We start from the raw sequence: 121,896 nt of genomic DNA on the forward strand, positions 1-121,896 counted from the left end.
GCCATGTTTGGGAGGATTAAGGAAAGCCGCAGAGAGCAGATGTAGGAGTAAGTGTAAGCCAGTTAATGCTGTTGTTACAACCCTGAAGTCTGAAACCACAGAGGTAGATATTTTGCTCAACACACGTGTCGTGGTTTGGCTGTGGCTCTGCTCACACCATCATCGTCATCCTTACTCCAGGGCCCAGTTGCTGAGGCCTAAAGAAGAGAGAATTCTCAAGGGTTTCAAACCTGCTGTTAAATGCTCCAGCCTGGAAGAGACATGTGTTACTTGTACCCACAACTCATTGACCAGCTCTTATCACATAACCTCAATCCAACTACAGGGGGGCCAATAAGCAGTATCCTACACTGTGTCTGGGAGATACAGACATGTTTGGTGAAGAGCCACCTCACTGTGGACTGAGCTTTGCAGCAGAGAAGCAGGACATGTGAATTGCAGACAGAGGAAATAGAATGTGCACAGACACAGAGGGATAAAATAGTTTGGAGTGTTCGGGTAGCTAGAGTACTGGCAGGGCTTAAAATGGAGCTGAAAAGGTAGCCATAAAACCCCCTGAGATGGGTACTATTATGATTTTCATTTCTGAGATGATAAAATTGAGGACACAACTAGTGAATGGTTGAACTGATACTTGAACTGACACAGTCTGATCCTAGCATCTGAACTTTTAATCCTCATGCCATATTGCCTTTAAGGTATGGAGGGACCAGAATACAGAAGATCTTTAATGCCAGGAAGGAGATCGGCCTCAACAGGCTAAGCAGTAATATTTTTACAAGTCTTGGTTGTGGTTGTTTAAAATACACACATTTTTTATGCATATTAAATATACAGATACATTCTTCTTTCCTAATAAGAAATGCGGTCCCCCTTGATTATTTTTAAAATGGGAGATTCTCTTAGTGTATCTTTTCTTTGCCGTCTTTTGATATAGAAGAGCTTTCAGGGAAGTATTTCTTTACAGTAAGAAACAACCCAAGGATAATTGTTAATAATCACTGAAATTCATTTTCTCCTTTAAGGATACAGTCAGGAATGGTGGGATCTGTGGTAAACTAGAAAGAATTATGTCTCTTGCAAAGAGGGAAGTTGTTGTTCACTTCCATCCTATTGTCACATGTGGAAATGTGGAATAATTTAAATATTTTAGATATTTTGTGAAATCTCACAATTTTAAAATATCAACTTAAAGCATGGTACAAGCCTAACAAAACACATCTGTGAGCCAAAATGCTCATGGAAGCATTGATTTTTGTCTTCCATATGGTGGCCAGCCTCTAAGATGGCCCCAAATTATCCCACATCCTGGTATTTATTCCTTTGTGTCATCTTTTCTACATTGAATTACAACTGGCCTGAGTGATCAGTAGAATATGGCAGAAGTGACAGCGTGTGACTTCTGAATCTAGCTCCTAAGGGCACTGAGCTTCCACCTTGTTCTCTTAGACTGCTCACTCTGAGGACAGCAGTCACCATGCCATGAGGACACTTAAGCTGTCTTGTGTTGAGGCCCATGTAAAAAGGAACACAGGCCCCACCCAGCCTATAGCCAGTATCAACTGTCCAGCTATGTAAGTAAGTCTCCTTGGATGTGGATCTTTCAGCCCCAGTCAAACCTTCAGATGAGCATAGCCCCAGCCAATACCTAACTGCAACCTCATGAAAGGTCCTGAGCCAGAACCACCTAGTCAAGCTGCTCCCAAATTCTTGACTCATAGAAACCATGACAGATTGGTAAATGACTGTTGTTGTGTACAGCCAGTGGTTAATGAACTATCTCTAAAGGGCCTAAAAGGAAGTATTTTTGTCTCTGTCACGATAATTCAACTCTGCAAAAGCAGCTATAGATGATACATAAATGAATAGGTGTGGCCGTGTTCCAACAAAACTTTATTTACAAAAACAAGCAGCAGGCCAGATTTGGCCTGAGGATTTTAGTTTGTCAACTTTGAGTTTAAGCCACTATGGTTTGCAATTTGTCATGTGGTCATATATAACTAATCCACTCCCTGAATTCGTGAAGTGGCCTGAATAGAACATGTTTCAGACAAAGCACATTGTTAGTAATTTAGAGGCCAAATTAGAAGAAGCTAGTGGAAGGGTGAGCCTGGAAGGGCAACGGTTCTAGGAAGAGATGATGGGCCCAGGCTTGGGTGGGGAGATGTATGAATCTAGGTGAGGCATAACTGTCTTCTGTGCTCCCTGCCAATCAACATGACAAGGAGGATGTTAAAACCATAATGGAGACCGTTGCCTTTAATTCTCCCTTCAGTGTCTGGTGTTGCCCTTGAACAGTCCTGGTAACGAGCAAATGGAGCAGACAGGGAGGAAGGCTTTCCCCCACAATGCTGCAGAAAACTCACAGAGCCAGCACAATGTGTAAGCTCCTCAGCTGGTAACAAGATGCTTGACACCAGCTGAGCCATGAGCCCAGAATAAAGAAATGCCCTGTAGAAGATTCCAGGAACACTGGCTGTTGCCCAGTCACTCCACCCCTTCCATGCACACTCTGCCACCTGTTCCTCTAGCCCCTCTGAGGACCCCATTCCCACCCCTGTGAGTCAAGGGAGCAGTGAGGCCAGTGCACATGGACAGACCAGAGCCAGAAACGTCTGCAATACGATGGGTAGGGAAGCAAGGGTGGGGGAAGAAATAGAGATAGAAGATGGAGAAATAAAAGGGAGGAGAAGAAGGAGGAAAGGTGAGGAAGAGAGAACCAATAGTCCAGAAGAGGCTGGATGCAAGGATTGGAAAAATGAATCGACTGGGTTCAATTCAAACCCAGTGAATAGAACCCCAGGCAAAATCTGGTCTCTGTCTTGATCCATCAGTGTGGACCTCATTCTCCAGCAGTCTAGGTGACTACAGCTTCTGGATTCCAAATCCACACAAAGCAATGTCAATCTTCCAGTAGTTTTGGGATTCACTCTAATTGGCTCTCAGTTCATGTGCCTTATACCTGAACCAATCACTGCAGTTCAGGAAATACCTAATTCTGATGGGCTTTCATGTCACAGGCCCACATACCTGAACCAATCACCATGGTTCAGGGAATACCTAACTCTGATTGGCTTGAGATCAACACTCCACCTTCGCCCTCCCAGGCTGAAGGAAGGAGAGGACTGAATCCCAAAAAGAAAACCATGACTTTTGCCAGAAGAAAAAGGAATGGATGTAAGATGAATCCTTTTGAGTTCTACTTCCTGCTAGAACTTCTGGGAGAATGATTTGTCAAGCATCTTCCAGTCTGGTGCAACCATTATTAGACACCCACTGTGAGAGCTGGAATGGCTGGTTGACAATTTCCGTTTTGATTTCTTCCTCTGATCAGGCCCAGAGAGGGAAGGATGTGCCTGCATAGGCACAATTCTAGGCCTTGGGCACCAAGTCCAACACTCTCTGGCAACGAGGTAGGCCACGAGTCAGACTCCAAAAGGAGTCGATGGGTGGGTAGGGTTTGTGTGTGTGGCAAGCAGGGAGGACAGAGCTTCTCTCCAAGGGAGCTCTGCTTCTTTGGCTCTCTCCTCCTTTGAGGACCTAAGAGTCTGGTGAGGGAATGAGACAGATACATGAGTGTGGTCATGGCATTATAGAGGGAAGCATTATATAGGGGGTGGGGGTCCAAACACAGGCCCTTGCTCAGCTTGAGGAGGTCAAGGAGGCTGCCTGGGAGCAGTGACGTTTGAGCTGAATTTTAAAAGATGAGCACCAGTTAGCTGGAAAGAGGGAAAATGCCTTCCCACAGATGAGAACAGGTACAAAAGCTCATGATGTGGTTGTAGAACAGTAAATGACACCGTGCACCTGGATGCACCAGTGAGGAGTGGGTGATAGACCTGAGGATGTCGGCAGGCCCTGGTGACACAGTTTTCTTTTTTTTTTTTTTTGAGACAGAGTCTTGGTCTGTTGCCCAGGCTAGAGTGCAGTGGTGTGATCTCAGCTCACTGCAAACTCCGCCTCCCGGGTTCAAGCGATTCTCCTGCTTCGGCCTCCCAAGTAGCTGGGAATACAGGTGCCTGCCACCATGCCCAGCTAATTTTTTAGTAGAGATGGTGTTTCACCATCTTGGCCAGGCTGGTCTCGAACTCCTGACCTCATGATCCACCTGCCTCGGCCTCCCAAAGTGCTGGGATTACAGGCATAAGCCACCGTGCCCGGCCCACAGTTTTAAGTTCTACAGCTGAAGTTGAGTGAAGGCTTGATATTCTTCTCCACCTCTGTGGAAACTGGGAAGGGCAGGGGAAGATTTTACGATGGGGAGTGACCACTTGTAAATGTGCCAATGGCTTTGATCTTGGAGGGCTGAAGGGTGATACAGATGTGTGAATCAGGATTCCTGGTTGTAGGGAGCAGAAGCCAGCCAACTCCAACCACCTTGGCCCAAGTGCAGTTTGGGAAGGGATCCTGGGGCAACACATGTTATCAATCCAAATTGGCTGTATGAAGCAGCCATGGGGAGGTGACAATATAACTTGGTGTTTTCTTTCTGGAAGGCATTTGGGTAAAATGAGCTAGATTCCACTTTTAGGAATTCATCCAAAGAAATTCATCCAAAGAAAAAGTAAAGATGAGAGCAAAGATTTAGTTTCATACATGTTCATTGCATCACTGTGTATACAGGAAATAATAGGAAACAATCTGAATGTCCCACAGTAGAAGCCCAGCCTGTGTAATGAGTCTGATGGTGGATGGCCCTTCAGTCATTCCATCTGCTGCTGTGGTAAGGATTGGTAATTCCCAGGCATTTTTGTCCATCGGCTAAGGCTGCTCTATGAAAATGTTTTTGCTAGTCTATAGTAAAATCAGAAAAACAGAGACCACACCAAAATGTTCACAAAACTTTTTTTTTTCTGTAACATTATCTCTGCTCAACTTCTTTGGCTTGGTGATGATAATGGATGTTGACTCATTTCATCTTTCCAAGACGCAAATAACAAAAAATACAATTAACAATGGCACAAACAAATAGGGGCTTACTTTTTAACATGAAAAGAAGTCTGGAGATAGATGCCCCTGGGGAAATATCAGTGCTCACCAACACTAGGCAGATAGGGGTCTCTGTGATTCTCTGGCCCTTTCTTTCATGATCCCACCATGGCTGTCACTGTTCTTGGCATAGTGTTCATGTTCAAGGTAGGAAGAGGGAGGGTGAAATGGAACCAATGATTCTTTCCCTTCCTCATGTATCTCATTGGCTAAACTGGGTCACAAGGACACCCTTAGCTGCAAGGAAGTCTAGGAAATCAAGAATCTGGCAGAGGGAATGAGATTACCGTGTCAGGTTTACTAATGGTGATTAATTGCCCAGGACAGGGTACCTGAGCCCCTCAAACAAAACTAAGAAAGAAAGGGATAGAGGAGTAGGAAATGGTTACTGAGTGAGCAGCTAGGCATGCCTGCCATAACTAATGGGAAGAAAGTTGGCAACCCTAGGTCAGCCCCCCAACAACCCTAATTTTTGGAAGGTGGAATTTACTGCTCCATGAAATGATGGACACTAGGAAGCACTGGAATAGAAGACTGATTTTCAAACCAGATTCTTGTGTTGCCCAGAGTTATTGAGGGGCTGCTGTTAGGGCAGGAAGGTGGAGGAAGGGGTGGAGATACTGGTCCCCAATCTTCCTGCCACTTTTATTGGAGTATTATATTGAGTATATGCATAAAATTATACTTGCTGTACAGTAGTGCCCCCTTATCCTCAAGGGATAATATCTTTTTTTTTTTTTTTTTTTTTTTTTTTTGGAGATGGAGTCTCACTGTGTCACCAGGCTGGAGTGCAGTGGCGTGATCTCGGCTCACTGCAACCTCCACCTCCTGGGTTCGAGCGATTCTCCTGCCTCAGCCTCCCGAGTAGCTGGGACTATGGGTGCTCGCCACCACGCCCAGTTAACTTTTGTATTTTTAGTAGAGATGGGGTTTCACCATGTTGCCCAGAATGGTCTTGATCTCTTGACCTCATGATCCACCTGCCTTAGCCTCCCAAAGTGCTGGGATTACAGGCATAAGCCACTGTGCCTGGCTCAAGGGATAATTTCTAAGACCCCCTGTGGATGCCGGACACTACCGCTAGCACCAAACAACCTGATTACCATCAATCAGAACTCATTTCTGTTCCTATCTTCCACCCACAATTGTAATGCCTTTTCCATTTTAACCAAGCACTTATTATATACTATGGCCATAACTTTTGCAGTTTGAGGTATGACAGCAAAATTAGCATACATTTCATTTTCCTTCTTCACATTTTCATAGATGGAAGAGTCTTTCTTACCACAGATCATAGCAACCTCGGCATATGACTTTTTTCTTTCCCTATTAAGTCAAGAACTTTTATCTTGACTTTTCACTTAAAGGAAGCACTTTACAGCTTCTCTTTGGCATATCCAAATTCCCAACATCACTACTCTTGCACTTTGGGGCTGTTGCTAAGTAAAATAAGGGTGACTTGAACACAAGCACTGCAACACCAGGACATTCGATCTGAGACCTGAGCCAACTACGATGTAACTAACAGTCGGGGACTGTGTACAGCATGGGTATACTGGACAAGAGGATAATTTCATCACACTACTGAGAATGGCATGCAGTTTAAAACTTATGAATTGTTTATTTCTGAAATTTTCCATTTAATATTTTTGGACCGTGGTTGACCTTAGGTAACAGAAACCAAGGATAAGTGGGGGGTATTATATACATATATGTATATATGTATGTTTATCTGTATATGTGTGTGTATATGCATATATGTGTATCTTTACATATATACATACATACATAAAGATATAGAAGGATACATAGCAGGGATTTCAAACTGGTGGCCCCTGAAGTGGAAATCAATATTTAAAATCTCTCTGACTTTTGAATTCGTTTACACCTGACTTTGTATTCTCCATTACTTCACAGATTCAGACATTCCTGATTTTTTAATGTCAAAGTTCACATATTTGTATTAATATTTATATAAATTAACTCACCCTATGCACACATTTATATTAATTTTACTACCACCCAATTCACATTTATATCAACTGCCTGGCCCCATAAGCATTTAGTTCGTGACTCTGAATATGCCCAGGCATTAACTATGGTTCTCTCTAGGTCATGAGTCGTTTTTAATTTTTTCTTTTTCCTGGTCTGCCCTGTCTAATTTTGCTAAAATAAACAAACATGGCTTTTGTAATAATGGAGAAAGACGCCATTTTAATTAAAAAGTAATAACAATGTGGCCTGTGGCCCTCTGGGCTGTTTGGGCCACGCTCCACTGGCCCCCACTGAGCCTGGCTTTTCTGGGCTGCTGCTCTTCCTGCCTCCCCAGCCTGCCTCAAATGTGTCGCCAAGTGAGCGGCTGGGGTCCCTTCCTTTCCCTGTGACTGGGGTCCAGTGAGAGCTGGCGGTTGGATACTGTCTGAAGAATGGGCCCTTCCTGGAAGCGTTTGGAAACCCAGTTGGGGTCTGAGGTCCTTTCAAACGCTGAACTCAAGCGTGGGGACTCAGTCCCTGGAAATGCCAACTGCTTTACTCTGACTGGGACTGTTGATAGATATATTGCTTCATGCTAATGTGGTATTATCACAACACAGTTCCACTCTCAGCTACTGCAAGTCACTAAGACAACATCTGGTTTGAATCTTTTCTCATTATGGCCTAAAAAAATAAAAGCTGAAATCCAAACCACTCCTTTAACACTCTGTCTCTCTTTTTTCTTCCTCTCCCTTTTCTCTTTCTTTTGCACTCCAGAAACTTCAAATGAGGGGGAGGAGTTTAGAAATTGTCCATCTTATGTGCCCTTCTCCCCATTTTACAGATGGGGACGCTGAGGCCCAGGGAGGAGCAGTGACCTGCTATATCACAAACCTTGTTAAGGTAAGCAGCTCAAGTCTCCCAGGTTTCTTATCTGCAAGCCAGGATGGCACTGACCTCTCCCCACATCACCTTTAAGGGACCCCCTCAAGGGGCAGACAGGATGGGGCATGGTGATCAGTAAGGAGCCTAGGCAAGCATTAGCTGTTGCCACCGTCCAAGGGCTTCTAGTTAATTGGTAGCAGAATTAGGTCTTTCTAGAATCTGAGTCCTCTGATTTCCAATGGTAATGTACTCTACAATTTACTCGGGAGGAAGGACTAAGATCATAACACTAATATCTTCTAACGTGCTGGATGCTCCACTAAGTGTTTTATGAATAGTGCAACATCACAGAGGAGAGCAACGTGCTGGAGCCCAGCTACGACCTTGAGCAAGCACATCACTCTTGAAACCTCTTTCCACTTGTGAAAAATGGAAACAGTAATGGGGTAACGAGATTGTTAAGAGGATGAAATGAGAGCTTGTGTGTATAGGGCTAGGTTTTACCATGATGCATACATGTGCACAAATGATGCAGGCTTTACTTTCTCTAATGGATCTGTGTGTGTGTGTGTGTGTTTGTGTGTGTGTGTGTGTAAGAAGCTCCTGGGGATCTTGCTTCTCCTCTCTCTACTTCTTCTCTACTTCCTTCTCTCTACTTCTCTTTCCCTGACTTCTCTCTCTTCCCTGATCTTCCTTCCTAGACACACAGGACATCCCTAACAACTTATCCTAGATTTTTTCTACCTATGAAAAAATAGGTAGAAAAGTGGATCTTGCTTATAGTCAGGATCCATCTTGCTGCCCAGCAGGCCAGGCTTTTCATGTATGGATGGGAACCTAAAGAGTTGGAAAGATTAGCTTCTCTCTAAAAAAAAAAAAAAAAAAAAAAAAAAACACTGGCTTTCAAGACTATTTCTTTGTGAGGAACCCGTAATTCCTATTTGGAAGGTCCAAGGTTCAACATAAACTTTTTTCCCTTGAGCTCCTGCTGTAACACTCTTGATCCCCACTGATACCTCTGGCTTTCTCGGGAGAAAGCTAAGGAACAAGGAAAGGGAAAGAAGAAAAGCCCAGTGAAATATTTCAAAATCTTAGTCCTTATTACACTTCTGGGAAGCATTTACTCAGTGTCTGGAACTTAAGTAGAAATCAGTGATCTCAGCGATTACCCTTTTTTTCACGTATTCCCCACAATAGTAGACATTATCATTATCTATTTGCTTCGAAAATAAGCCATTTTATTCAAGTATAATTCATATACAGAAAAGTGCACAAACCCTAAGTGTACAGATTAATATCAAAGTGATATTAAGTAACACACTAAGTGACTGTCACTCTTCATATTCCCCCCCTCCTCATGTTCCCTCCCCTTCCCTGCCCCAAATAGCAACCTCTCTCATGACTTCTAACACCATGGACTCATTTTACCTGTTTTTTCACTTTATGTACATGGAATCATGCAGTACAGTACAGTATTGTGTCTGGCTTCTTTCATTGAAAATTATAATTGTGAAATTCATCCATGTTGTTGCATGAATTAGAAGCTCATTTATTTTTGTTGCTCTTTAGTTTTCTATATATGAGTAAACCACAATTTATTTATTCATTTTACTGGCAATGTACTTTAACATTTTTCCCAGTTTGGGGCTTTTGTAGAATTCTATGAACACTTTGTATTTGTCTTCTGGTGCACATGGGTACTCATTTATATTAGGCATAAACCTAGGAGTAGAATTGATAGTCCACAGGGTATGCATATATTTGGCTTTATTAGATACTATCAATTTTCCAAAGCTGCTGTACCAATGTAAAGTAAGATGTATAAAAGTTTCACTTGCCCTACATTCTTGTTTATACTTGGCATTGTCAGAGTTTTCCTTTTTAGCCATTCTGGTGAATGTGTAGAGTTATCTCATTGAGGCGTAAATTTTCCTTTCCCTGATAACCAGTGAAGCTGAGCACATTTTCAATTGCTTATTGGCCATTTGGATATTCTCTTTTGTGAAGAGCTTGTTTGGGTGTGTTGTCCCTTTTTAAATTGAATTGCCTTTTTCTTAACGACTGAAGGCACTTTTTATATGTTCTATTTGACAAGTCCTTTTTTGGTTGTTCATACAGCAAATGTGTTCTTTTACTCTGTAGTTTACCTTTTGCTTTTTTGATAATGTCTTTGGATGAACAGACATTCCTAATTTCAATAAAGTCCAGTTTATCAATCTTCCTTTATGATTAGCATTTCTCTGAACCATTTAAGGAATCTTTGCCTAACCTAAGGACAAGAATATATTTACCTATTGTTTTGATTTTCAAATTTAGATTCACAAATCACCTGGGATTTATTTATTTATTAATTTAATGGTGTGAGGTAGGGAATTGTCTTAGCTTAGGCTGCTATATCAAAATACCATACATTGAGTGTCTTGAACAACAGACATTTATTTCTCACAGTTCTAGAGGCTAAGAAGTCCAAGATCACAACATTCAGTTTCTGGTGAGGGTCCCCTTCCAAGTTTGCAGATGGCCACATTCTTGCTGTGCTTATGTGGCCTTTCCTCTGTGTGAGCACATGGAGAGAGAGAGAGAGATCTCTCTGTCTTCCTCTTCTTAAAAGGGCACTAATCCCATCAGGAGGAGCTCACCCTCATGATCTAATCTAAGCCTCCTTACCTCCCAAAATCCCATCTCCAAATATCATCACATTTGGTGTTAGTGCTTCAACATATGAATTTGGCATGGGTGGGGTGAAGGGTAAGGGGGACAAAAATATTCATCCCCTAACAGGAATCAAGGATTTATTTTTTCCCAAATGGACATCCTATTGCCCTATCACCATTTATTGAAAAGTCTGCTTTTTCCTCACTGTACTACATGGTCATTTTTGTCCTAAATCATCACATACAGGTGGGGCTGTTTCTAGATTCTGTGCATTCCATTGGTCTCTTTGTGCCAATACTACCTTACCTCAATTACTGATTTTATAATTTACATCTCTGCTAGAGTGAAATCCTAATTTCTTCTTCAAGATTTTATTTGGCTATTCTTGGCTCTGGGTTTTCATGTAAATTTTAGAATAAGATTGACTTTTTTTTTTTTTCAAAGAAAGAAAGAAAAATTTCCTGAGGCTTAATCAAGACTGCATTAAATTTGTAGGCCCAATCAGGAAAAGGTGACATCACTGCAAGTTGAACAAACATGAACATAGATGATACCCATTTTAGAGATAAGAACATTAAATTTAGGATCATTAACGGAGAAGTGTGACCCAATCATCTCTGAAACAGGATGATCACAAGCCCTGATAAAACACACTGTCAAGATTAACTCCTTGGAGCTTGCTGGAGGAGCTCGGAGCTTGGCAAGAGTAGTCCTACACTCAATCAGTTTGAGAAGAGAAACAGCCTTGGCCAGGGGAAGGACCCCAGATGACAGAGGTAGATGGGCTTAACATGTTCCTACCCCTACACAGATTAAGTGTGCCTTGAGCCCATCACCTGTCTTCACTGAGCCGCACATACTTGAGAGTCATTTTTATTCTGCTTCTTTCTTTCCTGCTTTTTCTTCTCTAACAAGTGGAGGTTGATATAGGACAAAGAACAGTTAATTTATTCCCCCATTCCCCTAAGCCTTATTTTAAAAGTTAAAAAATAATAAGAGCTAGTGTTTAATGAGCTTACCCTGTGTCTAGCAGTGTTCTAAAACTTTTTTAAAATTAAGAGATAATTTACATACTGTAAAATTCACCCTTTTAAAAGCATCAAATTCAGTGGTTTGTGCAACGATTGCCACTATCTATTTCCAGAATATTTTTATCACCCTAAAAACCTCCCACTGGAGTGAACCCTAATGTAAACTATGGCTTTAGGTGATAATGATGTGTCAATGTAGATTCACTGATTGTAGCAAATGTACCACTCTGGTGTGGGATTTTGATAGTGGAGGAGGCCATGCATATATGGGGGGAGAGGGTATGTGGGAAATCTCAGTACCTTCCACTCAATTTTGCTGTGAATTGAAAACTGCTCTTTAAAAGGTCTATTAAAAAAGAAAAAAGGAAGAAACCTCATACCCATTAGCAGTCACTTCCAATTCCCCCTCCCACAAGCCCCCAGCAACCATTAATCTACTTTATGTTTCTAAGGATTTGCCTATTCTGGACTCATATGAAGAGTCGTACAATATGTGGACTTTTCAGTCTGGCTTCTTTCACTTAGCATTGTGTTTTCAAGGTTCATCCATGTTGTCACATTGTCACAACAAAGTTAACAAAGTACTGTATCAGTATTTCATTCTTTTTGATGGCCGAATAATATTCTATTGCATGGCTACATCACATTTTGCTTATCTATTTATCAGTTGATGGAACACTTACGTAGTTTCCACCTTTTGGTTAATATGAGTAATGCTGCTATGGACATACATGTAATAGTAATGCTGCTATGGACATACATGTACAAGTTTTTGTGTGAATATGTGTTTTCACTTCTATTGAGTGTATAACTAGGATTGGAATTCATGGGTTATAGTCATGGGACTTCTAGGTTTAACTCTTTGAGGAACCGCCAAATCGTTTTCCAAAAGGGATGCATCATTTTACATTTCTACCAGCAACATATGAGAGTTCCAATTTCTCCACATTCTCACCAGCATGTTATTGCCCCTCTTTTTTTTTTATTATACCATCTTAGTGGATGTGAAGTGGTATCTGATTCTAATTTTGATTTGCAAAAGACTAATAATGTTGATCATCTTTTCATGTGTATATCACCCATTTGTGTATCTTCCTTGGAAAAACGTCTACACAAATCCTTTGTCTTTTTTTTTTTTTTTTTGAGACGGAGTTTTGGTCTTGTAGCCCAGACTGGAGTGCAATGGTGCAATCTCAGCTCACTGCAACCTCTGCCTCCCAGGTTGAAGCGATTCTCCTGCCTCAGCCTCCCAAGTAGCTGAGATTACAGGTGCCCGCCACCACACCCAGCTAATTTTTCTGTTTGTTTGTTTGTTTAGTAGAGACAGGGTTTCACCATGTTGGCCAGGATGGTCTGGAACTCCTGACCTCAGGTAATCCACCCGCCTCGGCCTCCCTTGGTCCATTTTTAAATTGGGTTGTGGTTTTTTAATTCCTGAGCTGTAGGAGTATATATTCTGGATATTTAGACCCTTATCAGATATGTGTTTTGGAAATATTCTCCAATTCTGTGGGTTGTCTTTTAATTTTCTTGATAGTGTTATTTGAATACAAACATCTTCAATTTTTCTTTTGGTTGCTTGTGCTTTAGATGTTATATTGAAAAAAACATTGCCTAATCCAAGGCAATGAAGACTTACTCCTAAATTTTATTCTAAGAGTTTTATAGTGTTAGCTCTTACATTTAAGACTTTGATCCATTTTTAGTCAATTTACATATATGGATTAAGATAAGAATCCACCTTTAGTCTTTTGTATTCTGTCATTCCAGGACCATCTGTTGAAAAGACTATTCTTTGGCCAGGCATGGTGGCTCACACCTGTAATCCCAGCACTTTGGGAGGCCGAGGTGGGCAGATCACGTGGTAAGGAGTTTGAGATTAGCCTGGCCAACATGGTGAAACTCCATCTCTATTAAAAATACAAAAAAAATTAGCCAGGCATGGTGGCACACACCTGTAGTCCCAGCTACTCAGGAGGCTGAGGCAGGAGAATCGCATGAACCCAGGAGGTGGAGGTTGCAGTGAGCTGAGATCATGCCACTTCACTCCAGCCCGGGTGACAGAGCAAGACTTCGTTTCAAAAAAAAAAAAAAAGAAAGAGAAATAAAAGACTATTCTTTTCCCCATTGAATTATCTTAGTATCTTTATCAAAAATCAATTGCCCATAAATGTATGAATTTACTTATTTCTGGACTCTCAATTCTGTTCCAGTGATCTATATGTCTATCCTTATGCCAGTACCACATAGTCTTGATTGCTAGAGCTTTGTAAAAGATTTCAAAATAGGAAGGTATGAGTCTGCCAATGTTTCCTTCTTAAGATTATTTTGACCTTTCTAGGTCCCTTGCATTTCCACATGAATTTTAGGACCAACTTATCAATATCTGCCAAATAGTCAGCTGGGATTTTGATAGGAATTACTATGATCTATAAATCAATTTGGAGAATATTGCCAATATTATCTCTTTCAATTATGAACACAGATTTCTTCCCATTTATTTAAATCTTTAATTTCTTTCAATAATGTCTCATAGTTTTCAGTATACAAGTCTTCTGCTTCTTTTGTTAAATTTATTCCTAAATATCTTATCCTTTTTAGTGCTATTATAAATGGAATTGTTTTATCTCATTTTGGATTGTTCATTGCTGATGCACAGAAATATAATTGATTTTTTCATTTTGATCTTATATTCTGCAGCCTTGCAGAATCCTTTTATTAGCCTTATTAGCTTTTTTTGGTGAAATCTTTAGGATTTTATAAAGATCATGATGATGTCATCTGCAAATAGAAATAGTTTTACTTTTCCTTTCCAATATAGATGCCTTTTATTTCTTTTGTATTGTTATTATTATACATAAACTGCATGACCATCAACACAGATTCATAACCATTTCTTTACACAGTCATCTTTTAAGTCAGATAAGAGGAAAAAGGTTTATAAAAATATATAAATATTTACATAACATGTATTTCTACTGTATCCTTTTACTGGTGTTCTTTATTTCTTCTTGTGAATTCAAGTTGCTGTCTAGAGTGCTTTTATTCAGCCTGAAGAATTCTCTTTAGTATTTCTTAAAGAACAGATTTGCTAACAATAAAGTCTCTTAGTTTTTGCTTATCTGGGAATGTTTTAATTTCTCTCTTTTTTTTTAAGGAAAGCTTTGCTGGATATAGAATTCTTGATTGACAATCTCTTTCAGTGCTTTGAATGTGTCATTTCATCACCTTCTGGTCTCCATGGTTTATAATGAGAAATCAGCTGTTAATCTTATTGGGGATCCCTTGTACCTGGTGAGCAATTTTTTTTCTTGCTGCCTTCAAGATTCTCTCCATGTGTTTCACTTTCAACAGCTTGATTATGATGTGTCTACATGTAGGTCTCTGAGTTTATCCTAGAGTGTGTTATGCTGCTTAGATGTGTAGGTAAATGTTTTTCCATCAAATTATTTCTTCAAATATTCTGAATCTTTCTCTCCTTTGCTTCCGGAACTCCTGTTACGCATATGGCATTATGCTTGATAATGTCTCATAGGTCTTTGAGGCTCTGTTTATTTTTCTTTATTCATTTTTCTTTGTGTCCTTCAGACTGACTACTCTCAATTGACCCAACTTCAAGTTTGCTGACTTTCTTGTTGCCTGCTCCAGTTTGCTGTTATGCCCCTCTAGTGAATTTTTAATCTTAGTTATTGTGATTTCCAACTCCAAAATTTCCATTTGGTCCTTTTATAAATCTAATTTTAAATCTCTTTATTGTTATTATCTATTTGGTGAGACATCATTCTACTTTCCTTTAGTTCTTTATACGTGATTTCCTTTAGCATGTATTTTAAATGGATTATTTAAAGTCTTTGGTAAGTTCAATGTCTGGGCTTCCTCAGGGACAGTTTTTATTGATTCCTTTTTCTCCTATATAGGGACCAGTTTCTCCTTCTCCTTCTCTTTCTCCTTCTTCTCTTTTTTCTCCTTTTTCTCCTCCTCTTCCTCCTCCTTCTCCTCCTGCTTCTCCTTCTTCTTTATTTTTTTGAGATAGAGTCTCACTCTGTAACCCAGACTGGAATGCAATGGTGTGATCATAACTCACTGCAGCCTTAAACTCCTGGGCTCAAGCAGTCCTCCTGCCTCAGCCTCCCAAGTAGCTAGGACTACAGTGCACACCACCACAGGCTAGTTTTTTTTAAATTTTTTAGAGATGGGGTCTTGCTATGTTGCCCAGGCTGGTCTTGAACTCTTGGTCTCAAACAATCCTCCCTCCTTAGCCTCCCAACGTGCTAGAATTACAGATGTATCTGGCCACATGGCCATGAGACACTGTACCTGGCCATAGTTTCTTATTTATTTTCATGTCTCTTTTTTGTTTGTTTGTTTAAACCTGAATATTTTACATAATATATTATGGATGCTTTGGAAATTATATTCTAGCCCCTCCCCACATGTTGATGTTGTGGCATTTGGTTTTTTTAAGTGACTTTTCTGAACTGCTTCTATAAAGGCTGGATCCTTTTGTCTGTATGATATTGAAATATTGGGCAGAAATTTCCTTAAATGCCTGCAACTAATATGTCTCTCAGTTTTTGTTGAGGGTCTGTCTGTATGTTGAAGCATATTCAAAACTCAGGTAGGCAATTGATAACTCTGCCTTAGCCTTCACGTTCGGCTTGTGCAGAGCCTCAAGGTCATCCAGAGGTGATAGTTTAGGGCCCTCTCAAGTCTTTCCTGTGCGCATGGACAGCCCTGGGCACCTGTACCACCCCACACATGCTCATGGCCTTCTAGATTCCCAGGAAATGTCAGAGCTTTTCAAAGCCCCTATAGGACATCTTACTCTCCAGCTTTTCCTTTAAAGCTTTTTGGTTAGCTTATTGTTTGCCCCAAATGTTATTTACAACCAATGCAATCACAAAGTTAAATAATTGCCTCTAAACGTTTTTGACAAATACCACCAGTGAAAAGCAAGAGAAACTTTTTGCACTGGGTAAGCTCTGAGTCAGCTAAAATAAAGACAACCTTGCAAGTGGGGTCTTGCAGGGAATCACCAGACGGGCCGACAAGGACAACTCCAGGGAATGTAGCTTTGAAGGAGCTTCAACTCTATTTTGTCCTCTCTGGTGGCTACCAGTTTGATAGTTTTCACCATAAATGTGGGGCTACTGGTTTCCAAGGCTACCACAGAGCTGAAAAGAGGGGGATGGGAATAGGGCGAGTAAGAACATCACAGAGGTCACTGTTCTTATCAAGATTTAGCCTTTTTTCTTGAATAAATGTTCCCTCAATTGCTGCACGCCTTTGATTAATTTCAAGATTCTGAAAAAGTTGATTCTGATCATTTTATTTCCACTTTTCTTATCGGAGGAAAGAATTTTTCAGTCTTCCTCCACCATTTTTACTGATGTTACCTCTGTTCTACGCCAGATATTGCCTTATGTAATTTTCACCACAACTCTATGTGGTAGGTATTGATTTTTTTATTATTATTTTCTCCATTTTACAGACGAGGAATCTGAGGCACAGAGAGGTGAAGTGACTTGCCCCAGGTCACACAGCCAACAAGTGGTAGAGCAAGGATTCAAATGCAGAGTTTAACTCTAGGCCTGGAATTCTCACTGGGATCTTTTGTCTCCCTAGAAGTGGGAAAGGAACACTGGCTTTGGGAGTCAGGAAGTCTGAATTCAAGTCCCAGCTTTGCTGTTGTCCAATTATGTGAGCCTCAGTGCACTGCTCTCTCTCTGCCTCAATTTCCCCATGTGTAAAATGAAGTCGTTGACTGATATCTCCTATTCTCTCCAAGAGTTTGGGTTTCCCCAGAGTGAGAACTGCCCACCAGACATAAAACTATGACCTCTGCATGGGGCCCAGGCCTTGGCACTGCTGCTACAAAGGGTAACCTGTCCTCCCAGAGCCCTTCCTTAGTGGGCAAGAGCAGCCATCACAAAGTGCTCTAGCCCAGCCCAGTCACTTGGGTGCTTTAGGTGACTCCAGAGGAGGCTTTTGCCTGCCAGAGCTGCCACTGGCCACAGGCTCCTTTCACTTGTGTTGTAGATCCCAGAGCACTAATTCCCCCACTGGCTCCTAGGCGGTGCTGCCCAACACCAAGGAAGGCCAGGCTGAGAAGGGGAAGTCTTTGCTCCATCCTCTGCTCCTCTCACTTCTACTCCCCATCTTAATTCCCCTCCCATCAAAGCCTGCAGGAACCTGACTCTGCTTTCAGTCCATGGAATAAAGGGCATTCTTTAAAAATATATACACTTTCCCAGTCTTTTCTTTGACCTACAAGGTCCTACTAATATCAGGCTTCCAAGTTACCCCTATGACCTCATCTCCTATCACTCACCTCCCTCCCTGGGCTCCTGACACACATGCCAGGCACACTCCCACCTCAGGGCTTTTGTACTTGCTGTTCCATCTGCCTGGGTCGTCAGAGGGCTCACTCTGTCACCTCCTCAAGTCTTTGCTCAAACATCCCTTTTCAGTGAGGACTTCCCTGGACTCCCTAGTTAAAATGCCTCACTCCTAACTTCCCTTTCTTCTCCCGACTTCGTTTTCCCCCTTAGGACAATAAATTGCTTTTTTGCCCAAACCAGTTTGTTTTCCTTCCTTTGCAAACTAAGCATTCCTATGAATTATAGCCCTCAATGAAGACCCAATAGCTGAACCTCCAAAGGCAAGGGCTCCTCCTCTGACCCCATCAAAGGTTTTGGCATGGAGCTGGGTGCATCGGAGGCCCGGACCCAAAGCAGGACAACTTGTCTTGCTTCGGCAATTGGCACAGGGATGCTCTAAGATGACAGCTCTGTGCAGGAGGACAGCTGGGCCACAGACAAGGCGGGGAGAAGACACAGATTCAGATGAAGCTGGACTCTGCCCTGTCCTTCTCATCCTGGCCAACTTAAGACCTGACCCAGCAGTTGGGAAACATCTTTTCCTTTTCTCTTGCTAAAGTCCAGCTGGGGCCAGCCTTTTTCCACCAGGCCATGTGAGCAAGATGGAAACTATGACAGTTCTGGATGGGCTGGAGGCTGGACTTTATCCCTGCCACATCCCTGCCAGCCAGTCACCCTGACCTACCACATCCATGCCACCTGCCTGCCAGGCCATTCCCAGAGTTGCTCTGTCCTGGACAGCTTGGCAGCTGTGAAGTGCCTCACACAGTGCAGGGAATAGGAGATGATGTCACTCAGGAGTTCGGCTGACCGAGCACTCCTGGAAAGATGGGCAGACTGAGGCCCCACCAGGAGAGGAGGTGCTCAACAAAATCTCGTGTTCAACAAAATCATATGGCTTGCGACACCAGAGAGGCCTGGGTTTTAACCCAGTTTGTGCTGATTTTCGAAGTGGTCAGAACTATTCTTACAAGGTGTCAACGCACACTGAGTGAGGGCATGGGTCAGGGTTGTTTGTGTGTGTTGCCCATTTCATCCTCCTCACAATACAGTGTAAGAGACATTGTTATAACCTTTGATTAGGGAACCAAGACTTCACTGTCTGTGAAGTATTCTACTCTACCAGCTCATTGCATCTTCACGCAACCAGGGAGTATTACAATTAGTCACTCCATTTTACAGATGAGATGAGAAGATGCTGGATGAGAAGCCTTGAATCTCCAGGCCAAAAAGGGCTATAGAGAAAACTACAGCACACCCTTCTGGGGAATGTATGATTCTAGCTCTGTTCGTTGTCTCTGAGCTTAATATTTTGCACTTTATAAATTGCAGATAACTGATAGACATACAAACTTTGTCTTGTCTGATGGAACTGACTTCCATCCCCTTTGTGGAAAAATTAACTCTGCCTCCAATTATAATTCAATTCCTTTATTCCATATAAATTTGTGCTTTTTTGACTTGTCCTTTGACCCAGTTGTAACATCTGTCTATTTATTTTACTCTATATACATTTGTACTTTTCTTTTGAATGAGTTATAACATCTGTCTTGCCCCCTCATTGTTTAACAAGTAAACTAAAATCTTTAGTATGGGTTCATTTTTATAGCTGTAAGAGAGTCACGGTTTTAACCTTTTTCTGAAAATTATCTTTTAACAGAGCCTAGAAATCAACGCCTGATTCTTACTGAAGTAGTCCTGGAAACAAACCCTCCCATTCCTCCTTGCTCACCTCCAGCACTCAGGGCGCCCTTCCATTTTGTAGGTAATCCTCATTCAGGGTGCTACCTATCACCCCTTAGCTTACAAATGTGCAAATTAAGGCTCAAAGAGGCAAAGCAACTTGCCCAAGTCTACACGGGAAAGCCAAGCTGTGTGTGTGTGTGTATGTGTGTGTGTCCTGACTGCTTGACCAGATTGTGAATTCAGCTCCAGGTAGAGTACAAAGAATACATTTGGAAACAGTCTGGTGCTTGATGGGGGCCAGGTAATGCTGTGATTAAACAGCAGGTTCCAGGGGCCTTGGCAGGTTGCACAATCTCCAGGGAGTGAGACTGCAGCAGTACTGTTAGTACCGTTGGTGGTGTCTTTGACTCCTGCAAATCCTAAAGAACAGTTCAGGCCTAGGTGGTGGTCTCTTTCTGTCCCTTCCTAGCTCTCCACCTAAGAAAATTGCCCAGGGTCATACTGCTTGTAAGTGAAAAAGCCGGGATTTGAGCCCAGGAAGTCTGACTTGCAAACTTGCATGCTGCAGGGTTCAAGACTTGGACTTAAACCCAAGTTTGTTCTTCTCAGCTGTGTGACCCTGGAAAAGTTGCTTAAGTTCTCTGAGCTACTTAACTTCTCATTTAAAAGTTGTTATGAAAATTGAATTAGATAACATGAGCCAAGTGCCAGACACATAGTAAATCCTCAATAAATAGGTGCTGTTTTCCAAGGCCTCATTATCTCAAATAATGAGCCACCTCTTAGGGGCCCTTATCATGAGCCAGGTACTGTGGGAGGCATTTTATTGACATCATGTTCAGAAATTCTCCCAACAGCCCTTGGGGAGACACCACTATAACCCCTATTTGACAATTTGATAAGCCATTTCCCCAAAGTTGCACAGTGAGTAAGCAAAGAGGCCGAGATGTAAACCCAGGTTCCCTGACTCCAAGGCCTAGACACTTTTCTACACTATGCACCTGCTAATGTATTTATTCACTCATCACATATTTATTGGGCACCTACTATGTATGCCAGGCTCTGTTCTAGGTGCCAGGACTATAGCAGTGAACCAAACAGACACAAATCCCTGTGCTCATGAAGCTGATGTTCTGGTTTGGGGAGCATCAGGCAGAGCTTCTAGCCTTTCAAGGTAATACTGGTCACCCCTCCCACCTGCCTGACCAAGGTGGGCAAGTGCCTGATGGAACTTTGGAGTTGGAGCTGGACATGGGTGGCATGGGGGCAAGGCAAGGATCAGGCCCAAGTCTGTGAAAGGATGGAGACAAAGAGAAGTAGGGGGTACAGGAAAGAGAGTGGCCTCAGAAACCGACCCTCTGTGCCTCCAAGGACTTGGGTTCTCTGGGGACCGTCTCTCCCTGAAGGCAACGATCCCCAGAGCTAAAATCAGGTATTTCCAGGTGTGAAGGCTGATTGCAGTGTGGACAGAGCCTGCTGGGGGGGCTCTGGTCTAGGGCTCCCCTGAACCTCCTGGTGGAATGAAGTCAGGATGGAGGAGAGTGTGCCTCTCCCTGCGTGGCTGCCATCTGTGGACATTTGGGTGGGCCAGGGTGCCCTCTTGTGGCCTCCCTTGTCTCTGCAGAGACTCTTCATGTGTCCCTGTGGTTGGAGGAGCTTCCCATGCCTAGATCGTTTCTCTGTTCCCAGCCTGGACCCTTGACCCTTTTTTCTATTCCCAGCCTTTTCTGCCCCTGAGGTCTGAAAAATGGTCCTCGTCATGACTCTTGGCTTTTCCTGTGTAGATCTTGAAACTCAGAGCTCAGAATCCCGCAAGCCCTTAGTGATGCTGTTGGAGGCATGGCACTGTGATGAGGAGGCAAGCAGGCTGACCGCCTGGCTCAAATCCTGACCCTGCTGCTTAGGACAATGGCACAACTTCTCCCTTATTTTTCTCATTTTTAAAGCGAAGATAATAATAGTTTCTACCTTAAAGTGTTGTTCTGGGAATTAAATGAGACAATATACATTGAGCAATTTGTCAAAGCCCCAGTACTACCCCCCGACCCCCACCACACACACACACTCACACTCACACCTTTTATGCCTTCCCTTAGTATTTCAGAGGCCTGAAACCTAACAAGTGCATTTTTCAGAATGACTTGCCAGCTGGGTTCCAAGTTAGATCCAGCCACTGGGAGGCAGAGGCAGGGGCACATTATTGCTTCTCCAACAGCAGTGGCAGAATCTTGAGTTTTAGGTTTCAGTTTGGCAGCAGCCTCTGCAGGTCCCCCCACCACCCTACATACACACAGACTGCCCCAGGATGGGAGGCAGCTGTGATCACTGCTGGTGGTTTTCTGAAGCTCCTGCAATGTCCAGACTTTCTGAAAGCTGGTGGCAGCTTTCCCCAATCTTTACATTCCAATCCATCCACTGGTTCAGTAAGCATCATATTTTTCCCATTAAATCCCCTTCTGCTGGATGTCAAGCAACCAGGGCTCTCATTCATTGTTGGCAGGTGTGGAAAATGGTATGACCATTTTGGGAACACATTTGGCAGTTTCCTATAAACATATACTCTACCATAAGATCCAGCAATTCTACACCTAGGAATTTATCCAAGACCAGTGAAATCATAAGGCCATACCAAGACCTGTCCATGTATGTCTACAGCAGCATTACTCATCACCATCCCAAGCTGGAAACAACCCAAATGCCCATCAATAAGGGACTGGACAAACTGGCACATCCATACAACACAATATTACTCAATAAAAAGGAAGGTACTGATACACACAACATGGATGAAGTTTGGACATGATGATGAGTGAAAAAAGGCATGAAGGGGTATTATTTTATGTGTCAACTATGGAGGGGTGCCAAACCTTCAAGAAAATAATTGCCACACAGCTGTGAGGAGTGCAGTTTGCTAACGTCCTCCGGCCATAGGACCACTGGGATCATGCTGAAGCCATGCTCTTTACGGGCAGCCCACCGAGCAGAGACAGCACTAAGGCCTGGCCATTTCAATCCAACAGGGAACTCTCTATGATATTTCTTGGTGCTGGAGTTCTCCGTTGGGCTGGCTGAGACTTTCTCACTAATCCTTATTCCTTCCTTCTCTTCTTTTGTAGGAGCCAGATCAGCAGAAAGGCCTGAAGGTTCTCCCCACATACTCCTGTTCCCACTCCCCTTTTCCTTTTGTGACTTATCCCCAATAAACCTCTAACACTGCTAACTCCATCTTGACATCTGCTTCCTGGGGCATTGTATACATTTCATTTATATGAACTTTTAAGAGAGGCAAAATTAGATACCAAAAATATAGATGCAAAAAACACAGATCAGTGGTTGCCTGGTGATATGATTTGGATGTTTTGTCCCCTCCAAATCTCCTGCTGAAATGTGACCTCCAATGCTAGAAGCGGGCATAGGGGGAGGTGTTTGGGTCATGGGGGTAGATTCCTCATGAATGGCTTGGTGTCCTCCCCATGGTAATGAGTGAGTTCTCACTCTATTAGTTCATGTGAGAGCTGGTTATTTAAAGGATCCTGGCACCTCTTCCTTGCTCCCTCCCCTTCTCTTTCTCCATATGACATGCATGCTTCCCCTTTGCCTTCCACCATGATTGAAAGCTTCCTAGGCCTCACCAGAAGCCAAGCAGATACTGGTGTCATGCTAGACAGCCTGCAGTGCCTTTCTTTAGAAATTACCCAGTCCCAGGTATTCCTTTATAGCAATGCAAAATGGACTAACACACCTCAGCTAGAGGCTGGAGAGATTAACTGCCAAGGCACATGAGGAAATTTTTTGGAGTCATGTAAACATGCTATATCTTGGTCATGGTGGTTACGCTGGTCTATACATTAGGCAAAACTCATGAAGTATACAACTAAAACGGGTGATTTTATTGTATGTAAATTATCTCAATAGAGATGAATTTTTAAAAATCCTTTCTTTCTGGAAATACCTAGAGAATACGGTGGTTATAAGACTGTGTGCATTTGTCAAAACTCAGAGTTATACACTAAAAAGGGGGAGTTGTACAATCTATAAATTATGTTTTTGGCCAGGCATGGTGGCTTACGCCTGTAATCCCAACACTTTGGGAGGCCAAGGCAGGTGAATCACTTGAGGCCAGGAGTTCGAGACCAGCCTGGCCAACATGGTGAAACCCCATCTCTACTAAAAATACAAAAATTAGCTGGGCCTGGTGGTGCGTGCCTGTAATCCCAGTTACTTGGGAGGCTGAGGCAGGAGAATCTCTTGAACCCAGGAGGCGGAGGTTGCAGTGAGCCGAGATCGTGCTACTGTACTCCAGCCTGGGTGATAGAGCAACACTCTGTCTCAAAAAAAAATCATATATATTTTTTCATTGAAGAATGAATCAGGGAAATAATAATTTTTACTGATTATCATGTGGTTATTGCTGAAAATAATTTCATAGATGAGGAGGGAGGTGTTAAAAAGTGATCTGCTTCATTGACATCCTCATACTTCCTGATTTCAAAACTTACTACAAAGCTACATAATCAAAACATTATGGTACTGGCATAAAGACAGACATATAGACCAATGGAACAGAATAGAGAGCCCAGAAATGAACCTTCACATGTATGGCCAAATGATTTTCAACAAAGACACCAAGACCATTCAATAGGGAAAGAACAGCCTTTTCAACCAATGATGCTGGGGAAACTGGATATTCATATAAAAAGAATGAAGCTGGACCTCTCCTTCACACCACACATAAAAATGAACTCAAGATGGATCAAAGACCTGAATGTAAGACGTAAAAATATAAAACTCTTGGAAGAAAATGTAGGGCAAATTCTTCACAACACTGGATTTGGCAGTGATTTCTTGGATGTGACATCAAAGGCACAGGCAACAAAAGGAAAATCAGGCAAATTGAACTTTATGAAAATTAAAAGCTTTTGTGCATCAATAGACACTATCAACAGAGTAAAAGGCAATTCACAAAAAGGCAGAAAATATTTACAAATCGTATATCTGATAAGGGAATAATATCCAAAATATACAGAGAACACCTAAAATTGAACAACAAAAACCCAACAACTCAGTTAAAAAATGGGTAAAGGACTTGAACAAACATTCTCCTAAGTCATACAAAAGGCCAATAAGTACATCAAAAGTTGCTCAGCATCCCTAATCATTAGGGAAATGCAAACCAAAATTATAATAAGATACCACTGGCTGGGCATGGTAGCTCACGGCTGTAATCCCAGCACTTGGGAGGCTGAGACGGGTGGATTGCTTGAGCTCAGGAGTTTAAGACCAGCCTTGGCAACATGGCGAAACCCCATCTCTATTTAAAAAATAAAAGATACCACCTCATACTCATTAGAATGGCTAAATGGCTACTATGAAAACAAAACAAAACAAACATAAAATAACAAGTGTTGCTGAGAAGGTGGACAAATTGGAACGCTTGTGCACTGTTGGTGGGAATGTAAAATGGTGCAGCCTCCGTGGAAAACAGTGTGGTTAATATCACTAAACTGTAGACCTAAAGTGATTACGATGATCAATTTTATGCTATGTGTATTTTACCACAATAAAAAACTTCAAAAAACTAACAGAGTTACAAAAAATATATATTTTATTTTATTTTTTTTTGAGACGGAGTCTCGCTCTGTCGCCCAGGCTAGAGTGCAGCTGCATGATCTCGGCTCACTGCAAGCTCTGTCTCCTGGGTTCACACCATTCTCCTGCCTCAGCTGCCCGAGTAGCTGGGACTACAGGTGCCTGCCACCACGGCTGGCTAATTTTTTTGTATTTTTAGTAGAGACAGGGTTTCACCGTGTTAGCTAGGATGGTCTCGATCTCCTGACCTTGTGATCCGCCCGCCTCCCAAGGTGCTGGGATTACAGGCATGAGCCACTATGCCCAGCCTAAAAATTATCATTTTTTTAAAAAAAAGAGATATCTGCTATGGGTGTCAAATATGCTAGGTACCCCACGGACAAGGGGAATGGGAAGTTGGGAAGTCTTGGATATCAGCTACTTGGTAGAAACAAAGAACAATATTAATCATAGAGGGCTTCCTGGAGGAGGTGATACGGTTGGGCTGATGCTAGGCCAAAGAAGAATTACAGTAGTGAACGATTTCGCCTCAGTGCCCATCTAGGCGCTGCCCCTTGGTTCAGTTCTTCATGGTTTCCAGGGAGGCAGGGAGCTTGGAATACCCACATTGCTGTCACTTGGCAACCAGGAACTGGTGGCTGCAGCCACCAGCCAAGTTCTTTCCATCATCCTGGGCCCTCACCTCTGGCATAGGCTCTTGGTAGTGGGGGCCCAGACAGGGAGGCACCTGCCACCTGCTTCCCTTCTCAGCCACCCACAGCCCTCATAGGGCAGAATGGGACTCTTGCTGATGTAGGTAAGTCCACAGAAAGTGCTGGATGGATCAGGGGCAACACACACACACACACACACACACACACACACACACACACACACACACCAGCCCCAGGAGTTCCTCCCATTTGTTCCCATCCCTGGAGGACCCTGGGGTTCAGGACAGGTGGAACATAGTCCTGGCCTTCAGGGGATTCACAGCCTAGTGCAAGAGATAGAGCTCACCTCATTCTTTCAATACACTGATGCCAGTGCCTATTCCATGCTGGCTGCTGGGTTACATACTTTCTTCTTCTTCTTTTTTTTTGTTTTTTGGTTTTTTTGAGACGGCGTCTCGCTCTGTCGCCCAGGTTGGAGTGCAGTGGCGCGATCTCAGCTTACTGCAAGCTCTGCCTCTCGGGTTCACGCCATTCTCCTGCCTCAGCCTCCGAGTAGCTGGAACTACAGGTGCCCGCCACCACGCCCGGCTAATTTTTTGTATTTTTAGTAGAGACGGGGTTTCACTGTGTTAGCCAGGATGGTCTCGATGTCCTGACCTCGTGATCCGCCCGCCTCAGCCTCCCAAAGTGCTGGGATTACAGGCGTGAGCCACCGCGCCCGGCCTGGGTTACGGACTTTCTAAGGCATGGCTTACCCCCGGTCAGGGGTGTGGGAGGACAGAGCAGATCGCACTACAACACCCTCATCACCCTTCAGCAGTCACCTCTAGACGCAAAGACTGCTTTCTCTAAATTATGCAACTCTGTGCCTGAGGGCCTTCCAGGACCCCAGAAGCAGCTCTCAGCCTGTGGCAGATGCCCTCAAATGCAATAGCTCTGAGACATGCCCCACACTGCCTCCCAGAGTTCCCGGGTAGGAGTGCGGTCCAGTTGCCCGTAGAGGTAACTGGCTTCATCACACTCCCTCTGCTGGCTCCCTTTCCTTCCTGTCTCACTTCCCTACTCCACTGCCCCCACCGCTATTTCCTGGAATCAGCTCCCAAATAAACCACTCAAATCCCTGTCTCACCACGGGCTTCTGAGAGAATACATGTTAAGACAGGGATGATGGTGTAGAAGAGGGAACCAGTGTTCTGTAAGATGCCAGCTACAACCAACTGTATGCAAAGCAGTGTTGAACCAAGGGGTGGGGGTGACGGAGCTGTCTGCCCTGTAAGATGCCAGCTACAACCAACTGTATGCAAACCAGTGTTGAACCAAGGGGTGGGGGTGACGGAGCTGTCTGCCCTGTAAGATGCCAGCTACAACCAACTGTATGCAAACCAGTGTTGAACCAAGGGGTGGGGGTGACGGAGCTGTCTGCCCTGTAAGATGCCAGCTACAACCAACTGTATGCAAACCAGTGTCAAGGGGTGGGGGTGACGGACCTGTCTGCCCTGTAAGATGCCAGCTACAACCAACTGTATGCAAAGCAGTGTTGAACCAAGGGGTGGGGGTGACGGAGCTGTCTGCCCTGTAAGATGCCAGCTACAACCAACTGTATGCAAACCAGTGTTGAACCAAGGGGTGGGGGTGACGGAGCTGTCTGCCCTGTAAGATGCCAGCTACAACCAACTGTATGCAAACCAGTGTTGAACCAAGGGGTGGGGGTGACGGAGCTGTCTGCCCTGTAAGATGCCAGCTACAACCAACTGTATGCAAACCAGTGTTGAACCAAGGGGTGGGGGTGATGGAGCTGTCTGCCCTGTAAGATGCCAGCTACAACCAACTGTATGCAAACCAGTGTTGAACCAAGGGGTGGGGGTGACGGAGCTGTCTGCCCTGTAAGATGCCAGCTACAACCAACTGTATGCAAAGCAGTGTTGAACCACGGGGTGGGGGTGACGGAGCTGTCTGCCCTGTAAGATGCCAGCTACAACCAACTGTATGCAAACCAGTGTTGAACCAAGGGGTGGGGGTGACGGAGCTGTCTGCCCTGTAAGATGCCAGCTACAACCAACTGTATGCAAACCAGTGTTGAACCAAGGGGTGGGGGTGACGGAGCTGTCTGCCCTGGTGCAGACAAGGAGTAGGTACATTTGCTGTAGAAAACGTAAAGGCAGTAACAAAACAGACCAAAGGCCAGTCCACTTTTTACTGTCATCATGTACCAGCAATTTGAATCAACTTCATTGATAAAATTCTCCACCTGACTAAGGCTGATAGCTCTCACTGTCCCATGCCCACCCCTTGAAAGCCCACTGATGCCAAGCACACTGAGGAAAGTGCAATTAATCATGGGCAAAGAGACGAGGGAAACCTCACTCAGGAGGCAACATTGACCTTGTAATCCCACAGAGCTAGCTGCATTCCACCATGCCTTTGCACATACTGTTTCCTTTTACTGGAACACCTTTTGATCCTTAATCCACTTTTTTTTTTTTTTTGAGACAGTCTCTCTTTATCACCCAGGCTAGAGTGCAGTGGCTTGATCTCGGCTCACTGCAACCTCTACCTCCCGGGTTCAAGCGATTCTCCTGCCTCAGCCTCCCGAATAGCTGGGATTACAGGTGCCTGCCACCACGCCCGGCTAATTTTTGTATTTTTAGTAGAGACAGGGTTTCACCATGTTGGCCAGGCTGGTCTTGAACTCCTGACCTCGTGATCCACCTGCCTCAGCCTCCCAAAGTGCTGGGATTACAGGTGTGAGCCACCATGCCTGGCCAGTACTTTTTTTTTTTTTTAAACACTAGACAGTGAGCTCTATAGGGACAGGAACCTGTTCATCTGTGTCTGGCCCACAGTAGGCACTTAGGAATGGGCTGCCACTAAGTAGGCACCTTAAGTGGACACCCTGCACTATGGTTCATGGCAGCCCAGCCTATGAAAGTTTATTGATGGAATGAATCTGTAGAAATTTTCCATAATTGGATAAGGGCATTACAAACAGAAGGGACAGAGCAAGCAAAAGCAGGGAAGACTGAAAGTGCAGAACTTCTCAGTAGAAAGGGCAAATAGCTTTATGCCACAGGCAGTACATCTCAGAGAGGAGTTCCACAGCCACTAGCTTTAGTGTCATCCAGAATGTAGTCAACATACATGCACTCTTCCTCAGACCTTCTCATCCAGAATCTCTGCAGAAGGGGTTCAAGAATCTGGTTGTCTCAAGGAAACTTTAGGAACACAAAATTTGGAGAGGCACAGGGCCAGCTGACAAAGGGAGTGATGGACTATAAAGAGGTAAGAGTGCCCTGACTGGGTTGGGGCTAGGCCAAGAATTCATTCCTTCATTCAGTATTCATTCTGTCTTTCAATAAGTATAGATTGATCCCAGAAGGCACTCAGGTACATATGTGCACAAGGTAGACATGCTCCCTGTTCCTTTGTCACAGTCTAGTGGAAAGACAGTCATTAAATAAGCAAAGAAATAAACACCTAACATAGTTTCAGGTTATGATTAATGCTTTGCAGGAAAAAAAAAAAGCCAGAGAGGGATTAAAGACGGGAGAAGGTTATTTTGGATGGAATGGTCTGGGAAGCCCTCTGTTGAGGATGGTAGGAGTGAGGGATGAAGCCACTTGAAATGAAGAAGCAAGACATGCAGATATCTGGGAAAAGAGCATTCCAGGAAGAGGAACGCAAAGGCCCAAACAGAACACATGAAACAGGGAAACTGGCTGGGAAGCTACTGCAATAGTCTAAGTGTGAGATGCTGGAGGATCAGACCAGAGTGGAAGCAGTGAAGGTGATGGGAAGTGGTCAGATTCATAATATATTTTGAGAGTGGAGTCAACTAGCTTTGCTGTTGGACCAGATGTAGATGTGAGAGAAGAGGGGGAGCCAAGGTTATTGCACGTATAAAGGGGATGAGAGGACAGTTGAAGGAGACTGAATCAGAGAGGTACAGGGCTGGCAGGGCTGGGGCAGGAGATGGCAGACCACATGCAGATTCCTGCAGACCATGGGGAGGACTTTACTTTTCCATTGAGTGTGACGATTTTGAGCCAACGGATGTGATCTGACTTTTCTTTTTTTTTTTTTTTCTTTTTTGAGACAGAAGATCGCTCTGTTGCCCAGGCTGAAGTGCAATGGTGCGATCTTGGCTCACTGCAACCTCCACCTCCACCTCCCGGGTTCGATTGATTCTCATGCCTCAGCCTCCCGAGTACCTGGGACTAAAGGCGTGCGCCACCACACCCAGCTAATTTTTGTATTTTTAGTAGAGACAGGGTTTCACCATGTTGGCCAGGCTGGTCTCAAACTCCTGACCTCAAGTGATCCGCCTGCCTCGGCCTCACAAAGTGCTGGGATTACAGGCATGAGCCGCCACACCTGGCCGATCTGACTTGTTTTCTAACAGAATCTCTCTGGTTGCGGAGTGCAGTACAGACTAGAGAGAGACAGGAATGGAATGGGGCAGTTCTGAGGCTGATGCCAGGCATCCAAGTGAAAGATGACAGGAGCTTGAACCAGGTTAGTGACTGGGATGGGGAAACTAAATTTATTTGGGTAAAAACAATAAGTGGATTTCATGAAACTTGTTGAAGTAACGGGTGGTAAAAATCATAAAGGGGGTAGGCAAATAAATGATTGAAATTTGATAGTGGGTCAGGAGCTTCAGCTCTGCGGGCAGCAGTTGTGTCTCCTTGGAGAAGTGGTTTCAACTCTGAGCCGTTTTGTCATCTGCAAAATGGGGATAATAACGGTCCATACTTCATAGAGTTGTTGAGAGGGTGATGTAAAGGTTTTAGCGCACGATGTAGCACACAATAAACACTTAATAAATGTTATCTTAGAAGCCAGACTGCCAGGTTCCCATAACCATTTCAGCCGTTCACCGGCTGGCTGTTGTCATCTTGGTCAAATTATCCCTCTGCGCCTCAGTTTCCTCATCTGTGCAATGAGGCACATTAATCGTTAATATCAACTGCATAGAGTTGGGTTGTGAAGATTAAATAAATGAATACAAGTAAAGCGTTTAGAATAATGTGGACGGTAGCAAGCACGGCGAACGTGTTAACGATTATTAAGAATGTATTTTAGCCACATTTCCCAGCCCCTTCCCCGGCCTAGCATACCCCATTTTGTGGATGGGAAGTCTGCCTCTCAGCAAGGTGGCCTCTTGGAGGACGCTGTGCCCGCGTCAGGCGATCCTGTCGACTGCCGCCAAGACCCGGCTTCCGGCTTTGAGGGGCCACGCCCCGCTCGCACTCCCTGGCGGAACCTTTCAGTGCTGCGCTCGCGTTGCCAACCCGGCGCGCCTCACGCAGTTGCGCCCGCTGTTGGGACTACTTCCGGCTTCCCCGCCCCGCCCCGTCCCCGGGCGTCTCCATTTTGGTCTCAGGTGTGGACTCGGCAAGAACCAGCGCAAGAGGGAAGCAGAGTTATAGCTACCCCGGCCGCGGAGCCGGCTCACTGCACTACCCCCGCCCCCTTCTTTCCTCCAGACGCCGAAGTCGCGGGCGCTCATGGCGGGCCTGGAGGTACTGTTCGCATCGGCAGCGCCGGCCATCACCTGCAGGCAGGACGCGCTCGTCTGCTTCTTGCATTGGGAAGTGGTGACACACGGTTACTTCGGCTTGGGTGTCGGTGACCAGGTACGCCACGGAGCCGGCCAGGGTGGAGGAGGGAACTGTCTTCTGCCCAAACTCAGAGTACCGGAGGCCTGGTCCAGAGCGCCCGATTTCCCCGCTTCTCCCAGTGCAGGGTCTGGGGCAGATGGCAGCGTTGGTAAAACCTGCGGGTCGGAGGTTGCTCACCTGCCCCATCCCAGCCCAGAGTCCCTCACGGCACAGCTGGCACAACATGATTTGTAAACTCAAGGGCGGACACTCGCTTCAACACAGCCTGGCAGCCTCTCAGGCCAGGACTGTGTGGATCTAGCATTCCATAGAATGGCAAAGAATCTAGACAGGAGTTTAGCTCCCCAGAGCACTTCTCACCCACCTGATCCCGTCTGAACTCCTTACCACCCAGCCTCGGGGTGAGGGGACTGACTCAGTTCCGCCCTCATACCACAGTAGAGCCTCCACCAAACATCTGGATCCAAGCACAGGTACAGGAGTGAGCTTTGACCTACTCAGCCCCAGGCCAGGGCCCTTTTTTCACCCGTTAGCATGGGCCCAGAGAGTTCACACGCCTTTCACCCTTTACTGAAGGGCCCAGCATAGTCCACTCGCTACTGCCATCCCCAACTCAAGCTCTAGGAAGCAATCACCCCCAGAGTCGTACACACATACACCCTGGGTGTGAGGGTCATATAAGATTTTCTCCTCATAGTTGTCCCCATAGGGCCAGCCCCTCTTCTCCCATCCCCAGGCTCCACCTCTTACAGCTAGGGACGTCGTTGTCATCCCCACAGAGTTCTAGGACTGCTGGACCCAACCCACCTCACTAATTCTTTGCTCTGGCATTCTTCTTTCTTTCCTGTCTCTTCCCTGTGACCCTCATCCCCAACATCCACATCATCCTAGACATCTGCTTCCTGGGAGAAGTGGGCCTGCCTCCATGCCTGCCCCTCACTGTCACTGTTCTCTCACTCTCAGAACCAAGACTAGCCATGGGAAACAGACCACCCCACCTATTGCATCTTGCCATGAGATTTCACCCTTCCTCTCCTTTTTGACTGCTTCAGTTCTCAACTCCTCTAATCATTTTTTTTAGCTTCTCAAATAGAGTCTTAATTCTCCCCTCCTGACATAGCTTTAGGGACCTCTCTTCAAACTTGCTTTGTACATTCTGAGCACTTAGACAAGTATCCCCTTTCCCCCACCCCTCACTGCTGTCCCTATTCCTCTCTGTCTCTTAGAACTAAAGACCAAGACCACCATACCCCTCTCACACTTTACCCCCTCCAGCAGGAATCAGAACACAAGAACCGTCAGGGATTTCTGGCTCTTTTTTTCCCCAGACCTCAATTATCTCACTGGGACCCCAGGTACACACTCAGGATCCCCATTCCCACCTCCAAACTCACACATACTTCATCTCTCAAATGGGCTCTAAGACTAGATATGAGGATGGAAAAGAACAGCTAGCCTTTCACACACACATACCTGGAAGCAGGAATCATTTCACCTTCCCAAACACATCTGTCCCTGACCTTTCTCTTTGTGCTGCTCTTCATTCCACATACCTTCCAAATGTCTTCCAGCATTTCAGACCTTGGGACCAGGTAGAGACAGCACCCCCATTTCAGCGTCAGGCCCCTCTTTCAATGCATAGTTCCCCTAACAGAAATCTTGTCTCCCCACTTGTCTTACTCCAGCTTTTTAATCTTAAGCAGCTCTTCACTTGCCCCAGTCATTTTATTTCAACTTTTCCTAGATTCTTCAAAGAAACTGGTATGTGGGATGGTGCAGGGGACAGTGGGGCTGAGAAGAGGAGTAAGATTTGATTTTGACCTGGGATCTCCTCCATTGGCCCTCAGCTCCCCCTGCCCTTTGTCTTGTCCTTCAGATGGAACAGCTCTGCTTTGCACTCTGTCCCTCCTCATGTACCTCACTCCCCTTACCTACTCCTAGCTAGCTACTTAGACTCTGCCACACTGTCAGAACCCCATCCACCTCTGCTGAGGAACTTGTTCTAGAGGGCGTGTCTGATACCCTTCTCTCCTTGCCATTCCACAAATAAATATCAATCACTGTGGATCTGCTCCTACATTTCTTACCCTCACTCATGCTGTCTGAATCACTTTGACAGTTTAGGGACATGAGTTCACATAAGTCGATACCTTCTAGCTGGCATTACCACCTTGCCATACACTCAAGGCTCCAAAATTTTCAGATGAAATGTACAGAAAGAATACAATCTCATTTTAATAGTTTTTTTTTTTTTTAAAAAGGTCCTTGACCAATTCCCCAAGGTCCATCTAATTTTTCTCTGTTCATGGTGCTATTCGTTGAGCTTCTGCAGGCCAGAAAAAGATGCTGGTTTCAGACATCTTTGGGGAGGCCCAGGAGCCTGGGGAATTAGGTTTTTGTAAGGCATTGCCACCTTTCCTCTATCTACCCCAGCACTAAATCTTGCATGCCCCCGAAGGAATGAGTGTTTGGATTGCAAACTAGAGTGTGGTGTATTTTTGCTTCTCTCTGCCTTTTCTCCTTGATTGCCATTGGGGCTCAGGTTGCACTTGTCCTTCTGTCGCTTCTGCTGAGTCTACTTTCATTCAGAGTGGAAACTGGAGAGGCATCTTTCCTATTAGTTTATTTAAGAAGAGGTTTAATTTTTCAGCCTGGGGCCAGCCAACTCAGCTGACTCAATTGTGTTTTCCAAGCTCAGAGGATATTTGTGTTGCCTCTCCAGCCATCTGCTGTTTCCACCCTTCTGGGGGTGATAAGAAGGAGAGGAAGGTCCCAAGAGTGTATGCTTGACTATACAAGTTGACAGTTAAATGGAAAGCTAGATTGTCTGCTTTCTCTTAGGTTTTGCTTCCTCTGTTACAGGGGAATTGTGTACATAAAACTTGATTAGAAAACCAGTGCAGCCACTGGCTTCAACAAAAATCCAATACTTGAATTTGGATTTCTTTCTTGAAGTCAGAACCACTCCTCACAAGAACTTTACAGCTTTGTCAAGTGGTTTGGGTGCCAAGGGGATAGGTAAGGGATGACTTAGGTGGTTATCGACATAAGTTAGAGAATTTTGTTTTCTGTTGTGGGAAATCTAAGGATTATGATGAAAGAGAGAAAATGCCCAAAATGATCTGTTTAAGTTTCTTTGGGTGAATTTTAGTTCAGAGGCATTGGGGCAAATTCATGGCCATTAAAGAATGCTTCCAGTGCCAGGATTTTGCCTAAGAAGACAATTATCTTTATTCTCTTAGGGCCAGTCTTGTGGACCTGGCTGGGAAAAACCTTCTCTAGCCATAGCCTGGGCAATCAGGAGCTCTGAATTCCAAGCACAGCCCTACACCTGACTTGCTGAGACCTTGGGCAGCTCTCTGACCATCTCAGGCCTTAGAGTTTTCTTTTCTTTTTCTTTTTCTTTTCTTTTTTTTTTTTTTTTTTTTAATCCGAGATGTCTCACTCTGTCACTCAGGCTAGAGTGCAGTGGTGCTATCTTGGCTCACTGTAACCTCTGCCTCCTGGGTTCAGGCAATTCTGCCCCAGCATCCTCAGTAGCTGGGATTACAGGTCCCCGCCACCATGCCTGGCTAATTTTTTTTGTATTTTTAGTAGAGACAGGGTTTCACCATGTTTGCCAGGCTGGTCTCGAACTCCTGAATGCAAGTGATCTGCCTGCCTCTGCCTCCCAAAGGGCTGGGATTACAGGCAAGAGCCACCGCGCTCAGCCTCAGGCCTTTGATTTTTCATCAGAGGAAGTTAAACCACGTGACTGTGTACTTAGGCTACTTTCCAACTGTGGCTTTCTGGGACTCTTGATATTTGATGTCAGGGTTTACAGGGCAGTTGCAGACCATGTTTGGCCTGATATCGCCAGGGTCTGTCCTCTGTTTACTGGGGAACATCAATTGCACTGCAGTTAGAGATATCAGTTTCACCTGACTTCAGGGATTTTCTGTAACTCTGGAAGCCAAAGGTGATGGGGTGGTGAGCAGACCAAATTGTTTATATTCCAAGAGAGAACTCTGGTGGATTGAATGCTGTACATGGAGGATATAATATAAATTTAAAGGCGTTTGCCAGAGCAAAGATGAGGATGTCATCAAATTCCTGGCTTCCAAAGTAAACAAATCCACGACACTAAACACTAAACATATTCGGGAAATTTACCCAGTTTGGGGTGAGGGGATAGTTTCTTTTTCGCAGAAGAATGGTTTGATTAGTTTTACTTTTGTTTTTCCTCACTCTCATTTCTATGCTTCAGGCCTATGAATTTCATTGTCATCCAGCCAGGTTTTAAACCATGACAGTTGCGACATCCTGAATTTTATTTGGGATCTCTTTCCCCAGAGGATTTCTGAGCACCAGGGGTGACGAAACAGGAGAGGCCAGCAATTCTCAATGTGTGGTCTCCCCTTGTCCTTGGTGTGTGAAGTTTTGCTTTGCTGGACCTTTGTCTTTTCCATTTTCTTCATCTCCGGTCCCACTCCCTCCCGCTGTATTCTCATGACTACAGATCTTCCCAGTCCACCTGCCCCATGGTGAGCAATATAAATATACATCCATGAAAAAAGATTATAGCATTTTTTTGTGCTTTTTAAAATTTTTACATAAGTGGTACTGGAGTGTAAACCTCATTTTTTGGGGAACTTTTCTTTAAATCATATTTTTTCTTTTATATATAATACTATCATTAGATCTGGTTTATTCCTTCTGACTGCTATATAGTATTCCACTATAAGCATATTTTGCATTTTATCTCCACTTTTGCTACCTTAGCCAAGGCTATAATGAAGATCCTTTGTTATGTACCCTGTGCACAGGGTTTCTTCTGGGAGTAGGGATTTTGGATCATAGGATATTGGCTCATCTAATTGCACTAAAAACTGTCAGATTGCTCCCCGAAGGGGCTGTGCAAGTTTAAATGCCCACCAGCAGGGACTGGAGGTTCCCATTCTCCCCACACCTACACAGACATCTGGCAAAAAATAGAAAACTGGGTAATAACAGTCCGAATCATGTAACTTAGTGTCTCATTATTTCAGTTCTGCTTCTCTGATTGCTAGTAAAATTGAATAACTCTTTAGACACTATTAGCCGCTCTTTTTCTTGTTCATATCTTTTGCCACTTTTTGGAGTTCCCAATTGTTATTGTTCATTTTCCAGGCATTCCCTTTATGTAGAGGTTATTAATTTCTTTCCTTTGCAGCCATGGCAAATGTCTCTTCCTAGCCTGTGGCTCCTTATTAATTTAGTAGTGTCTCTGTAGAACAGAAGCTTTCAATTATGAACAGTGTCAAAGGCAGCATTTTCTTTTATGGATCTTGTTTAAGAAATCTTCCCCACCTAGAAATCACTATATTATTTTTCCTGTAGAAATAATTTGAGAACTATTTCTCAAACTTTAGTATGGAAAGTCTTAGGATTTTTAAAAAAGAAAAGAGGAAGACATCACAACTCACAATAAAAGATGTATTTTACACCCACCAGGCTGACAAGCATGAAAATGGCAAGCATTTTACCCCTACTAGATTGGCAAGCAATAATAGCAATGTTGCCAACTACACGGAGCAACAGGAGCTTTCATACATTGCTAGTGGGAGTATAAATCAGTAACTCTTTAGAAAACAACTTGACTTTATCTTATAAATTAAAAGCTTTTCCTCCATGCATACTGTATAGAAATTTATCCACGTGTACCAGATGTGTACAAGAATGTTCATAGCAGCATTGTTTATAATAGCAAAACAAATAAGCTGGAAATACTCCAAATCACCATCAACAAGTAGATGTATAAATTGCAGCATAGTCATACAGAATGCTGTGTAGCTGTGAATGTGAATCAGCTGTAGTTAAATGCATTGACATGGATACATTTCCAAAAACTATCAAATAAAAAAGGCAAATGACGGAAGTGATGCTGTGTATTTAAAATTCAAAAACATTTGAAGCTATATTTTTATGGTTGCATGTATAGTAATATAACTCTAAGGAAAAGTAAAGAAATTGTTTAAGAGTGGTGATTACCCTTGAAGGGGAAGGAGGGACATTTATTGGAGTATGCTACCCAAGGCTTTAGCAGTATTGCTGATGTTCTATTTCTTAAGCTGGTGGTAGAGACATTTTATAATTCTTTGTTATTTGTACATGTGCTACATTTTGTGTATTATGAAATTATAATTTTTGTACATCACTGCAGTCAGTTAGCGTGTATTCGGATCTGTGTTTTTAGTCAACACCTTGGTAATCCTATTGAAGTTAGCCTAACGTCCAAACTTTGAAAAACACTACTTAGAACTTCGCAGTGTTCCTCAAGATGACTGGCTTTATTCTTAGCAGTGGGATGGGGAAGAGATAATTATTAAACCAACACTGCAGATTCTTGACAGGTTCCAGTGCTGTGTCAGAAAGGTAGCTCAATATGAGGGAGAGCGCAGTAGAACAGAAGCCCAGAGACCTGGGCCCTAGACCTCTCTCTCGCTGTAGGATCTTGGGCAAGTCATTTCTCTTGACCTCCACATCTTCATCTGTGAAGTGAGGTGGGTAAGATTAGCTTATCTCGTGAGGTTCTTTATAGTTCTGTGTTTTGAGTTCATGATCTTTCTCCTCTCAACTGTGGTCTTCCCAGCCGGGTCCCAATGATAAGAAGTCAGAACTGCTGCCAGCTGGGTGGAACAACAATAAAGACCTGTATGTCCTCCGGTATGAGTATAAGGATGGGTCCAGAAAGCTCCTTGTGAAAGCCATCACCGTGGAGAGCAGCATGATCCTCAATGTGCTGGTGAGTCTCTGGGACACGTGAGTCTGCTGATGAGATGGGGATAGGAATGGCTGTTTTGAAACCCATTTAACGGTACGAATCCAGAGCTTCAATGTTCATGTAGCCCTTACCTAGTGATCCCACTTCTGGAACTTTATCTTAAGGTGAGAACCCTAAGTATAGAAAACCTTCGTGCACAAAGGTATCCACCACCTGGAATTAAGAAGGAGGGGCTTTCTGTCAACAGGGGAATGGTTAAATAAGGTAAATCTATTCAGTGACAAGATAGAAGGGAAAAACTTAGGTAACCCCAATGGGCTACTTCAGTTCCTTAAATAAATTGAATTCTTTGCTGCCTTGGAGCCCTTGCACTTTACATTTCCTATGCTGGAAGGCTCTTCCCCTCCCCCATCTGCCACTCACACAGCCCTTCACCATTCCTTCATCCTGGACAATTCTCTTTCATTTTTGACTTCCTCAAAAATTTCAGTTCTGACTACCCAGTCCTACTCCCCAAAAAAATCTAAATTATGTCTCTTTACGCCATCATTTTATTTTCCTGCCTGACACTCATTGCAGCTTGTAATTGTGTACTTATTTGTGCTTTGCTTTTATTCTGCCATGGGACTATAAGTGCCACAAGGACAGTGACTTTCCTTTTGTTAACTTTTTTCTTAGTGGTTTGGGTGTGACCATGTAGAAGTATCCTGCTGTATGTATTATACTGCACTTTGCTTTTTTTTCACTCGGTGTTTTGGAGGCAAGACCTTGACATGGAAATACATATAGATATACCTTATTTGTTTTAACTATTATATAGTTTCTCATAGCACCATAATTTCTTTATTCCTTTCCCTTTTGATGAACATTTAGATCTCGTGTCAGATAGGGTTCTTGGTTTCAAACAACAAAAACCTCTTGGGTTAGTTTAAGCAAAAAGGGTTTATTAAAAGAACCAGGATCACCCAGGCGCAGTGGCTCGCACCTGTAATCCCAGCACTTTGGGAGGCTAAGGCAGGTGGATCACTTGAGGTCAGGAGTTTGAGACCAGCCTGGTCAATATGGTGAAACCCTGTCTCTACTAAAAATATTTTTAAACCTTAGCCGGGCGTGGTCGTGGGTGCCTGTAATCCCAGCTACTTGGGAGGCTGAGGCAGGAGCATCCCTTGAACCCAAGAGGCAGAGTTTGCTGTGAGCTGAGATCGTGCCACTGAACTCCAGCCTGGGCAATAGAGCAAGCCTCTGTCTCAAAACAAAACAAAACAAAAAGAACCAGGATAGCTCATTGAAACAGGTTTAAGGCTAGGTTTCCAGAAGCAGTGTCCCAAATCATGCCCCGGAAACCACTGCTGCCACCACCACTGCCCAGTATTAGATACTGGCTGATTCTGTCTGCCCTGGTGCACCCTTCTCTTAAGCTGCTGATGTGACCCCCTGGCCTCTGTGCTACCCTCATTAGCAAGATGTCTGCCCCTTGCTGGGTCTGCATCTCCGTGTTGCTCACCTGCAGATCAAAGTTGATGCATCAGTTCAACACCTCAATTACCATGCCTGAGCCCTTTTGCAAAAGAGCCTGGGAAGTAGGTGTTTTAGTCTCTGCCTTGGAAAGGCAATATTCCTAAATCAGAGAAGTCTCCAAGCCTTAGGAAGGTATTTCATATAAACAGTCCTTATATATGTCTCTGTGGACATATGTGAATATTTCTTTAGGTTGAAGACTTTGTTACTCTCCCTTCACCCTCCCACTCTTAGCCAGAAATATCCCAGTCTCTCACTTTCTATTTTCACCCATCTAGGAATATGGCTCACAGCAAGTGGCAGACTTGACCCTGAACTTGGATGATTATATCGATGCAGAACACCTGGGTGACTTCCACAGGTACTTCTAAATGATGTCTCTTCCCTGGGAAAAAGAAGAGAGAACTAATGGCAAGATATGAGGAATAGGGTGGATGTGTCCAGAAAATTAAGGAAGGTGAATGGAAGAACCTTTTATTTCTGGGCACAACTTCCTAATTTTCTTTTCTGTTTTTTATGTATTTGAAGAGGAGACTTCCATAGGAAATGCCACATGAAACAAGATGGTGCAGTCAAGAGTCCACAAGTGCAGTGGTGGCTGCAGAGTAGAGGTGGAGCCCGGGCAACTCATTCAGTCAGAGCAGACTCCTGGGAGGATGTGTGCCTCATTGGGTCCCCAACCCCAATCTCCAACTTATTTAAAAAAAAATTATTTTCTTTAGGGTCGTTTTAGGTACAAGCAAAATTGAGCAGAAAGTGCAGAGCATTCCCATATTACCTCCTGCTCCCATACACCCACAGTTTACAGCTTCCCTGTGTCAATATCCCATACATAATGATTCATTTGTTACAACTAATGAGTCTACATTGACACATCATTATTAGGGCTCAAGCTTGCTGTTGTGCAGTCTGTGGGTTTTGACAAACAGATGAGAATGTGTGTCTATCATAGTATCACACAGAATAGTTTGACTACCCTAAAAATCTGTGCTTCTCCTATTCTTCACTCCCTTTTCCCTAACTGCTGGCAACCACTGATCTTTTGACTGTCTCCATAGTTTTGCCTTTTCTAGAGTGTCACATAGTTGGTATCATACAGTAGTATGATTCTAGACCTTTTCAGCAGATAGAGCTAGGAAAATTTTTCCTTATAAGTTTAAATTGCCACCTCTGTTTTTAATATAACACTACAGGATTCTTTTTCTCTTATTCCATACTTATATCTCCCTTCTCCTGTGGTGAGAACCCTGATTCCCAGCAGCATCAATGTATTTACTTATTTATTTGATCCTAGAATACACACAAATATTTTCTGAATTGCTACATCAGTGCCTACCAAGAACAAACCTATTAAGTAAAGTTCCAAATGACTTATTTCCAGTTCTTTTTGTCTTTTAACTATGTTCCACAAAAGATGTAGGCAGAGTAGTGTGTTCCAAAGGTACTTAGATTAGTGCTTGTTTTTAAAATCAGTATAATGAAATTATCTGTTTTATATATAGTTAAGCTGATTTATGTCTGCTTTATTCCATTATAGGGATTTTCCCCCCATCTTCATTGACCTCCTCAGGGTTTTATTTTTTATTTTATTTTATTTTTTTGAGGTGGAGTCTAGTTCTGTCACCCAGGCTGGAGTACAGTGTGACTGTTCAAGCAATTCTTCTGCCTCAGCTTCCCGAGTAACTGGGATTACAGGTGTGCACCACCACACCCAGCTAATTTTTGCGTTTTTTTGTTTTGTTTTTTGAGACGGAGTCTTGCTCTGTCACCCAGGCTGGAGTGCAGTGGCGCGATCTCGGCTCACTGCAAGCTCTACCTCCCGGGTTCACGCCATTCTCCTGCCTCAGCCTCCCGAGTAGCTGGGACTACAGGTGCCCACCACCACGCCTGGCAATTTTTTTTTTTTGTATTTTAGTAGAGATGGGGTTTCACCATGTTAGCCAGGATGGTCTCGATCTCCTGACCTCGTGATCCACCTGCCTTGGCCTCCCAAAGTGCTGGGATTACAGGCGTGAGCCACTGCACCCAGCCAATTTTTGCGTTTTTAATAGAGACAGGGTTTTGCTGTTGGCCAGGCTGGTGTCGAACTCCTGACCTCAAGTGATGGGATTACAGGTGTGAGCTACCGCACCTAGCCACCCTCAGAGTTTTAGAGTGAGCTTGGCATCACTATAAATGCACAGTTATCAAACCTTAACCGAACCTCAGAACTGCCCAGAAACCCTGTTGCATTTAATAGTATCTAATCAGCAATACCCTCTTTGAACCTATTCCAGTCCTCACAGACTTTCAAACCACTGGCCTCCACATTCTGGCCACTCCTCATTTCTCCTCCCCTCTTCCATGCAGCTTCTGTGTGAGGAGGTCTTTTACATATTCCCCTCCTGCATGCCACCCTCCAGTGTATTTCCCACGCAGCAGTTGGACCAGTCTTTCAGACATAGATCAGATCATAGTTAACAACTCTGGCTTAAAACCCTTCAGTGATGCTGCTTCACACCCATTACGATGGGTAGTATCAGAATAACCAGAAAATAAACAAGCGTTGTCAAGGATGTGGAGAAATTGGAACTCTTGTGCACTCTTGGGAATGTAAAATGGTGCAGCCACTATGGAAAACAATATGACAGTTCTTCAAAAAATTACCGTATAATCCTGCATGTCCACTTCCGGGCATATACCCAAAAGAATTGAAAGTAGGTCTTGAAAAGATATTTGTACACCCATGTTCGTAGAAGCATTATTCACAGTAGCCAAAAGGTGAAAGCAGCTTGGCTGTCCATTGATAAGATGAATGGATGAACAAAATTTGGTATGTAAATACAGTAGAATATTATTCGGCTTTAAAAAGGAAGGAAATTCTGGCCCGTGCTACAACATGGATGAACCTTGAAGACATTATACTAAATTAAATAAGCCATTCACAAAAGGACAAATTCTGTGTGATTCTATTAAAAGTACCTAGATTAGTCAAATTTGTAGAGACAGACAGTGGATGGTGGTTGCCAGATACTGGGGCAAGAGGGGAATAGGAAGGGGAGTTAGTGATTAATGGGTACAGAGTTTGTTTTGCAAAATGAAAAGAGATCTGGAGATGGATGGTAGGTGATTGCACAACAGTGTTAATGTACTTAACAGTACTGAACACTTAAAAATGGTTAAGATGGTAAATTTTATGCATATTTTACCACAGTTAAAAGTCTTTAGGGAATACTCATTGCTGTTAGGATAAAGAGCACAATCCTTGATGAGGCCTTAAAGCATTCACCCCTTCAATCTCACCTTGTACTGCCTTCCCCGCATCCCTGTGCTTCAGCCACAGTGTCATTCTTCTGCCCTCTTCAGACCTCTTCCCTCTGTCTAAAGTGCTCTCCCTGACCTCACGTAGCCAACTCCTGTTTATCTTTTGGTTACCGATTTAAACGTCAGTTCCTTAGAGAAGCTTCCTCTGGCCCCCAGGCTTACAGCTTCAAAACATTTTAGTAAAATGTTTTTTTTGGAGTCAGGTTTCCCTCTGTTGCCCAGGCAGGCTGGAGTACAGTGGCACAATCAGCTCACTTATAAACAGGCCAAGCAGCCTCAACCTACTGGGCTCAAGTGACCCTCCCACCTGAGCCTCCCAAATAATTGGGTCTACAGGCATGTGCCACCATGCCCAGCCAGTTTTTTATTTTTTGTAGAGATGAGGTCTTTGCTGTGTTGCCCTGGATCAAAACATCATTTTTTAAGCATTTAATCCATCAGATATTTTACATTTACCTTCTTAGGGTTGGTCTTCCCTCCTTGCCTGTGATCTCCTTGAGGGCAGGGTTTGGGTGTCTTCTGCATGCAATAGACAAAGGGAGGGAAGGGGAAGTGAGCCAGGCCTGGCCGGCAGAATGCTGCGCCTCTGAGGAAAGGGGGAAGTGAGCCAGGCCTGGCCGGCAGAATGCCGCGCCTCTGGGTGTTGCACACTCCCTGACACCCTGGCCCCTCTTAGTGGGTAAGGGAGGGACATTTGGAGTGTGGTCTCTTGACTTCTTCACTCTGGACTTCCACTGGGAGAGAAATTGACAAAACCTGTGGAAGAACCTAGGAATTATACTGGCCATTCATGCTCATTAGAGCATTCCGTCTGTTCAGCAATACTGAAAGAGAATTGTGATCCTGTCTCTATTTGTTTTTTAAGTACATTTGTTTGAGGGGTTTGTGTGTGAGGGAGGGGATATGTGTTGTGTTTTGTTTTGTTTTTTGATTACTGTGAAATGAGGGACACAATAGTACTACCTCAGGGTTTTTCTGAGAATGGAATGAGATGTCAGCACATAGAGTGCTTAGCGCTTAGTCCAGCTCTTAGTAAAATACACAAAGGGGAAAAAAATGTGATCACCAGGAGTCATCTCCGTGGAAATGGGCGGTGAAAGCTGAGGTATGGCTCTGCCTCCTGATCAGAGGCCCTGTCTCCCTCCTATGCCTTTCAGCCATAGCTTCCTCCATGTAGCCCTCTTTATTAGGTCATTGTGGCATGTCTTGCCTCTTCCAGCAATTTGTGCTCCTCAGTGAGCAAACTGTGATTTGCTAAGAAATATAAACCTATTGTGTTCCATTCTGCTGTACCCTTTCTGTGTCGGATGAGATGGTAGGCTGTCTTTTGCCACAACCAAAATGGCAGTTGTTCTTTCAAGGCTTAGAAATTGTGTGAGAACTTCTCCTTCAGGACCTGGTGGTTTTTTAATCAGGCCTGAATTTTACACATGCCTAGGGAGATCAGAGGCCTCCCTCTGATCTGATTAAAAGGAAAGAAGACTTGAATTTACCCTCCCACCCAGCTTGGGCAGGCAAGCAGCTCATTTTTTACCCATGGATGTCCAATGGCCCCAACATCATTTGTTATTCCTTCATTGAATTACTTTTGAAACTTTGTCAAAAATCAGTTGTCTGTACATCTGTGGATCTATCTCTGGATCCCTTGTTCTTTTCCATTGATCTCTATGTCTCTTCCTCTGTCAATATTACTCTATCAGTATTGATTATTGTAGGCCTTAATATTGAGTAGAATAATTCCTCCCACTTTTTCTTCGTCAAGGTAGTTGTAGCTATTCTAGGTTCTGTGCCTTTTCTTTTTTTTCTTTTTTCTTTCTTTTTTTTTTTCTTTGTTTGAGACAGAGTCTCACTGTGTCTCAAAAAGGCTCAGGCTGGAGTGCAGTGGTGTGATCTTGGCTCACTTCAACCTCTGCCTCCGGGGTTCAAGTGATTCTCCTGCCTCAACCTTCTGAGTAGCTGGGACTACAGATGCGTGCCACCATGCCTGGCTAATTTTTTGTATTTTTAGTAGAGACGGGGTTTTACCATGTTAGCCAGGATGGTCTCGATCTCCTGACCTCGTGACCCACCCATCTTAGCCTCCCAAAGTGCTGGGATTACAGACGTGAGCCACCGCACCTGGCCTCTGTGCCTTTTCATATAAACTTTAGAGTAAGCTTGTGTATATCTATGAAAAACCTTGCTAGGATTTTGATAGGAGTTGCATTAAACCTATAGATTAGTTTGGGGAGAATTGACATTCTTGCTATGAACATGATATATCTTATCTCTCCATTTATTAATATTTAGGTTTTATTTGATTTCCATCAGTATCATTTGTAATTTTCAACATATAGATCCTGTACATAGCTTGTTATTTGTTTAAAGCAGAAAGGGAGATGATTATGAATGGCATATTCTGTCCTTTGTTTTGGTTTTCAAATGTTCATTGTTAGTGTGTAGAAATGTAGTTGATTTTCCTGTGTTGAACTCTTCTATCCTGTCACCTTGCTGAATTCAAGGTGTTTAGGGTTTTTTTGTTTTTTTTTTTTTTTGGTAGATTCCTTGGGAATTTCAGGGTAGACTATCATGTCATTTGCAAATAGGGACAGTTTTATTCCTTACTTGCTAATATGAATGCCTTTTGTTTTTCTTGCCTTATTGCAGTGGTCAGGATGTCCAATATTATGTTAAATAAGAGTGATGAGAAAGAATATGCTTTCCTCGTTCCCAATCTTAGGAGCAAAGCATTCAGTCTTTCACAGTAAAGTATATTGTTAGGGGTAGGTTTTTTGTAAATGTTCTTTATCAGGTTAAAGAAGTTCCCCTTTATTCTTAGTTTGTTGAGAGTTTTTAATCTTGAATGGATTTATCATGTTGGATTTTGTCAAAAGCTTTTTTCTGTATCAATTGATATGATCATATGATTTTTCTTCCATAGCTTATTGATATGGTAGATTACGTTGATTGATTTGTGACTATTAACCAGTCTTGCATGCCTAGAACAAATCATACTTGGTCATGGCATATAGTTCTTTTTATACATTTTTAAATTCAATTTGCTCATATTTTGTTGAGGATTTTTTTTGTGTGTAAGTTCATAGGATATACTAGTCTATATATGTGTATATATATATATATTTTTTTTTTTTTTTTGGTGTAGTCTTTGCCTGGTTTTGATACCAGAGTAATACTGGTCTCATGAAATGGATTGGAACGTATTCCCTCCTCATATATTTTCTAGAAGTGACTGTAAAATTGGTGTTAATTCTTCTTTGAATGTTTGGTAGAATTCTTCCTGAAATCATCTGAGCCTGGAGATTTTTGGTTTTTGTTTTTTTATTTTATTTTTTTAGAATGTTAAGTGTAATTCAGTTTCTTTAATGGAACTATTCAGATTATCTATTTCATTTTGGCTGAGTTGTAGTTTATGGTTTTTAAGAATTGGTCTATTCTGAGTTGTTGGATTAAGTTGTTCTTAGTATTCTCTTATTATCCTTTCAGTGGCTACAGATCTATTGTAATATCTCCTGTTTCGTTCTTGTTATTGGTGACTGTGTCCTCTCTTTGTATTTGTCAGTCTCGCCAGGAGTTGGTCAGTTTTATTCTTTTTTTTTGAAGAATTGACTTTGTTTCATTTTCTCTCTTGTTTTTCTTTTTTATTGACTTCTGTTCTTACCTTTATTACTTCTGCTTGCTTTGAGTTAATTTGCTCTTCTTTTTCTAGGTTCTTTAGGTCAGAATTTTGGTTATTGATTTGAATTCCTTCCTCTATTTTGATGTAAGCATTTAGTGCTATGAGGTTTCTTCTCAGCAATCCTTTAGTTATATCCCACATATTTTCGTATGTTTTTATTTTCATTTTAATTCAGTGCTATATATTTCTTTTTTGTGACTTTGATCCAAGGATTTTCTAGAAGTATGTTGCTTAATTTTCATGTATTTAGAGAGTTAACTTTTTGTTTTGATTTCTGTTATGATTCCATATGGTTGGAGAACATACTTTATATGATTTCAGTTATTTTACATTTGTGAGCTTTGCTTTATGGGCCAGGATGTGGTTCATTTTAAAATACCAGTGTTTTAGGAAGCCTGGAGTCCTGCCCACTCTGTTACCTCAGCCTGCCTCCACACCTCAGCTGTGGCTCACGTCACTTGTCTCTCACAGGCATAGAAAAAGAGGCCCAGGCAGGATGGGACAGGTGGTAGGGGCAGCCTTCCGAGGACCCCTGAGTTAGTGACAGAACTGGACCTTGAACCCCCAGAGCTCTGCCTGCCTGGAACAGGAACCTGGTTCATCCTCCCCATGGAGCCTTTGCCTTCCATGACCCTTCCCATGACACGTGATGAACACACAATGAAGCTGAGGGAGGGGTGAGGCGGGTGAGGACAGAGGAGTAGCCAATCCAGGCCCTGTGCCCCTACACCCTCACCTCTTTCTAATGGGGTGGTAAACAAGGAGGGGCAACTCAGATGCCTAAGAAGCTTGGGCCCAAATCTCAGAGACAGCGTGGGGCTGTTGCCCCCCTCACCCAGGTCCAGCAGGCGGCCTGTTCCCCCACTTATAAACAGGCCAAGCGCAATGCCAGGAGCTATCAGGGCCGCCGCCGCCGCCGTCGTTGCAGCCAGAATACCACTTCCAGGGTTCCTAGCCAACTGCAAGCAGTTGACTCTTCATCTGCTTCCTGCAGGACCTACAAGAACAGTGAGGAGCTTCGGTCTCGTATTGTGTCTGGAATCATCACACCTATCCATGAGCAGTGGGAAAAGGCTAATGTAAGCAGTCCCCACCGGGAGTTCCCCCCTGCTACCGCCAGAGAGGTGGACCCACTCCGGATTCCTCCACACCACCCACACACCAGTCGGCAGCCTCCCTGGTGAGTACAGAGTGCCTAGCGGGAAGCCCATGCTTCTGTAGAGGGATTCCAGCCAGCTATCCCCATCCTGCCACTTGACCCCATCCCTGGCCCGTATGTGTTTTCAACAAAATGATCAGTGTCTTGGGGTGCATGGAGTTAGAAAGTGGAGACGTAAGTGGAGCAGTGAGTTCTTGAACTGCTACTAGTCACCCTAATTACCCAAAATCCTAAGCCTGCCTGATTTCTTTCTAGGGGCCACACAGAGCCCCTGAGTCTGTCCAAGGATCAGTGCCTCTGGGGCTTATGTGCAGTAGTCTAAGGTTGCTGCCCAGGTAATTCACAGCTAATTCATTCCAGAGCTTTTTGTCTAGACAGGGCCCTGGGCCAGTCTTTCTGAGAAAATGTAAACATGTAGAGGTACTAGCCCAGAGGAGATGCAGTCCCAGTGTCTTGCCCATTTCATTTCATTGTAGTCCCCCAATCTCACTATCAAGTTCAGAAGTTTTCCAAAATAGCATGGGATGTGAGTGAGTCACATTCCAAGGTTTTTGCAGATTAGGATGGCAGCATTAGGACTGGAGACTTCTGCTCAGAGGGAGGAGACAAGGACCAGGGGACCCTAGTCTCTAGCTGAGACAGCACTTCTCAGTTTGGAGCCCGTACTGTGATACCATACTGTTGGTAGGGATAAGGGACAGAGTTCACTGTGAGGGACATGAATAAGCACTTAATAAATGTAGACTACCATTGTTATTTTATTCTGGTTTGCAATTATATGCCTTTAGTTAGCTAAAAATGGGAAATCAGTTTAATTATTCCAAGTAATGATTGGCGTATCTCTTTGGCAAAATCTTTACCAAAAATATTGAGTCCTGTGAAGAGAATGGAGAATAAGAAAAAGTGGTTGAAAAGGTTGAAAATGGCTTGTCTGATATATCTTATTTTACCAAAGGGAATAGAGATAAGATGACCTGCCTGAGTTCGCCAGCCACTAATAAAGAGGCAGAGCCAGGGCTGGGGTCTAGGTGTCCTTACTCCCTGCACAGTGCTCTGGCTGTGATGTAAACAGATGTGATCTAACCACCTTTCCATGGTGGAAAGATTTAAGAATAAGCCCTGGTCAGAAGTCAAGTTGGGAAAAAATTTTAGACCTAAAGTAAATAGTAATTCTCAGCTTTATTAGACCCAATGCCCATTTCAAAACAAGTATTCTGTGAAATATCCCTTACTATATTGAAATGGAATTCATAGGTATTCTAACTTACCTCATGCACATTTCAGAGGAAATCAGTATAAAGTCCTAACTATAACATAAATTAGAAAAAGAGAGTAATTGATAAGATGATGATGTGTATTCCATGCGTAGGTGCCTGAGTACACTGGAGAGCATGGATGTTTACACCTGTATGTGGAATTATCTTGAATTCAACAGTGACAAAGGCTGTTGTATATAGATGTATTATGTCAACAACTCAAATACCACAAAACTCTGTTGCTGTTACTAACATGACTTTTTTGAAATGGTAAACAGCTGTTAGGAGAATTGCAAACAAAATAGTGATTGAATATTGTTTCTTCAGTTATACCATAGTTACATTCCTGGAAAAATGTGCTTGTTTTAAAGTAGTAGAAAAAAATACTTAGTGTTCATATATAAAATGGCCTTACATTCAGATAATTTATTTAGGCTTTACACCTCCATGAGTATCTAACAAGACATTTGAAAATTGTGTGGGATGCAGGTCATTCTTCATTTCGTGAAACTCTACTATGAATTGTAGAACATCCAGCATCTCTGGTCTCTGCCTGTAAATGCCAAGAACGCCCTCCAACTACTATGACAAGCAAAAATGACCCCAGGGCTTGCACTATGGCACCTGGAGGCTATGCTTCCCTATTTGGGAATCATAGACGTAGAGTATAGAATTGTGAAAGTAAAAATCCTAGCCTTGGAAGAACTGAGAGAATGAGAAAATCACCATGTTGCAACTTCTGCTGAAATAATGTACCTAGTCACAAATTGTCAATGGTTGATAAAACTATTAAGTAAAGGTCGATAGGGGACTTTATATTAGGTGGATCTGGCGAGTAGCATCTGAACCCATTGGTTAATCTTAACGCTAAAAGTGGGATAGCCAGATACTGTTTTCTAATATTATGCAATAGTAAGTTCACAGCAACCTCAATCTAGATCTAACTCCCAGTTTAAAAATATGAAGGACAGAAGAATGAGTCAAACAGGTGCATGAGGATACAACATCCAAAATTGGAATATGGAAAAATTATATAGGATAAATTGACCTTGTTTTTTCAACAAATAAATTAATCGCATGGGGAGAAAAGGGAGAAAAGGAGGCTCTTGTGGAAAGAGTCATACCAACTAAAATGCAGTGTTGGACCTTGTTTGGATCTTGATTCAAACTAATTCAAAAAATTATTTTTCAAACATTTGGGGAAATTTGAGCATTGACCAGGTATTAGATAGCATTATGAATTACTGCCAGTTTTGTTAGGTGAAATAATTCTGCTTATGTTAAAAAAAGTCTTTATCTGTTAGAGATATACATTGAAGTATTTAAAGGTGAATGATATGTCTGGGATTTACTTTAAAATAATTTCAGCCCCCGCCAAAAGAGTAAGGTGTTGGGGAGGGGAAGTATAAGTAAAATAAGAATGGTGGACTATTGATAATTATTGAAGTTAGGCGGGAATACACACAGGAACTCATGATACTATTCTTACTATTTTTTGGTATGTTAAAAAATTTCCTTAATAAGGAGTTTTTATTAATACCAGTTCTTCACATAGTCCTCCAAAAAATAGAAGAGGAGGGAATACTTCCCAGCTTCTTCTGTGAAGCTAGTATTATCCTGATAACCAGTACCAAAGACATGACAAGAAAACTACAAGCCAGTATCCTTTATGAATACAGATATGAAAACCCTTAACAAAGTACTAACAAACCAAATCCAGCAACATATACAAAGGATTATATAACATGACCAAGTGAAATTGATTCCAGGAATGATTGATTTAACATCTGAAAATAAATCAGTGTTAAGATACCATATCAATAGAACAAAGGAGGCCAGGCGCCCGGTGGCTCATGCCTGTAATCCCTGCATTTGGGAGGCTGAGGCACAGGAATCGCTTGAACCCGGGAGGTGGAGGTTGTAGGGAGCTGAGATGGCGCCACTGCACTCCAGCCTGGGCAACAGAGACTGCATCTCAAAAAAAAAAAAAAAAAATACAACAAAGGATAAAAACTACATGTTCATCTCGATAGAAAAATAGCATTTGACAAAGTCTGACACCCTTTCATGACAGGAGCATTCAGTTAGCCTGGGAAATATAGTGAGACCCTGTCTTTACAAAAAAAATTAAAAATTAGCCAGGCTTGATGGCATATACCTATAGTCCCAGCTACTTAGGGTGCTGAGGTGAAAGGGTCACTTCAACCTGGGAGGTCAAGGCTGCAGTGAGCTGTCATCACACCACTGCACTCCAGCCTGGGCAACAAAGTGAGACCCTGTCTCAAAAACAAACAAAAAAAAACAAAACCAAACAAAAGCAAATAAAAAAACAACAAATTCAGCAATAGGAGGGGCCAGGCATGGTGGTTCACCCCTGTAATCCCAGCACTTTGGGAGGCCAAGGCAGGTGGATTATTTGAGGTCGGGAGTTCAAGATCAGCCTGGCCAACATGGTGAAACCCTGTCTCTACTAAAAATATATAAATAATCTGGGCATGGTTGTGCATGCCTGTAATCCCAGCTACTCGGTAGGCTGAGGCAGAATCGCTTGAACCTGGGAGGTGGAGGTTGCAGTGAGCCGAGATCACGCCACTGCACTCTAGCCTGGACAACAGAGCGAGACTGTGTCAGAAAACACACATACGAAAAGAACAACAACAAAAAACAACAATAGAAGGGAATTTTCTAAAGCCAATAAAGAGCATCTACAAAAAGCTCACAGCTGACATTCTCCTTAATGGAGAAAGATGGAGTGTTTTCCTCTTAAGATCCGGAACAAGGCAAGCATGTTTGCTTTTGTTTTTGCCACTTTTATATAACATTGTACTTGATATTCTAGCCAGGGCAATCACTCAAGAAAAATAAGGGGTATCCAGATTAGAAAGTAGGAAGTAAAAATACCTCTATTTGTCAATGACGTGATATCTTGTATACAGAAAATCCTAAGGAATCCTCCGAAAAACAGAACTAAGCAAGTTCAGCAATGTGGCAGGATATAAAATTGATATCCTGGCTAACACGGTGAAACCCCGTCTCTACTAAAAATACAAAAAATTAGCTGGGTGTGGTGGCAGGTGCTTGTAGTCCCAGCTACTCAGGAGGCTGAGGCAGGAGAACGGCGTGAACCCGGGAGGCAGAGCTTGCAGTGAGCTGAGATTGCACCACTGCACTCCAGCCTGGGCAACAGAGCGAGACTCCATCTCAAAAAAAAAAAAACGATAAAAATCAGTTGTATTTCTGTACATTAGCAATGAACAATCTAAAAATTAATGAAATTATCCCATTTATAACAACCCCCAAAAGAATATAATACGTAAAAATAAATTTAACAAAAGAAGAATTGTGAAAGATTTGGGAAAGAATTGTGTAAGATTTGTACAGTGAAAACTGTAAAACATTGTTGAAAGAAATTAAAGATTTAAGTAAAGGAAAGACATTCTGTGCTCACGGCTAGGAAGAATTAATATTAGCCATACTCCCCACTTGATCTACCTATTCAGTGCGATCCCAGTGAAAATCCCAGCAGGTTTTGGGTTTTTCCCCCCCAGAAATTGGCAAGCTGATCCTAAAATTCAGGTAGAAATGCAAGGGAACCAGAATGGCTAAAACAATCTCAAAGAAAAACAAAGTTGAAAGACTTCCAGATCCCTATTTCAAAACTTATTACAAAGCTTCAATCATCAGGACCGTGTGGCACTGGCATTAGGATAAACATATAGAGCAAGGAAATAGAATTGAGAGTCTAGAAATTAACCCATACATTCATAGGGAATTGATTTCAGCAAGGTTGCCAAGACAATTTAGTAGAGAAACCATAGTCTTTTCAAATGGTGCTGGGACAATTGGATATCTACATGCAAAAGAATGAAGTTGGGTCCCTTCCTCGATTACCTCTAAATGAATCACACACCTGAGTGTAAGAGCTTGAACTATAAAATTTCTAGACCTAGAAATAAGTCTACCTTGGGTAGTCTTATTCCCTGACCTTCAGTTAGACTGTGGTTTCTTAGACACAATACCTGGGAGGTTAAAAGCACAAGCAGCGAGAAAAAATAGACAAATCAAACTTTGTCAAAATTAAAATATTTTGTGCATAAAAGGATAGTATCAAGAAACTGAAAAGATAACCCAAAGAATGGGAGAGAATATTTGCAAATCAGATATCTGACAAGAAGCTTGTATCCAGAATATATAAAGAGCTCTTACGACTGAACAATACAAAAGAAAACTCAATTTTAAAATGTTCAAAGGATTTGAGTAGATATTTCTCCAAGGAGGATGTACAGATAGTCCATGAGCACAAGAAAAGGTGTGCAACAACATTGGTCATTAGGGAAATGGAAATCCAAACCAAGAAATAGTATTATTTGCAATAGCCAAAAAGTAAGAACAACCTAAATGTCTATCATTTGATGAATAGCAAATATGATATATGCTTACAACTGAATATGGATATTACAGCAATAAAAATGAAGGATTTGTTATAATGTGGATGAACCTTTAAAACATCACGTTAAGTGAAAGAAGCCAGTCATAAAAGACTATATATGATTTATTTATGTGAAATGTCCAGAATAGGCAACTTTATAGAGATAGAAAGCAGATTAATGGTTGCCAGGGTGGAGGTGGAAGATGGGAAAGCAGGAATGAGGAGAGACTGCTAATGGGTACCAGGTTTCTTTTTGGGGTGAAGAAAATGTTCTGAAATTAGAACATTTGCATATTCTGTGAACATCTAAAAACCATGCGTTATACATGTTAGCTGGTTGAATTTTATAAGTGAAATGTATCTCAATAAAGCTATAAAAAATGGGTATTTTACAAAAGTCCTAGACTTGGGTTAATTGGAAACATGAATATATAATGATAGAAATTATTTCCTTCAGATCAAACCATAGTCCAAGAGAATTGATAATAACTGCCCATGACTGGGGCTTTTTTTTTCTTTTTAATATTTTTTCTTCAGCTGAAGAGTGGTTTGTTAGTACCTAAACAATATTTTAAGGACTCATCATCATACCAGCAAACGTGATTTATTTAAAATTAGCTACTGAATGCCTTCCCCCTAAGGAAGAAGGCAAGGATAACCGCTCTGACCACTCTTATTCAGCATAATACTAGAAGTTTTAGCCCGCACATTAAAACAAGAAAAAGAATTATCATACAGATAAGGAAGGAAGAAATAAACCAGTTTATATATGCAGATGACATAATGATCTACATAGAAAATCCCAAGGAATCTACCAAAAATAATAATAAAAATAAGTTTGACCAGGTTGCCAGATACCAGATTAACATACAAAAGTTAATTGTATTTTTATATACTAGCAATAAACACGTGGAACGAAATTTAAAATACAGTACTGTTTATAGTTGTTCAACAACTACTCAGATAGGCTGGGCACAATGGCTCACGCCTGTAATCCCAGCACTTTGGAGGCCGAAGAGGGCAGATTACCTGAGGTCAGGAGTTCGAGACCAGCCTGGCCAACCAACATGGTGAAACCCCGTCTCTACTAAAAATAGAAAAATTAGCCAGGTGTGGTGGCGCACGCCTGTAATCCCAGCTACTCGGGAGGCTGAGGTGGGAGAATTGCTTGAACCCAGGAGGCAGAGGTTGCAGTGAGCTGAGATCGCGCCACACCACTGCACTCCAGCCTGAACGACAGAGCGAGACTCCTTCCCAAAACAAAACAAAACAAAAACTAAAATAACTCAGCTATAATTCTTTTTTTTTTATTGTTATACTTCAAGTTTTAGGGTACACGTGCACAACGTGCAGGTTAGTTACATATGTATACATGTGCCATGTTGGTGTGCTGCACCCATTAACTCATCATTCAACATTAGGTATTTCTCCTAATGCTATCCCTCCCTCCTCCCCCCACCCCACAACAGGCCCCGGTGTGTGATGTTCCCCTTCCTGTGTCCAAGTGTTCTCATTGTTCAATTCCCACCTATGAGTGAGAACATGCAGTGTTTGGTTTTTTGCCCTTGCAATAGTTTGCTGAGAATGGTGGTTTCCAGCTTCATCCATGTCCCTACAAAGGACGTGAACTCATCATTTTTTATGGCTACATAGTACTCCATGGTGTATATGTGCCACATTTTCTTAATCCAGTCTATCATTGTTGGACATTTGGGTTGGTTCCGAGTCTTTGCTATTGTGAATAGTGCCGCAATAAACATATATGTGCATGTGTCTTTATAGCAGCATGTTTTATAATCCTTTGGGTATATACCCAGTAATGGGATGGCTGGGTCAAATGGTATTTCTAGTTCTAGATCCCTGAGGAATCGCCACACTGACTTCCACAATGGTTGAACTAGTTTACAGTCCCACCAACAGTGTAAAAGTGTTCCTATTTCTCCACATCCTCTCCAGCAGGTATAATTCTAACAAAACTTGTATAAGATTTTTATACTGAAAACTACAAAATGCTAGTGAAAGAAATCAAAGAAGATCTAAATAAATGGAGAGACATAACATATTCATGGATTAAAAAATCAGCATAGTAAAAATGTCAGATACTCCACAAATTGATACACTATTTTAATGCAATTCCTATCAAAAATCCCAACAAGAATTTCTGCAGATATAGCAAGATACAGCAGATAATATTTATATGGAAAGGCAAAGAATCTAAGATAGCTATAACAATTTTTTAAAAGAATAAAGTAGAAGAAATCATTCTACCCAATATTAGGGCTAATTATATAGCTAAAGTAATCAAGATGGTGGAATTGGCAGAGGGACAGACATATAGATAAGTAGAACAGAATAGTGAACACAGAACTAAGACCAGCCAACTTTTGACAAGGGTGCAAAAACAAGTCAATGGAGGAAAGAATGTCTTTCAGTAGATGATGCTGGAGCAATTGGATAATCACAAGCAAAAATATGACCCTTGACCTTAACCTTCTATAAAAATGACCTCAAAGTGGATCATTGATTTAAATGTAACATACAATACCACAGCACTCCTAGAAGAAAACACAAGAGGAAATCTTCAGTGTCTCAGGCTTGGTGAAGAGTTCTTAGATACAGCACTAAATGCACAGTGTTTAAAAAGATGCTAAATTGGACTTCATTGAAATTTAAAACTTTTGCTCTGTGAAAGACCCTGTTAAGAGGATAGAAGCATAACCTACAGTTTGGGAGGCAATGCTTGGAAACCATATATTCAACAAAGGATTCATATCTAGATAAAGAACTCTCAAAATCAACAGCTTAAGAAACTATCCAATTAGAAAATGGAAAAATGAAGGCCAGGCATGGTGGCTCATGCCTGTAATCCCAGTACTTTGGGAAGCTGAGGTGGTTGGATCACCTGAGGCCAGGAATTCGAGATCAGCCTGGCCAACATGGTGAAACCGTGTCTCTTCAAAAATACTAAAATTAGCGGGTGTGGTGGTGCATGCCTGTAGTCCCAGCTACTCGGGAGGCTGAGGCAGAGGATCACTTGAACCCGGGAGGCGGAGGTTGCAGTGAGCCGAGATGGCACCACTGCTCTCCAGCCTGGGTGACAGAGCAAGACTCCGTCCCCCCCAAAAAAAGAAAAAAATGGAAAAATGATATGAAGAGGTAGTACACTGAGAAGGATGTACAGATGGCAAAGAAGCAATGAAAAGATGCTCAGCATTGTTAGCCATTAAGCTAGGTGAAATGCAAATGAAACCACAATGGGAGTTTCACACCTATTAGAATAGCCAAAATTAAAAATAGTGATGATACTAAATTCTAGAGAGAGTGCAGAAAAACTGGATCATGTACACTGCTGGTGGGCATGTCAAATGTTACAGCTACTCTGGAAAATCATTTGGCAGTTTCTTAAAAAACTAAACGTGTACATAATAGTTAGCTCCAGGAATCACACTCCTGAACATTTATCTCAGAAAAATGAAAATTGTGCCCACAGAAAAACCTGTACACAGATGTTCAGAAGAGTTTTATTTGTAATAGCCAAAAGCTGGAAATAATCTGATGTGCCTCCTCCAGTGATGAATAGTTAAAGGAACCGTGGTTTATCCATACTGTGGAATACCACTCGGCAGCATAAAGGAATGAATTGTTGAAACACAGCAATTTGGTTAATCAGAGTTATTATGCTGAGTGAAAGAAGCCATTCCCAAAAGGTCACATATTGTGTGATTCCACTTACATAACATTTTTAAAATGACACAGTTATAGAGGCGCTAAACAGATTAGTGGTTGCCAGGGGTTATGAGGGCAGGGCTGTAGGTGTGGTTATTAAGGGGAGTAGCATGAGAGAGATCTTTGTGGTGGTTTAACTATTAGAGGAAACTGAGTGAAGTATATTGGAACCTCTTGTGCTGTTTTTCCAACCCCCGTGAATCTTTTTTTTTCTTTTTAGACAGAGTCACCCAGTGTGGAGTGCAGTGGTGCGATCTCGGCTCACTGCAGCCTCCGCCTCCCGGGTTCAAGCAACTCTTCTGCCTCAGCTTTCTGAGTAGCTGGGATTACAGATGCCTGCCACCACACCCAGCTCATTTTTGTATTTTTAGTAGAGACGAGGTTTCACCATGTCGGGCAGGCTGGTCTCAAAATCCTGCCCTCAAGTGATCTGCCCACCTCAGCCTCTCAAAGGGCTGGGATCATAGGCATAAGCCCCTGTTCCTGGGCCCCTGTGAATCTTTAATTATTTAACAATAAAAGGGTTTTTAAAATTTAGATGCTGAAGAGCCACTTAGATTCTTAAGTCCATGGTATTTATTCAGTTCTGTGTAGGGGGACAGTGGATCTAGCCCTGAGTGTTTCATAAAGGCCAGTGAGGCCTTTTGTCCTGCTCGCTCATACCTAGTCAGGGATGAGCAATGGACTGGGAGCACATAGGAAAAGGAATCTGAGCCTTACCTGAAGGCTTCCCCAAGGAAGGGACTGACCACTAAGCAGGCTCCTAAAGAATAAGGAGGAGATGTTAGCCAGACAGAGAGTAGGGCAGAAAGGGCATCTTAGCCTGAAAGCCTGTCCTGTGCAGAGCCCTGGAAGGACAGGCAGTGGAGCTAGAGCCAGGCAGGGGTCGTTAAGTGGGTTGCTGAGACCAGGTCAAGCTTCCCCACTTAGGGTAAGGGAAAGGATACAATACTCCTTATCAGGGTAGAAAATTACCAAGAAGTGATGTGGGCCTCAGTTCAGTGAATCTTTACTAAGTGAAGGCTCTGAGTCTTTGGTCTGAGGAGGCTTTGGGGAACATGTGGATATTCTACTAGGCCCAGAAAATGAGAAGGATACCAGCCAAGCACTGGACTGCTGCAGGTCCAGCAAGTCCTGCCCCAACCTGGTTTTGGTTGGCAGAAACCTCTGGTCCTCTATCTCTGGAGTTTACCCCACTTCTGACAGTACCACCACTCAGTTATTTTTGTCTGATGCCAAGATTACTGGCTTTTTTCAAGCGCATATTTTCTTTGCTCTGTGTTTTCACCCATTGCTTGGACCTGTGCATTGTACATTTTTGGTGAGTCCTCTATTCAGCAAATGTTTTTCTCTGTGGGTTCAGGGATCCTAGGGTTGGGCCCCTGCTTTAGAGGCATGCACTTCCCCTGTGGCATGGGAAATAGGTGAGTTAGAGAGATAATTGCTGTTACAGAGGTTAGCACAGAGATACTTCATGAGTATCCTGGGAAAGGCTACTTGGAAGTGCTGCCTGAGTTGTGTCTTCACCGGAAAGGGAATTATTTCTTAAACTCTCTTTCTGCCTTTTCATGTGTCTGAATTACTACGTAACAGATTTTTTTTTTTTTTTAGGGAGAAGGTTGTTCCAGGCTGAGGAAACAGTAGGTTAGAGGCATCAAGGTCTAAAAACATGGGGCTGTCCCTGAACTTTAGCTGGACAAAAATGATTTGTCTGGAATCCTAGCATATACCAGCTGTGGAGGGTGGGGCCAGATTTGGGGAAGCCCCTGATGTGAAGTACACGAATCTCCCTGTGGACAGTTGGAAACCACTGAAGGATTCTGAGGGCAACAGTGCCTTTGGCTAAAGAGCCTGGTGGGTTGGAGAGGATCAGGCAGAAGATTGAGCTTGTCCCTCCTCCATATCGCTCTGAAGGAAGGACTTGGTTCCCTTCCTTCCCTGCCCCACCTCTCCCCCCACGTCAAGGAGAGTATTTTGCGGCAATTAGGAACACAGGCTTTGAAGAATGATCAGCTGGGTTCATACCCTGAGCTTACACCTTTCCCTGTCTCAGCACATTTAGCCTCTTGAAGCCTCAGTTTTCTGATCTGCACCTTGGGAATAATTATAGCTGTGTCAAAGGTTTTGTAGGATTGAATGTGATCGTGGATATCACATGTTGACATTCAGTAAATATTCAGTGGTCTAGTAACTGGTCACTGGAAAAAAATATTCAGTGGATGCCCATTCAGGTAGCTGGCAAAGATGAGAACAAATGTGAAGGTGTAATGAGTAGAGGGTCTCTCAAGAGAGAACCTTGTTTTATTTTTTTTAAATACCTACCATCTTCCCCCCAAAACAGATTTGATGGAGGATTAGGTGTGAGAGTGTCAGCCCAGAGCGGGTGTTGGGCAAGTATTTAGGCCCAGGCCCAGGTCCATTATGGACATTGTTTCCGTTATCATCATCATCATCATCATCATCATCATCATCATCATCATCACCACCCTGTGTTGAGGACAGAAGTAATTTCCCTTTCTTGGCTGTTCACCATGCGTTGGCCTGTGAACCGAGTGTGTTAATTTATGGTTGCTTATCTTCTGGACAGCCCTACAAGAAGATCAGTGGCATCCCCACTTTACAGGGGAAGAGACAGTGGCTGAGGGAGGTAACGTAGCTTCTCAGCGTTATCTCGCTGGGAGGGTGAGCACTGGGATTTACCCCGAAGTGGGTCTAACTCAGCAGCTTATGCTTTTCCCACTGCACCTGTCAGCGTTAGTTCATGTAATAAGCAATGTGGTGTACAAATTCAATGTAGTGTAGACTGATTATGGAGAAGCCCATCCCCTTTCTCCTCCTCAATTAAGTCTTTCTGAGGCAGATCTATTTCACAAGAGTAAGGCACTGAACTGGAGAGATGGTTGGAAGAGGAGGCAGAATGTTTAGGAGGCTTTTTCTTAGCCTCTAGCAAATTGACAGCCTATCAGATCTCCCCTCTGTAATCACCTCACCTGCCTCTGCCCCCACTCCCTGCTTATTCCTTGGCCAGCCCCATTTGTCCATGAGCTCAGATAGCTGTGTTGACCCTGATTTCTTTACTATAGCTCCCATCACCACCACTTTGCTCAGCAACCAGGCACTCACACTTCCACCTTTTCCTTTCTCCCTGAAATGCCCAGTTTTGGGGGGAGGCCACAGCAGGAAGGAGGCAAAAAGCAGCACAGAAGCTGGCCTCTCTGGCTGCTGCAGAGTATTAATTATCCCATCACTGAACACCCTTGGCTGGCGCTCGGAGCAGAAATATCAGCCTCTGCTCCTTCCCATAGGACACAGTCCAGTGTCTCACCCCTCACCTTAAACACTCTTGTTTTGCCTCTCTCACACCTGGAAATTTCCAAATACAAACTAAAGTTGGAATTGTCTGCCCTAGAGCGTAAAGAGACTTGTTTCCCTGTGTGTGTAGTGATGTATGGCTGCAGCTTGTCAAAAGATTCTGGGTCTGCTGTGATACTGGGTGCGTCTAGGCTAGGAGTATAGCTAGAGAGGACATTCCATTGTAGTGGAAGATTGGAGGTGGGCAGGTCTTTTCTACTCCTGAGAAGTCTAGGAAAGAATTACTGAAAACAACCATCTGTAAGGAAAATATTTTTTTATCCAGCCTAACTTTTCATTATCATTATAAGTCTAACCTATTTCCTTTTGCTTCATCTGTCCTCTGATAGTCAGGAGACTGTATGCCCCAAATCCTGCTCCATGTTTTGTAAAAAACAGTTTTTTCTATGCTTAACCAGCTTCTCTAAAAATAAATCTTTAGATATAAAGCTCTTATTTATGTCATTCTGAATTCATTTTTAATCCCAACCAATCTGTATCTTTACATATTTTTAAATGTTCCAAATAGTTTGCATTTTGCATTTTCTTTTTAAATTTCATAATCCATTTACTAAAGTGCCAAACATAACTCTTTTAGTATCTGATATTTCATTTTGCTAGTATGCTATGGTTTATATAACTTCTATGGGGTATGTCAAGCATTTCTAATTTGTGATTAATACAGCTATGAACATCCCTGTGTATTAGGTTTTTTTTTCTTTTACTTCCTTGAGTTATATTACTTACACTGGAGGACCTCAAACTTTATGTTCTCAGGAACCCTCTAGCACTCTCAAAAATTATTGAGGACCCCAGAGAGCTCTTATATGGGTTATATGTAGCAATATTTACTGCATTAGCAGTTACAAATGATATTTTCAAAATACACATTTATTCATTCATTTAAAAATAAGCCCATTATGTGTTAATATAAATAACAAATTCCTGTGAAAATATCTCTTCAAAACAAAAAATTTAGTGAGAAGAGTAACATTCTTTTACATTTTGCAAATCTCTTTAATGTCTGGCTTAATGGAAGACAACTAGATTCTCATTTCTGCTTCTGCATTCAGTCTGTAGGGGATATGTTGTTTTCATTGAAGCCTTTCACATATCAGTTGTTGGAAAAAAAGAGGACTAGTTTAATAACCTTTTCAAATAATTCTAGATATTCTTTACTGTTAAACCAACTTGACGAGTAGTAGTTTTTGTAAGGGTTAGTTGTAATGTGGAATCAATCCATACCAGTGAACTTGTTATATATCTGTTACATCAAAATCTGCTGGTCTATCATGCCATTTGAATGGACCTTTTACCCGTGTATAATACTATTGTAGAAGATCGTGTATTTTGGTCATTTGGAAAATACTGATTCACTGAGATATGCAGATCTGCTCAAAGTTGACACATCTTATTATACAATATCATTGCTAATTTTTGCTTGAAAACTTGAATTTTCTCATTGGCAGTAAATAGCATTCATTATTTTCCTTGAAGTAATGGGCTCACATCCTTTTCGAGAAAATGTCCGCTATGTAGCCAAGTTGAATAAGCATGGTTTGTCATTCTTTCAAGTAAAAACAAAAAACAAAAAACTGTTTTCTTTGAAAAAATGACTGCTTCAGCCAGCAGCTTGAACAACTGCACAAGTACTTTTCATCATGACAACATTGTGCCTCTGTGTGCAGTAGAAGTGCTTTATGCAAGGCCAGGTGTGGTGGCCCACACCTGTAATCCCAGCACTTCAGGAGACTGAGACAAGTGAATTGCTTGAGCCTAGAAGTTTGAGACCAGCCTGGGCAACATGGTGAAACTCTGTCTCTATAAATTAGCTGGATGTGGTGGCGTGACCCTGGAGTCCCAACTACTTGAGAGGCTGAGGTGGGAGGATTGCTTGAGCCCAGGAGGTGGAGGTTGTGGTGAGCCATGATCACACCACTGTACTCCAGCCTGGGCAACATGGTGAAACTCTGTCTCTATAAATTAGCTGGATGTGGTGGTGTGACCCTGGAGTCCCAACTACTTGAGAGGCTGAGGTGGGAGGATTGCTTGAGCCCAGGAGGTGGAGGTTGTGGTGAGCCATGATCACACTACTGTACTCCAGCCTGGGCAACAGAGCAAGACCCTGTCTCAAAAAAAAAAAAAAAAGTGCTTTATGCCCGTTTCCCACTTCACGCAGAATATTAAAAAGACATATTCAAAGATTGAAATTTTACAAAACTTGACAATCTATACCTCTTCATCAAGTACATTCTAAAGTGAAGCTGGATGTGGGTGAGTGAGTGGTAAGGGAGGGTGCAATAACGGCCAGGTTAGTGCTGCTGCTTTGAGTCATACTATGGCATCAGCAGTTCCACCCACTGTTGCTTTTGCACCGTCAGTGCAAATGTCAACACAGCAAAAAAAAAGCAAATAGCTTCTGAGATAGAATAGTTTTGACCTCATGGGACAGGAGTCCATGAGCCACATTAAAATTTTTTTTTTCTCGAAGTTTACTAGCCATTTGGATTTCATCTTTTGTGAAGAGGTAATCAAATCTCTTGTTCATTTTTCTATTGGCTTGTCTTTTTATGACTTGTTGGCATTGTTTATATAATATATTCTGAATTTAAGTCCTTCATTAAATATATGTATTACAAATGTCTTCCTCCCCTCTGTAGCTTGCCCTTTTACCCTATTAATGGTTTTTTTTAATTATTGTTAAAGCATTCCTAATTTTTATGTAATCTAGCTTATCAGTGCTTTTCCCTTTATGTTTGGTGCTCTTTTGATTTTTGTTTAAGAAGTCTTTGCCTTATGCCAAGGTCATGGAGAAATCCTCATATATTTTCTCCTAGAAGCTTTAATGGTTTACCTTTTATGTTTAGATCTATAATCCATCTAAAATATTTTTTATGTGTGGTGTGAGATTTATATTTTTCCACATTGATATCCAGTTGGTCTAGCACCATATTTTGAAAAGATTATCCTCTACCTATGTTACTTTAATAATTTAATTTTCATTTTTCATTACTTGTGCAACTATTCTCTATTCTTAAAATTTGTTTTCATTCCTTTCGCCTTGGAGTCACATAATATCCCTTTGGTTTTTTCCTGTGGATAGCAAAGTTCAATAACATTTATACAGCTACTGTTTATTCAGTGCCATTGATTCTAGACAAATGCTGGGCATTTAATCCATGTGCTCTTATTTAATCCCCTCAACAATTCCATGAGATTGGTAAGGGCTATCCCCATTTTGCAGGTAAGGAAGCTGAAGTTCATGTACAGTAAGTAACTTCACAACAGTAAGAAGCAAAAGTTGTGTTATAATAGTAAATTATTGAATTCTACTTATGGGACTCAGGCACTACACTTTTGTAAGCATTCTCATTTAATATGTATAACAACCCTGTGAAATAGATACTATTGTCTGTATTTTACACAAGAGAAAGCTAGAGCTTGGAGATTTTCTAACTTGCCCTGGGTCACACATCTGTGAAATGGTGAGGCCAGAATTTGGACTTGAGTCTTATGCCCAAATCAATCTAAGTGTCCATCATGTGCCACTTACTGGGAATATGTCATGAGGTGTGGACCCAGCCTTCAAGGAGCTCACAGTTGATAGGGGCTAATTGCCCTTTTCATTCCAGATCATAAATCTTTTTAAAACAATGGTAGAAGTATGTCTGAGATCTGCTGAAGCACATTAAAGAGTGATTAATCTGAAGGATAGAAGGAAAGTTTTCAGAGAGATGATGCCTGATGAGCTAAATTTTAAAGGACCAATAAAAGTTCTGTGGTATTGAGGGTAATTGACTTTTATGGCAGAGGGAACGATGGGTACCAGTGGGGCTATGAAATCATCTTGTAGAAGTGGGGGAGTTTTTGTTTCACTCATGTCAGCATGTGAAGGGAGAAAAGATGAACATGAGGGCCAAATCACAAGGCCAGTATGTGCTAAGAAGCTGGATTTGATCCATGGGGTGATGGGAGCCATCAATGTTTTGAAAAGTTACGTGGTTGGGACTCGGTTAACCACGGATTTTTTTTTTTCCTCTTGAAGAATCCCAGTCATATTCTGACAGTGGACGTGTTAACATGGTTAATATTTATTGAGCTTTTACTGTGGGCTGAGCAGTTACATTAAATGTAAAGTATATGTAAAACAATATCTTTTAAGCCTCATAAGAGAATGAGGTAGATGCTCTTGGTATCTCTGTTTTATGCAAAAGAAAACTGAGGCAGCAAGAGCTTGACTTGCCCAAAGCAACACATCTTATGAGCATTGGAGCAGGATTCAGCCCTTAGTATTTCCAACTTTTGACACATGTATTGGCAGTTGTTTCAGAAGAAATGAGTTTGGCTTGGATTGCTCCAAGAACAAAGAAATGAACTTGGCTTGGATTGCTCCAAATACTGGTTTGAACACAGTACAGCAGTGGAGCAGAAACAGAGGAGATGACACCATGGGGTAAGCACAGTCCGATGCATATAACCCATGGGGCCAAGATCAGGAGAATGGGAAGCCACTGGACAGGTTTTACAAGGGAGGGACTTCATATTGTTTACATTAAAAAACAAAATAACCCTCTGGCTCCTTTGTAGAGATGGATTATAGAGGGACAAGAGTAAAAACAGACCCAGAGAAGAAGCTGACACAGGCAGCCAGGCAAGAAATAATGGTGGTAGGTGGTAGACTATGGTGGTATATAAGGCAGGTGGCTCTGGGGTATATTTGGAAGTATACCTGACAGGACTTGCTGATGGGTTGGCTTAATGAAGGGAAGAAAACTCAAGGACAATGCAAGTTCTTTTTTTAGCCTGTCATTTCTGATTTGGGACTGCCATAACTAATGCTTCAGTAGACATACTTTTATGCAACTTGGAGCACGTCTCTGAATGTTTCCTTAGAATAGATTCCTATAGAATTACTACATTAAGGACCAAGCCTGTTTATAGAGATTTTGATACAGATTGCTCAGTTGCCCTTTTTCTAAACAGTTGTGTTAATTGACATTCTCACTATGTTTCAATGTCATTTCCCTATCCTTACCAATGCTGGAGTCAGTCTCATTATTCTTCTAAATTACTTAGAAAAACATTGTCTTCATAACATCTGTAAGCTAACTGAACTCAAAGTGTAAGGCCAGTAAAGTGAGGAAAGTGTTTGCAGCATATGTGTGCATCATAAATTGCCACAAATGAGTAGCTTAAAACTGCACCCACTTATTATCTCATAATTCTCTAGGTCAAGAGTATGGATTTGCTTGGCTCATTCAGGTCACTGGCAGAATTCAGTTCCTTGCGGTTATAAGACTAAGGTCCGTATCCCTCTCCCTCAGCTCCATAAGACCTTCTGCATTTCTTCTCATGTGTCTGCCACCTCTTCAAAGCCAGCAGTGCTGTGTTGAGTCTCTTCTTGGGCATTCTTCTTCCTCCACAATCCATGTTCTGTGCTTTTAAGGGTTCCCATGTATTAGATTAGCCCACCGAGATAATGTCCCCTTTTGAGGTCAACTGTGCCATACAACGAAACAATAATAGGATTGCTTTCTCATCACATTCATAGGTACTGGGGATTAGGAGTTGTGGAGTCTTGAGAGGGGATCGAATTCCATCTACCACAATCTGTTCTCTGACCTCTCAAATGTGAAATATATCTTTCTTCCCCTGAGGTTTCCAAGAGTCTTAACCCGTTACTACATCAACTCAGTCTAAAATCTTATCTAAGTCTCATTAGCTTGAAGGACCAAGATCTAATCATCTCAGTCAGGTGCAGTTGAGGCTCCTGAGCACAACTCCTTTCAATCAGTTGACCAAAGAAACAAGTTCTTTGTTCCCATCATATAGTAGTGGAGTGACAGAGGATAAGAAATCTGTGTTTTCTAACATAGAAAAAAAACATGTGCATGAAAGTTATTAAGTACAGTATTATTTGTAGTTACGCATGCATACCCCAGAAACATCAGTGCTTGCAATAGAAAATTAAGTAAATTTTTAAAATTTGCTTCACTTGAGTATGTATTACTTGGCCATTAAAAATGTTAATAGTAAAGACAACTTAGGAAATACAGCACCTATGTGGAGGAAAGCAATGAGATCCAAAATGATATAGTATTGTTACAGTCACATTAAAACATGCTTATGAAAGAAGACATGAAAATAATGCAAAAGTAATCATTGTGTTAGAGTCAGATTATGGGTGACATTTTTCTGTTCTGAATGCTTTACAATTTTTAGCATAATTTATGTATATTTTTTCTTTCTGTTTTTCTTTCTTCTAAAAATCTTTGATCACTTAGCTTAAATGTAGCATTTCCCAACCCTTCTCAGTCCCTGGTTCAGCTTTGATCTCACAGGATATCCTTCAGGGTAAGGAAATGGAAAGGTTTATTGCTCTGTTTGCTCAGGGCCCTGTGACCAGTGCTTCTCTTGCATATGTACACATATACTTCTTTGCAGTTATCAGCATCTTCATTTCCCCAATTCTAAGTTTCCACTCTTAGCTGGACAAAGTTAATAAACTCAGACACCAAAACTTCATGGCTGAATTTGTACTCTGACTGGGAAACAGTCTACCCCCAAATCAGCAGTGTCAGCTTACCTGGGAGCTTGTGAAAAATGCAGAATCTGAGGTCCCACTCCTAGTCTTCTGAATGAGAACCTGCATTTTAGCAGGATCCCCCACTGACTCATGTGCACCTGACAGTTTGAGCAGCACTTGCCTAGGTGGTTCAAATAATGCTGTGGAATTAGGGATTAGGGTCTGAAAATATTTAGGTTGTTGATACTAGTTGTGCCACGAAACCACAGCTGGCACTCCAGAAGCCTGGTGTGCAGACAGTGTTCACACCCAGTGATCAGCCACAGGTACAGATTAGCAGCTGGGAAGGCAGCCATGTTGGCATTCTGTACTGATAAAGAAGGTTCTGGTTCTAGAGTAAGCACATGCCATCCTGAGTTTCCTATTCAGTGCAGCCTTACAGAATGCATAGAGTAAAGCTATTTGAGAATATGAAAACTCCTCATTGAGAAAGCAGATTGGAGAATAGCAGAGTTTTAAGTACCGCTAAATGGTCAGTGAATTCACCGTTGTTCCCCTCTGATATCCTGCAGTCCAAATTCAGGGAAACCCAAAGTGAGGAAATGAACATTGGCGTGGACGGAGAGTGTTCCAGGAAAGGCCTGCACTTCTGGCTAAAGGAGCAGGGAAAGGCACTACAAATGCTCAGAGAGAGTGGGAAAAATCTCCTGTGTTTCTTTTTCCTTTTCTCCATTCATTTACATCCCAGCCTGCAGCAGTCTGCAGACACCTAAAACTGAGGAAGAACCTTCCTTTCCAACAAGAGGACCTGTGGTCTCAAGAGTATGAGACAAACCACTGTTGCTTTTTTCTTCCCTTTGTCCTCCCTCCACTTGATGTTGGACACAGGCACCGTTGTAGGAACTACATGGCAGAGCAGGTAAAGCCCCAGCTTTCTGCTCAGAGGACCCAAAAAGGAGCCTTCCAAGGAAATGGAAAGTACTGCGTGGACCACAGAGCGGGAGGAGCTCAGAAAGCACCCCATAAAGTTGTTATGGCCTTACCTGCAGCTGTACATAAGTGAACCTGATTCTAAATAGCATATCAAAGACTTTAGAATATAAGTACAGGAGAACTGGCTCTTCAGGTCCCAGACTGACAACTGGATAGCACATGCATGGTGGAGACCTTAGTAGCATTGTAAAGCCTATACAAACAGAACTGACATTGAAAGCAAAACTTGGAGCCCAAACTTAACTAGGTTGATTGCCTGCTAAAACAAAAATATCAAGATTCTTCCAAAATGTTCAAAGTATCTGGAATAAAGTCCAAAATTACTGGGCATAAAAGAACCAAGAAAATTTCAACTCTGAAAAAGACAACCGATGTCAGTATTAAGATGACACAGATGTTGGAATTATTTGACAGGCTTTAAAGTGGCTATTATGAAAATGCTCCAGCAAGTGAGGGCAAACAGTCTTGAAATGAATGGAATGATAGACAGGTCAGCAAATAAACAGAAGACCTTAAGAAGAACCAAATGGAGATTTTAGCACTGAAAAATACTGTAAGAAAATTTAAATCTCACTGCATAAATCAGTAATAGAATGGATTTGACTAAGGAGTCAGTGAACTTGAAGATAGGTAATACAAATTATCCTATCTGAACAACAGAGAGAAAAAAAGATTTTAAAATAATGTCTGAGGGACCTGTGGGGCAATTATAAAAGGTCTAACATTGGGGCCACTGGAAGAGAAGGAGAAGAGGAGGAGAAAGTGCAGTACAGAAGTCTTTAAAGAAAGTAATGGCTGAAAACTTCTCAGATTTGGCAACAGGCATAAACCTACAGATTCAAAAAGCTCAGCAGACCCTAAATAGGATAAACCTAAAGAATTCCATGCCCAAACCTATAATCAAACTGCTGAAAAGATTAAAAAAGAAGTCTCGAAAGCAGTTGGAAAAAAACAACTCATTGCTTAAAAAGAAACAAGAATTTGAATGGTTACGAATTTCTCATCAGAAATCTTGGAGGCCAGAAAGAAGAACAGCATTCTTAAAGTATGGAGAGAAAAAGAATTGTCAACCCAGAATTCTATATCCAGTGAATATTTCACCTTCATTTCTAAAGGATATTAAGATATTATTAAGAATATCTTAACAAAGAAACTAAGAGAATTCATAGTCAATAGATCTTCTCAAAAGGAGTTTTAAAAGGAAGTTCCTCAGACAGAATGGAGATGATACCAGATGGAAACTTCAAACATCAGGTATAAAAGAAGAGTGGTAGAAATGGTAAATATGTGGGTAAATATAATGGACAGTTCTCTAAAATAGGTTTCATAGTTTTATTAGTGTTCTCTTAGAGGGACAGAACTAATAGGCTATATCTACATACATATGTATTGGGGAGTTTATTAAGTATTAACTTATACGATCACAAGGTCCCACAATAGGCTGTCGGCAAGCTAAGGAGCAAGGAGAGCCGGTCTGAGTCCCAAAACTGAAGAACTTGGAGTCCGATGTTCAAGGACAGGAAGCATGCAACACAGGAGAAAGATGTAGGCTGGGAAGCTAGGCCAGTCATGTCCTTTTCATGTTTTTCTGCCTGCTTTATATTCTCTGGCAGCTAATTAGATTGTGCCCACGAGATTAAGGGTGGATATGCCTTCTCCAGCCCACTGACTCAAATGTTCATCTCTTGGCAACACCCTCACAGACACACCCAGGATCAATATTTTGTATCCTTCAATCCAATCAAGTTGGCACTCAGTATTAACCATCACATGTCTACCCCTTGTCAACTTGAACTGATACACATCTCCTGAGATCATACATAATCTTCAAATAAAGCCAAAATAAGGTCATAATTACGCCTAACATAATACAACTATCCTTCGTACAACTAGAAACTCACCAATCCCCAACCCAAATACTATTACATAAAGTTAACAATACTTAAATGCTGATACAAAGTCAGTAAACCTTATGTCACATGATAAAGGAGAAAGGAAATAAAATGAAGATGCTTTCTTAATTAAGTGTATGCATGCACAAACATGTTTTTAACAAAAGGAGGAAATACTCATGACAATTACAGTCCTCGTTTCTGCAGCTGGTCACGTGGTCGTAGCTGGTATTGATGATTGCCTTCTACTACTACCCATTCTGTATTCCCTTTGCCTTCAGTAAGCACCTCAGCAGGTCGTTTTTTTTTTTTCCTGGTGGAGTGACCCAAAAAGGGTCACTTCATTCCTGAAGGGTCTGGATCATTTGTAGTCCTGCCTGGATTGGGCTGTTGTAGTTTCTCATTGATCTTAATCACAGGGCATGGTAATACTAAGAGATGCCTTAATGGATCTCCTGTATTCCATGCATACTCTTCCTTACCTCCGTTCTAGAGTAGTAGACTGATTTCATCTTGATAGTCTGGGTCAGTCACCCCAGCCAACATTGTAACTCCCTTCTCAGCCTGTTGACTTAAAGGTAGAGGAGCCCAAAGTATCAAGTGGCAATCTTAACTTCCAGTTTAATGGAATTATTGTGTCTCCTGGTGGCAGCGTTCCTCCCTCTGGAACTAAGACCTCTAGGCCAGCAGAACGCAATGTCATGGGAATAGGAAGCAAAAATTTTGCTAGTGGATGTCAATCTTTTAAAAACTAAATTAAAAAAAAACTAAACAAATTGTAGCACAGCATCTGACACAAAGCAAACTCTCAGTAAATCGCAGCAGCTGCTGTTATTACATTCTTCCAGGTCTTTCCTTTAACAAATCTGTTCACCTGCAATGCTACATTTTATCATTATGGCAGGCCCTGTGGGTGTTACTACTTAGATTTTACATCTTAAAGACTGAAGTGCAGAAGTTTCATGGCAGACCCCTGCCAACCAGCTGGAAAATTCCCAACCCAATGTCCAGAGCGCATCTCTGACTCCCAGTCCTGAGGCCTTTCCAGTTCACCAGACCACCTCAGCCATTAGAAGGGTGTCAGCTGGATTTGTGTGCCCAACGAGGTGTGTTGCTTTTATGTAAAAGAGAAGCACATAAGGAAGAAATCATGAGTGTTCAGGATCCCTTTCCAGTCCCTTAAAGAGGCTGCTTTTGCAGTAGCGACATACTACCCAGTGAGCTCAGCCATGCAGTTTTTCCTGCAGGGTTAGAGTGGATCACTTCCTTCAGTTGATCACCATTTGAAGTAGCAGGGGTTTGAGTTCAGAGGCCATGTACGAAAATGATTTTAAAAATACCTGGAGCCTCATTTAGCACATGCAAGACTGAGACTCAGCCAAGGGGGCTATCTAGAGAAGGACGGAACCCCCTCCCTCTGTACTATTTACTCTGAGTTCATAAAAAAATTAGCCAGGCGTGGTGGCGCATGCCTGTAATCCTAGCTACTTAGGAGGCTGAGGCAGGAGAATTGCTTGAACCTGGGAGGCAGAGGTTGCAGTGAGCTGAGATTGTGCCACTGTACTCCAGCCTGGGCAACAGAGTGAGACTCCGTCTCACAAAAAAAAAAAAAAGAAGAAGTAAATGGGTTCTAAGTGTGTAAATAATGAGGTCACAGAAGTCTTCATGTGTTGCAGTGAGTCTTTGTTGAATATGAGCCAACTGAATATGTTGTTACAGTTTCTAGTACCTTTTTAAAAATTTTTTATATTTTTCCTTAATAATAGAGATGGGGGTCTCATTATGTTGCCCAGGGTAGTCTCGAACTCCTGGACTCAAGCAATCCTCCCACCTCGACCTCCCAAAGTGCTTGGATTACAGGCATGAACTACTGCACTTGGCCTTTAGAGACATGGTTTTGCTATGCTGGCCAGGCTGGTCTCGAACTCCTGGCCTCAAGTGATTTGCCCACCTCAGGCCTCCCAAAGTGCTGCGATTACAGGCATGAGCCACCGTGCCTGGCCTGCAACTGCCTTTCTAGCCTTTCTTGTTCTCTTGTTTCTTCTCTCTTCCCCACATTTCGTGGGCCAGAGAGAAAAATAGAGATGGTTGCATATTTCAGAGCAATCTTTATTCCCAAGCATTTTATCAGCCACTAGAAGCCCCCTATGTTTGCCACTCTGGGCGGGGGGGCACTTCATGGAGTCAGGTAAGATGCTTACTGCCCTCTGGCACCACCTGGTCTGCCTCTAGTTAGGCAGGATGTTGGAGGCTGCTAGAAACTTTGACTGCTAGCTCCATGAACTGTGGCTTGGGAGCAGTAACCTAGGTCAGGAAAAATTCCTTCCCTAGGAAACCTGGCCTTGTCCATTTAAATCACAGTATCCTGCGATTCCAGCCCATCAGGTGGAACTGACTGGAGGAGCACCTACTTTTGGATTTTTTCCCGGTTCTCTAATTAATGGCTTCTTACCTGTAAGCTTAGATTAGCTGCTGTTTATAAGGCTTTCCCAAGGTCTGGCAGGAACGTGCCAGTGCCCCAGAACTATCAGGTTTGTATTGCTTGCCAGGGCTCTGCGAAGATTCCAAAGCACATCTTTCAAAATACTAAATATTTGTGTTGTATTATATCCATATCCCTATGCATTACGGAAAAAACAGGAAAGTATAAAGAAAGCCCTCACCACCCAGGAGTGACTGTCACTGTTTACGCTCTCGGTACGCTTCTTTCTGGTTGTAATTATACATACCACCACCACTACCCTGCATACACACGTTTTTCACCGTTGATTTCCCTAGGCTATTGATGACCCCCTTTCCCCTCAGTACTTAACACTAGAGCATGAGCATTTCTCCACATCATTTTTAAAACATTCCCAGAACATGGTTTTTATTGCTTCCATGGCTGCACTTGGGGACCTGCCATGATGTTCCTAACTGGTCTTCATTCAGGCTGACTGCAGTTTCCTTGATTAATGTCTTTGTGAGTATATTTTAATTTAAATTCTTTATTTAAAATGAATACCTAGACATAAAATTATCAGATCAAAGAATAGAGAGATATATAAGAGGGTCTCACTCACTACTGCTGGCCTGTGCTCCATGTCTTCCCACCGCTCTGCCGCCCAGCTCCTCCACCGATCACAATGGAAGAAGAGATCACCATACTCGTCATTGACAATGGCTCCAGCATGTGCAAAGCTGGTTTTGCTGGGGACGACGCCCCTGGAACCATGTTTCCCTCCACTGTCAGGTGCCCCCAACACCAGGGCATGATGGTGGGGATGGGCCAGAAGGTCTTCTACCTGGGCGACAAGGCCCAGAGCAAGCACGGCATCCTGACGATGAAGTACCCCATCGAGCACAGGATTTTCACCAGCTGGGAAGGCATGGAGAAGATCTGGCACCACACCCTACAACAAGCTGCATGTGTTCCTGGAGGAGCACCTGGTGCTGCTGACTGAGGGCCCCCTGAACCCCAAGGCCAACAGAAAGAAGATGGCTCAGATCATGTTTGAGACCTTCAATACCCTGGACATGTACGTGGCAGTCCAGGCCATACTTCTATGCCTCTGGGCGCACCACTGGCATTGTCATGGATTCTGGAGACGGAGTCACACACACGGTGCCCATCTACAAGGGCTATGCCCTCCCCACGCCATCCTGCGTCTGGACCTGGCTGGCCAGGACCTGACCACCTCATGAAGATTCTCACAGAGTACGACTACAGCTTCCCTACCACAGCCAAGCGGGAGATCATGCGTGACATCAAGGAGAAGCAGTGCTGCGTCGCCCCGGACTTTGAGCAGGAGATGGCCACCGCTATGTCATCCTTCTCCCTGGAGAAAAGCTACAAACTGCCTGACAGCCAGGTGATCACCATTGGCAACATGCAGTTCCAGTGTTTGGAGGTGTTGTTCCAGCCCTTCTTTCTGGGTGTGGAATTTTGCAGCATCCATGAGACCACCTTCAGCTCTATCATAAGGTGTGATGTGGGCATCCACAAGGACCTGTATGCCAACACGGTGCTGGCCAGTGGCACCACCATGTACCCAAGCATCTCCAACAGGATGCAGAAAGAGATCACTGCCCTGGTGCCAGCACAAGGAAGATCAAGATCATCGTGCTCCCAGAGCGCAAGTACTCCGTGTGGATCAGCAGCTCCATCCTGGCCTCATTGTCCACCTTCCAGCAGATGTGGATTAGCAAGCAGGAGTATGACAAGTCGGGCCCCTCCATGTCCACCACAAATGCTTCTAAATGGACTACAAGCAGATGTGTAGCATTTGCTGCATAGGATAATTCACACGTATAAATTTGCCCCTGACAAATGTATACACCTCATGCCAGCCTCACAAAACTGGAATAAGCTTTTGGAAAGAAATTTGTCCTTGAAGCTTGTGTCTGATATCAGCAGTGGATTGTAGAACTTGTTGCTGATTTTGACCTTGTATTCAAGTTAACTGTTCTCTTGGTATTTGTTTAATACTCTACATATCTTTGATTTCAGCCCTTAAGTGCATGTGGTTTGGTCACTTCATGGCTGAGGTGAAGAACATGCTTGTGGAAGACAAGTCTATGGCTTGGGGGGTCTGTGTGGCTGGCAGTCTCCCACTGGTGCAGGGTATTCATGTGTCAGGGCTGAGTATTCTGGGATTTCTCTAGAGGCTGGCAAGGGCTCCTGAACCAGTTGTCATTTCTGTCTTGCCTGTAGGACCCAGTTTCCTTTCTTAGCTGATGTTTTCCTGCCAGAACACCATGGGCTGTTACTTGTCTTGAGTTGGAAGCGGTTTGCATTTACACCTGTAAATTTATTCATCCTTTTCATTTATGTAAGGTTTTTTTGGTATGCAATTCTTGAGTCTTTAAGAGATGACAACAAATTTTGTTTTTTTTCACTGTTATGTGAGAGCATTAGGCCTAGCAGCACATCATTGTGTAAGAAAAAATAAAAGTGCTGCCATTTAAAAAAAAGACATATAAGACTTTTGAAGGACTGTGTATTTTTGTGTCTGTCTATATCTATATATATTACAGAGATAATATAGAATTACTCTCCAGAAAGCATGCAGTCATTTATGTGCCTTCTAGCTCATGCATTCTCCATGAAGGCAGAAATCGGCTATTAGGGTTGGGGGCAGTCCTAGAGATTACAGTGGTTTGTGGCCCTCCTGCAGGTACAGTGCATAAACAGATACACAGTACATCTGTAGTACTAAAATTTTATACAGGGGCTATATTGACAAAAAGGTTGAGAAGTACTGTTCTAGCTGTATGTGACTCCATACATCTGTCTCCACCTTGGAAGCTTTCAAATCTTAGCTTTGGGATTTTGGTTTTGGGTTTAAGAATAATATTTTTCTGACGTAAAACTTCTTGGTTCATTATACAAAGTTGAAGAAACTGAGAAAGTTGTGAATAAAATTTATCTGGAGGTTACCAATATTAATATTTTAAAATATTAATACTTAATATTTTAATCTATGTTTTTAGGTTTGTGTTCCGCCCTTCTTACATAATTGTCATTGTAGGATTATCATTGTTCATCTGAGCCAAGGACCACCCTGAAATATCCCTTGTGCTATGGTCTCATGCAAGGGTTTCCCATGCCTGTGAGTGTGTTTGTGATCCCACATGTATCAGGTGCCTGGCTGCTCTGGGACTTGCAGTAATTGTCTCTTGTTTGTTTCAGGTGTGATCCCCTGGGCCCGTTTGTTGTCGGGGGAGAAGACTTAGACCCTTTTGGGTGAGTACTGCTGGGGAGGTGGCAGCAACACAACTTGCTTTTGTGGCTTTTCAGCCCCAGCTCATCTTCTAATTTTAGAGTTTTCGGTCAGTCTCTTCCTTTGGGGTGGAGGAGGCAGTTGTTGCTGAGCAGCTGAGAAAGCACTGCCACATACGCTGCCCCTCCACACCTAGAGCGGTGCAGGAGAGCACTGAGTGTTGGCAGGGAGGTGAACAAGCCTAGCAGGCAGCTCTTCTGCCATTTCCCGGTCCCCCTGCCCACCCTAGTTTATCAGATGTATAGTGAGGAGCACATGGTGGGCCTTAGGGCAGCTCAGGGCTATTCAGAGGTTGCCCCACTTAATAAAGGGAGTCTCTGAGCCCCATTAGACTCTGGATGGTTCTTATGCATCCAACAAAGTTACTACAGCCTCTGCTATCCACTGTCTTCCCTGAATGATTCCAAATAGATTTTAACCTCTGCTACAAAGTGACCCCGACTTCAGCATCTCATTTGTAGACAGTGGGGATATCACTTAAGTCTGCAGTGCAGCTTAAGCAGTGACCTCAAAATTTGGGGAACCATCAGCTCATTCATCCTAGTTTGAGCACATGAGGTCAGGTCAGTGGAACTCCATGAGGGACAGATGCTGTCAGGAGCCACACTTAGGCAATCTACAGGCAGTCAGAAATTGCCCTGAGGCCCTTAAGGGAAAGAGAAAAAAAACCAACATCACGAATTACCTCAATGCTATAATTAGTCCTTAAACCTAAAGTAGCACCCTGCAGAACCTTGTGAGTGCATTGTAGTTGACCTTGGCAAGTTCTGGCTCTTGGTCTTGATCAAGTTGGCCCTCTTGAGTATATGATATGGCAGGGATCTCAATTTTGAGGAGCCCTACAGAACCAAAAGCACTGTGCAGAACCAACCCCTGCAGAGCCAGAAGTACTCAGCTGTGAGGTATGCTCTTCGTATAGGCTTTGTGTTCTTGCCCTTGCCCACTTTCCGCTGGCTCTCAGGCAGCCATCCACATGTCTGCTTGGGCCATCCAGAGTAGACATCCCAGCCATTCTTGGTGCATTGTAACCTCCCTCGCCTTTTCTCCAAGGGCAGTCCTTGCCACACCTGCTTACCTAACTTTTCTTCTTGCCTCAGGCCTCGGAGAGGTGGCATGATTGTGGATCCCCTGAGATCTGGCTTCCCAAGAGCACTTATTGACCCTTCCTCAGGCCTCCCGAACCGACTTCCTCCAGGCGCTGTGCCCCCAGGAGCTCGCTTTGACCCCTTTGGACCCATTGGGACCAGCCCACCCGGGTACGTAGTCACTCAGGTATGCTGAGAAGTAGGACCTGATGGCAGCTTGGTTCAGTGTGGCAGCAATGAAGGTTTCTAGCCCCAGGCACAGAGCTGCCGCTGCCTTCACCTGTTGCTGCCAGGAGAGTGGAGCCTCCTCCAGGGCCCTGCCTGATTTCTCCCTGGAGCCTTCTAGGAGCTTCCTATCCCTCAGTGCCTCTCTTTCCCCAGCTCCACTCTGGGGAGGACTCAAAGTAGGAGGAACTAACAATTCTTGAAAGTTAAGTATGTGGCAGAAACTCAGTGGATCCTTTCTTCAGCAGTCTTGGGTAGATGGTGGCGTCTACATTTTATAGATGCAGAAAATGAGGCCCTGAAAGATTAGGTAACTTATACCAAGCGGGGGAGTCAGGATTCAAACCCCGGTTGTCTGGCTCTTGAGTGCATGTGTTTAAATTCCTCACACCGCCACATCATGTTGAAGGGCAGGCTCCCTCAGTGCAGGGTCATGTCTGCCCATGTTCCCCTGGTCTCTCCATCACTCCAACTCATCAGCCCCTCTTTCCATTCCAGACCTAACCCAGACCATCTCCCCCCGCCGGGCTACGATGACATGTACCTGTGAAGGCCTCAAGAATGTAACATCCCAGGCTTCCCTCCATTCTCCTGGAGCTGCCACCGCTGTCCCCATCAGCAACCATGTTCTTGCAGGCTGGGGGCAAGGGATTCTGCTCATGTGTTTGCAGACCGGCTGGGATAGCCTCCCCACCCCTTATCAGAGCCAAGACACCTGCTGCAGCTCTCCACCTAGCTGCAGATAGCTCCCAAAGAGAAATCAGTGTGTCTCTTTCACCATCAGCTCCTCCCCTTTCACCACCAGCTCCTCTCCACTTCCCAAGGGAGACTCCGGCAACCTTCAGCAACATATATCCTCGACCAGATGCAGTGCTATAAGAACAGAACGCATTTTGGATGTTATTATTAAGAACCAAATGTCAATACAGAATTCATGTTGCCGGTTTCCCACTTTTCTTTTTACATTAATGCATAGCTGCTTCCATTTATGAGACTTTAGAGTTTGAGTTTCTGTAGGGCTGAATGACTCTTTTTCCTGCCCAGGGCCCATTCTTGCTTCTCAGGCACCTTCCGTTTATTAATTGCCATTGCTCCTGACATCACTAAGATGGGTCCCCTTCTGGCTGCATGAATGGAAATGAGTGACTGGAAATCCCATAGGCCACAAGAATGACTTTCACAAGGGCAGGAACATTGTGGAAAGACTGCATCATTCTGATGAGGCAAAATCCTCCAGCTATTCCTGTCTGGGCCAGTTTTGTAGGTCCATCTGTGCATGGGCAGCAGTAGTCAAAAAGCCAAGGAAAAAACAGAGCAGACCTGAAGGCTAATCTTATTTTTGCCACTAACTTAGTGAATGACCCTAAGCAAGTTCCTTCTCCTCTTAGGGCCTTGTGCCAAGCCTATGAAATTGGAGGTGGCTTTCCTGCTCTAAAGCATTTTGATGTCTCATTCTGTGTTTGGTAACCCCTATAAACTGGGGCAGAGGAAAAGAATGATGGTTCAAGGCCATACTTCCCTTGAACCTTGTGTGGTTCTTGCCTAACTCTGTGGTTTTTGGACCCCATGGGGCCCAGACAGAGCACAGGAGCATGGGCTGCCTCTGAGTGTGGTGTTGAACTTCGGGAGGAGCAGGGAGCCCTGCACCTTGTGTCCTGGCCCACCTGACCTTTGGTGTTCTCCGGATCCTTTTCAGCCCGAGGCCTGACAGACGCGGGCAGTGATGAGCCCTGTTCTGGAGTGGAAAGAGCACGATAGAGCACCAGGCTAAGAGGCACGAGATCAAGGCGGTAGTCACTTCCGCTCTGCAGCTAGCATTTCAACCATATGTGGATCCTTTCATTTCTCAGCTCCCTGGATTCCTTCCCCTAAATTAGGACCTATTATTTACCTGTAGGTAAGCAAGCTACTGTAGCTCTTCTGAGGTATCTGCCAGGCTGTTTTCTGTAGCCTCAGATTGCCTATCTGCTTAGCCTGAGAACAGGTAGATGAAAACTAAACTGATGCCTAGGCCCAGGGTCAGTCTCAGATGGAAGCTGGGCCTGGGTGGGGAGGCTAGCATGCGTGGCTCCCTGGGTATTTCTGTCAGTCCCCATGGCAAGCAGTGATTTAGTAAAACACCCCAGAGTCAGGGAAGCCAACCACCTTGAAACCTTTAGAACATCTCTGCTTTGGAGAAAGACCCAGAGATCAGGCAGAGGTGCAGATTCAATCATTACTCATAACCTTTGAGAGATGGCAAATGGGAGGAGTGTTAGTCTTTGTTTTGGAATTGGACCATTCTTGCAACCAAAAGGACTTAGAGCAGTTTGCTCATAAAGACATCCTTTATTATAAAAGGAAGTATTTAAAGGATGATAGAGACCATCAGATAGAAGCAGGGAAGGTAGATAACTTTTAGGACCTTGATGTGAGGAAAAGATAAAATTTAAACAATAAATTTGCCACTTAGATTTTCTAGCAGCAAAGTCCGAAAAGATAGTTATATACAAAATTCTGTTTTCTGAAAACAAAATTGTGATTCACCTTCAGAATTGGCCATTTTTTTTGTGAGTTTCCTTGCATCAAGGACACTGAGAAACACAGTCATTGTCTTAGGTGTTCTATGGGAGGAAGTGAATAGAGCCTTTAGGAACTTCCTGGTCAAGCTTATGGTGCTTATTTTGATCTGGGCCACTTCCCTCCTTCCAGTCATGAGTAATCATCAAGGAGCAAGTTGGAGTGTTTCAGGTGTATATTTTGTAGAACCCAAAAGATTGGAGCCTTAACAATAAACATCAGCACTAAGTGACCTGTTCCTCCTTTTTTAAATAGCAGCTTTATTGAGATATAATTTACATACCCATAATTTACATACCTGTTTAAAGTATACAATTCAGTGGATTTAGTATGTTCACAGTGTTGCACATCCACCACCATTTCTAATTCCTGAACATTTTCACCACCTCAAAAAGAAACCACACACCCATTGGCATGACTCCCCATTCCCTTGCTCCCAGCCCCAGGCAACCACTAACATCTGTCTCTAAAGATTTTTTTTTTTTTTCTGGACAGTTCTCATAAGTGGAATCACTCAGTATTATGGCCTTTTGTGTCTGGCTTCTTTCATTTCATGTGATGTTTTCAAGATTCATTCATGCTGTAGCATGTATCCATGGTATGGATATATCACATTTTGCTTATCCTTTTATCAGTTGATGGACAGTTGGGTTGTTTCTACAAAAAGGCTATTATGAGTAATGCAGCCAAGAACATTTGTGTACCAGTTTTTGAGTTTTCAGTTGTTTGAGTTTCAGATGTTTTCAGTTCATTTGGGTATATACCAAGGAGTGGAATTGCTGGTTCACATGGTAGCTCTATATTCTACTTTGTGAGGAATTGTCAGACTGTTTTCCACGGAAGCTGCACCATTTTACATTTCCACTGGTAATTTATGAGGGTTCCAGTTTCCCCACATCTTCACCAACTCTTGTTATTTTTCATGCTTATGGCCATCCTAGTTAGCGTGAAGTAGCATCTCATTGTGGTCTTCTCTTCCATTTTTTAAAAAAGAATTTTGACCTACACCAAGCAAGGCAGAGACCAGAGTCAGTCCCCCTTGGGGAGCAATCTGTGGTTTTGATAATCACCACCTTGGGATGAACATGGCTGGTGAGCTGCAGAGCAGTTGATTTGACTTTTGGGGATGGTTCTAGGCTGGATGTGATACAGGGCAGGTTTTGTCTCTAGAGAAAGTTCTCATGACCTTCAGGTCTAATGAGATTCAGATCATCACTTTGGTTTGGTTTGAAATTTCTTTGTTTATCCAGTGAATTACAAGTAGAATAAAGATCTGGTTCTAAATTGTCTTTTGGTGGTGAAGTGCCATAGACCATTTCGGACCATTTCTATGATGTACCAGCAGCCCCCACATCACACCTCCTCTTCCTTGGCTTGTCTCTTCCCCAATTCTTAGAGTTAGCAGTGTTTCTTACTGCATTCATCTCCTCAGTCATAAGTGTCTGTCAACCTCCGTTGTGAAGTCATGAGTCTCTTGAGACTGAAACTCCAAGAATGTATTGTGCTCACAGTGGCGATGGTGTTCCTGTGCTGGATGGTCAGTGGTTGTTGACATGTAGTTAGAAAATAGGTAGCAAGTTCCACGCAGCCTCACTCTTTGGAACCTAGTTTCTCCTATGGCCTCCCTTTCTACTGTTGTTAATAACATTCTATTAATGATCCATGCCTCTCTTCACAGGAGGAATATTAGAATCTATGGAGCAGTTAGTATTCTTTGTCACCTAAATTTGTCTACTTCTGTACATTTCCAATAAGGCACCACCAGGGCAAGGGAAGATTCCCCACATGTATATCCCCAGCTGTTTCTGTCATAAAACTTGCATGTGTATAAACCACTATTGACTTTTTGCACCAAAGGAGATATTCAAGGACAGACATCCAAGTCCCCAGCCCTTTATTGCCCTTGGGATACCACAAGGCACAGATACAGGCAGCTGCTGTGTGGCTCTGGAGTTCCTAATCCCCAGATTGTAGCAATGATGATGTGATCCTGCTGCTCTCTGGACCGTAACCTTTTTGGTTACAAAAGGTAAATTTCTGTTTACTGCATCTGAACCCCAGGACTAATGCGTCACTGCATTAACCCCAGGACACATGGACCAAGTCACTGCGGCCGTACTTGGCCCTGAATCTGTCCTGGAGGGTGGGTCAAAAGGCAAGGGTGGCAGGTAGGATGGTAGGCAGTGAGGGGTGGCAAGGCCTAGCTGACTGAGGACAGACCCAGCAACAATGACAGGAGGTTTGAACACCTCACGAGTGGTAGTGCCCATGGGAGGTGCGAAGTGGAAGGCCCAGCCCTTGCTTGGAGGAACGTGAGGCTGATGGTGCAGTGCAATAGAGGTCACTGGATGCCCATTTGAACAGCTGCGTTCCAGATGAGCCACCTAAGGTGGATGTTGTGAGAGTCACAGTGGGTTTAGAGGGACAAGGTAGTGAGAGGATGCTGCTGACGCATTAGTCCTGGGATTCAGCTGCAGTAAACAGAAATTTACCTTTTGTAACCAAAAAGGTAATGGTCCAGAGAGCAGCAGGATCACATCATCATTGCTACAATCTGGGGATTAGGAACTCCAGAGCCACACAGCAGCTGCCTATATCTGCACCAAAAAGTAGATGTCCTTCACACTGCCATCTGGACACCACTCAGCTAGCTCATCCAAGTTCAAGGCTCAATTGAATGCGTCTGGTTGTTGGAACCTACATGGCCTCTCAAATGGTACTGGCATGGAATATTGGGGAGATGTCTTTATTCCCTCTTCCCACCTTTCCTGGAAGGTGCACTGGGACAGAGGTCTAGTGAGCCAATCTTCTGTGTTGTCTACGCCATGGACCATGATATAAATGGGTACCACAGCCTTGCATGCCTGAGCCTAACCATCTCCTGAGATGCTTGCTCTAAGTACACATTAGTACATGCTGGGCCCCAATCTAGATCTCAAGGGAACGGCCTTCAGATCCATTTTTGACAAGTTCCTTTTGTGAGTCCTATGATCATGCAAGTTTGAGAACTGAGAAGGGAGGGGAAGACCTACCTCCTTGTTACTCAGACCACCAGCAACAGCAGCATCACCTGGGAACCTGTTACACATGCAGAATCTCAAGCCCCACCCCAGACATTGAATGAGAATCTGCATTTTAACAAGTTCTCCATGAGATTTGTGTAAACTTAAAGTGAGAGAAGCTCACATGGACTATGTCTTTTTCCTTTACGTGAATATCGAGTACAAAGAATTGAGCCAGTCAGTCCTCTTGGTTAATGGCACATTATGATTAATGCATGCATGAACTCTGATTCGAAGTTTTCGTTGATTTTACCCCCAGTATCCACTCCATTCCTTTGCCCCCATGGGTCACTTAGATGTGTTTCATGTTATCTTTAAAAATGCAGCACCTTTATAGCATACATTATATCTTCAAACCATAACCATAATGAGGTGTTATCCCCATTTCCTGTACCAGAAAAGGAAGGATTGGGAAGGTCCAGTAATTTGCTCAGGGTCAAGCAGGAGTCTCAGACTCAGTCAAGCGTGGTTACTCACAGCCCTCCCTTTCTCAGTGTGTGGCCTTCCTCATCCACAAAATGAGCATCACCCCTACCTGCAGGATTCTTGCAAGATCCAACCAAATAATGTGTCTTATTAACAGAGAGTTGGGGCTCGGTGGGTGCTTGCTGCAATTGTTACTAAAGTCATATGGGTAGATAAGGGTGGGACTCAAGGACAAGAGAGGAACCTTGGAATATCCCCCAGTGCAGGAAACAAGCATTTATCAGGTGCACACAGCGTGCTAGGCTTCTCCTCATCGCATGTAGTACCCCTGACAACCCCAAGGTAAACACAGCTAGTGGCATTAGTTGAGATGCTGCACCTACCCCCTGGGGTGGCAGAACCGTGATTGGAACCCAGGTCAGTGCTCTTTTCAGTAGAACTGCTGTACCCAGACCTCACATCCTCTCTAGGTGAGGTGCATGGGTCCCTGGGCAAAACCCATTCCAGAAGCTGGGAAACCACGTCAGGACTTGTGTGAGAAAGGAGTGATGCTTCATAATCCCCAGGATGGTCTTAAGGCTCCTCAGTCAGTCCTATTTGCACAGCGTGCCTCATGCTCCTGAGTACCTCCACCTGCAGCCACAGTGCCCAGAGCACCTGGTTAGGAGGAGCATCTGAAACCACCTGCACAACCTCCATTCCACAGAGGAAGAAACAGGCTCAAGAAACCCATATGTGATGGGGAGCTCCTAACAGGCTTCCCTGGGCCACAGGAATGGGCTCGGGCTCTCTGCTGGGCTCTGTCACCTGGCTCCATGTGCTGCTCACCTCGGCCTTCTGAGTTTAGTAGGATGGCAGCTAGTCTTCCCTATTGACAGGTGAAAAAGCAGGTCCACAGCTGTTGAGTGACTTTCCCAAGGCCACACAGACCACAAATCCTGGCTCCAAGTCCAGGGCGTTTCCAGTAAGCACTGTCCAAATCAGTCATGGAGGTCCCTGAGTGACAAAAATATGCAGGACCCCTTCTTTCCCCCTCCCAGTTCCCGCAGCTAGGCTGAGTGTTAAGAGGAAGGTGCCATACAGGTTCAGCACCCTGGTCAGCGCCCAGCCTCCCTAAAGCCGCTGGAGGAGGCCTTTGGAGCCAGCTCAGGTCAGTGTCTGCTGCTTCCTTACCCAGGATGGCCCACTCTTGGGGACAGACAGGCATCCTGAGAGGAGGGGGCCTGGACCTAGGTGTCTTGCCACCCAATACAGAGCCCTGCCCTCTCCCTCTCCTTCAGAAGGAAGTATGGGAGCAGTTCCATCCTCAAGGTTTCTTGGTTCCCAGGACAGAAATTTGAGTGAGAAGCATGTGAAGAGAGGGATGGCCCAGGGGCCCTTGGCCATGGTGGCCTTGGACAAGTTTGGCTTTCCCCATCTGTAAAATGTAGATAAGGATGGACCCACCTCCCCAAGATCCTGCCTATCTGTGAGAGTCCATGACTAAGTGGGCCATGGGCTGGACTGAGTTCAGTGCTCCCCCAACCTGCCCTCCTCCTCTCCCCCACAGAGCTTCCCAATTTACATGTAAACCTTGGGCATCAAAGTGACAGCTGATAGCCCAGGTTTGCCCACAAATGTGCTCTGACTGGCGTGCATGTTATTAAATTTGATAAGATGCATGATGGCAGCTATTAGAGTTTTGACTCTGTTCTTTACCAGTAGTGTGACCTTCGGCAAGTCACTTAACGTAGCTGTGCCAAAGCATCCTCATATGTAAAATGGAGGTAGTGATAGGACCCCTCTGTAGGATTGTTATGAGCTTTAAATGATCTAGTCCATGTAAAGACATAGATGAGGGCTTGGCACAGAGAGAACACTATTGTTTAAAAATAGGGTGACTTAATGTGTGTAATAAGTAACTGGTTCATTGCAGTGTACAAACATGAAGTGTTTTCTTTTTATTCAGCTGACCTCTATCAACTACTCCTTTCGTATCTCAATATCTTGGGCCCAGCCAATAAGTAACTGGGCACTTTGATTTTCAAACTCAGTCCAGCCCAGCTTAAACTTTCCACCTCCCAAACTTGCAAGAGGTGGTCTCTGGCTTCTTCTGAGCTCTTGCTCCTCCAGTGTGGTGGGTGAGGGGGAGGAAGGGAGAAAAGTAAAGTCTCTTCACTGGCCATGATGATGAGGATGGTGAGAGGAGATTTTGGTTTTTGTTTATTTGTTTTTTTAAGAAACAGAGTCTCTGTTGCCCAGGCTAGAGTACAGTGGCATGGTCAAAGCTCACTGCAGCCTCAAACTCCTGGCCTCAAGTGATCCTCAAGATGGAGTCTTGCTATGTTGCCCAGCCTGGTCTTGAACTCCTGGCCTTATGTGATCCTTCCACCTCACCCTCTGGAGTAGCTGAGATTACAGGCACAAGCCACTATGCCCAGCTACAGGTGGTCTTACTCTAATCCATACTAGGTTTTTGGGTTGGGTTTGGTTTGGTTTGGTTTGATGCTGGGGTTTTCAGTAGACTACATGCATAATTTGGGAGTGGTGGTGAGTGCTTTGTCCTGGACCCTCAGAGAGGAGTGGGGATCTCTGTCCAATCTAAGAGGCTAAGAGGCTCACAGCCCATCTCTTTGACATAGTATGCTGGCCTGCAGTCACTTGCGCCACCCACAGCTCAGCCTCCTCTCACCTCCCTGCATCAGTGCTTGGAACCCCAGGAACACTGGGGTCCTTCCCCTACCTACAAGGGCTTTGGGACACTTGGAGGGGAGGTAGGACTGTCCCTCCTCCTCCCTGATCCCCAATACCACCATCCCTTCAAGTCAGCGTGGGCTGTTCCCACGAGGGGCTTCCCACTTCAGGAATTTTCTGGTCAGAAATAGACCTCATCTCCATGTTCACAAACTCTTCTGAGCTCCAGAAGATAACATTTCAAGCCCTCTCAAGAATACTCTCCTTACATTTTTCATCTGTTCAGTGCTGTATCTCCAAAACCTAGCACAGAGTGCTCAAATCTTTGTTGAAAGAATGAATAAAGGGTGCTTGGATGGGTAACACTCAGGTGGTCTGCAGGCCCTGCAGCTCAGCCCTGCAGCTGGGAGGCAGGCATCGGTCCCCTTCTTAAGTGATTTATTAAGTCCTGGGCAGGGGGAAGGGTGTGGAGGTCTGGTCCCAGCAAGTGGCATCTCATTGGACACTCCCTTGTCCTCAACCACCATTTTCAGGCAGCGGGATAATCCCTTTCAGCATTCTTTTACCCACACAAAGGTCCAGCAGTCCAGCTGCTCTTGAAAAATCAGGAGTTCTGGTAACCCTGAGCCCATCCACCACAGGGCAACAGCCAGCCAGAGTTGAAGCAGACCTCCCCTTTAATCCTGCCGCTGTCCACAGCCACCTGCTTAGTTCGTTAATGTCACCTGCCGAGCCCTGCAGGCATTTGCACTTGGGTCCCTGCTTTAATCTGATGAGAAAGGGTGGGGACTCTCAGGGGGAGAGTCAGCAGTAGTTAACAACTCTCCTGTGGGTGCCTAACCCCCATGAGTGACTTCAGTAAAATGAAATGCGGACATGAAAAGGAATCAAAAATAGAGGAATAGGGAGAGATTGGAGGAAGGGAAGAAAGATGAGATGGGAGAGAAATGGCTTTGCTGAATGCCCTTGGCCCTAAGTCAGTACTGGCCCAGACACTGAGCCACCCGGGAAGAGGTTGGCATGGAAGCCGCCTTCTTCCTCTGCCCTCCCTGCTCCCCTGGGGCCAGCTTTCCTTCCACTTGCTAACCTCCCCCTCAGCCCAGGAGAGCAGCAGCTGCCACCTTGACCTTGGTGGCTCAGAGTCCAAGTAGGGACAGGTTGTTGAGATGAAGTACCTGGAGCTTGAGGTTATGTCCTCTGGCTGCAGCGGGATCCCTGAGAAGGGCTGGGGGGTACCAGAGTCCACAGTCCCATGGACGGGCCTCCCCAGCGCCAGTGTCACCCCTAAAGGGCATGACATCAGAAGATTCTTCTTGCCACACACATCTGCAAGCGATTATAATGGCTGACAGTGACCTCTCTCCATGTGCTATACACTGTCTCTGAGAACTGATTCTTCATAATGGCCCTGTGATTTCAGTACTGTGGTTGTCCCCATTCTATAGATGATGAAACACTGAGGCATGCCCTTCAGTATGCCTCATCTCCACACTCCAGCCCAGAATGCAGACCTCCCTCCCGCCCCCTGCCACCCCCCTCCCCACCACCACCAACCCCCCTTACCCCCACCACCACCGCAGTGCACGCCAGGCTGTGTAGGCCTCTGAGCCTCTGCTCATGCTGTTCCTCTGCCCCGAGTGCCTTTCCTTCTCTCCACTCTTTCTTCACACTGGGTACTGCCTCACTGTTTAAAATGCCCGTTAGACACACCCTTCTTTCCTGGAAGAAGGGTGACCCTTTCTGACCCCAGTTCAATCAGATCTCTCCTCCACACACACAGCCCACTGTGCATGCTCATCACAGCAGCAATCACACTGTCCTGTTTCCCCAGACAGCCTGTGACCAACTCAAGGGCAGGGTCTGTGTGTACCCTACAGCGCCTAGCTCAGGGAGGAATGCAGATTGTGTGTGAATGAACGAACGAACGAACCAACACAAATAGCTGACATCAAGCAATTATGGGGTGCCAGGCACCGTGCTAAGTGCTTTACAGGTATCATGTTATTTTCTGCTCACCACAGCCTTATGGGGAAGGCACTGTTATTAGCACTACCCTTTTACAGATGAGGAAACAGGCTAAGAGGCATTAAACAACAACCAAGCATCCAGGCAGTCAAGACTCTAATCTGACTTACATTCTCATTTGATGGACCATCATCCTCAGTGGACCTCCTCTGTAAGGGATCCTGCCTCTGACAAGCTCTCTGAGATTTGAGTAGGGAGAAAGCTCAGAATCACTTGGCCCTCTGGGAGGAGGAAGATGGTCATCCTGCAACCCTCTGCACCATTTAGGTGTCCTGGTCCTGTCCATCTGCTCATGGAACAGCTTGATCTAGAAGAGAAATAATGTGGCGAAGAGGGTTTTTGGGCCAAAGACAAGAAAATATCACAGGGCCAGGGTTGTTACTGTCTTTAGCCAGGATCTGGCCATTGGGACATCGGCTCCCCTCAAAGGCGGGGGGGTTGGAAGCTTGGGGAGTCTCTTGGCTAAATCCTACCCATCTCCACTATGCTCCATCCCTAAGATAGCCAACACTTGACCAGTAGATGCTAACGTACCTCCACTGACAAGAAGCTCCCTACCACTCCAGCCCAGATCTCAGCAAGTTTCTCTTTCTCTAGCTGAAATGTACCTCCTGGGGAACATCAAAAGGAGTCCATTCTCCAGGAGAGACCAGCAGGCCCAGATGGAGGGCCTCCCTGACTTTGTGAGTGCCTCCTGACAGAACCTGACACAGAACCCCATCCTGTGGCTTCTTAATAATGCCTCCCTTCCCCTCTACTCCTGCCCCTTCAAAGCTCTCCAGACACAGAGTACCAAGCTTTGGAAAGTCCTCTGCTTGTGTTATCTGATCCCCCAGCTTTCAGAGAAGGCAGAGTGGGAAGGTTTCCAATTTTCCTCTGGTAGACCAGAGAGATGGAGTAATTTGCCCAAAGGCCCACAGAGAGAAGGGGTGACCAACAGGACCTAGCTCTCCTGGTTCCCAGCCCAGGATCACACAGTCCCCTCCAGAAATGCCAGGACAGAAATGCTTCTGGACATCTCTCCCCATCCTGCTAAGGGCGGGGGAAGCAGGAAAAATACAGAGAAACCAGCCTCGCCTGGGGAGGAGAAACTTGATTGTTGCTGTGAGGTTGGCATTCTGGGAACTGCAAGGCCTATGGCTGGTGGAGAAACAGAAAATGTCGTCAATCATCCAGAGGATGTCCTGGCTTGAAGCTGCTTTACAAGATAGGTGTCCTTGGTCTCTGGGCTTGGTCAGACAAGAGAAAGCTCTGTGTGTGTGTGTGTACGTGCAAGCGCATGTGTGTGCTCTTGCACATATGCACATGTGTATGTACAGACATGTCCATTCAGTGAGGACATTTTAAAGAGAATCCCAGGGAAATTAATGCTTATTCTCAAGGAAGGGAGCAAAAATGGTGGAATCTCAGGCAGCTGGCATTTTGGGCTGGGAGATGCCTGAGGTAAGTGAGTAGATGTGATCATGGATACTGGGGTTCCAAAGGGCCAGGCCTGGGCACTCAAGGTCCTTGGATGGGAAGAATCCGGCTGGTTTCTCACAGGCCCCTAAACACCCAGCAAATGTCTCCCAGGTTTAGCTGGAACCTGGGTATGTCCCAACAAGGTTAGGGGAGAAGGGTCTTCTGAGGGACACCCCTCTAACCCTTCCACATAAAGCCCTACCAAGGCCCAGGGAGAGGAAGGCAAATGGATTCCCAAGTTCCCAGCTGCAGGGCCCAGTGACAAAATCAGCACCTTTGAGGCATGTGATCCTTTGCACAACTGATCCTCACCCCTAGAGAGGGCTCCAGGAGTCTGGGAAGGAACCATGGGCCTCCTGGGTCCTGCATATGGCTCTGCAGCACTGGCAGGTATAAGAAGCTTTTGTTACATTTATTCATCCATTCATTCAACAGTGAGCACCTACTATGTGCCAAACATGTTTCTAACACTGGGAGTACAGCAAGAACCAGTTAGACCAAAATTCCGGCTTTCATGGAGCTTGCAGTCCAGCAGGAGAGGTCGTGGGTGGGAAAGACAAGTACAAGGCTCAGCCTGCTGGGTCATGATTAGTGATCAGAGAAAAATAAGGCAGCGAAGGACAAAAGGGAATGAGGTGGGGTGGGGTACAAATTTAAATATGGTGTTCAGCAAAGGCTTCACTGAGGAGAAGATATTTGAATAAAGCCCCTAAGGAGGTGAGGGAGTGGGCCTTGCAGATACTGAGGGGAAGTACCTTCCAGGCAGAAGAAGCAGCACGTCTGAAGTCCCTTGGATGTGAGCGTGCCCAGTAAGGTTGAGGAATGGTCAAGAGGCACGTGTGGCTGGGGTGAGTGAGCAAGGGGTAAGGGGTGAGAGATGAGGTCAGAGAAGCACAGGGTCCCAATTGCTTAGTGCCTTGTAGGCCACTGTGAGGGATGAACCCTGGTTTGGGGGTACCTGAAGCTTATGCAGTCCAGTGGGGCATCCTCAAGATAGATAAACCAATTCAGGGCCTTGGAAGGGGCTTGTGCTAGTGAGAGGCCCGGACACTTAAGCTTTGCCAGTCTTGCTATAAATCTGCCACTGGTTGTGGTGAGAATTTTGGCTTTTGCCTGGAGAGGGAGCCATAGGAGAGTTTTGAGCAGAGGAGTGGCCTGACCTGACCAGCCTCTGGCCTTCCTCTGGCTGCTGAGTGGAGCATGAACCTGGTGATGGGGCGGGGAGGAGGGGAGGAGAAGGGGGTAAGAGAGAAAGCCAGAACACCAGTGAGCAACCCTGGACTGGCGGTGACAGCCGAGGGTGGACAGCAATCAGATTCTGAAAGTGGAGCTGACAAGATGCGCTGATCTGGAATGTGAGGTGTGATAGAAGAAAGGCAGAAGGGTTGACCACAGCGTTTGAGGCCTAATCCAGCTATCCCCAGTTGAGGTGGGGAAGGAGAGCATCATCATCCCTGGACCTCATACTATGCAGTTCTCCATTTTATCTGTAATCTGCACCACCACCCTGAGGCAGAGCTTTCATTAATCCCACTTCACAGATAGAGAAATCCCGACTCAGAGAGGTGGAGTAACTTGCCCAAGGTCACACAGCCAGTAAGTGGCAGAGCCTGGATTCCAACTTTAGTCTTACCAACTCCAAAATCGGTATCTGTTCTGATGCACCAGGAAAAGCAAGGTTTGGGGCCCTAGGAGCAGGTTAGGTGGGAGAGGCAGTTCCTGGAGGAGAGGCACATTCCAGTAACCACAGAGGCCCCTGGAATGCCTGCAAAGAAAGTTCTCAGCATCCTACTCCGTGTTCCTAATCACCTCCTCCTTAAACCTGTTTCTGATCCATCAGCTGGCAGATCTCAGCTGTAATCATGGGGAAATGCTTTTGTCATCTCTTAAGTTTTCTTAATTCACTGACAAGGTAATAACGCCTCAGTCCATTATACACATTTTCTAAAGGACTTTCAACATTAGAATGCAAAGCAGGCTTCTCTGGCTTAGAAAAACCTGAGACTCCTGGGATTTAATCATCAAACAGATTTAGCCCCTAAATCTGTTTGATGATTAACATCAAACATTTCGTAAGAAAAAAACAAATGGTAGTGCGGCCAGCATGTCCAGGCCACCCAAATATGCCCAATTTCTCCCCTAAATAAACTCATTGCATTTAAACTGATATGAACTGATGGTCCCAGATGCATTCACTCAACAGGTTTAGTATCCAAATGAGTCTGCCACCATCACAGTAATCCATATGACTTGGTTGATATTTTTTTAATTATCATTATGGATTGAAAAGCCTTAGCCCATGATTTGGGATGTCCAATCCTATGTAGTTTACTTAGAACAGCTCATGCCACGTTCTGTGGCTGTGCCTACTTGGAGCCTGGGAGAAAGCGACACAACAGTGGAAGCCTAGGACTTGTGAATCTTTTACCATCTTGGAGCTTTGCTCTTTCCACACCATACCCCTTCAATACCACAACAAAAACCTGGGAAGCCAAGCTAAACAACCCTTGTCCTTTCCAGTCTTCCTCTAGCTCTCTGCTCTTGGTAAAACCTACCAGTAGGAGCAGATATTTGATCTGTCATAGAAGCTGTGATATTACACTCCCCAGATGTTTAACTCACTGGACTGAAGGCTCAAGTTACAGCTAATCAGGGCCTCTCTACACTACAGACCCCATGCCCCCCCACCCTCCCACCCCCAAGGAACAGGATCCTCGGCCCATGTGGCCAACTGAGATGGAGTAAGTAGGACCTACATTGGGCAGGGGATTCACTAAAATGGCTCCTGTAGGGTCTCTACACCAGTGGCTTAGAAGGCATGTGCTCTCAAAGCCCTCTGGGTCCATTCAGACTGAAGGATGCCTCCCCACAGTCCTCAAACACCTGTATCTCCTTGCCCCAGGGCCTACTTCCTTTCCTTACCAAGAGTTTAAAGAAAGTCTGCAGGAACCTAGAAACATTTCATAAGAAAAACACAAATGGCAATGTGGCCAGCGTGTCCAGGCCACCCAAATGTGCCTGATTTCTCCCCCAAATAAACTGTGGCTTCACTTTACTACTATATGAGGGAGACTAAGGTTACAAATTCAGCATAAATTTTTTTTTTTCCTGTTATCCAAATAAGGTCAGGAGCAAGAGACATACTATGGAGGAGAAGGTGATCAAGGCCTGCATCATGCCCACAGAAATACAATAAAGCCCTCACCCTTTCCTGTGTAAAAGATCCTTCTTGCCCAGAGAACTGGGTAATATTGTGCACTTGGCTTTGTAAAAATGTGTCACTGCAGGAAATTAGACCCCAAGACCAAAACCAGGCTGTAGCAAACTTTGAACTGAACCCAACCCCACCAGGGAGCTCTTCCCTGAGACCATGAGAGCTGCTGGCTGTGGTGGTCCCTGAGGTCAGGCCAGAAAATGGCAGGGAGAATGGTTAGTGCCTGGTGGATGCCTTCCTGCCCTGGAGGGGTGACTGGAGATAGAGACTGGGTTCCCATTCCCAGGGAAGAACTAGAGGGACCTGAGGGGTCATCCAGTCCAACCCCCTCACTTGAAGGCAGGGCAACTGAGGCCTGGTGAGGGTAGGATCACAGTTTAGTCAGTGGGGGTACTGGGGGTCACTCTGGTGCTGACTTCTCCCCTCATCATGAAGCCACCTCCCCCACCTTAGATGATCAGGGCTGAAAGGGACCCCTCCACGGCCAATCAACACCCTCACTCAGCCAATAAGGACAGCAGAGGTCCCTCACTCCCCAAGGCATGAGGGAAGAGGATGGGCAACCTTTCAAACAGCTCCCAATCTTGAGAAATGCCAAGAAACCTCATCCTCCAAGAGCAGCGGTTTCCAAACTTTTGTATTTTTAGCAGCAGAAGCCATCCTCCAAACAAAACCGTATGCAAAACCTCAGCTACAAAACAGATCAGTGGGCTGCTTGCCCGTGTGGGGCATGGGCTGGGCCCCGAGCTCTCCCTCCAGCACCCAGTACTTCTTCCACAAGGCCCTATGTGAGCTCAGTTTAAAACCCCAGGGCCTTGGCAGGGGTCAGGTGGGCGGGAGCAGGGGGTGGACCTTGTAGCACTGGAGCTAAAGCAGCCAGATAAGGTGGGCTAGTTCTTAAGACCTCTGGAGGGTGTGGCTAGTCTCTGAGACCTGGACAACTTCATTCTCCACCAGGGCCTGGCCCCCATCCCCATTGAGCTGTCTCATGCGCAGGTTAATGGAGCCGTAGGTCTTCCTGGAGCCCTTGCCGGGGACGAAGGTCCTCCGGCGGTACAGCTCGCCCTTGCACAGGGAGACCATGAGCAGCACCGACAAGAGCATGCCGCCCACCGTGAGCAGCCCGAGGCCTGCGATGATGCACCTGTCCAGGTGGGAGCCTAGGCGGGCGTAGTACATCTCCAGTCGTTCCATCTCCCGCGCTGTCACTGTGTCCGGATTGACTCGAGCCTCACGGGGGATGGCGTATGCTGTCACCACCAGAAGAATCCCACTCACCAGGAAAACGAGGGCGGAAACAAAGCCATAATCCACCGGGCGGCTCACGGGCTCCAGGGCTGGCCCCTCCTCTGAATGAAGGGACAGATCATCCCGCTGGGATCGGGGCAGTGAGGAGACACCCCCAGGGGGACTGGGTGAGCTGCCCAGTCTCGTGTTCCCAGGGTTCTGGAAATGGGTCTCATGCTCCTCTGAGGAGAAGCAGGCATTCTCCACACCCTCCCTGGTTGGGGCCACTGGGCCCAGGGGAGCTGATCTCCTTGGGGCTTGGGGACCATTGCTCAGTGTCTTCAGTTCCAGACCAGGGGGAGATGCCATTGGGAAGGAGGGCCCCAGCTCATCCCTTGGCCCCTTGGCAGCTGGAAGAGAAAAAAGAAAGTCAGTTGAATGTAGCAACCTCTCCCTGTTGTGGAGGACATCATACCAGTCCCTAAGCACATGAAGGTGAGTCAGGCACAATTCCCACTTGGGGGTGTCTGCCAGACAGAGGGGAAGACAGGGAATAAGACGATGACAGAACAGTGTGATCCAAGCCCAGATCCCACTCTACCACCGGGTGGGGTATGGCTGTGGGCAATTCACTAATCCTGTCTGGCTTCAGTTTCCCCACCTATAAAATAATACTACTACTACCCTCTAGTTCGCAAAGCTGGAGTAGGATTGAGATAACCTATACGAAGTACTCAGAACACTAAGTGCTCAAAGTTAGCGATGAGTTCCTATTATACTGGAGGGAATGTAGGTAGTGTGAATATCAGGCTCAAATCCCAGCTTCACCACTTGGGCTTGGGCAAGTGATGTGACCTCTCCAGATTCGGTCTTCATCTTATCTATAAAATGGTAATGAATAAAATGCCTCCCTCATAAGGTTGTTGTGAGGATTTCATAAAATAGTGCATGCAAGACCCTGGCCAGTGCAATCCATGGACCTTGTTGTATGAGGGAAGGATGACGGAGGGGTGGGGGAGGGGGTAGAAATGCAGAAGTTGTTGTGGGAACAAAGAGGAAGGGAAGTTTCTGGGAGTTGGTGGCATTTGAGCCAGATCTCAGAAGATGAATTGGATACTTCCCAGCAATGGAAGGTGATGAGGGCATTCTGGAAAGGGGAACAGACTGCCTCAGAGGCCAGCTGGGGCCGGCTCACAGAGGACTCTGAAAGCCAGGCCAAGGAGCCCGAGAGCCATGCAGAGCTGAGGAGCTGGAGCAGGAAGTGCCTCGGCTTCAGAAGAAAGGAGGACTGATGAGATGGGAGGGGGCAAAGTGGAGGATGGGGGTCCAGCAAGGAAGCCAGCAGGTTGGGGATGGCATGGCTAAAAGGGCCAAGAGGAAGGGGCAGACTGGAGAGCCATGACTAGGTCAAAGCCAAATGCCTTTATGTAAACAGAAGTGTGGGGACCTGGACTAGAACCACAGGAGGGGAACCGGGAGGGAGAGGCGAGAAGAGGGACACTCTCTGTGCTGCAAGAGGAGTTACCCCACCCAAGAACCTGAACACAAACCCACCCAGACACAGACAGCACATGTGCATTCCCGCTGAAGGATACTGACTTACAGCCCGGGGACCATATTTGGCTGATAGAAGTTTTGCTTTGTTTTGTTCCTGGCCTGTTCATTTGTTTTTGGTGAATTAGTTGCAAATGTATAAAAAGCAAAAGATTTTAGATTTTACATTTTAAATGTTGGATTCCTGGCTTCTCCTGCAAAATGAAAGAATCTGGCCACCTTAGGCCCCCGTTCCCTTGTAACACTCGCCTGGAGTTGGCAATCGGGGCTCTTAGGCAGATCTAGCCTCTCCCCGACAGGTCCCACCTCAGCCCCCTTCCCTGCCTGGCATGTGTCATTCCTAATCCACAGCAGAACTGCATCATTCCTTGTATACACTGATGGCCTGAGGGCACATACACTCAGAGCCCTAGGCGCACAAGCCATGGGCTACAGAGACCACCAGGTGCAGAGTGGCTCACATGCTCCGGTGTGTCTACGCACACATACATGCACACACACACGATTCTCTGCATTCTCATGCCGGAGTTTATTCTCCAGTGCACTGTGGTTCGTTCTCTGTGTGTGTGTGTGTGTGTGTGTGTTTGTGTGTGTGTGTGTGTGTAAATATGAGCAAATGAAGTGAGGATGAATGGAATGAATGAATGAATGAAACTCAAAGAGCCTCAGTGCAGGAAGACATGTTTTTCAATCTTTCTGACCTTCTTGTCAATATGGACTAGCATCAGACACCTCCTCTTAGCACATATAGGGCCTTTCATGTGAGTACAAAGCTCTTTTCCCTTTACAGCCCATTTCTATCACTACGTCTCTCTTTCCAGAGTCTCAATTTAGTAAATGTTTACCAAGCACCTACTAGCTGTTGAGCCATGTACCCGACACTTCATGCAGGAGTATCTCATATCACCCTCACCAGCCCCACGATCCGGAATTACTGTCTCTATTTCATAAAACATGGCCAAGATCCCATGGCATGTATGGGAGGGTGGAGGACAGGAGTTGAATGCAGATTCCCTAAGAATTATTATCATGTACAAACCTGCAAACTCATACCCCTGTGCTGGTGGCATCACTCCACCAGCCTTCCCTGGCTCTGCATCCCTCACTCATAGACTCTTCATTTTATCCAGCTGTTTATCAGCAACCGTGAGCACCTTGAGAGCAGGCATAAGTTTGAATTCCATCTGGGTCCCCAGCCTGCGCCCAGACTGCTTTTACTTTCCAGTGAATAGACAGAAAAAAGAGATGTGTTTGTTGGTTGGCTTTTTACTCTTAGCACCAAAAACATTTTCCTGAGTGCCCAGCCACAAACAGGGACCAGCAGTGGGTGCCACATGGGTGCTCAGAAGTGGCCCCCACCCACACCCTCAGCACCTTCCACCCAACTCAGCTCCTGGAGTGGCCCAGGAACCCCTTTCCCAGACTGATATATTGATGCCTCCACACCCTGGAAGAAATCTGGAGCTCCCAAATTCTGGGAGCAGAGCTCTCCTTCATGCTGCAGGAACCCAAAACTTTTTTCTTAGGATGCCACAGTGAGAGGGCAGAGAAAAATGAGGATTCCTCTCACCCAGAGTTAGGACATCTCTCTGTTTCATGCCCAGGTTCAGAGATATTCACCAGTTACACAAAGGCCGTGCCCAATTACCCTAACATAAGCAGAAACACACCAACTGACATAGCTGCTCCCGCCCACCATTCACACCCCACGACCCCACCAGTTACTAATTTCATCTGCAGTCAGACAGGTCCTGAAAGGAACACTCCAGTTCCACACACACTCCCCCAGCAGCTGTTCCCACAGCAGTACCCACAGACACCCAGAAGTCACGTAGTGTGACCCTCGGATCTTCGGGCCACGCGAGTACCCCGTCACACGCACACGCGCGTACACACACACACACACACACACACACACACACACAAAGTGCCCCTGGGAGTGAGACCCAAGCCAGATCCACCAAGACCCGCAGGGGCCCAATACCCCACCCGCCGCGCGCACTGACACCCGGAGAGAGGGACGCACAGCGGCTGTGGGTGAAGCTTCACAAAACCCAGTCGATAGACACACGCACGAGTTGTACACAAAGCCTTGGGGCGCGCAGATACGCACACGCAGGTCCACGCTGTTGTACCCAAAGTTGCGCGCAGAAAGCCCCAGCACGCCGGCTGCCCACCGCGCCCGCTCCCGCCGGCCCAGTCCACACCCCCTGCTCCTGCCCTTGCCCACAGACGCGGGACCCGGAAGGCCGAACCGGACCAGGCGGAGGCCCGGGGAGGCCGGGTCCCCTGGTCGCATGTCCTTCGGCGGGCCGCGAGGTCAGGCTCGCCGTCCTTCGCCGCCACTCCCCGCCCCCGGCCCTCGGCCTCCTGCCGCCCCCAGCGGTCCCCTCTCCGCGTGCGTACCTGTGCCGGGCCTCCCTCCCCGCCTCACCACGCTGGGGCGAAGGGCGCCCGGCCGCCGGCGGGCGAGGGTGCGTCCTCTCCGGTGCCCGTCCGCCTTCCTGCAGCCGGCGTACGCCTGCGGGGGTCTCGCCTGCGGGGGTCTCTCTCCTGCGGCGCAGCCCGGAGGGCGCGGGCCCGGCCGCCACCGCCTCGCCCTCCCGGTCTCCCGCCCCCTTCCCGGCCCGGCCCGGAGCCACTGCCGAGGCGCACGTACCTACTCGCGCCGCGCGGAGCTGTACGGCGGCGGTGGCGGCCGCTGGGGAGGCGGGGGGGGGATCCGGGGACGGAGGGACGGGAGAAGGGGCGGGGGCCGGGGCTCGCCGAGCGCCGCGGAGGGAGCTCCGCCCGCGGCCGGCGAGGGCGCCCGGAGAGTTAGCAAGGAGAGGGACAGGAAGGCGGGTGATGGGCTGGGGCGAGGGTGCGGGGGCTCCGATCCACCGTCCTCCCCTCCCCTCCAGGCAGATCTGGATCGCCGGCGCCTGGGCTTAGGGAACTGGGGCTTGGAGCCCGCGGTCCACGGGCGCAGGGGCGGGGCGGGCGGGGGCTGCTGAAGAAGATCCCTCCCCACCACCGGAGAGCCCCTATTGCGCCAAGCGCAGGTGCCTCCCCACTCCTCACCCCCACTCTGCCACTTCCCCTTCCCCCCACCCCCACCCCGCACGCAGCCCCCAGGTAGGACCCCGGGTCCTCTCCGAGGTCCTTAGGTCGGGACGGTCTCCTCGGGCGCTTGCGGCTCCGTGGCTCAAGGGCGCCACCTGAAGGCTGCAAGAAAGAATCCGACGATCCCCCTCCCCCTTTTCTCTGCAATTTTTTTCTCCGTGGGACAGTGGAGTGCTCCGCCCAAGAGGGGTGTTCTCCTGGGGGCATTGCCAATGGCCAAACACACCCTCACCCTCCAAGGCCCAGCTGTGGGGCCTCTTCTCCTGGAACCCCTCCCTGGGCACACACCCACTTACCCCACGGGCCCCTCCATCTGGGCTCTCCTTTTGCCCGCACTGTTTGCTCTTGTCTCTGACGGTCGTGATTTTGTTTAAGGGTCAGCCTCCTCCATCGGATTGGCAGCTCCTGGAGAGCAGGACCCATGTCTGATCACCTAGAAGACCTAGGTGGGTGTGGGTGAACAGGCTGTGAAAAGGGGTGACTTTCACTTCTTTCCTTTACAGGGCCGGAGTTAAGATGAGTCCAGCGAAGTGCCTAGAGTACCAAATTCATGGAGACGTTTCCTCTTTGGGGAACACACGCCAACCCCAGAGACAGCTTTGGTCTGAATCGTGCAGGTTCCGGGAAGACACGGTGACCAGCTGAATCGTGTGGTCTCGGTTAGTACCTCTGGCCTCTGAGCCTGTATCCACTTCTGTCCATGAGGATTGTGAATGTGCAGGCTTTGAGGGCTCTGGGAAGGCCAGCAGAAGTTGGCCATGTGGAAGGACAGGCGAATGAGTGTGCCATGTCCTGCTCCTCGGCCACCTCATGAGCGGAGCCTGACCTGCCCTCCTCCAAAGTTCTGTGCAGCCCTCCCCAACCAGGAGACTGGAAGTCACCCTGGATGATGGATGCCTGTGCCTTCAAGGCCAGCATAGCCTAGCCCTAGGCAGGTCCACCAGGGCTGGGAAGGCCTCCATTTCCTCCCAGCCTTGCAGAGGCCTGGCCCGTTGTTAGAGACTTCAAAGGGATGCTAGCCCTGGCACCACACTCCTGTTCAAATCCCAGCTCCACCCCCACAGCTGGGTGCCCTGGTGTAAAGGACTGCCCTCCTGGAGCTCGGTTTCCTCCTCTGTGAAACGGATGTAGGAAGTGTTATGGGAATGGGATGAGATACCGCCTTTAAAGCACTCACTGTTCCTTCCCTCAGTCATGCGCTGTCCTACCTCAGCCTTTGCGCTGGCTGTTCCTTCTGCCTGGGACGTTTTTCTTTCTGATATTTCCCGCACTCACCCCCTTCCCTCACTTCCTTCAAGTCTTTGCTCAAATGCCACCTTCTCAGAGACGCCATTCCAGGCCATCCTTTCAAAAATAGCAGTGCCCCAGCACTCTTTACTCCCTCACTCTGAATTTTTCTCTATAGCACTTACCAACTGACATTAGTTTCTGTTTGCTTATTGCCACCTCCCCTAAAAAATAAGTGCCAAAAGAAGAGGGTTTTTGCCTGTTTCCCTCCCTGCAGTATCCCCAGACACTAGAAAAGGGGCTAACACCTAGGAAGCTCTGGATAAGTGCTCACTGAATAAAGAACAGAGAAAATGGGCAAATATTATATACTAGTTAGCTAGGTAGACTCCATCCCTACACTCAGGAAGCTTGTATTCTAGTGGGAGAAAAGGATAAGTAAATGTAACATTGCAGTTATAGTAAATGCTACCAAATAAAAGTATAGAGTGCAAGCCTCAAACAAGGGTGCCAACCTAGTCTTGGGGATAGGAATGGCTTCCTGTAAAAGTGTGGACTGAGCTGAGATTAGAAGGATGAGTAGAAGGCAACCAGATAAAGAGGGGAGGAAAGAGAAGTCCAGCAGAGCGCCTAGCATAGGCGAAGACCTTGGGGTAGAAGGAAGTGTGTGACGAGTTTGAGAGTTGCAGGAGACCAGTATGGTTGTCATGGAGGGCCTGATAAGGAACCTGGTAGGAGACGAGCCTGGGCTTAGCAGGTCAGGTCACTGCAGAGCCTTACAGGCCAAGTAATTTGTTCTTTATCCTCAGAGCAGTGGAGAGCCTCACTGATGAATGTAAGTAAAGGGTTAACAAAACCTTTTCCTCTTTTGCATGAGAATTTGACCTTTGGAAGCTCTGTTTCCTGGAAACAGATAAACATATGTCTGCTATGTTACTAAGCAACATTGCTTCTGATAAAAATGACCCCTGAGGAGGAGGCTAGAATGATCCATGTGGCAACAGATTAGAATTGGAGATACCAGAATGAACTCATGTTTAGCTTAATATAGATGCAGATGATTACATACAGAAAGTTATATATATATATAATACACACACACACACACACACACACACACGGGCTAGTATACACACATTTATTTCCTTACTGTCAGGCGAGAGGGCCTAGAAGCAATGATACTCCATAGCAACAAGCACACGTAGCACTGAAATCTTGGTTTCTAATACCATTCTCCAATAAAAGGATCCAAGGCTCCTTGAAGAAATTGCTGTTTATAGGACTTGGGCAGGAAACACTACAAGATGAGCCCAGAGCATCTGATAGTGCCAGAAAGTAAAGAAATGCTACACACACACACACACCACACACCACACACACATGCCACACACACTCTACACACACTACACATACACTACACACACCACACACACTACACACACATGCCACACACACACTCTACACACACACTACACACACCACACACATACCACATGCACCACACACACCACACGCACTACACACACACCATACACACAATACACATACTACACACACACCACACACATACACTACCTACACACACCACACACACTACACACACACCACACACACACACAAATGGTGGGGGTAGGAGCTAACTGAAAGAGTTCCCAATGGCCAAAGCTGGAAAAATTTGAGTGACAAAATAAATAAGGTAATATTGGACTGTAACAAAAAGTATGAAATAAATATCTATGAGTCCATACTGATAAAAATAACTGAACAAACAGGTAGAAAAGAGAAATCTCCCATGCAGAATTCCAAATTCTGTATCTAGATAACTCAGTCCTTGAGGAGGGGAACTGTAACTCCCCATTTTGAAAGTGCGAGGTGCACATAATGACTCCCTTTCCAAGAGTGTTTTATGGAAAGCGCTGGGGTGGCGGGGCGGGGGCGGGGGCAGGTGGGAAGTAACTTTACAGTGGAGAAACTGACAAACGTGATGACCTCAGCCAGGTGATGAAAGTCAACTCCAACAGTCAAATCACGTCGCTAGTAGGTACCTTGGATATGATGCGGCACAAATGGCACTTTACCTCTGTTGTCTTCCTCCCCAAAACCCATAGCTGCAGTCTAGTCATCAGATAAACATCAGACAAATCCCAATGAAGAAAATTCTACAAAACATCTGACTAGTTCTCCTCAAAGGTCATCAAAACAAGGAAAGTCTGAGAAATTGTCACAAACGATAGGAACCTAAAAAGACATAACGACTCAATGTAGTGTGGTACCCTTGATAGAATACTGGAACAGGAAAAGGAAATTTTGCAAAAACTATGGAAATATAAATAAAGTATGGACTTTAGCTAATAACAGTGTATCAGTGTTGGTTAATTGTAACAAATATACTCATGTAAGATGTTAACAGTAGGGGAAAGTGGGTTTGGGGTTGATGTCCTTCGGATGTTTGTCTCCTCCAAATCTCATGTTGAAATTTGATCCCCAGTGGCAGACTTGGGGCCTGGTGGGAGATGTTTGAATCATGGGGGTGGATCCCTCATGAATGGCTCTGTGCTGTCCCCACGGTAATAAGTGAGTTCTCACTCTATTCGTTCACTAGAGAACTGATTGTTAAAACAAGAGCCTGGCACTTTCCTCCCCTCTCCCTCTTGCTCCCTCTCTTGCCATGTGATGTCTGCTCCCCTTCTCTTTCTGCCATGATTGGAAGCTTCCTGAAGTCCTCACCAGAATCAGGTGCTAATGCCATCCTTCTTGTACAAGCCCACAAAACCATGAACCAAATATTAATAAACCTATTTTCTTCATAAACTACCCAGCCTGAAATATTCATTTCTTCTCCATCCCTCCTTCTCCTCCTCCTTCTTCTTGTTCTTTCTTCTTCTTCTCCTTCTTCTTCTGTTCTTCTTCTTCTTCTTCTTATTCTTCTTCGTCTTCTTCTCCTCCTCCTCCTTCTCCTTCTCCTTCCTCTTCCTCTTCCTCTTCTCCCACTCCTCCTCCTCCTCCTTCTTCTTCTTCTTCTTCTTCTTCTTCTTCTTCTTCTTCTTCTTCTTCTTCTTCTTCTTCTTCTTCTTCTCCTTCTCCTCCTCCTCCTCCTCCTCCTTCTCCTTCTCATTCCTCTTCCTCTTCCTCTTCTCCCACTCCTTCTTCTTCTTCAGAGATGGGGGCCTCATTCTGTCATCCAGGCTGGAGTGCACCAGCACTATCATAGCTCACTGCAGCTTCAAACTCCCAGGCTTAAACGATCCTTCCACCTCAGCCTCCTGAGTAGCTGGGACTAGGTGTGCACAACCAAGCCAGGCTAATTTTTTTCTTTTGTTGGTAGAGACAGGGTCTCACTATGTTGTCCAGGCTGGTCTTGAGCTCCTGGGCTCAAGCAATTTTCCTCCTCAGTCTCCCAAAGTGCTGGAATTACAGGCATGAGCCGCAGTGCTCTGCCTAGGTATTCTTTTATAGCAACACTAAACAGACTAAGACAGCGATATATGGGAACTCTCTGTATCATCTTCCCATTTTTGCTGTAAATCTAAAACTGTTCTAAAAAATATATATAAGTTGTTGTTGATGATGCTTTTAAACACCCCTGAGAGATAACTTGCGTCTGGGCTGGAGGGAACTATAAATATCTGGTGGGAAGTCATACTTTTGGTGTCCTAAATATAGTGATTCATGTAACTGGACAGGTCCAAAGGCATTGGCTCCTGTGGGACATGAAACTTTTAAGCCAGGATCGTTCCTGCACCCACCTGATGGGGATTTCATCTGGCATCTGAGTGGTACTGCTCTGCCGGAAGAGGCAAAGATTCCTGCCAAGAAGAGCATTGCGTGCTGTGCTAGCAAGTGGAAGTTCCTGAGCTGTATCCTTCAGAGTAGGTCAATGCCAAGTGTGGCTTATGGTCAGCCGCTGAGCCTGAGTGTGTATTGAACCTAAGAAGACTCCCTTGTGGACATGGCAGTGGGTGATAAGCAAGGGAGTGATGTGAGTAGATTTGCACTGTGAAAACATTCTCCCTCTGGTTACTCCCAGGTGCAAGGGGACAAGAGAGAAAAACAGACCATGTGGGAGATTATCATGGTCATGTTGGCACACAGAAAGTCCTCAATCAGATAGCTGTAATTATGTATCTGTGGAGATGTGTGATCTGTGAGACAGAATGAGGACTTCCTATAGGAACATTAGGAGAAACACTTAGTCTGCAATATTCCAAAAGGTAGTGGTATATAACATAATTTTAGGTGTTAAGTAAATAAAGATGTTTTGATTATCTATCACTGCATAACAAACCACCCCAAAACAGCAGCTTAAAAGAAAATTATTATTTATTTTCTCACAGTTTTGCAGTTTGGGTTGCTCTCAGCTGAGATAGCTCAGCTCTTGTCTGTATGGCGTCAGCTGGGGTGGCACAAACAGCTGGGAGCTGGCGTAGACTTGACTGTGTGTCTATGGGCTTGGTTCTCACTGTCAGCTGGGTTTTTTCATTCTCTCCTACATGATCTCTCCATGTAGCTAGCGTAGGCTTCCTTACATAATAGTGGTCTCAAGGTAGTCAGAGTTCTTACATGGCAGGCAACTTTCCCCAGAGCACAAAAGAAAAAGCTGCTGGATCATCTTAAAACTGAGGCTTGGAACTGGCCTGGCATTGCTTCTGCTGCATTCTATTGCTTAGTGCAGGTCATGGGCCAGCCTGGATTCAAGGGGAGGGGTCTATATAAGGATATGAATACCAGGAGGCATGTGTCATTGGGGGCAACTAGAGTAACACTCCCCCATCAGCTACACTACATTTATCTCTGTACCTATATACACACATATCTATATGTGTTTATTCATTTCAATGACTGTTTATTTTAAATTGTTTTAGAAAATATATAACTAGCGGCTGGGCGCGGTGGCTCACGCCTGCAATCCCAGCACTTTGGGAGGTCAAGGCTGGCAGATCACGAGGTCAGGAGATCAAGACCATCCTGGCTAACATGGTGAAACCCCATCTCTACTAAAAATGCAGAAAAAATTAGCCGGGCGTGGTGGCGGGCGCCTGTAGTCCCAGCTACTCTGGAGGCTGAGGCCGGAGAATGGCATGAACCCAGGAGGCGGAGCTTGCAGTGAGCCGAGATGGCGCCACTGCACTCCAGCCTGGGTGACAGAGCGAGACTCCGTCTCAAAAAAAAAAAGGAAATATATAAGTAACTCATGAAACCAAAGATATCATGGGTGATATTGACTAGAGTAAGGGCAGAAAAATGAGTCTATATGAAGTTGATGCAATAAAGTCTGCTGGTTTCTTCCAGTATTCACTCACTCTTTCTTCCACCGTAATAGAAGCCTTGATCAATAGTGGGTACAGTGCACCAGAAGGATTTCATTTCCCAGCTTTCCTTACAGCTAGGTATGGCCAAGTGGATGGTAAGCCATTAGGATATGAGAGGAGGTAGTGTGGGAAAAATGCGTTAAGTCTCCTGAAAGGAAAGGAATGTGCCCTCCTACTCTCTTTTTGTCCTTCTTGCTGCCAGGATGCAAAACCAATGGCTGGAACTTGAGCAACCATCTTGGACCATGAAGTGGAAGCCTATTAGGTTGGAAGAGCAGCAAAATTGAAGGAACCTAGATTGCAGATGACTAGATGGAAACACCAGAATGGGATAGTTCCTCATACTTTTGTGGATGAGAGAAACAAACATCTATTTTGTATAAGCTACTATTACTTGGGATTTTCTGTCACTCAGAAGAACTAAGTCAATCAAAGTAGAATCAGGCTGGGTGCAGTGGCTCACCCCTGTAATCCCAGCACTTTGGGAGGCCAAGGCAGGTGGATCACCCAAGGTCAGGAGTTTGAGACCAGCCTGGCCAACGTGGTGAAACCCTGTCTCTGCTAAAAATACAAAAATTAGCTGGGTGTGGTGGCGTGCACCTGTAGTCCCAGCTACTCAGGTGGCTGTGGCAGGAGAACTGTTTGAACCCGGGAGGCGGAGGTTGCAGTGAGCCGAGATCGTGCCATTGTACTCCAGCCTGGGTGACAAGAGCAAAACTCAGTCTCAAAAAAAACAAAAAAAAAACAAAAAACAGTAGAATCAGTAGGCAAAAACTGAATAGGTATATGAATAGCTGAAGATTGAGAAATACAGATGCAATCTGATCCCTTGTGTTCCAGGTAAGAAATCTCTGAAGCCAGCCTGTAGTATGTCCAGGAGGATTATATGAAAGAAGTAATAACCCAAGGGAGACTGAGGTTTTTCTAGGTGAAGGGAGTGAGTGGAGCAACGAAAAGTTCCTGGAAAAGGAAACAACACTTAAGCCCAGAGATGAAGTAATAGTAGCAAATTATTTGTGTGTTTATTTTATTTGACAAACACTTACATAACCCTTCCCATAGGCGAGGCACATGTTTTTACAAATATTAACTCACTCAATCATCTTAACCACCTGATCATGTGGATACTATTATTGCCCCCATTTTAAGATGAGGAAATCAAGGCACAGAATAGCTAATAACTCTGTGTCCAAAGTTACACAACTGTTGTCTCATGGTTTGGGGATTCAGAACCAGACCTCAGCCCAGTGCTTGTAACCACTCTGCTGGCTTTCATCGTAATTTTCAAAGCACTCACAAAAGTCTTGAGAGGCTGTTACTATCATCTCCATTTTCACATTTGGGAAATTTGAGTGCCAAGGAGAAAGGAGATTATCTTACCGCTACACTAAGGAAGCAAAATTCCAATCAGACCCAAGGGCCCCTGACTTCCAGGTTGATTTAGGGACCTCAGATAGACCTAAAGTCCTGGGGCTGATCAGCCCCATGCCTAATCACCCATACCCCACTCCGTTTTCACCTTTCTCAGAATCTGGCTGGGATCTGGTGTTTGGGTTTGTTTACTTGTGTCATATTTACCCCTGGCACCAGCCTGGCTCATCTGGTTTTCCTGGAGCTCTAATACTTTCATGGAGTGGCGCTGATATCGTGGCAATGGGACATGGTTCAGGGATTTCAAGAAATTAATTGGTGGTCATGTTCCAGGCCCTGGAAGGAGTGTCCACATTCACACTCACATGCACACAAATCTTCAGCCGGCCTGGCTGGCATTCTGCCTCCCTTTCCACCTGGTCTGTATGGATCTCCCAGCCTTGGGGAATAAAAGTCTTGAGTGTTGTGTTCTCTCTCTGCTGTGGAAAGAGTAAGGGGGGAGGCGAGGAAAAACAGAAATCAAGATCCATAATCCTAGCTTCTACAAGAGTGAGTGCCCCTACCTAGCAGCTCCTTGAGGGCAAATGTCTTATTGTCTCTCATCCATGTGCCAGCACAGGGCCTAGCACACTGGGAGTGCTGGGTTAGGTAGATTCCAAGCCACTCCCCTGGGAGAGGGCAGGCCCAGGGAGAAAGGAGGAGCCACCGTGATGGAGGTTGTTTGATGGTGCACCTTCTGTGTGGCGATCCCTGCACCTGGTCCCTCTGCATTCTGACAGGTCAGTAACCTGGAGTTTAATCACCATGGGAGGAAACTGGGGTCAGATCAGTCAGGCTACCTGCCACAGAGTCACACTCAAGGCTAGTTGAGGCCAAGGGATGCTCTTCTGTCCGTCCTATTCTGCTTCACCAGAGTCTCCACCATCTCACCAGGGTCAAGGGCTGCCCTCCATACAACAGAAGATTGCAGGATGGTGTCCTAGATACACCAGCATGAGACAGGTGTGTATAGGACACAGGTGCAGAACAGAGGGTGAGAATACCCATGTCCAGAACACTCCTGGATAGATATGCACAGGATAGATATGTGCGGAAAGGGGTGCAGAGTGCTCATGTGTACAAGGCACGTATGGATAGGATACTGTTTTCGTCCCTTTTTGCTGCTATAACAAAATACCCGAGACCGGGTAATTATAAAGAACGTGGCTAGGTGCAGTGGCTCGTTCCTGTAATCCCAGTGCTTTGGGAGGCCAGGGCAGGAGGACTGCTTGAACCTAGGAATTTGATACAGCCTGGGAAACATAGAGAGACCCCATCTCTACAAATAAATAAATAAATAAGCCAGGCATAATGATGTACACCTATAGTCCCAGTTACCTGGGAGGCTAAGGAGGAAGGATCTCTTGAACCCAGGCTTTTGAGGCTGTAGTGAGCTGTGATCGCACCATGGTACTCCAGCCTGGGTGACAGAGACCTTGTCTCAAAAAAAAAAAAGAACAGAAATTTGGAGGCTGGAACATCCACAATCAAGACACCAACATTGGCATCTGATAAAGGCTGCTTTGTTTCCCAGATGGTGCCTCATTGCTGTGTCCTCACATAGCAGAAAGCAGAAAGGCAAGAAAGTGCTCCCTTCAGCCTGGTGCCTTTTTATATGGGTGCTAATTCCATTCATGAGGTCAGAGTCCTCATGAATTGCCTCCGAAAGACCACACTTCTTAATACTGTTGCATTGTGGATTAGGTTTCAACATGGGTTTTGGAAGGGACACTAACATTCAAACCATAGCATATGTGTTGTGAGTTGAGTTCCCTCAGATGTAGGCCCAAGACAAGAATTTGAGTGCAAGTGGTTTATTTGGAAAGTCATCCCAGGAAGCACAGCAGAGGAATGGGAAGTGAGAGCAAGAAGGAAGTGCATCCAATACACTACAGGTGCATTAGTGAGTCCCTGACTGCCATGAGCAACTGGGGCTCAGTCCCATTGGACTGAGTACTGTTCCACCTGAGATCTGAGGCCACAGAGCTCTCACTATTTATCCGCCAGCACCTGTTTGTCATTGTTGGGGGCTATTCCTGCACTTCTAGCCTGTCCTCTGCACATGTCAAGCATGTTCCTTAAGCAGAGTGAGACCTGCTTACAGTAGGAAGCCGTAGGCACGCATGGAGAAGGTGAGTGTTGAGGGAATATGAGTGGGGCCCACAGCGTTTGCTAGAAGACACAGAGTACAGGGCACGTGTGTTCAGGACCCAAAAGGACACAGTACAGGGCACAGGCAGAAGACAAATGATTGGATTACTGGCCTTGCTTGTCTAGGCTAAAGGAAGAGCCTGCTGAAAGGAGGTAAGGAGCTGCAGAGAGATGGTAATGGGCCCCCTGAGCCAACTGGTGCTCTGTCCCCATGCCCCCTCTGGTTAGAGTGACTGCATGTGCTTGTGTGGTAGGAAAGGCAGGTTGAAGGGTTCGGGAGCTCTAACAGTGCAGACACTTCTCTCTTCTAGACCTCCACCTCATCTGTATTTTACAAAGGGGATGAGGGCTCAGGTGCCCAGAATAGGAGGGGAGGCAGCCCAAAAGGATGGGAAGAGCCCTGGACTAGGAGTTGGACACAAAGGCAGAGCTAAATGTCATCTCCGAGCCCACTTGCCCCATCTGAGGAATGGGAATAGCTCCACCCTCGTGTCTCAGGGCAGATTACCTACCACACTTGCATCTTGTTTTCCCTGTCTGCATAGTGAGGGTCACAGAACTCCTCTCTCTCCTATGGACTTCACAGAGAGCTATTGTAAGGAGCAGATATGGTCATGAAAAAGAAAACACTTGAAAGAGGGTAAAACACTTAAATACACAGGTGGGGGGATTATGGAAAAGGCTTGGAAGGGGAAATTAGGGGACTTGGCTTCTGCTCTAGCTCTGCTGCTATATTGTTAAAAAAGACACTCAAAATAATTGTGCTTTCAATAAAACAGAACTTATTTCTCTCTCATGGAAAAATCTACTTGGCAGCTCAGGCTGACATGCTGGTTCACCAACCACAAGAGACCCGGGCTCCTTCTGCATTGTTGCTCGGCCATCTTGCACCTTGCTGTTCCAGCTCCAGCCCTTGTCACTACATTGCATCAGCAGAAGGAGGATGTGGGGAAGTAGGAGGCACCTTCTTCCTTCTTCTTAAGGGAAGACATTGAACCTTAACCTAGAAATTGAACTCATCACTTCCATTTGTATCCTATTGACCAGGATTTAATCACATGGCACACTTACCTGCAAATGAGTCTGAAAAATGCAGTCTTTTGCCATATGTGAAAGGGAGAAGGGATATTGAGGGACAGCCAGCAATTTTTGTCATAGCCACTGACTAGCCTCATTTATGTATTTTATAATTTTATACTTATATAAAATTTTATATATATGTTTATTTCTTTTGAGACTGTTGCCCAGTGTGAGGTGCAGTGGCTTGATCTTGGCTCACTGCAACCTCCGCTTCCTGGGTTCAAGCAATTCTCCTGCCTCAGCCTTCTGAGTAGCTGGAATTACAGGCACGCACCACTATACCTGGCTATTTTTTGTGTTTTTAGTAGAGGTGGGGTTTCACCATATAGCCCAGGCTGGTCTCGAACTCCTGGGCTCAAGCAATCCACCTGCCTCAGTCTCCCAAAGTGCTGGGATTACAGGTGTAAGCCACCATGCCTGGCCAAATTGTATACACTTTTATATAAAATTATATTTATATAAAATACATGAGCCTGCTTCCCATATATGTATATTATATATATTTATATGTGTAAAATTTATATATATAAAATACACGAGCCCACTTGCCACATATATATATATGCACCAGGCTTGTGGTATAAAGTAAGATTTTGAACCAGCTGATTGCGAATGGACCCTCTTACTTGCGGGCCACAAGCCCTGAGAGGTCAAGCGTGAGGTCTTTCTCGCTCACCACTGTGTTCAAAGCATGCATTGCAGAGTCTGGCCCAGGGAATCCATAGTAGTATTGGCTGCCCATGGGTGAAGAATGGCTGGCCATTCTGGCTTTCGTATTTGCTAGTGACATTTTTCCCCACTCAGGGGTTTAAGTTCTTTCCCTTTGCATGCCTCCTGTCCCCACCTCCCGTCATCGTCATGTGCCAAGCCTTTCTGAGCCCATGAAGTAAAATGTGCTCTGAGCCAGAATCCTAAGAGTTGGATTAAAAATAAATGAAAATGCATCAAAACAAGTTAACCACAAGAAATGGCTTTCCAGGGTAATTAGGTGTCAGCGCTGGAAGCCAAAGACAGAGCGCCAGACTCTAACTGCCAAGTTCCGCTCCTGTCAGCACCACTGCTGTACAGGGCAGAGAACACCCTAGGCCTAGACTGAGCCCCTGCTTGAGTCTCCACCAGTTCAAGACAACAGGCAAGACCCTCCCCACGAAGGTGAGGGAGGATGGGTCCTAATCTAGGTCCGTCACTTATTGGCTGAAGTGATCCTAGGGAAATCCACGCCTCTCTGAGCCTCAGTTTTCACATCCGTAATAAGTTGTGAATAATAGGATCTATGTGTAATCGTCTACAAAATGCAGATAATGATGGTACCAACCTCGTAGGCAGAGGTCCCCAAACTTTATCAATTCATGACACCCTTAGCATCTTAGTAATTTTTCACAGTGCACCAGGCCCCCTAGAAGGTGTAGCAGTTGTTTATTAGGCAGTTAGCTTCAAACGACATAATAATAGTTGTTGGCATAATATCTGACAGACGTCATTGCGTTTCCCTCAAAATTTTAGGTATGTTTCAGTGCCTCTGTGAGTTTTCTATAGTGCCTCAGGGTGCCTCAGTGCACAGTTTTGGAATTGCAGTCATCGGGTTTTAAAGATGAAATGAGGTTATGCATGTCAAGGACTTAGTGTGGTGCCTGGTCTGGAGGAGGAGATCAATAATGCTGGTTGTTCTAAATCATCCTTCAAGTCTTATCCTGAGATCACTTTCTCTCTAGTTCTTTGTGTGTCTCCTCCGACTGCCACAGTGACATCTGTCTGATACCGAGCCAACAATACTTCCGGCCTCCTGCTCTTGCCACCTCATGGTCTCCACTTGCCACCTTCCCTCTGGGCACCTCCAGGCCTGTGGCCCCACTTCCACGCAGTGCTGTCTTCCGGCACAGAATTGTGAGTCTCACTTCATCATCCCTCCATAAGTCCACACACTTGCCAGGATCTCTTTGTAGCGGAGCATACATCCTTGCCCCTTAGCTTTGGGCTTGGCCATGTGACTAACTTTGCCCAATGGCACATGGCAAAAGCAACAGTGTGACAGTTCTGAGCTAAGCCTCAAGAGGCTTCCCATGGTTCCACTTGCTCTCTTCTCCTTTGCCAAGAGAATGTGCCCCAGCAGCCCTGTGATTCCAGGAGAAGGACAGGAGATCTGTGGAGCAGACTCAGAGCTGCAGATCTGCAAACATGAGCAATAATAAATGATTGTTGTTTGAAAGTATGGAGTTTTAGAGACATTTGGTACACAGTGTTCTAGTGGTAATCCAACCTCCCAATCTGTGGCAAATTCAACATGTCTGAGGGAAGATCTGATTGGATCCTCTGGTCACCACCCAAAATGCAGCTGCTCAAAAACCAGTCACCCATGAGCCAATGATCACTCTCCTGTCCAGTCTGTAGATGGCTGCTTTGGGCTGGGGCACTCATCTCGGCTCCAGGCAGTTGTCCCATGATTACAGGGCATGTGACAAAGCCTGGTGGCCTGTTTGAAGGAATCATCTCTGGCCCCTTGTGTTCAGAAGGGGTATAAATGTGGCAGAAAGGAGTTTCTCTGATTCTCTTGGGTTCTGAAAAGTAACAGCTGAACTACGAGAAATAGCACATAAGACTTTGTCTGCATGTGGCAGTCAGAACGATTCTCAAGCTGTAAACGCCAGGATATAAGAAATGTGACATTCCTTACAACTCGATTTAGTAACTATTTTGAGCCTCATTATGCCTAAGAGGGAAAAGACGAGGCCCAAGTTCACACAGACAGTTTGGCAGAGCTGGAGTTAGAACCCAGATATCCTGGCTCCTTATTACAATATCCCTTTTCCTGCCTCGTCAGTCTTATACTTGGAAGGAACTCCAGGTCCCATCTCCAAGCCAGTAGAGCCCCTACTCCAGTCTCTTTGATCATCTGGGCTATGCTTCTGCCCTCCATTGACTGAGCACCCACTGCTTGGAAAAATTCTAAACAACACCTTCCTCCTACTGAATCCCAGTCTGCTTCCCTTTGTCCTATACCCACTGTATAGGACAAAGGTAGTGATGTACAGCTACCGCTGTAGTGATGCAGGTGAACCCTAAAATTGGGGCTCAGTCAGGGGAGGTTCTTGGCTTCATAAAGGAAAGAATTCAAGAGTGAGCCAACAAAGTAAAGTGAAAGCAAAGCAAGTTTATTAGAGCAACAGAGTACAGGAAATGACTGCTCCATAGACAGAGCAGGGCTACCCCATCAGCACAGTAGCCTTTGTGGATTGCTGGCTGACTATATTAATAGCTACTTTTTATTATATGCTAAATAAAGGGTAGATTATTCACAAATTTTCAAGAAAAGAGGTGGGGTATTCCCCAGACTGGGGGTTCCTCCCCTTTTAAACCATGTAAGGTAAGTTTCAGGCATTGTCATGGCATTTGTAAACTGTCGTGGTACCGGTGGGAGTGTCTTTTAGCATCCTAATGAATTATAATTAACATTCCGTGAGGAATGAGGGCAACTAGAGGTTGCTTTCATTGCCATCTCGATCTTAGTTGGTTTTGGCTGCCTACTTCATGGCATCCTGTTTGAACAGATCCTGTTTTGATCAGTGGAGTTGTGACTGGGATTGTAACCAGTGCTCGGAGAACAAGTCTTGCTGATCTCCTACCTCACTAGCTCTGTCTTCTGGTGCTACAATAAATATACACTCTTTTCTCTTTAACTTATAAACACTTACTGTAATTTTAAGTTCTATAAATTCTATTGCATTCTTTTTCAAATCTGCCTGTTAAAAAGTGTCTCTTTTGGCCGGGCACAGTGGCTCATGCCTGCAATCCCAGCACTTTGGGAGGCTGAGGCAGGTGGATCACTTGAGGTCAGGAGTTTGAGATCAGCCTGGCCAACATGGTGACACCCCATCTCTACTAAAAATACAAAAATTAATTGGATGTGGTGGTAGGTGCCTATAATTCCAGCTACTTGAGAGGCTGAGGCAGGAGAATTGCTTGAACCTGGGAGGCAGAGGCTGCAGTGAGCCGAGATTGCACCATTGCACTCCAGCCTGGGTGACAAGAGTGAAACTCCTTCTCAAAAAAAGAAAAAGAAAAAAGTGTCTCTTTTTTTGTATGATTTTGATTCCTTCTTGTATGCCTCTTCTTTTCAAAATACTTTTCTTTTGAGACAGGGTGGAGTGCAGTGGTGCAATCAAAGCTCACTACGGCCTCGACCTCTTGGGCTCAAGCAATCCTTCTGACTCAGCCTCCTGAGAAGCTGGTACTACAGGCACGTGCCACCACACCTGGCTAATTATTGTATTTTATTTTGTTTAGATAAGGGGTCTTGCTATGTTGCCCAGGCTGGTCTCAAACTCCTGGCCTCAAGTAGTCCTCCTGCATTGGCCTCTCAAAATGTTCGGATTACAGGTGTGAGCCACCATACCTGGCCTCAAAATACTTTTAATTATCTTCATCTGAAGTTCTTGGGGGAAGGGGGTGAATGGTGTCTGTTGACTCTCATTTATGGTGAATGGCTTCCTTGTGTGTTCTTATATGAGTTCATCTTCAGGGGAGCTCTATCTGAGGATATTTTGTGTAGCCAGATTGAGGGCAAGTTTCCCTAAACTCGGCTGAGTTTGCTTTGCCAGTCATTTCACATCTTTATCTGGGGTCACTATGCTAATTCTTGGTTTGGAGTTTCTAGTGCATGTGAATAGAATAAATTTATATATATACATTTGCAGTCTCAGTTCACTGCAACCTCCGCCTCCTGGGTTCAAGAAATTCTCCTGCTCCAGCCTCCTGAGTAGCTGGGATTACAGGCGCCCACAACCACACCCGGCTAATTTTTGTATTTTTAGTAGAGACGGGGTTTCACCATGTTTAGCCAGGCTGGTCTCGAACTCCTGGCCTCAGGTGATCCGCCCACCTCGGCCTCCCAAAGTGCTGGTATTACAGGCGTGAGCCATCACGCCTGCCCAATAAATTTATATTTTAAAAGACCTATGTGAGAATAGAGTCTACATATTTTCATCGTAGCATTAATTTGATTGTTTGTTTCCAATGACTACTAGGATGTCAGCTCCAGGAAAGCAGGGCCTTTGTTTCTCTGATTTTGGTTGATAACCCCAGTGTCTAGAGCAGAACTCGGCACACAGTAGACATTCAATAAGTGTTTAGCGAAAGAGAGAATTGAATACCTGCTTCACGGTGTGATGATGTCAGTGGCATTTGAACCAGAGTAACTCCATCTTGAATAGGGGCTGGGTAAAATGAGGATGAGACCCACTGGGCTGCATTCCCAGATGGTTAAGGCATTCTAAGTCACAGGATGAGATCAACACAAGATACAGGTCGTAAAGACCTTGCTGATAAAACAATTGCAGTAAAGAAAGTGGCTAAATCTCACCAAAACCAAGATGGCCACAAGAGTGACCTCTGGTCATCCTCACTGCTACACTCCCACCAGCGCCATGACAGGTTACAGATGCGATGACAACATCAGGAAGTTACCCTATATGGTCTAAAAAGGGGAGACATGAATAATCTACCCCTTGTTTAGCAGATCATCAAAAAATAACCATAAAAATGGGCAACCAGCAGCCCTCAAGGCTGCTTTATCTATGGAGTAGCCATTCTTTTATTCCTTTACTTTCCTAATAAACTTGCTTTCATTTTACTGTATGGACTCCCCCTGAATTCTTTATTGCATGAGATCCAAGAACCCTCCCTTGGGGTCTGGGTTGGGACCCCTTTCCTATAACAATGGGAAGAATAAATGGTGTGTCAGGACTGTGTTTGCCTGCAAGTAGCAGAGTGTTCCATTAGACATCGGGTCTGTTTTCTCATATAGATGCTGTTGCCGAGTCAGGGGTGCAATGATTTCTAATGGCTCTGTGATTTTCTTGGGCTTTGTCTTATGGTCGCAAGACAGTTACCATAGCTCCAGACATTACATCCACATTCAAGGCAGAAGGAAAAGGGAGAAAGTAGGAGTAAAAGGGAAGCAGCAGTGACATTTTCCCTTTTGTTAGGAAGGTAAAAGTTTTTCTGGAAGCCTAACAGCAAATTGCTGCTTTGATCTCATTTGCTGGAAATGGGTCACATGGGGATTCCAGAAACAAGGAAACTTGGAAAGTGAGCATTTCCTTTATCTGGACTCTATAGATAAGTAAATGAGGACAGGGACTTGGGACACCCGTGGAGGTATATGCCAAATGAGACATATACATAGTTTATATGTAAAGCACAAAGCAAACCCTTAGAAAAGAGTGCCTATTTTCATAATAACCATATTGTTGCCATTTAAAGCTTTGCATTCTCTGTGATCCTGTTGGCATCACATATTCTTGGCTTCTGGAACAGCAGGCTCCAAGGTACTCGGACCCATAATGGTCTCCCTCCCTTCCTCCTTGTTCTGTTCAGAGCACTAAAGCCCTTTAAAAAAAAAAAAAAAGCCAGATTACATTTTTCAATGTGAGCTACTTCCTGCTCTCATTAACTCCATCTTCAGTGATTTGGCCAGAACCTGCTGCCAGTCTGAAAGAGTTGGGGGAATGTACAAGTCAAAGATCCCTCGGGCCCAGAACCAGGTCAGTGTCAAGGTCACTCCTAAGAACACTGAGATGAAAATAGCAGAAGAGCCCAGCCCGAGTCTTGGGCAGACCTTGGAGTGGCTGAGAAAGGAGCTGGTAAGGTTTTGCATTGCTTTTCCTTGATGCCCCGACTACATATTTTCCAAAGATCTCTGGTTTTCCTTCCCGGGTCCCCCCTGGGGCAGAGGCTGCAGGCTACGGTATGGACCCTGCAGTCTCCCCTCTGGGACCTACCACACAATGCACAATTGTGATCTCAGGTTCAGGGATAAGTAGGTCGTGGCCTATATGGGAGGTGCTGGGTGTGGTGCTGGCCAGACTGGTTTTAGAATGACACTGAGTCCTCCGTGTGTGCTGAGTCCTCTGTGTGGCTCTAGCAGGGGATTTATCTCTTTGAGCCTCAGTTTCCTTATCACAAAATGGGAATAACAATAGTACCAATATCATATGGGGTATTGTAAGGATTCACTGAAGAGATGCTTGTAATCCTCTTAATGAATACTTGGCACCGTGGTGCTGGCTATTATAACCCTGACCCAGATGGACATGCGTACACCCAATGTCTTAGCCTGGGTCCCCTAGAAAGCAGAGGCTTGGACAAGGATTGAGAAACTAGCACTTTATTTGGAAGTACAAGCCAAGGGTGGTGATAGGGAGGAACATAGGGTGTGGCAGCAGAGGCCAATGCTATGCCAGGCAATTACGCCAGACATTGTATTACCAAGCAGCCTACGGCTTCAGAAGTTGCCTTAAGGAGGCCCAGTGGGTGTCTCAGCAGCTGAGATGCTCTGCAGGGGTTGAAGGAGGAACTGCACATTGGGGGAGAGAGAACGAGAGGAAATTCATCTGCCCAGCTCGTTCCTGTCTCTCATTTCCCATTGGCAAGGGCCTCCCCCATGGAGCACTAACTCTCCTGACCCGATGTTATGTTACTTGGTCCTGTGGTTGCTGCTCAGGAAGCCAGGCTTATGCCTTTCATTATGGTATTTTCTCCAAGTCCGAAAAAAGAGGGGTGCCCCCAAGTGTGTGGGGACACCAGCCAGGAGAGAGGAGGCAGCTCAGGGAACCTCAGAAGAGGTTTGTTTCTCAATATACACACCTCTCATCCTGGGGAGAGACAGACAGGATTGTCCAAAAATGACCTTTCTGGGTTGCCAGGCAACAGGCCAGCTGGGACCCAACCCTGTCATCACCCCAGAGGAAGGGCTGACCCAGTAGGGTTTCTCATGGGACCAGGGAATTCCAGCAGCAGGGACTGCAGCTTCCCACAGTCAGCAGGCATCCAGCACTGGGCAGCTGTCTTCCTTATGCTCCCTGAAACTGTGGGTGCCTGGATGCCTCATCACCACCTCCGTGCTGGGAACCCCACTGTGGTCTTGTAGGCGCATACCCAGAAATATGTGCAGGAGGAAAACCCTAAAATCGAGAAAACACAGAGTGAATGTTTTCTGAGGAATTAGGAAAAAATGGGCCCAGGACCACTCGCTCTGCAGCCTGAGTCGTCCCAGTGTTCTGAGGGAGGCCGACTACACCTTTGCTTCACGTCTTTCCTTTTTTTTTTTTTTTTTGAGATGAAGCCTCACTCTGTCGCCCAGGCTGGAGTGTAGTGGCACGATCTCGGCTCACTACAACCTCCGCCTCCTGGGTTCAAGTGATTCCCCTGCCTCGGCCTCCCTAGTAGCTGGGATTACAGGCGCATGCCACCACGGCTGGCTAATTTTTTTGTATTTTTAGTAGAGACCGGGTTTCACCATGTTGGCCAGGCTGGTCTTGAACTCCTGACCTCAGGCAATCTGCCCACCTCGGCCTCTCAAAGTGCTGGGATTACAGGTGGGAGCCACTGGGCCTGGCCTCACATCTCTCTTTCTAGCTACATATTCTCTTGGCAGTGTTACTCATGCTTGAGTAGAGGATGCAGACTTGGTCTTCTTACTTGTAATCAGCTTGTCACAAAAATGAAAACACTATTTTTAGTGGGGAAATAATGTTCATAAGTATCTCTTGCAAAGAGAGACAGAGAAAGAGAGAGGCTGAGAATCTGTATATCTAACCATGTGTTGCCCCGACCAGCTTTGGAAGGAAAAACAGAAGCATTTGCAGTGGCTGCCTCTGGAGAAGGACGCTTGAGTTGAGGGATAAAGTGAGGTGGGTGGGAGAGACTTTTAAATATATGTCCTTTTGTAGCTTTTAAATTTTCTATCATGTGTTAAGAATTACTTAGTCAAAAAATAGAATTTTAACATTTTTAAAGAGAAAGCGAACTTTGGGAGCTGAGTTGAGAGGATCGCGTGAGCCCAGGAGTCTGAGACCAGCCTGGGCAACATGGCAAGACATTGCCTCTACAAAAAATAGCCGGGCATGGTGGTGTGCACCTGGAGTCCCAGCTACTCGGGAGGCTGAGGTGGGAGGATCAGTTGAACCCAGGAGCTCGAGGCTGCAGTGAGCCGTTATTGCACCACTGCACTCCAGCCTGGGCAACACAGTGAGACCCCGCCTCAAAAATAAATAAATAAATAAATAAACAGAAAGAAAAAGAGAGAAAATGTATGGGAAAAAATTCTCAGGAAAAAATGGGAGAAAGAATGGAGATGGCTGAAGATGACAGGAGAGTTCTAATGCAGCAGTTCTCAAACTTTTGGGTCTTAGGAACCCTTTATGCCCCAAAAAATTATTAAGGCCACCAAAAAGCTTTTGTTTACGTGAGTTATATATAACAATACTGACTGAATTAGAAGCCAAAGCTGAGACATTTTTAATATATTTACTAATGCATTCTAAAATAATAACAAATTCATAATATGTTAATAAAACATTACTTATTCAAAATAACTATATTTTTCAAAGCAAATATTTAGTGGGAAGAGTAGCCCCATTTTACATTGTTGCAAATTGCTTTAATGTCTGTCTTAATAGAACACAGCTGGATTCTCATAGCTGCTTCCTGCATTCAGTCTGTTGAGACATTACATGTCATTAGCTTCTGGAAAACTCCATGGTATGCTCATAAGAAAATGAAAGCAAAAAAAGGAAAATAACGTCTTACTATTGTAACCAAAGTAGTTTTGACCTCGCTGACCCCTTGAAAGGATTTTCCCATGGGCAAATTCATTCAGTCCTCATGAAAGCCTTGAAAAGTAAGCAATTTGCTTTCTGCTTTGCAGAGCAAGAAACTGAGGCATTGGTGGATACGGCTTCTGTGAGGCTGTGCGAATCACAAGTGGGCTGGTCTCCGATGAGACAGCGAGGGAAGGGGCTTGATGGGGAAACATCCAGGGCTCCACGCATCCCCTCACAGGCTCCTTCTCTCTCCTAGTCTGAGATGCAGATTCAAGATCAGAGTCTCCTGCTCACACTGAGGCATCTTCACAGTGTCCTGGAGGAGCTGCGTGCGGACAGCGCCCACTGGGAGGACGCCAGGTCCAGCGGAGGGACATCCCCCATCAGAGCTCGAGCGGGCTCCGAAGGCAGGGGCTGCCAGCCGGTTTGCTCAAGGGGTCTGGCCCAGCTCCTCCGAGGGGAAGACAGCAGACGAAGCTCTCTCCCTTAACTGGACGGAGATGACACTGGGCTTTAACACTCTCCCCATTAGTCTAACCTTTCACTGTGATATTTCAGGGGCAGAGTGTTGGAATGGGAGTCAGAAAGCCAGGGCTCTGGGTTCATTTCTGCCCTCATCTGCTGTGCATCCCTGGATCTGTCACTCAGCTTCTCTGTGTCTCTGGTTCCTTTTCTGTCACTTGGGATTTCTTGGTGAGGCACACATAAGGTATTGGATGTGAACACACTTTTCGACTGAAAACACAAATGTGCTCTAGTGCTCTGGCAAGCACCATGGCAGTAACCCTATCCTTGGGAATTTTTCACAAGGCAATTGTTAAAACAAAGAACTAGATGTGCAGTAATGGTTACCAAGTGTTGCTATGGTGAAAATTCCAACCCCTGTGTAGTGACTTAGTGGCTGTTTTCTGTCTTCCCAGGAAGCCTTCCCATTCCCCTTCATCTGATAACATATTAGGCCCTGTAACCACCCTGGCCATAGGCATGGGTATATTACCAGGCCTGGCCAATGATATAATTCATGGTTGCCCTAAAAAGATGATTGGCCCAATGGATGGTCATGTGAACCAACAGAGCCAGTCACCGACCTTCCCTGAGATTGCTACCTGGAAGCTCTTTCTATTACACTCAGGCTGAGGCTGCTGGTGGCCATGTTCCTACCAGGTAAAGAAGACCTGTCTGCAGTAGGAAGGAAAGAGGCTAATCTCCAAAGAGAAGTAGAGAGAGGGCCACACAACAGATGGACAGAGAGGAAGAGCGCTGGCTCTTTTTGGTCCCTGGTTTTAGGTCCTAGTTTTGTGAGTTACTCCTGCATTCTTTCCAGGGACCGAAGCCAGTCAATTTCACCCCCCAACACAGCCACACACATCAATTTGTTTTTGGTTAAGCTGATTTGAGCAGTTTCCCTCATTTGCAGCTAGAATGGTCTTGAGGAATATGATCCAGATGTTCAAAGAATCAAAGAGGAGAAATCAATATGAAAATGGCATTTCATTCAATGAGGGTTTGTGACAACAACCTCCGTAACAGCAGGCAACCAGGCTTGTGATACAGCAGAGACACTCAGTTGTGTGGGGTGCTGCAGTCATAACTGAAAAATTGTATCTGCCTATAAGAAAGACTAAAACAGAAAAGGTGAAAATAAAAAAGTCATGGTGTTAAGATGGTCTGATGATCGGTAGCCCTTTTTGTTTTTGAAAATCTACCTGTATGTTGCTAGAACATTGTTTTTATGGCTTTGAAAAAGTAAATCGATTGCATGTAGAGGCAGAGTGGAGGGGGTGCATTATAAGTATAATGTTTGTAGTCAGATCAACCTGTGATTTTTGTATTTGGTAATATAAATGATACCTGCTCTGTGATGCTGGAGCTGGGTCCCTGCAAAGCACCTTTTGGTGTTACCAGCTGCTCCCTGTTAGAGTTTGTTAGGCTTTGCCAATATACAGCATGGAGTTAGACTACAAGTCTAGAGGAGAGAAAAGGGGCTTGCTCCTTCTTCTTGTTTCCCTGTGGGCTTCCTGTTCCTATGAGCATCTCCCAGCAATGTTTCTTCACAACAGGCAGCAATTCCTTCATGAAGCACCAGACTTCTCCAGGATCCAGGTTCCAGACTCCTGGGGCCCCTTCCAGGAGCTCAGAGACATCAGCTTCAGATGCCAGTCCCTCCTCCCCTGAAGTGTGGGTCCCTGCCTTACCTACCTGGCCCTTTCCTGAGCTCAGAGACACCAGCCCCAGCTGAGCTGAGTTCCTTTCTCAGATAGCTGAATTTAAACTCCAGGGAATTCCTCCTGTAAGTTTTAAAGTTTGATAGTTTCTGCCTCTTTTCTTTGTTCCCTCAGCCCTGGAGATGGCAGATGCTTGCTGCAATTCCTACCTTAAAGTTCTTTTTATAACCTTTCAGTCACCCAGTTAACAACTTTATACCTAGTTAGCAATTCTTTATATTAAATTTTCTGTGTTAAAATAACTGGTGTGGTTTCTGTCTCCTACCTGTCCCAGACTGACACAGCTTTTTGCTATTATTACCAATTGCCACTGTAACCATTCTTGGTTACACTGGAAAGGCTAATGAATGGCACCTTATTATTGCTGCATGATTATGTTCTGATTTGTGAAACTATGACTATTACAAATGGACAAGCTGATTAGCCACTATTATCTTGAGAGACATCTGCCTGGCCATGCAAAGTAGAAATGACATTGCTCTC

At 44.9% G+C, this 121,896-nt stretch overlaps 3 protein-coding genes, 2 long non-coding RNA genes and 1 pseudogene across 23 annotated transcripts, besides 9 other annotated features; 4 read left to right on the forward strand and 2 right to left on the reverse strand.

Moving 5' to 3' along the window:
- Window positions 21,242-21,291: an enhancer, noted in NCBI's record as "active region_17450". NCBI's record gives its function as "activates an Ori minimal core promoter by ATAC-STARR-seq in GM12878 lymphoblastoid cells {active_cell/tissue: GM12878}" and the evidence as "EXISTENCE:reporter gene assay evidence [ECO:0000049][PMID:35858748]".
- PSMF1 (proteasome inhibitor subunit 1) lies at window positions 25,839-84,822 on the forward strand. 6 transcript variants are annotated; one of them, NM_178578.4, is made up of 8 exons: window positions 25,839-25,985; window positions 31,329-31,478; window positions 38,074-38,226; window positions 40,002-40,084; window positions 47,697-47,882; window positions 75,706-75,759; window positions 76,894-77,052; window positions 77,605-84,822. In NM_178578.4, exons 2-8 carry the CDS (start codon window positions 31,350-31,352, stop codon window positions 77,654-77,656), a joined length of 816 nt encoding a protein of 271 aa, NP_848693.2. In that variant the 5' UTR covers window positions 25,839-25,985; window positions 31,329-31,349; the 3' UTR covers window positions 77,657-84,822. The 6 variants fall into 6 exon arrangements, with proteins under 6 accessions (NP_848693.2, NP_001310336.1, NP_001310338.1 ...); NM_001323407.2 differs by lacking the exon at window positions 31,329-31,478 and having other exon boundaries at window positions 78,803-84,822; NM_001323409.2 differs by lacking the exon at window positions 25,839-25,985 and having other exon boundaries at window positions 31,178-31,478; window positions 76,894-77,068.
- LOC105372493 (uncharacterized) lies at window positions 30,428-31,024 on the reverse strand. The gene is made up of 2 exons (NR_136535.1): window positions 30,960-31,024; window positions 30,428-30,564 (listed from the first exon to the last, which is right to left on the reverse strand). It is a non-coding gene; the product is annotated as an uncharacterized LOC105372493 (long non-coding RNA).
- Window positions 30,929-31,571: an enhancer, noted in NCBI's record as "H3K27ac hESC enhancer chr20:1098996-1099638 (GRCh37/hg19 assembly coordinates)". NCBI's record gives its function as "activates a minimal SCP1, AML or CMV promoter by ChIP-STARR-seq in primed H9 embryonic stem cells {active_cell/tissue: H9 hESC(primed)}" and the evidence as "EXISTENCE:reporter gene assay evidence [ECO:0000049][PMID:30033119]".
- Window positions 30,971-31,020: an enhancer, noted in NCBI's record as "active region_17451". NCBI's record gives its function as "activates an Ori minimal core promoter by ATAC-STARR-seq in GM12878 lymphoblastoid cells {active_cell/tissue: GM12878}" and the evidence as "EXISTENCE:reporter gene assay evidence [ECO:0000049][PMID:35858748]".
- Window positions 31,031-31,080: an enhancer, noted in NCBI's record as "active region_17452". NCBI's record gives its function as "activates an Ori minimal core promoter by ATAC-STARR-seq in GM12878 lymphoblastoid cells {active_cell/tissue: GM12878}" and the evidence as "EXISTENCE:reporter gene assay evidence [ECO:0000049][PMID:35858748]".
- Window positions 31,091-31,280: an enhancer, noted in NCBI's record as "active region_17453". NCBI's record gives its function as "activates an Ori minimal core promoter by ATAC-STARR-seq in GM12878 lymphoblastoid cells {active_cell/tissue: GM12878}" and the evidence as "EXISTENCE:reporter gene assay evidence [ECO:0000049][PMID:35858748]".
- Window positions 31,321-31,450: an enhancer, noted in NCBI's record as "active region_17454". NCBI's record gives its function as "activates an Ori minimal core promoter by ATAC-STARR-seq in GM12878 lymphoblastoid cells {active_cell/tissue: GM12878}" and the evidence as "EXISTENCE:reporter gene assay evidence [ECO:0000049][PMID:35858748]".
- On the forward strand, window positions 73,088-74,771 carry ACTG1P3 (actin gamma 1 pseudogene 3; annotated as a pseudogene).
- Window positions 73,129-73,630: an enhancer, noted in NCBI's record as "H3K4me1 hESC enhancer chr20:1141197-1141698 (GRCh37/hg19 assembly coordinates)". NCBI's record gives its function as "activates a minimal SCP1, AML or CMV promoter by ChIP-STARR-seq in naive H9 embryonic stem cells {active_cell/tissue: H9 hESC(naive)}" and the evidence as "EXISTENCE:reporter gene assay evidence [ECO:0000049][PMID:30033119]".
- Window positions 75,858-75,977: an enhancer, noted in NCBI's record as "active region_17455". NCBI's record gives its function as "activates an Ori minimal core promoter by ATAC-STARR-seq in GM12878 lymphoblastoid cells {active_cell/tissue: GM12878}" and the evidence as "EXISTENCE:reporter gene assay evidence [ECO:0000049][PMID:35858748]".
- Window positions 84,101-84,395: a silencer, noted in NCBI's record as "tiled region #3766; HepG2 Repressive DNase matched - State 17:Gen3', and K562 Repressive non-DNase unmatched - State 14:Gen5'". NCBI's record gives its function as "represses a minimal TATA promoter and a strong SV40 promoter by Sharpr-MPRA in HepG2 and K562 cells {active_cell/tissue: HepG2 | K562}" and the evidence as "EXISTENCE:reporter gene assay evidence [ECO:0000049][PMID:27701403]".
- A 2,541-nt stretch (window positions 84,823-87,363) lies between the features above and the next one.
- LOC124904855 (uncharacterized) lies at window positions 87,364-92,528 on the forward strand. The gene is made up of 2 exons (XR_007067486.1): window positions 87,364-87,819; window positions 88,449-92,528. It is a non-coding gene; the product is annotated as an uncharacterized LOC124904855 (long non-coding RNA).
- Window positions 92,529-93,145: 617 nt separating this feature from the next.
- On the reverse strand, window positions 93,146-101,985 carry TMEM74B (transmembrane protein 74B). Of its 14 annotated transcripts, none has more exons than NM_001387331.1 (4): window positions 97,714-98,496; window positions 96,878-96,956; window positions 96,347-96,461; window positions 93,146-94,163 (listed from the first exon to the last, which is right to left on the reverse strand). In NM_001387331.1, exons 3-4 carry the CDS (start codon window positions 96,375-96,377, stop codon window positions 93,424-93,426), a joined length of 771 nt encoding a protein of 256 aa, NP_001374260.1. In that variant the 5' UTR covers window positions 96,378-96,461; window positions 96,878-96,956; window positions 97,714-98,496; the 3' UTR covers window positions 93,146-93,423. The 14 variants fall into 14 exon arrangements, with proteins under 14 accessions (NP_001374260.1, NP_001374259.1, XP_047296213.1 ...); NM_001387330.1 differs by having other exon boundaries at window positions 96,347-96,524; XM_047440257.1 differs by lacking the exon at window positions 97,714-98,496 and adding an exon at window positions 97,334-97,646 and having other exon boundaries at window positions 96,347-96,524.
- Window positions 101,986-116,029: 14,044 nt separating this feature from the next.
- On the forward strand, window positions 116,030-121,652 carry C20orf202 (chromosome 20 open reading frame 202). Its single transcript, NM_001394958.1, has 2 exons — window positions 116,030-116,227; window positions 119,445-121,652. The coding sequence occupies exons 1-2, from the start codon at window positions 116,162-116,164 to the stop codon at window positions 119,676-119,678; spliced, it is 300 nt and encodes a 99-aa protein (NP_001381887.1). The 5' UTR covers window positions 116,030-116,161; the 3' UTR covers window positions 119,679-121,652.
- The last annotated feature ends 244 nt before the right edge of the window (window positions 121,653-121,896 follow it).

This window comes from Homo sapiens, chromosome 20, assembly GCF_000001405.40.
Source record: "Homo sapiens chromosome 20, GRCh38.p14 Primary Assembly".
Classification (NCBI taxonomy): Eukaryota; Metazoa; Chordata; class Mammalia; order Primates; family Hominidae; genus Homo; species Homo sapiens.

What these genes read in the sequence shown, in the direction of transcription:
- PSMF1 (NM_178578.4), top strand. Translation starts at nt 31,350, where the DNA reads ATGGCGGGCCTGGAGGTACTGTTCGCATCGGCAGCGCCGGCCATCACC. An exon ending in GCATGATCCTCAATGTGCTG is followed by an intron (nt 38,227 to 40,001) that starts GTGAGTCTCTGG and finishes TCACCCATCTAG; the next exon opens with GAATATGGCTCACAGCAAGT. An exon ending in ACCAGTCGGCAGCCTCCCTG is followed by an intron (nt 47,883 to 75,705) that starts GTGAGTACAGAG and finishes TGTTTGTTTCAG; the next exon opens with GTGTGATCCCCTGGGCCCGT.
- TMEM74B (XM_011529281.3), bottom strand. Translation starts at nt 99,172, where the DNA reads ATGGCCAACTTCTGCTGGCCTTCCCAGAGCCCTCAAAGCCTGCACATT. An exon ending in TACAGGCTCAGAGGCCAGAG is followed by an intron (nt 98,818 to 99,079) that starts GTACTAACCGAG and finishes CCTGCTCTCCAG; the next exon opens with GAGCTGCCAATCCGATGGAG. An exon ending in CAGATGGAGGGGCCCGTGGG is followed by an intron (nt 94,164 to 98,708) that starts GTAAGTGGGTGT and finishes TTTCTCTTCCAG; the next exon opens with CTGCCAAGGGGCCAAGGGAT.
- C20orf202 (NM_001394958.1), top strand. Translation starts at nt 116,162, where the DNA reads ATGAAAATAGCAGAAGAGCCCAGCCCGAGTCTTGGGCAGACCTTGGAG. An exon ending in AGTGGCTGAGAAAGGAGCTG is followed by an intron (nt 116,228 to 119,444) that starts GTAAGGTTTTGC and finishes TCTCTCTCCTAG; the next exon opens with TCTGAGATGCAGATTCAAGA.